The sequence below is a fragment of the Choloepus didactylus genome, chromosome 24 (genome assembly GCF_015220235.1).
Source record: "Choloepus didactylus isolate mChoDid1 chromosome 24, mChoDid1.pri, whole genome shotgun sequence".
NCBI classification, from domain to species: domain Eukaryota; kingdom Metazoa; phylum Chordata; class Mammalia; order Pilosa; family Megalonychidae; genus Choloepus; species Choloepus didactylus.
Genome location: NC_051330.1, coordinates 23,848,352 through 23,992,530, shown reverse-complemented (window position 1 = coordinate 23,992,530; position 144,179 = coordinate 23,848,352). Strand labels below are relative to the sequence as shown.

The window sequence follows — 144,179 nt, the reverse complement described above, 5'->3', positions numbered from 1 at the left end:
CAGTTCTTTCACTGTCTTCCCCTGATTCTACCAAGGTATGTGTACCTATACCTTTTTCTCAGAGTATAGCTTTCCCTCCAACATCTTTCTCTCTTGGCCTCACTTCCCTTCCCTGATAATGTATTTCTGCTCTCCCAATTTCCCTCCTCCCTTCCCCTTGCCCCTCACCCCCCATACCCAGGGTTTCAGATGAGCCCACGTTTAAGTCTTAGCTCTGCCTACTCTTGTACAGGGCTGAGCCCCAGAAGTCCTTTTCCCTTCTCTGGGTCTCAGTGTTCTAGGCTGTAAAAGGGAGATGCTCACCCCTCCCTCCCACAGCTCTGGTAGGATGAGATGATACCAACTCCAAGGTTGGCACTGCGCATAGGTCCATGGTATTAACACCCAATACATGGTGGTGATTCTGAGTATTCCTTACTACTCCTACCAATCCAAATTACAAACCACAGAAACCTTCCTGAACCACTGCCCTATTCCCTAAAAGGGCAATGAAAAGTTCCCAGGATCCCTTTCCCCAATGAAGTGCCTGCCAAGGAAGGACCTGGGTCCCACAACCAACCCCAGGCCTTACCCACGACCCCCACACGGATATGGCTGCACACTTCACTGAGGCGGCAACAGTTTCCCAGAACCCTCATGAGGTTTTCAGCTCCAAAACAGGCCTTGCTTTTCAGCAGTGACTCAGACGCCTGTTCCACTGGCAAACTGCAACAGTACTGGAAAATGAAAGACATTACAGAAGAGGTTATACAAGAGGTCTGAGCCCAGATTTCCAAGTTGTCCCATGTACTCAAGAACTTGCGGAGGCTTCCTGTGGTCACTGAGATCCTCAGCCAGAAATGGAGGGCTTCTCACACAAAGCCCTGAGTAGCCTGACATTTCCATGATCCCCTTGGATACTCGCAGGCCCCTTTTTTCTTTTGTCTTCAAGTCTCCAGCACTCTTTGTCTCCACCTCTGCCTTGACACATGTCTCCTGTCTCCCACAGCAGAATCAGTATGGTACCATCACATTTAGACAGGCCAGGTTTATGTTCCATCTCTGCCTCTCACAGGACTATGCCAGGCAAAGCCTGATTCCCTTTTCTGGGCCTCAGTGCCCTCATCTGTGCAAAGAGGATGCCCGCCCTCTCTGAATGTGAAGGGATGAGATGGTGCCTGGCCCTCATCCTACCTTCCCTTAATTCCTCAAACAAGACAAGGCTGTTCTAGCCTCAATCTCTGGGTCTATCTCCTCTGCCCAGAATGCCCTCATTCTTCTTTATCTTCCATTACTTACTAAACATAATACTGTTTCTAATATCACCTAAGTATGCATCAATAAAAAACAGGCAATACACACACACACCCACACACCCTTAAAACAGAATACAAATGGAACTGTAAAACAAGCACAGAATGGGGGACAACTTCTGGTCAACCAAGATGACAGTGTAAGACACTCCAGGGTGCAATCCAGGGTAAATCTGTGAACAACTAGCAAAAACTAGCAGAGCCATCTTCCTTAAAACTCTAGAAACAGTTACAAGTGTTGCAGTAATTGGGCGGGTACCAAATCAAGAATACACAGCTTTAAAAACAATGCGAGAAGCTCAAGTAGCCCTTGCTAACCATACCCCCACCCACTCCCCAGCACAGGGTGGGACAAGCCGGCACTCCCATTGTGGGTCCCTGGTCCTGTTTCAGAAGGGGTCAAGTAAATACTTTGCACATTCTGAGGTGCCTGTATATCAGGTGACAGCATGAAAGAATAAACCATGACACTCACCTTTGGCTTACCCTCCCAGACCTTGCCCTGCAAGCAGAAGCAACTTGCAGACTGCTAAAGCAGGGTAAGAAACAATTAAGTTAAAGCAGCTTGAGGCAAAGGATTACCAACTTTAATCCTTACAAAAGAGCACCTGGAGGGGAAAGAAAATGTATTTCATAGGGAGTAGGGGGAGCATTCAAATTCCTGTAATTGGGGGAATTCCTATAGAAGTCCAGGACAAGACAGAGGATCAGAAAAGACAGCGAGGAACTCTGTGCTTCACTTTCACCTCAGGCTACATTCTGGATAGAAGGGCTACATTCTGGGAGCACCAGTCAATGCACAACCAATTTGCAACGACAGAGAAAGGTGTTTTTTTGCATTGGTTTGTGTGTTTTTGTTAGCTCTTGGCACACAAGTAAATTGCTGTCATATCACTAGCTGGATATGAGCTTAAGGAACAAACAGCTCAGGGACTAAATCCAACAGTTAAAATTGTAAAATATTAAAATGTACACTGTGCAACAAACAATTACAGGACAGAGAAACAAGAAATGACGGCCCATCCAAAGAAAGAAGAAAACAATTCAGAAACCATCAGTGAAGAAGATCATACTTTGGACATACCAAAGACTTTTAAAAAACAAAAAAAGAACTTCACTACACTCAAGGAGTTTGGAAAACATGAACAAAGAACTAAAGGATATCAGGAAAGAGATGAATAAACAAAGTGAGAATCTCAATAAAGAGACAGAATTTTAAAAAGGAACGACAGAAACAATGGAATTGAAGACTATAATAGCTGAAATGAAAATTCTCTAAAGGGTTTCAACAACAGATTGAATAGGCAGAAGAGAAAATCACTGAACATGAAGACAAGAAAACTGAAATGGTTCAGGCTGAGAAGAAAGAACAAAGAATGACAAAAAGTGAACCGAGCTTAGAGACCTGTGGGACACCTGCAAGCATATCAATATATGCATTATGAGAATTTCAGAAGGAGAAGAAGAGAGAAGGGCAGAGAAATATTCAAAGAAATAATGGTAGAAAATTTCTGAAATTTAATGCGACAAGAATATACACATTCAAGAAGACCAACTAACTCCAAAGAGGATAAATTTGAAGAAACTAAGCCCAAACACATGGCAGTCAAACTGTCAAATGGCAAGTACAAAGAGAGAGTTCTCAAAGTTGCAAAGAAAAAAAAAACGTATTATGTAGCAAGGGGGCCCCAATAAGATCAAGTGCAGACTTCTCATCAGAAACCAAGGAGGAAGGCAGGCAGTGAGAAGAAACATTTAAATTGCTAAAGAAAACAACTTAAAACAAGAATTTAATATTTGGCAAGACTGTCTTCCAAAAATGAGGGAGAGATTAACAAGACATTCCCAGGTAAACAAAAGGTGAGGGAGTTCATCACTACTAGACCAGCCCTATAATAGGTGCTAAAGAGAGTTGTATATAGGTTGAAAGGAAAAGACACTAGGCAGTTTGAAGCAGCATAAAGAAGTAAAGATGTCTGGAAAGGTAATTATAAATGCCAGTATTATTGTACAGTATTTTTTGGTACGTAGCTCCATTTTTTACTTCTTAAAGGTTGTAAAATGCAAATGTATAAATAATAATGATAAATCTATGGTTTTAGACATACAATGTAAAAAGATGTAATTTATAATAAGTACAACAAAAGAGCATGGGGATGGAGGAGTATAGGAACAATGTGTTTGCTACTGAAGTTAACTTGGTATCAAATCAAACTTGACTCTTGCAGATTAGGATGTTAAATTAAAACCCCATGATAACCACAAAGAAAATATATTTAAAATATATACAGAAGGTATGGGGACCCAGGGCCCAGACCTCCTCCCCTCCACAGTGATTTCACCTAGTGGCTATTTGACTGGGACAAACCCTAAAAGTCCTCAGACCTCCCCAGGGGAGGAAAAAATGTACTGTGAGCAAAGCATTGAAAATCCCCTCCCTTGATTACTGTTGATAACAAATCTCCACACCCTTATGTCACAAGACCCTGCCTAAACTCTGTTCTCACACCCTCCTTGTCCTAACCCTATAAGCTACCCCTTCACACCCCCCTGCTTTTGTGGAGTGCTAACTTTCATCTTTCCCGGCAAGCCAACACCATCTCCTATAAGTAAGTCCTATTAAACTCACGTCTAACTCTGTGCCTGGCATGTTCTTGGGTCTTAGGGCTAAGCTGGGTTGGAAAAGAAGGAAATGAGAAGGGACTCAAAACAGGACACTACAAAAAAATCAAATAAATATGAAAGTATGCACTAATGGAAGAAACAAGGCTCAAAAAAGGTATACAGACCAAATAGCATAATGAAAATATTCTAAAATTGATTTTGGTGATTAATGCACAACTATATGATGATATTGTGAGCCACAGATTGTATACTTTGGATGAATTATATGATGTGGGAAAATATGTCAATAAAATTGCATTTAAAAAAAAAAAAGACCAAATAGGAAAATGGCATAAGAAAGTACTACATTATCAGTAGTAACTTTAAATGCAAATGGATTAAACTCTCCCTACAAAAGCCAGAGACTGGTAGAATGGGTAAAAAGCATGACCCAAAGCTATGCTGTTTACAGGAGACTCATTAAATTCAAAAGCACAAGTAGGTTTAAAGTGAAAGAATGGAAAAAAAAACTATGATGCAAATAGCAACTGAAAGAGAGCTGGGGGAGCTCTACTAGTATCAGATAAAATAGACTTTAAGTCAAAAACTGTTACAAGGGACAAAGAAGGTCAGTGTATAAAGGGGTCAATTCAACAAAAAAAAAATGACAATTAAAAATACATATTTACCTAACAGCAGAGACAAAAATATATGAAGCAAATATTTACAGATCTGAAGGGAGAAACAGACAGTTCTACATTAACAGTAGGGGATATCAATACACCACCTTTAATAATGGATAAAACACCTTGACAGAAGATCAATGATACTTTCAACCAAATAGACCTAAGACACACACAGAACACTTCACCCAACAGCAGTAGAATACACAGTCTTCTCTAGTACATATGGGTCATACTCCAGGACAGACCATTAAGTGTCTCAATAAATATAAAAATAATGAAATCGTGCAATATATCTTCTCTGTCCACAATGGAATGAAGCTAGAAATCAATGGAGAACTAGAAAATCACAACAATGTAGAAGTTAAGCAATACACTCAAACAATCAATGGGACAAAGAAATCACAAGGGAAATTAAGAAATACCTTTAGAGGAATGAAAATGAAAACGAAACACAGAAAAACTTATGGGATGCAGCAAAGACAGTGTCAACAGAGAAAATTATAGCTCTAAATGCTTACATTAACAAAGAAGAAAGAACTCAAAGATCTCACCTCAAACTGGAGTATCTAGAAAAAAGAGCAAACTAAACCCAAAGTGAGTAGAAAGAAGGAAATAACAAAGATTAGGGCAGAGATAAATGAAATAGAGAACAGAAAACAATAGAATCAATGAAACCAAAAGTTGGTTATCCAAAATGATCAATAAAATCAACAAACTTAACTACACTGATGGAAAAAAAAAAGAGAGAGGACACAGAAAGCTAAACTCAGAAATGAAAGAGGGGACATTATTATCAACCCCAGAGAAATTAAAAGAATTACAACTGTATGCTAAGAAATTAGAATACCTAGAGGAAACGGGGAAATTCCTAGAAACACATAAACTACCTACACTGACTCAAGAAGAAACAGAAGATCACAAGAGAAGAAGTAAAGAGATTAAATCAGTAATTGATGGTGGTTTGATGGGTTGAGCCCTCTACCATAGGTTTTACCCTTGGGAAGATGGTTGTGCAAAGGAGACACTAGGCCTTCCTATAATTGTGCCTAAGAGCCTCCTCCCGGATGCCTCTTTGTTGCTCAGATGTGGCCCTCTCTCTCTAGCTAAGCCAACTTGAAAGGTGAAATCACTGCCCTCCCCGCTACGTGGGATCAGACACCCAGGGGAGTGAATCTCCCCGGCAACGTGGAATATGACTCCTGGAGAGAAATGTAGACCTGGCATCGTGGAACGGAGAACATCTTCTTCACCAAAAGGGGGATGCGAAAGGAAATGAAATAAGCTTCAGTGGCAGAGAGATTCCAAAAGGAGCCAAGAGGTCACTCTGGTGGGCACTCTTACGCACACTTTAGACAACCCTTTTTAGGTTCTAAAGAATTGGGGTAGCTGGTGGTGGATACCTGAAACTATCAAACTACAACCCAGAACCCATGAATCTCGAAGACAATTGTATAAAAATGTAGCTTATGAGGGGTGACAATGGGATTGGGAAAGCCATAAGGACCACACTCCACTTTGTCTAGTTTATGGAAGGATGAGTAGAAAAATAGGGGAAGGAAACAAACAGACAAAGGCACCCAGTGTTCTTTTTTACTTCAATTGCTCTTTTTCACTTTAATTATTATTCTTGTTATTTTTGTGTGTGTGCTAATGAAGGTGTCAGCGATTGATTTAGGTGATGAATGTACAACTATGTAATGGTACTGTGAACAATTGAATGTACGATTTGTTTTGTATTACTGCATGGTATGTGAATATATCTCAATAAAATGAAGATTAAAAAAAAATCAGTAATTGAAAACCTCCCAGTAACTGAAAAGCCTGGGACCAGATAACGCCACAAGTGAATTTTACCAAACATTGCAAGAAAAAATAACACCAATCCTGTTCAAGCTCTTGCAAAAAACTGAGGAGAAGGGAACACTCCCTAATTCCTCCTATGAGGCCCAACATCACCGTCATACCAAAGCCAGATAAAGACACCACAAGGAAAGAAAATTACAGACCAACACCCCTTATGAACATTGGTGTAAAAATCAAAATTCCAATCAAAATTCCAACAGCCATCTATGCAGAAATGGAAAAGCCAATCACCAAATTAAATGGATGGGTAAGGGGCCCTTAATAGCCAAAACCACCTTGAAAAAGAATGAAGCTAGAAGATTCACTTCCTGATTTTAAAACTTATTACAAAGCTACAGTAATCAAAACAGTGTGGTACTGGCACAAGAACAGAGATCGAATCAAGAGTTCAGGAACAAATGTCTATGCCCCTGATTTTTACAAGGGTGCCAAGTTCACTTGATGGAAAAAAAATAATCTCTTCAAAAAATTGTACTGGAAAAACTAGAAATCCATATGTAAAAGAACAGAATCTAGTAGAACCCTACTTCATATCACCTGCAAAACGTAATTCAAATTGGATTACAGACCTAAATATGAGAAAAAAAAGAACTAAAAAATTCCTAGACAACATGTGGAGGCATCCTTAGGACCTTGTGTTAGCCAACGGTTTCTTAGATTTTACACCAAAAGCATGAGCAACAAAGGAAAACATAGATAATGAGACTTCATTAAAATTAAAAACATTTTTGCATCAACATCCTTTTTCATGAACATAAAAGACAACCTACTCAAAAGAGAGGAAGATGGCAGCATATAGAGGAGTGGAAGCTAGTTAGTCCCTCCGGAACAACTAACAAACAACCAGGAACAACTAGTAAATAATCTGGAATAACAACAGGGGGACAAACGTGACTGTTGACTCATCATACACCAACCTGGATTGGGAGGAATGCACAAGATCGCAGCATAAAATATGTAAGTAAAAACTGCAGACCTGAGCCATGAGCCCCCTTTCCCCACGGCCGGAACTGCAGAGCCTCACAGTGCTAGAGAGTAGCCCTCTCTGAGCAAGCGAATATAGCTCAGCTGAGTTCCAACTAGAATTTTAATTAATAAACGTGGACTGCTCAATACAAGCAATGAATCCCCAACAACCAGACAGAGGCTTTTGGTGACGACTGAACTTAGAGAGCCGGAGGATCTCTCTGGGAGGGAAGGGGAACCCAGAGGACTGGTTGCTATCTCTGGCCAACAGGTGAAACTAAGGGTTGCCACGAACTGGCTCTTAAGAAGGGATTTTCATCCCTTTTTCAGCTCAATGGAGAAAGCATCAGCCATTTTCAGTTCCCAATACTCTGACCCAGACAAGGGTGGAGCTAGCAAGGCAGCGACTATTCAAATGCTAATGACCTCTCCCTAGGGGGTATATCTTCCCTAAGAGAAAAGAAGTGGGGCCCAACTCTTACTACTCACATTCCATTCAGAACCTGACCCCAGAGCCTGGGGGAAATCAGCCATGGGCCACACCTCCTTACATCACTCTGGAGCTACAGGCTGACAGGCAGCACCTGCTGAGCAGAAAAGCACAGTGACTTGAGGCCTCACAGGGTGCATCAATCTTCTAAGACACACCCTCAGGGAAACCTGATACTACTGCCTCCTTCAGAGACCTGAGCCTGTTCTGGTCTAGGAAAACATGATTGGTGTAACCAAAGAAACCAGAGCCTAGACAACAGAAAACTACAACCTACACTAAGAAAAACCAAGTTATGGAATAGTCAAAGGAACAAACTTAAACTTAAACTGAGATACAGGAATTTAAACAACTAATTTGTAATCAATTCAAAAAGTTTAGGGAAAATATGGCAAAAGAGGTAAAGCATGTAACAAAAACACTGGGCGTAAATGAGGAAAAAATCGAAAGTTTGAAAAAACAACTGGCAGAATATATAGAAATAAAAGGCACAACACAAGAGATGAAAGACACAATGGAGATACAACAGCAGATCTCAAGAGGCAGAAGAAAACACTCAGGAAATGGAGAACAAGACACCACAAAGGCTACAAACAAAAGAACAGATAGAGAAAAGAATAGAAAAATATGAGCACCACCTCTGGGAACTGAAGGACAAAATGAAATACAAGAATGTACGTATCACTGGTGTCCCAGAAGGCGAAGAGAAGGGAAAAGGGGCCGAAGCAATAATAGAGGAAATAATCAAAGAAAATTTCCATCTCTTATAAAAGACATAAAATTACAGATCCAAGAAACACAGCGTACCCCAAACAGAATAGATCTGAATAGGCCTATGCCAAGACACTTAATAATCAGATTATTAAAACTCAAAGATAGAATCCTAAAAGCAGCAAGAGAAAAGTGATCCATCACATACAAAGGAAGCTTGAAAAGACTATGTGCAGACTTCTCAGTAGAAACCATGGAGGCCAGAAGGAATTGGTGTGATATATTTAAGATACTGAAAGAGAAAAACCACCAATCAAGAACGCTATATCCAGCAAAACCATCCTTCAAATATGAGGGAGAGCTCTAAGTATTCTCTGACAAAAAATGACCAAGTTTGTGATCAAGATACCTGCTCTACAAGAAACACTAAAGGGGGCACTACAGACAGAAAAGAAAAGACAGGAATGAGAGGCTTGGAGTACACTTTTGGGAGATAGCGGCACAGCGATGTAAGTACACTGAACAAAGATGACTGTGAGTATGGTTGAAAGAGGAAGGTTAGGAGCATGTGGGACACCAGAAGGAAAGAGGAAAGATAAAGACTGGGACTGTATAACTCAGTGAAACCTAGGGTGCTCAACAATTGTGATAAAAGATACAAATATGCTTTTACCTGAGGTAGAACAAATGAATGTCAACATTGCAAGGTATTAAAAATAGGGTGGGATTGAGGGGAAAATATGATCAATGCAAACTAGAGACTATAATTAAGAGAAACATTGTACTATGTTTCCTTTAATATAACAAAGGCAATATACCAAAGCTGCATGCGTACGGTGGGGGGGGGGGGGGGGGGGGGGGGTGACAGGGGAAGGGTATGGGACTCTTGGCATTGATGATGTTGTCTGACTTTTATTCTACTTTAGTTTAATCTATCTTTTCTTTTGTTGCTTCCTAGCTTTCATGTTTTTTTCTCTCTTTTTTCTTTTTCTTTTGTCTCTCCAACTTCTTTGAGTCTTCCTCCTTCTATGTAGAAGAAATGGAGATGTCCTTATACAGATAGTGGCAATGGTGGTGAATACATAAATACGTTACTATACAGGGAACCACTGATCGTTTACTTATGACAGAATGTATGGTGTGTGAACAAAACCATCTTTTAAGAAATGGGTTGATGAAGAAACCTTGAGGGCACTATATTGAGTGAAATAAGACAGACACATAAAGACAAATATTGCAAGGCCTCACTGATATGAACTAATTATAATATGTAAACTCATAGACATGAAATATAAGTTACCAGGATATAGAATGAGGCTAAAGAAGGGGGAGCGGTTGCTTATTATGAGCAGAATGTTCAACTAGGGTGAACTTAAACATTTGGAAATGGACCAAGGTGATGGTTGCATGTTATGAGAATGACTAGTAGTACTGAATGGTCTGTGAATGTGGTGGAAAGGGTGACCTCAGTGTCATGCATGTCACCAGAAGGAAAGTTGGAGGTTAAAAGATGGGAATGTATAAAACAGTGAATCCTGTGGTGGACAATGTCCATGATTATATTAGAAATCTCTCTTATGAACTAGAACAAATGTATGACACTATAACTAGAAGTTAACAATAGAGGGGCATAAAGGAAAAAAATATATACCTATTGCAAACTATATACTACAGGTAGTAGTATTTTAACAGTTAGTAGTATGTTTAATTCCAAATATACCAAAACTATGAATCAATAATGGAAGGGTTGGTTAGGAGTATGGGAGGGATTTGAGTTTCCTTTTTTTGTCTTTATTTGTTTTCCGGAGTAATGAAAATGTTCTAAAAATTCAAAAAAAAATTAATTCTAGTGATGGATGCACAGCTGTGTGATGGTACCATGGGCAATTGCTTGTACACTTTGGATCTTTGGATAATTGTATGGTATGTGAACAATCTCAATTAACAAAACATCAAAAAAAAAAAAAAAGACAACCTACTCAATGGGAGGAAATATTGGGAAAACACATATCCAATAAGGATTTACTATGCAGAATACATAAAGAATTCCCACAATTCAACAACAAAAAGACAAGCAAGCCAACTAAAACATGGGCAAAAGACTTGAATAGACATTTCTCCAAAGACGACACAAATGGCAAAAAAGCACATGAAAAGATGCTCAGCATCATGAAGTATTAGGGAAATGAAAGTCAAAACCACAATGAGATACCATTTGACACCCACTAGAATGACTACTATTAAAAAAAGTGGAAAATTACCAGAGTTGGAGAGGATATGAAATAATAGGAATATCTGTTTATTGCTGGTGGGAATGTAAAATGGTACAGCTGCTGTGAAAAAGTCTGGCAGTTCTTTAGAAAGTTAAGTATAAGAATTACTGTATATACTCACTTCTAACTATATATCCAAAATAATTCAAAGCAGGGACTAAAGCAAATATTTGCACATCAGTGTTCATAGTGGCATTATTCACAGTTGCGAAAAGATGGAAGCAACCCAAGTGTCCATCAACAGATGAGTGGATAAATAAAATGTGGTATATATGTGGAATGGAATATATTCAGCTGTAGAACTGAATGAAGTTCAGATACAAGAGACAACATGGATGAACCTGGAAGACATCATATTGAGTAAAGTAAGCCAGACACAAAAGGACAAATATTGTATGATCCCACTGATATGAAATCATTGGAATAAACAAACTCATAGAGTCAGAATCTGGAGTATAGGTTATCAGGGGCCAAGGTTGAGGAAGAGAATGGGGAGTTAATGCTTGAATTGTCCACTTTCTATTTGGGTTGATTATAAAGTTTCAGTATTGGATAGTGGTATCAGTAGCAAAACATAATTAACATCACTGAATTACATATTTGAATGAGGTTAAAAGGGGAAATTTTGGGGTGTATATCTGTAACTGGAATAAAAATTTAAAAAAAAACCACAGGACTATACAAAAACAGTGAACCCTAATGCAAACCACTGACTACAGTTAATAGTACAATCATAAAAATGTTCTTTCTGCAATTGTAACAAAGGCACCATACTAATGCAAGGTGTTAATAGGGTAGCATACGGAAACTCCATATTTTATGCATTATTTTTCTGTAAACTTACAATTTCTCTAAAAAAATTTTTAAAACATGAATTAAGGTGGGGCAAGATGGCTGAATAGAGAGGTGTGAAATTTAGTTAGTCCTCTAGAGCAACTAGTAAATATCCAGGAACAACTAGTAAATAGTCTGGAACAATTGTTGGGGGACATCCGTGACTGCTCACACGTCGTACACCAGTCAGGAATGGGTGGAACAGCTGAGATCACAGCATAAATTAAGTAAAACCTGCGGACCGGAGCCCCTCCCTGCAGCACGGAAACTTCAGCTGTGTGAGAAAGAAGCAATCCTTGTAGGAGCAGGGAGGGGCAGCTCAGCCAAGCTCCAATTGTGGTTTTAACTTAACAAATTTGGACCACTGAATACAACATATAAGCACAGATAGGCAAACAGGAGTATGTGGTTCCTCCCAGCAGAGAGGAGGCAATGCTGAAGAAAAAAATATATATGTGTGTGTATATATACACACAGACACACACAAACACAACTAAATAAAAACAGACTTTTGGAGACTGCTGAGCTCAGAGAGCTGTAGAACAGCTGTGTCCCCAAAAAATGAATACAGAGAACAGGGTACAAACTCCAGCAAAACTGAGGGGCTGGAGATAGGCTCTGAAAAGGGGCTTTTGTGCTTTTTACATTTTTTTTCTCTCATTCTGTACCAGCTCATTAGAGAAAGCCTCAGGCATTTTCAATTAGCAGCTGCTGACCCAGGCAAACGTGGCATTAAGAGAGTCAAAGAGACTAAAGGAGGAATTCAACTGTAGAAGATACACCTAGGGGGTGTATCTTCTCTAGGAAAAGAGGGGCAGGGCCCAGATCAAGTGAAGGCCCTCCCTCAGGGAACTGAGACCCCAGGCCTGGGGGAAAACAAACAAACAAGCCAAAAACAATTTAAGCTTGGCTTCTGACACCCTCTGCCCCTGGCCAGGACTGGTCCACTGTGAAGTAAAGGGACTGCACCTCTTTACTCTGGTTGGGAGCTACAGGCTGATGAGTGCCACCTGCTGGCCTGGATAGGGAAAGCACCAAGTCTAGAGGCCTCACAGGAAAGTCTGACAACCTGTGGCTCAGGAAAATGTAAAACTGATTATTACACCTTCCTCCTGACACCTGGGCCCATCTGGTCTGGGAAAATCTGATTGGGGTTATCAAGGAAACCAGATGCCTAAACAACAAAAGATTTCAAGTCACCTTAGCAAAAAGGAAGACATGGCCCAGTCAAATGAACAAACTTACACTTCAACTGAGATACAGGATTTGAAACAACTAATTACTAATCAAACAAATCTCCTAAATCAATCCACAAATCAAATCAGTGAGTTGAGGGAAGATATGGCAAAAGAGATGAAGGATATAAAGAAGACATTGGGTGAACATAAGGAAGAACTCAAAGGTGTGAGAAAACAATTGGCAGAACTTACGTTAATGAAAGGCACAATACAAGAGATAAAAAACACAATGGAGACATACAACAATGGCGACAGAAGAAAAGATTCATGAACTGGAGGCCAGGACATCTGAAATCCTAGACACAGAAGAGCAGACAGGGAAAAGAATTGGAAAATATGAGCAGCATTGTAGGAACTGAATGTCAACATGAAACACATGAATACTGGAGGATGGCCAATGGTGTCTGGAAAACCTCAGTTAACTGGGAAGGCACATGGCTGGCATCTGCTCCAAAGTTCTGGTTTCAAAATGGTTTTCTCCCAGGATGTTCCTCTCTGGGCTGCAGTTCCTCAAAAATGTCACTCTTAGTTGCACTTGGGATATTTGTCCTCTCTCAGCTTCTCTGGAACAACAGTCTGCTTTCAAGGGCCATTTTCAAACTGTCACTCATCTGCAGCTCCTGTGCTTTCTTCGAAGTGTCCCTCTTGGGTGTAGCAAGCTCGCTCCTTCTGTCTGATCTTATATAGTGCACCAGTAATTTAATTCAGACCCACCCAATGGGTGGGCCAACACCTCCATGGAAATTATCCAATCAGAGTCATCACCCACAGCTGGGTGGGGTGAATGTCCACAGAAACACTCAAAGAATTACAATCTAATCAACACTGATAATATCTGCCCACACAAGATTACATCAAAGATAATGGTGTTTGGGCGGACATAATACATTCAAACTGGCACAAGGTCTTTTACATCCTTGGTTACGTTTATTCCTAGGTATATTTTTTTATTTTTTTAGTTGCCATTGCAAATGGAATCTTTTCTTCAGTGTCTCTCCAGTTATGTGATTTCTGTGTATAGGAACGTTACTGACTTATGTGCATTAATCCTGTATCCCTCTACTTTGCAAAATTTATTAGCTCAAGTAGCTTTGTCATTGATTTCTCAGGGTTTTCCAAATATATGATCATGACATCTGTAAATAATGACAGTTTTCTTTCTTCCTCTCTGATTTGGATGCCTTTTATTTCTTTGTCTTGCTGGATTGCTCTGGCTAGCACTTCTAGCATAATGTTGAATAACAGTGGTAACAGCAGGCATCCTTGTCTTGTTACTCATCTTAGAGGGAAGGCTTTCAGTCTCTCACCATTGAGCATTATGCTGGCTGTGGGTTTTTCATATATACCCTTTATCATATTGAGGAAGTTTGTTTCTTACAATTCCTACCTTTTGAAGTGTTTTTATCTAAAAAGGATGCTGGATTTTGTCAAATGCTTTTTCAGCATCTATGGAGATGATCATTTGGTTTTTTTCTTTTGATTTGTTAGTGTGCTGTATTACACTGATTGATTTTATTATGTTGAACCACCCTTGCATGCCTGCAATGAACCCTACTTAGTCATGGTGTATGATTTTTTAAATCAGTGTTTGGATTCAATTTGCAAGTGTTTTGTTGAGAATTTTTGTGTCTATATTCATGAGGGAGATTGGCCTGTAGATTTCCTTTTTTGTATCATCTTTACCTGGTTTTGGTATTAGAGTGATGTTAGCTTAATAAAATGCATTAGGCAGTGTTCCACTTTCTTCAATTTTTGGAAAGAGTTTAAGTAAGACTGGTGTCAGTTGTTTTTGGAAAGTTTGGTAGAATTGCCTAGTGGGCCCAGGGCTTTTATTTGTAGGAAGCATTTTAATGACTGATTGGATCTCTTTGCTTGCAATTGGTTTGTTGAAGTCTTCTATTTCTTCTCTGGTCAATCTAGGTTGTTTATAGTTTTCCAGGAAACCGTGCATTTCCTCTACATTATCTAGTTTGTTGCTGTACAGTTGTTCATAGCATCCTCTTATGATTTTTTAAATTTCTTCAGGATCCACAGTAATGTCCCCTCTATCCTTTGTTATCTTGTTTATTTGGGTCTTCTCTTTTGATTTTGTCAGCTAGCTAAGGGTTTGTCAATCTTGTTGATCTTCTCAAAGAACCAACTTTTAGTTTTATTTATTCTCCCTATTGGTTTTTTTTTTCATTCTCTATATCATTTATTTCTGCTTTAATCCTTGGTATTTCTTTTCTTCTACTTGGTTTAGCATTAGATCGCTGTTCATTTTCTAGCTTCTTCAGTTGTTCCATTAGTTCTTTGATTTTAGCTCTTTCTTCCTTTTTAATGTATGCATTTAGAACTATAAATTTCCCCCTCAATACTGGATTCACTGCGCCCCATAAGTTTTGATATGTTGTCCTCTCATTTTCATTCATCTGTAGATATTTATCAATTTCTCTTTCTATTTCTTCTTTAACCCACTGATTGTTTAAGAGTGTGTAGTTTAATCTCCAGATATTTGTGAATGTTCTAGATCTTTGATGGTTATTGACTTCTGGTGGTATTCCATTGTGTTCAGAGAATGTGCTTTGAGTAATTTCAATCTTTTTAAATTTATTGAGGCTTGTGTTATGCCTAAGTATATTATCTATCCTGGATGAAGTTCCATGAGCACTAGAGAAGAATGTGTATCCTGGTGATTTGGGATATAATGCTCTATATATGTCTGTTAAGTCAAATTCATTTATCACATTGTTTAGTTTCAGTTTCCATCTTGGTCCTCTGTCTGGTTGTTCTATCTATAAGAGAGAGTGATGTATTGAAGTCTCCTGCAATTATTGTGGAAACATCTATTGTTTCCTTTAGTTTTGCCAATGTTTGTCTCATGTACTTTTGGGCACCTTGATTGGGTGCATTGACGTTTATGATTGTTATTTCTTCTTGTTGAATCATCCCTTTTATTAGTATATAGTATCCTTTGTCTCTTATGACTTCCTTGCATTTGAAGTCTATTTTATCTGAGTTTAATATTGCTACTCCTGCTTTCTTTTGGCATTAGCTTGCATGGAATATTTTTTTCATCATTTCACTTTCAATTTTTTTGTGTCTCTGGGTCTACGATGAGTCACTTGTAAGCAACATATTGATGGTTTACGGTTTTTAATCCATCATGCCAATCTGTATCTTTTAATTGGGGAGTTTAATTCATTCACAAGCAATGTTATTGCTGTGAAGGCAGTTCTTGAATCAGCCATCATATCTTTTGGTTTTTATTCACCAGAAGTATTTTTCCCCTCTCTCTCTTATTGTCCTTTAATGTACCCACACTGACTGTCTTTAGTACTGAACGCTTCTCCATATCTCTCTCTCCTTTCTTTGTTTCTCTGTCATTATGGCTCCCTTTAGTATTTCTTGTATGGTAGGTCTCTTGTTAGCAAGTTCTTTCAGCGTTTGTTTGTCTGTGAAGATTTTAAACTCTCCCTCACATTTGAAGGAGAGCTTTGCTGGACAAAGAATTCTGGCAATTTTTCTGTTTCAGAATTTTAAATACATCATGCCACTGCCTTCTCACCTCCATGTTGGCCGCTGAGCAGTCACTACTTAGTCTTATGTTGTTACCCTTGTATGTGGTGAATTGCATCTCTCTTGCTGCTTTCAGAACTTGCTCCTTCTCTTCATCATTTGACAATCTGATCCGAATATGTCTCAGAGTGGGTTTATTTGGATTTATTCTATTTGTAGTTTGTTGGGCATCTATGACTTGCTTATTTATGTCATTTAGAAGCATTGGGAATTTTTCCCCAACAATTTCTTTGAATGGTCTTCCTAGTCCTTTACCTTTCTCTTCCCCTTCTGGAATGCAAATAATTCTTATATTTGTGAACTTCATATTGTCCATTATTTTCCCAAGACCCATTTCAAATTTTTGAATTTTTTTCATGATTCTTTCTTTTGTGCTTTCACTTTCCAATGCACTGTCTTTGAGTTTGCTTATTCATTCCTCTACTTCTTCAAATCTGGTGTTTTGTGTTTTTTCAAGATTCCTTTTAATTTGATCAACATTTTCTTTTATTTTCATAAGATCCACTATTTTTAAAATTTACTCTTGCAAATTCTTCTTTATGTTCATCTAAGTTCTTCTTGATGTCCTTTATATCATGAACCAGGGTATTGATGTTTGTGATTCCCTCTTTCATTAATTTCTCCAAGTTCTCTGTCTCCTCTGGTTTTTTAATTTGGGCATTTGGGTTAGCCATGCCTTCTGATTTCTTCATATGCTTTATAATTTTCTGTTGTTTTTGGCCTCTTGGCATTTGCTTATCTTGATAGGGTTCTTTTAAGATATGCAGGCTTGTTTAAACAATTGTCCATAATGTGACAGAGGTACAGCTTGGTGTATTGTAGGTTCCTTGACCTACCAGCAGATGGCGCTCCTGAGCCACCACTTGCCCTCCAGCCAATTCTCTGCAACTTTTTCTATGCACTGAGTGGGGACCGCCAGCCTGTGGGAGGTTGGCATGCTGTTTGCAGATTGGCAGAGAGACTGCTCTGAAACCAGTACTCCCAGCTGTTCCTGGGGCTGTGCCTGGAATACCCTGTGGGTACAGCATGTGTCTAACCCTTCAGCTCAGATTCCCCACAGTCCCTCTCTGCCATAGGCCCACAAGTCCCCGGGATTGGTGTAGGGCTCCTGACACTTCCATGTGGCACCCCTGCCTCTAGGCCATGCACACCGTGGGCTTCTGCAGAGGAGGAGTGTGCACCATGACAAGCCAGCCGAATCATGAATTCTCTCAAAGAAGCTGTTGGTCGCCATGCTGCAAAGGTGTGTCTCCCAGTCAGCTGCAAAGATGTCTGCTCAGGGTGTGAAATCTACCCACTTCCGTGATCGTCCACTTACTGCAGTGGCCTGTTCCTGGCTCAGGGTTCTTAGCTGTAGGTGTGAGAAGGGTTATCACCCACAGCCAATAATGAGGCAGGTGCCCGGGGTAGTTAAGGTACTCCCACCATGTTGGACTGTGGCTCCAACTGCCGGTTCCCCAGCAGCTTTTCAGGTCTTCAACTAACCTGCCTCTGAACACAGTCTCTTGGTTTCTCCCCACCATGCTAGACTGTGACTCTGGTTGCCATTTCCCAAGCAGCTTTCTGGACCAAACAAACACTCACATGTCTCCAAACACAGTCTCTCGGTTTCTTCAGTTACATAGTCACTATGGGTGTAGAAGTCCCTGCCCAGCCAGTAGAACCCTGGAACTGCTATTCTGGGGCAATTTCTGTCTTTTATCTAGTGTTTCTCATGGAGGAGAATTTTGCTCTGTTTATCCTAATCTGTCATCTTGAATCCCAATTTGGTATTTTCCAATTTTTGGCCCAGTGTGAGGGGAGCTGGTGTAAATATTCCTGTACTGGATTTGTGTGTACATGGCTTTTCATTTCTCTAGAATAAATACCAAAGAGTGTGGTTGCTGGGTTGTATGGTAAGAGTATGTTAACTTTAAGAAAGTGACAAACCATTTTCCAGTGGGCTTGCACCATTCTGAATTCCCACCAGCTATGTATGAGTATTACATTTGGTGGCTTTCATTCTTTTTTTTTTTTTAAATTGCATTTAGTTTTCCAAATGATCCAACACCATTTGCTAACAAGACAATCCTTTCTCCACTGAATTGCCTTTGCACCTTTGTCACAAATGAATTGGTCAAATATGTGTGGGTCTATTTCTAGATTTTCTTCTATTCCAAATAAAACACTAACTTGATTTCTTTAGTTTTAGAATTAAATCATAAAAACAGGGATTACAATTTCTCCAACTTTATATTTCTTTTCCAAAATTGCCTTGGCTATTCTCAATCCTTTGCCTGTCCATATAAACTTAAAATCATGCAGTCAAGATCTACAATAAATTCTGCTGAGATTTGATTGCAATTGTACTAAACCTATAGATAATTTTGGGAAGATGGTTTACCCTGATACCAAAACCAGACAAAGACATCACAAGAAGAAAAGCTACAGACCAACATTTCTCATGAATATTGATGCAAAATTCTCCAACAAAATGCCAGTATATTCAGTCTAGCATGGATAAAAAGACTTATATACCATAACCAAGTAGGTTTCATCCCAGAGTTCAAGGTTTTTAACATGCAAAAAACAATTAATGTAATCATCTCAATAGATGCAGAAGAAAACACTACACAATTCAACCCCCCTTCATGATAAAAATACGAAGTCAAAGGGAACTATTTTTTCTTTGTTTGTTTTTGCTTTTGGTTTAGTAACTCTGTGCTGGCTCTGTTAGCAAAACAACCAAATGGCTTTCAGTAAGCCAACTCTTCTGGTCAAGGCCAGTAAATTGTTTTTCAAGAAATGTCAATGACAGGTAGATATTCATTAGAAAATGAAAAATGAATAAATATCATGTAGAAAACTGTTGCTATAATATAATTCAGTGCTAAGAAAACAAGGATTATATTTGTACATTTAAAAGACTGGAAAAGTAAATATTAATCTTCTTATTTCACCATATTTCTTGAGCACCCAGTAATGCTAAGCATACTTACAAATGGTAAGGATAAAAGAGTGAGGCAAACATACACCACAGATCCTGCCCTCATAAAGAGTGCACAGAGATGGTTCCCTGTGCATTAGCAGTGATTGTATTGCCACCTCAACTTTAACTGAAACATTCAAATATTTATAATACATTTACATTATTTTTAATGGAGTAAAAATATGAAAATGATACTTTAAAAATATTAAACTCAGTTTAAAAAATAGGAAATTGAAGTACTGATGAATATGACCCTCATTATGAATAATATTTTTATGAATGAAAAAGCTCCCAGGATTATTAATGCTCATTGCTGTGCAGTAGGAATACGGATCTCATTAAGTTTCTTTATAATACTTTATTGGTGTGTACCCCGCTGGATTCTGATGGCTTCTTCTACCTCCAACTCTACCTAAGAAATCCCAGCAGAGCTTGTGAGCATGTTTAGCTCAAGGCTACAGGATATCTGTAATGTCCCACCCAATCTGCAAATCCACAGGTGACTCCAACTGTGTGTTCCTTGTCTCATGGACCAGCAGTGCCATCCACCCAGCTCCTTAGACCAGAAACCTGGGAATGCTCCTAGGTTTGCTCTGTAGTTTTTCTTCATTACAGAAGTTGTGGGTTTACAGAACACTCATGCCTGAAATACAGGATTCCATTATACCCCGCTGTTATTAACACCTTGCATTGATGTGGAACTGAGGCCTGCTCTTGAGTTGTGCTGGAAGAGTCAAGTCATCATCTCCCAATTGACCTATATGTGCATAAAGTCTCCTGTGAGGGCTTCGCTCTTGGTAGAGGCACTCGGAACACAGTCTGAGCAGAAGCATATGCCCAGAGTAGGGTGGGGATCCCCTCAGGAGCTCTGAGGAGAAGAGCTAGGTCCTGTAATTTATCTGAGAGATTGAAATCCTCGTGTTCTATAATAAGAAGTCAACAGGTAATGTCTAAGTTTGATAAATCAGGATGTAGTAGTATAAGCCCATTCCTTAGGAATACAGAGATTAACCCCAGGGGACTAGCTAAAGGGGACAGTTCATGGAGGTGGGTTTTCATGGGTCTGCATGAAGCAAGGGATGGCTCAATTTCGTATTTCATCAAGAATTTTGTGGTACTATTTGATCTTTGATCTAGCACAAATATTAATTTGATGACTGTTACATTCCCAGCTGCTAAAACAAATACCATAGGTTTCAGAGCTAGGCTTGCTCCTCTCGAGGTTTCTACCCTTGGGGTTCCTTGGCTTTTCTGTCTCATGGCAGTGCACATGGCAGCATATTCTCCTTTCTCTTCTGGGTTCCACTGACTTCCAGCTTCTGGCTGCTCCCCTGGCTTCTCTCTGCCTGAATTTCATTCTGTTTTCAAGGACTCAGGTAATCCCCATTAGATCACAAGCCGTTTTCAGTCAGGACACACCTTAAGTGAAGTAACACCTTCAAAGTTTCTATTTACAAAATGGTTCACAGCCGCAGAACCAGGGGTTGGGACCTGAACATGCCTTTTATGGGGACATGATTCGGTCTCCAACAATAAGACATCATAACAGAAAATGCAACTCGACAAGTTTAATAAATAAGCCTAATGGCTACTTCATCTGCATCACTTGATACAAGTGTGAGCCATCTTTAGTTTTCAAACAGCCATCGAATTATGTCTTATGAATTATCTATACAGTGTTCAACACAGGCATAAGGGATCCTCACAAGAAAGAAAAAGTAACATGTCTCTTTTGCAGATGAGGAATTTCACCTTTAAAATCACTGATTTCAGACATATAGAGATCAGTAAGTACAGTGAAAGTTTAAAAACATACTTTTTTTTCTTTCCATGCCCTAGCAAATGTCTCTAGCACAACATTTAATGATTAAAACCTGGATTCCTTTCTTAAACAGGTGCCTCAAATTTCTGATTTTTGATTTACCTCTATAAGAAGGGTTCTGGTTCCACAGTTTTGATCTAGGCTTTCAAACCATGAATTTCAAAATAACTTTTATGGAGGGCCACATTCCAGACCAAATAAATTAGAATATCTGGAGTTCCCCCTGCCCTGGCATCTGCTCCCTTAAAAATGCCCCATGAGCTATTGTTTGGTCACTGAGAGTGGATTGCATGCTGTGCTCATAAAACTGTTTAAACAATAAAAAGAAAGGAGAGAAGATAATGGCAGCATAGAGAGGAGTGGAAGTTAGCCCCCCCACAGCAACTAATAAAAAATGAGAAACAACTTGTAAAACATCTGGAAAAACTGCTGGGAGATGACCGCTACTGTCTACACATTGTGCAACAATCTGGAATGGGAGAAATGCCTGAGATCGCAGCATAAAATCTGTAAGTAAAAACTGCAGACCTGAGTCAAAAGCCCCCTCCCTCACAGCAGCCTGAACTGCAAAGCCTCGTGGTGCTAGAGAGCAGCACTCTCTGAACAAGCAAATATACCTCAGCCCAGCTCCAACTGGCATTTTAATGTTAACCCCTCAATACAAACTACGAATCCCCAACAAGCAGACAGAGGCTTTTGGTGATGACTGACCTTGGAGAGTCAGGGGACGTATCTGTCTCAGGATGGGGAGCCCAAAGTATCGGGTGCTATCTCTGGCTGAGGGGTGAATCTGGGGGACATAGACTGACCCTGAAAGAGGGCTTTCTGTCCCTTTCTCTCTCTCTCAACCTGGGTGGCTCAGTGGAGAAAGCCTCAACCATTTTCAACTCGCAGTGCTCTGCAGTAGAGAAAGCCTCAGCCATTTTAAACTGACAACACTCTGACACAGACAAGGGTGGAGATAGCAGAGTCAGAGAAACAAAAAATCTATTTATATGCAAATTAACTCTCTCTAGGGGGCATATCTTCCCAAGAGGAAAGAGGTGGGGCCCAGCTCTACTACCCACCTTCCATTCAGAACCAGATCCCAGAGCCTGGGGGAAAACAGCCACTGGCCACACCTCCTTACACCAGTGTGGAGTTACAGGCTGACAGGCACCACCTGCTGGGCAGAAAAGCACTGGGTGTGTCAATCCCCTAAGACACACCATCAGGGAAACCAGATATTAAAAATTTCTTCCTTCTGGGACCTGAGCCTGTTCTCATCTGGGAAAAGTTGATTGGGGTGGCCGAGGAGGTCAGATGCCTAGACAACAGACAACTACAAGTTACACTAAGAAAAACAAAGTTATGGCCCCAGTCAAAGGAACAAACGTACACTTCAACTGAGATACAGGAATTGAAACAACTAATGCTAAATCAATTCAAAAAGTTTAGAGAAGATATGGGAAAAGAGATAAAGGCTATAAAGAAAACACTGGGCATACATAAGGTAGAAATTAAAAGTTCAAAAAAACAATGGGCAGAATCTATGGAAATGAAAGGCACAACACAAGAGATGAAAGACCCAATGGAAACATACAACAGCAGATCTCAAGAGACAGAAGAAATCACTCAGGAACTGGAGAACAAAACACCTGAAAGCCTACATGCAAAGGAGCAGACGGAGAAAAGAATGAAAAAATATGAGCAACGTCTTCGGGAACTTAAGGGCAAAATGAAACACAGGAATGTACATATCATTGGTGTCCCAGAAGGAGAAGAGAAGGGAAAAGGGGCAGAAGCAATAATAGAGGAAATAATGAAAACATCCCATTTCTTATTAAAGACATAAAATTACAGATCCAAGAAGCACAGCATACTCCAAACAGAATAGATCTGAATAGGCCTACACCAAGACACTTAATAATCAGATTATCAAACATCAAAGACAGAGAGAATCCTGAAAGCAGCAAGAGAAAAGCGATCCATCACATACAAAGGAAGCTTAGTAAGACTATGTGTGGATCTCTCAGCAGAAACCATGGAAGCAAGAAGGAAGTGGTGTGATATATTTAAGATACTGAAAGACAAAAACCACCAACCAAGAATCCTATATCCGACAAACCTGTCCTTCAAATATGAGGGAGATTTCCAAATATTCCCTGACAGACAATGAGAGAGTTTGTGAACAAGATACCTGCTCTACAGGAAATACTAAAGGAGCACTACAGACTGATAGGAAAAGAATGAGTGAGAGGTTTGGAACACAATTTTAGGTGATGGTAGCACAGCAATGTAAGTACACTGAACAAAGATAACTATGAATATTGTTGAAAGAGGAAGGTTAGAAGCATGTGGGACACCAGAAGAAAAGAGGAAAGATAAAGACTGGGACTGTATAACTCAGTGAAACTAGGGTGCTCAACAATTGTGATAAAGTGTACAAATATGTTTTTACAGGAGGGAGAACAAATGAATGTCAACATTGCAAGGTGTTAAAAATAGGGTGGGATTGGGGGGAAAATACAATCAATGCAAACTAGAGACTATAATTAACAGAAACGTACTATGTTTCCTTTAATATAACAAAGGCAATATACCAAAGCTACATGTGGGGGGGGGGGGTGACATAGGGGAAGGGTATGGGACTCTTGGCATTGGTAATGTTGTCTGACTCTTTATTCTAATTTAGTTTAATGCTATTTTTCCTTTTGTTGCTTCCCAGCTGTCATGCTTTTTTCCTCTTTCTTTTTTCTTTTTCTTTTGCCTCTCTACCTTCTTTGACTCTTCCTCCTGCTTTGTGGAAGAAATGTAGATGTCCTTATATAGATACTGGTGAGAGTTGTGAACACATAAATATGTGACTATACAGAGAACCATTGATTGTGTACTTAGGATGGAATGTATGGGGTGTGAACAAAACCATCTTAAAAAAATGGGATGATGATGAAAACTTGCGGGCAATATACTGAGTGAAATAAGCCAGATACATAAGAACAAATATTGCAGGGTCTCACTGATAGGAACGTATTATAATATGTCAACTCATAGACATGAAATATAAGGTACCACAATATAGAACGAGGCTAAAGAATGGGAAGTGATTGCTTAGTATGAGCAGAATGTAAAACTAGGTTGAACTTAAATGTTTGGAAAGGAACAGAGGTGATGGCAGCACATTGTGAGAATAACTAACAGTGCTGAATGGTATGTGAATGTGGTGAAAAGGGGAAGCCTGGAGTCATGTATGTCAACAGAAGGAAAGTTGGAGGTTAAAGATGGGAATATATAAAACAGTGAAACTTGTGGTGGGCAATGTCCATGATTAACTGTACAAATATTAGAAATCTATTCCATGAACCAGAACAAATGTATGACACTACAACTAGAAGTTAATAATAGAGGTGAATACAGGAAAAAATATATACCTATTGCAAAGTATATACTACAGTTAGTAGTAGTTCAACTTTCTTTCATGAACGGTAACAAGTGTACTATACCAATATTATGAGTCAACAATGGAGGGGGTGGTTAGGGATATGGGAGCATTTGAGTTTCCTTTTTTATTTTTGTCTTTATTTCTTTTCTGGAATAATGAATATATTCTAAAAATTGAAAAAAAATTGTGATGGATGCACAGCTGTATGATGGTACCAGGGGCAACTGATTGTACACTTTGGGTCTTTGGATAATTGTATGGTATGTGAACAATCACAATAAAAAAATAAGCAGAAATATACAAGTGCTGGAGAAGATGTGGAGAGAGAGATATACCTATTCACTGTTGGTAGGGAAGTAGAATGGTGCAGCCCCTCTGGAGGGTAGTGTGGTGGATCCACATGAGGCTAAGTATAGGGTTGCCATCCAACCCTGCAACCCCATTATTTGGTATATGTTTGGAAGAACTGAAAGCAGGGACACAAATAGACAATGGCGCACTGGTGCTTATGGTAGGAATATTCACGATTTGCAATGAATGCAGGTGGCCTAAGGATACATCACTGGTGACCAGAAGGGGGAACTCTAGTGTATACATAAAAGGGAATACTGAACCACTGCAAGAAGGAATGAAGTAGTGAGGCAGGCAACTATGTGAATGGACCATGAGGACATTATATTGAGTGAAAGAAGCCAGAAAGAAAAGGACAAATACAATTGTAAGGCCTCATTAATATAAAATTACTATAATGACCAAATGTTGAGAATTGAATTTGAAAGCATATGTACCAGCGGTTAGAATGTGGACAGAGATTGGCAATCAACAATGCAGTGTTCATTGAGGCTTCTTGTAAAGATTTGTAGATTATAAGGTCTTACAGCAGTCACATATACTCCTGAGTTCTGAGTGTTATTTAAGAGATGTTTACTTGGTACAAAATTTATATTCTCTGTAGCGCACTTTCTGATATAACCTGTACAGTCAATTTATTTCAACAACGTGCTTGCATGGAACCTAGAATGGGGAATGAGATCTTGTTATTCTCTAGAGGTTAATATGATACCCTGATGCACCCCAGAGTACTTTGGGCAGAAAATTAAAAAATGTTTCCAAAGTCCTCTTGAGGGACTGGGATAAATGCGGAAATATTAAACTTCCCCACCTGGGGAATTCCTGATATTCCACAAACATTAGGGAATTCCAATTTAATAAGTCAAGCCCTCAATATGGGGGCTTGCCTTTTTGAAACCTGTTCCTCCAAATGAGAAGCACAGCCTACTAATAATTATGCCTAAGAGTCACAGTCAGAGAACCTCTTTTGTTTTTCAGATATGGCCTCTTTCAGCCAACTCTGCAAATAAATTCACCAACCTCCCCCATATGTGGGACATGACTCCCAGGTGGGTAAATGTCGCTGGCAATGAAGGACAGGACTTCCTGGGATGAACCTGGCACTGGCATCATGGGATTCTGATTGCCATCTTGGCGGAAAGTGGGGAAAGAAATGAAACAAAGTAAAGTGTCACTGGCTGAGAGAGCTCAAATAGAGTTAAGAGGTCAATTTGGGGGTTATTTTTAGGCATTATTTAGATATTCCATTTTAGTTTCTAGTGTATTAAAACAGCTAAAAGGAAGTACCTGAATCTGTTGAATGGTAATCCAGTAGACTTGATTCTTGATGATAATTGTATAACTATATAGATTTTATCATATGACTCTGTGATAGCGAAAACCTGGTGATTGACACTCCCTTTAACCAGTATATGGGGAGATGAGTAATAAAATAATGACAAAAAGTGTATAAACAATATGGGGGATAAGGGATATGTGATGGTTCGGGCATTCTTTCTAACTTCTTTCTTTCTTTCCTTATACATTTATTATATATATGTATTTGTTTATTTTGCAGTAATGAAAGTGAAAATTGATTGTGGCAATGAATGCACAACTATTTGATGATAGTGTGAGCTACTGATTGCCTACTTTGGATTAATTATATGGTATGTGAATATAGCTCAATTAAATTGCATTTTTAAAAAAATGATGTTTTCAGGACATCTACTCAATGGGAGACAATATTTAGAAACCACAAATCAGATAACGGAGTAATTTACATAATACATAAAGAGGTAGGTCCTAGAACTCATCAACAAAAAGACAAGCAACCCAATATCAAAATGCACACAAGGCATGGATAGACACGTTTCCAAAGAGGAAACACAGATGGCTCAAAAGCATATGAGAAGATACTCAACTTCACTAGCTATTAGGGAAATACAAATCAAGACCACAGTAAGATATCATCTCACACCTACTAGAATGTCCATTATAAAAAAAAACAGAAACTACAAGTGTTGGAGAGGATGTGGAGAAATAGGTACACTTATTCACCGTTGGTGGGAATGTAGATTGGTTTAGCCACTCTGGAAGACAGTGCAGAGATTCCTCAGGAAGCTAAGTATAGATTTGCCATACGACCCAGCTTTTCCTTTGCTAGGTATATACTCAGAAGAACTGAAAGCAGTGGCACGAACAGACATTTGCACACCAATGTTTATAGCATCATTATTCATGATCGCCAATAGATGAAAACAGCCACATGTCCATCAACTGACGAGTGTATAAAAAAATTGTGGTATATACATACAATGGAATATTATGCAGCTGTAAGATAGAATGAAGTCATGATGCATGCAACAATGTGGGTTAATGTTGAGGACATTAATTGAGCAAAATATGTCAGAAACAAAAGGACAAATACTGTATGGTCTCACTAATATGAATTAACTATAATGAACAAACTCTGAGGATTAAATTAGAGAGCCCAGGTTATCACGAGATAGGAAAGGGGCAGAGATGGTACAATCAATGTTTGATGAGTACAGAATGTTCAATAAGGTTGATTCCAAAGGGACAGAAATGGTTAGCACAATACTGTGCGATGATAACACAATACTGTAAGTGTAATTAACAATGCTGAGTGTGAGCATGTTTGAAAACAATAATGCTAGAGTCATGTATGTCACCAGAAAGCACTCTAGAGGATAAAAATTGGGACTGTATAACTTAGTGAATCCTAGCATGAACAATGATGGTAGTTAATTGTACAAATATAAGAAAGTTTTTACATGAACAAGAATTACTTATGTCACTGTTACAAGGTGTTAAAAATGGCAGTGATTATGGAAAACTATAATTAATGCAAACTATGGTCTATAGTTAACAGTAACACTAATATTCCTTCATTAATTGTAACAAAGGCGATATAGCAAAGCTAAATATAAATAAGATAGGGATATAAGGGATGAGTATGAGATTTTTTCTTTCCCTTTTTTCTTCTTTCTTTCCAGAAGAAATGGGAATATTCTCATACAGATTTTGGTAGTGAATGCATGACTATGTGATTATACCAGTAGCCATTGATTGTATACTTAGGATGGTTTGTATGGTGTGTGAATAAAACTGTTTTAAAAGAAATAAACAGAAACATACAAGTTCTAGAAGAGATATAGAGAAAGAAGGTGTATTAGTTAGGGTTCTCTAGGGAAACAGAATCAATGAGAGATATCTATAAATATAAAATCTATAAAAGTGTCTCACACAACTGTGGGTATGCATGAGTCCAAATTCTGTAGGGCAGGCAGCAAACTGGCAACTCCAATGAAGATGTTCAATGAACTCAGGCAGTGAACTGGCAACTTCGATAAACAGGTTTGATTAACTCCTCAGGAAATGAACTGGCAACTTCGACGAACTCTTCAGGAAATGCTTCGCTGGTCAGCCAAAGAAGAAGTGAAGGTCCTCTATCTGTCTTGCTTAAAAGTCTTCAACTGATAGGATTAAATCCAGCTGACTGCATTCTCTCATTGTGGAAGAAACGCCCTTCATTGATGTCATCAGTCACAGCTGCAGCCAACCGACTGATTTAATAAACCTGCCTGTTTATTTATTAACCAGTCACAAACATCCTTGTAGCAATGGTTAGGCCAGTGCTCGCTTGACCAGACAGCTGGGTACCATCACCTGACACATGAACATAACCATCACAGAAGGATACCTATTCTCTATTGGGGAAATGGAATTGTGGAGCCCCTCTGGAGGGCAGTGTGTCAGTTCCTCAGGAAGCTGTGTGTGGAGTTGCCATATTATCTCTCAATCCCATTACTAGTATATGCCTGGAAGAATTGACAGCAGGGACACGAATAGACATTTGCACACTGATGTTTATGGTGGCATTATTTATGATTGCCAACGAATGGAGGTGGCCCAAGGGTACATCTCCTGATGAGCAGAAGGGCAAACTGTGACATGTACAAATGTGGAACATTGTGCTGCTGCAGAAAGGAATGAAGTCATGAGGTATGTAACGAGGTGAATGAAATTTGTGGGCCTCTCTCTGTAAGCCGAACTGCAAATATACTCCTACCCTCCCCCTCTACATGTCTTATGACTCCCAGGGTTGGAAGTCTCCCTGGCAACATGGGACATGACTCCCAGGGATGAGCCTGGCCATTGTGGGATAGACAATGCCTTCTTGACCAAAAGAAGGAAAGGAAATGAAACAAAATAAAGATTCAGTGACTGAGAGATTTCAAATAGAGTCCAGAGGTCATTCTGGAGGTTACTCTTTTGCAAGCTTAGGCCTCATATTGCAAATTACCACAGTATACCATGCCCAAAACAACAGTATTCCTGAAAACCCTAAAGAATACCCTGGACTCTAAGACTGTATAAATGTTTGACTTAGTAAGTTTATTATTTCAGAAACTTAAAGCCTTCAGATTGTTCCTATGCCAGACAAGCCCTGTAAACCAGAGGTACCAGTCTTGCCAAGAACATCAACCTGTTTCCTTCCTCTATCCCATGATGTTGACACTTCTTTTCAGCATGAAGACGTTAGAAGGGTCATTTCCCAGATATCCCTGAAGACTGAGAGAATGATCAAATGTGAGGAAGGAGTTGTAATGGAGAAGTTAGAATTTAACAACTGATTATGACAACTGACTCGTTATACAGAAATTTCTTTTTAATTTCTAGTGTATTCAAGTAGCCAGAAGGAAATAACTGAAAACATTGAACTGTAATCCAGTAGCTTTGATCTTTGATAATGATTGTATAACTATATAGCTTTTATCTTGTGACCTTGTGCTTGTGAAAACCTCGGGGCTGACACACCTTTTATCTAGTGAATGGGTAGAAAAATAATTACATAAAGTTATTCATGAAAAAAATAAATGATATGTTGTAAATATGGGGAAAAATACACCTATGTAAGCTATGGACAATAGTTAATAGCAGTACTTTAATAATCTTTCATCAATTGTAACAATTGTAACTGATTTTAAAAATAGTAGAACTACAAAAAAGTACTATCATCAACTGTAACAAATTTTCCACAAAATGGAAGTGTTGGTGGTGGGGTGGTGTATGGGAATCCTGCATTTTATGCATGATTGTTGTATAAATATACAACTTCTTTAATAAAAAAAATTTTTTAAAAGAAGCAAGCAAAATCCTACTGCATACCTTTTCCTTCATGGCTTACACTGACATTTGCATTACATTTTTACAAAGGCTTTCTTGAGGCATATTTTATATACCACAAAATTCATGCATTTAAAGTGCACAATGTGGTGACTCCGAAAATTTACACACTTGTGCAACATCACCAGAATCCATTTCTAGAACGTGTCCATCACACCTAAAAGATCCCTTGCACCCATTAGCAGTCAATCCCCATTACCAACCCCACTCTCTGCCAACCACTAAACCATTTTGTCTCTGCTGATGTGCTTTACTGGGCCTTTCACATCAATTGACTCATGCAATACATGGTCTTCTTCTGAATGGTTTCTTTCACTTAGCATAATGTTTCTAAGGTTTATCCATGTTGCAGTAGATATCAGTAGTTATTTCCTTTTTATTGCTCAATAGAATAAATATACCACATTCTGTCAATCCATTCATCATTTGACTGACATCTGGATAGCTTCCAATTTTTGGCTATTGTGAATTATACAGCTATGACGATCCCAGTACAAGTCTTTGTGTGGACTTAGTGTTTCCATTTCTCATTTCCCCATGTCTTCTTTTCCTTTTCTGGCTTCATTGCAGTGGCTAGAACCTCCAGTACAATGCTGTATGAAAGTGGTGATAGCAGACATCCTTGTCTTGTCTCTGATCTCAAGGGAAATGTGTTCAGTCTTTCACCACTATGTAGCAGGTGAGCTGTGGGGTTTTCATAGATGCTCCTTATCAGGTTGAGTTTGTTCCCCTCCATCCCTATTTGGTTGAGTGTTTATCCTAAATGTTTGTGGGACTTTGTCCAATGCTTTTTCCACATCCATGGAGCTGATTATGTGGGTTTTGTCCTTTGTTATATTACTATGGTGTATTGATATACTTGAGTTTTGAATGAATGTTTAACCAATCTTACATTCCAGGCATAAATTGCACTTGGTCATTGATGTAATCCATCTTACATATTCTTAGATTCAGTTTGCTAATGCTTTGTTGAGGATTTTTGCATCCATATTCAGGCGGATATTGGTCTGTAGTTTTCTTGTGATGTCTTTGTCTGGCTTAGGTATCAGGCTAACACTGTTCTCATAGAATGAGTTGGGCCATGTTCCCTCCTACTCTGTATTCCAGAAGAGGCTTTGAAGGATTGCTATCATTTCTTCCTTGAATGTTTGCTAGAATTCACCAATGAAGTCACAAAGCCACTTGGGTCCAGGCATTTCCGTGTGGGAAGAAGTTTAGTTTACTGATTCATTTATTTTCTTGCTAAAGGACTATTCAGGTTTTCTAATTCTGTCTCACATTTTTAACCTCAGATTTTTATTTCTCTCCTTTATTTCCTTTACAATGACTATTTCCTTATTTATTTATTTATTTTTAATGCAAATATATTGAGATATATTCACATACCATATAATCAACCAAAGTGTTCCATCATTTGTTCACAGTATCATTATATAGTTGTGCCTTCATCAGAATTGTTGAAAATTTTCATTACTACAAAAAATAAAACTAAGAATAAAAAAAAAATAAAATAAAAAAGAACACCCAAAACAGTCGAAACCTCACTTCTATCCCTATTATTCATTCACTCTTTTTTTGTCCTCATTTTTCTATTCATCTCTCCGTAACATTGGATAAAGGGAGTATGTTTGTCTCACTTTGTTATCCTCACCACTTGTAAATGTTCTTAGCATTTAGTGGGTGCTCAAGAAATATGCTGAAAGAGGAAGATTAATATTGACTTTTCTAGTCTTTTAAATTTACAAATATAATCCCTGTTTTCTCAGCACTGAATTATATTATAGCAAGTTTTCTACATGATATATATTCATTTTCCATTTTCTATTCAGTATTTGCCTGTCATTGACATTTCTTTAAAAACAATTTACTGGCCTCAGCCAGAAGAGTTGGCTTACCAAAAACCATTTGGTTATTTTGGTAACAGCATCAGCACAGAGTCACGAAACAAAAAACAAAAACAACCAAAGGAAAAAGAGTTTTGACTTCATAATTTTATCATGAAGGGGAGATGAAATGTGTAGTGTTTTCTCCTGCACCTATTGAGTAGTTTTACTTCCTTATTCTATCAATATGGTGATTACATTCATTGTGTTTTGCATGTTAAGACAACCCTGAACTCTGGGATGAAACCCACTTGGTCACGGTATCTCTTTTTATCCCTTCCTAGATTGATTATGCTGGTATTCTGTTGGAGAATTTTGTACCTATATTCGTGGGAGTTGTTGGTCTGTAGTTTCATGTTCTTGTGATGTCTTTGTTTGGTTTTGGTATCAGGGTAAAGCCTATTCCCAAAATTATCTATGGGTTTAATACAATTGCAATCAAACAAATCTCAGCAGGATTTACTGTAGATATTGACTACTTGGTTTTAAGTTTATATGGAAAGGCAAAGAATTGAGAACATCCAAGCCAATTTTGGAAAAGAAAAATAAAGTTGGAGAAATTAGAATCCCTGTTTTAAGATTGACTTATAAAACTAAAGAAATAAAGATAATGTTATATTTGCAACGGAAAAGAATCGAGAAATAGACCCACGCATATTTCACCAACTCATTTGTGACAAAGGTGCAAAGGCAATTCAATGGAAAAAGGATTGTCTTTTTGGAAAATGGTGCAAGATCATTTGGACAACTATATGCAATTAAAAAAAAAAAACAAGAATGAAAGAAAGCAACTGTAATTCTCATGCATACCTGGTGGGAATTCAGAATTGTACAGGCTCACTGGAAAATGATTTGTCAGTTTCCTACACTTAACATATACTTACTGTATAACCCAGCAACCACACTCCTGGGTAATTATCCCAGAGAAATGAAAAGTCATGTACACACAGAACAGTACAAGAATATTTGCAATAACTCCTCTCACACTGCGTCAAAAATTGGAAAATAACCAAATGGTCTTCCACACTGTCAAAGAAAAAGTTGCACCAGACAATGTCAACAGGTAAGGATGACTTTATTCATGGACTGCTGTACCAGGGAAGAGAAGCTAGAACCCAGACAAAGGACAGCAGGATTTTAAGGGCAGGGGTAGGCTAGTGGAAAAGCCCTTAGAGAATGTTAAGGGGGGTTGGTTGATCACCAGGAAGACTGGGTGATTTACTGATTGCAATTAGGGACATTTGGTTAGAAATTTCTTTCCTTTTGCTGTGATTATGCCACCTGTAAGAAGGGCCAAGAGAGAGGAAGAGGGAGATAAGGAACTACCTAGTTAGGTGCCTCTCAGGTGCCTGGCTAGCTTAAGGACCTGGTGAAGTGTCAGGTGTCAGGAGTCCCTGAGGAGCTTGCATGACTTTTAGAGTAGCTAAAGGGAAGTTACGACAGTCTTGTTCAACAGTATAATGGGTAAAGAAATATATAATGGTAGGTTATTCAGCAATAAGAGGAATGAAGTATTTACATCGCAACAAAATGGAAGAATGGCTTCATCACGACAATGTGCTAAATGCAAAAAAATGTTAAAGCCATGTAGGAAAATGATACAGTAGTACAAAAAGATAACATTATATTTACAAGGAAAGTCACTGGAAAGAAATCAGATACATGTTCATTTATTAAGCAAATACATAGTGAGCACAGGCTAAGTAGTAGGTGCTGTTCTGTTTACCCTCATACCAAAACCAGACAAAGAAATCACAAGAAAAGAAAACTACAGCCCAACATCTCCCATGAATATAGATGCAAAATTCTCCAACGCAACACCAGCATAACCAATCTAGGAAGGGATAAAAAGACTTACATACCATGATGAAGCGGGTTTCATCCCAGCGTGCAAGTTGTTTTACCATGCGAAAAACAATTAATGTAATCACCATATCAATAGAATGAAGAAGTAAAACTACACTGGGCAGCAAACAAAAGCACAAATCAAGCATAGCTCTTTTTCTTAAGAAGGTTATGCGTTGCTGTTTACCTTTCATATAGGAGTTGGGAGGGGTCATTTCTGCGTTCATCTCAGTTGCTAATGAGTTTTTTTAAATTTTTAAATTCAATTTTATTGACATATATTCACATACCATGCCGTCCTACAATGTGTACAATCAGTTGTTCACAGTACCATTATATACTTGTGTTCGTCACCAAAATTAATTTTTGAACATTTTCATTACCACACACACAAATATAATAAGAATAAAAATTAAAGTGAAAAAGAACAATTAAGTAAAAAAGAACACTGGGTGCCTTTTTTTGCCCCCATTTTTCTACTCCTCCATCCCTACACTGGACAAAGGGGAGTGTGGTCCATATGGCTTTCCCAATCACATTGTCACCCCTCATAGGCTACATTTTTATACAGTCATCTTCAAGATTCATGGGTTCTGGGTTGTAGTTTGATAGTTTCAGGTATTTACTGCTAGCGATTCCAATTCATTAGAACCTAAAAAGGGTTCTCTGTATTGTGCATAAGAGTGCCCCCGAGAGTGACCTCTCAACTCCTTTTGGAATCTCTCTGCCACTGAAGCTTATTTCATTTCCTTTCATATCCCCCTTTCGGTCAAGATGTTCTCCATTCCACGATGCCAGGTCTAGATTCCTCCTTGGGAGTCATATTCCACATTGCCAGGGAGATTCACTCCCCTTGGTGTCAGATCCCACATATGGGGGAGGGCAGTGATTTCACCTGCCAAGTTGGCTTAGCTATAGAGAGAGGGCCACATCTGAGCAACAAAGAGGCATTCGGGAGGAGGCTCTTAGGCACAATTATAGGGAGGCCTGGCCTCTCCTTTGCAGCAACAGTCTTTCCAAGGGCAAGTCCTGTGGTAGAGGGCTCAGCCCATCAAACCACCAGTCCCCTATGTCTGTGAGCACATCAGCAACCATCAAGGTGGGGAAGCCCAATACCGCTGCATTCTCCACCAGCTCCTCAAGGGGGCTCTACGTACTTTTTCCATTTTTTTTCCTCATTAACTTTTTTTTTCTTAAATTAACTATATCAAAAAAAGATTTAAAGAACATACAACAAAAAAACATTTCACACAAAGTAAAAAGAGAGTAAGAAAAAGACAACTAACCTATAATTGCTTTACTTCCAAAGAGTTCCTACGATATCTTGGGTTATCTTCTTAAACTAGGATCAAAAGTACTAAAACTTTTAACACTTGCAGACTATACGTCGTTTTATGAAAAAGTTAAGTTTTCCCAAACCGCTCTCCACTTCTCGATGTTGCGGAAGTGCCCTTACACTAACCGGGAATCAAAGAACTAAAATCATCATACAATGTGAACCTCCCCATACTTAAAACACATAACACAAAAAACCACTGCTAAACATCACATAGAAATAAATCCATACGGATAAAAACATCGCTGTTCTTTAGCATATCATACCCACTTTGCAAATCTTCTACCAATGACGTTGAAGGCGACAAACTAGTAGAGAATAGAATGACAAGTTTTCAAAATGACTATTACAGTCGCTATTCTCAAAATAATCTAAATTTCCGTGATTTTTGAAGTTCAAAAATGAAGGTCATACACCTGAAACTCAGAGCTAGAGCTCAGCAGATATGAATGTCAATATTAGCACGTACAGCAATTGTCAAAGAAACCTGAAAAAGAGCCCAGACTTCAATTAGTGATATGACTGAAGCAGATCTGGTTACAACTAGGGGAAACCAGGTCAAAGGGTAAAGGTTGAAACTGACTGTGTTTTTAAACTTCAACTTCCATGTGAAACCAAGGGAAGAGATGTCTATGTGGTGCAGGATCTATATTTTCTAAACAGTATAGCTCTACGGTCAGTTTGTTCAAACACCACAATTACACGGAACTTTGAATAAGTGAGATATGGTAGGTTTGCATAGGTTAGAGTGAAACAGTGACACATCCCAAAGTAATTTGGGCAGAGAATAAAAATGTATTTGCAGGGACCCCCTGAGGAACTGGGGGAAAATGCAGAAGAGTTGGACTTCCTCACCTGGACTGATGCTGATGTTGTCACAGACACTGAGGACTGGTGGTTTGATGTGCCGAGCCCTCTATCATGGGACTTGCCCTTATGAAGCTCATTGCTACAAGGGAGAGGCTAGACTTGCATATAATTTTGCCTAAGGGTCTCCCCCTGAATATCTCTTTGTTGCTCAGATGTGGCACCCCCCCTCAACTAAGCCACCTCAGCAGGTGAAGTCACTGCCCTCCCCCCTACATGGGACCTGACTCCCAGGGGTGTAAATATCCCTGGCAACACAGGATATAACTTCCAGGGATGAATCTGGACCCGGCATCGTGGGACTGAGAACCTCTTCTTGACAAAAAGGAGGATGCAAAATGAAATGAAATAAAGTTTCAGTGGCTGAGAGATTTCAAATGGAGTTGAGAGGTCACTCTGGTGGACATTCTTATGCACTGTATAGATAACACCTCTTAGGCTTTAATGTATTGGAATAGCTAGAAGTAAATACCTGAAACTACCAAACTCCAAACCAGTAGCCCGGTTTCTTGAAGATGATTGTATAACAGTGTAGCTTACAAGGGGTGACAGTGTGCTTGTGAAACTTTGTGGATCACACTCTCTATCTAGTGTATGGATGGATGAGTAGAAAAATGGGGACAAAATCTGAGTGAAAAATAGGGTGGGATGGGGGGGATGATTTGGGTGTTCTTTTTTACTTGTACTTTTTATACTTATTCTGATTCTTTGTGGTCTAAGGAAGATGTTCAAAAATAGATTGGGGTGATGAATGCATGACTATATGATGGTACTGTGAACAGTTGATTGTACACTATGGATGATTGTATGGTATGTGAATATATTTCAATAAAATGGAATTTAATTTAAAAAAACAAAAACAAAAAAAAAACGAAGGTCATAAATTGGTCATTTTCAAGTATATCAAAATGCCTGGGTGATATTATTAGCAGCCATAGCAGTTTGTTAAATTTAAGTCCGATATACATAGCTCTATCTTCTTGATACTATTTCAGAAGCTGACTAATTTACCATTATCAAAAGTAATTCCTTTATCTCCCAGACCTTCCAAACCCTATATTAATACTTCAGTGGGTTTTCTTATTGAACCAATGATTTAACCTTAGAAGTTTGGGTATAACTGTGCAGCTGTATAGTACTAAAAACATGTATAATACTAGGTCAATAGGTTATGAACAAGTTATGAAATGGTTATTTTCTTTTATTGTCTGATCCCTTAGTTCCTTCTTTCTCCCTCCTCTCAACCTTACTCAACACATAAGTAAGGGGTTAAAAAAAGTTGGGAATAATTTAAAAACACATTTTGCCCCCCAAACTGGACTTTTCTTCATACAATATTAGAAAGAATCACAGATACGGATCTGTGGGGATAATAATTGGTTGCAAATATAAATGAAGAGCCTGGGTTCTTATCCATGAATTAATTGTATATTGTATTGCATTTCATTTCTGGTAGTGCTGTACTTTAATTATTTGGTACACAAAGTGTTTTATCACTGAAAACTGAGCTTGTCTTTTGTTTAAAAAAAAAGAAAAAAACTGGCAACTATGCATTTGTAAGGAAAATTGCAGTACAGTTTCTTCAGAACATTTCTTAGCAAATCATGAAATCAGAGCACAAGCAAGTAATAGAATGGCAGTCACCAAGAGTGTTAAAACTACCAACTATCATGCAATAGAAAATATCATGTCTAAGGTGCAATTATATACTAAAAAATGTGTGCGCCAGGTTGAATGTATTATGTCCCCCCAAACGCCATTATCTTTGATGTAATTTTGTGTGGGCAGACCTATCAGTGTTAATTAGATTGTGATTCTTTGAATGTTTCCATGGAGATGTGCCCCACCCAACTGTGGGTGATGACTCTGATTGGATAATTTCCATGGAGGTGTTGGCCCACCCATTCAATGTGGGTCTGAATTAAATTACTGGAGAACTATATAAAATCAGACAGAAGGAGCAAGCTGCTACAACCAAGAGGGACACTCTGATGAACGCCCAGAAACTGAGAGAGGAACTGCGGTTTGAAGACAGCTGTTGAAAACAGACCCTTTCTCTGGAGAGGCTGAGAGAGGACAAATACCCCAAGTGCAACTAAGAGTGTCATTTTTGAGGAACTGAAGCCTAGAGAAGAATGTCCTGGGAGAAAGCCACTTTGAAACCAGAATTTTGGAGCAGACGCCAGCCATGTGCCTTCCCAGCTAACAGAGGTTTTCTGGACACCGTTGGCCATCCTCCAGTGAAGTTACCCAATTGCTCATGTGTTACCTTGGACACTTTATGGCTTTAAGACTGCAACTGTGTAACCAAATAAACCCTCTTTTATAAAAGCCAATCCATCTTCGGTGTTTTGCATTCTGGCAGCGTTAGCAATCTAGAACAATGTGCAAATGTCAAGAAGATTGGACTATTTTAAAAATCATGTTGCAATTCTCATAAGTTATGTTTAAAAACATCCATTTTCACATCTTCAATAAAAAGTTAAATTTATTGTTTTACACTAACACGATGTAAGTTAAATAAAGAGAACAATGAAATTGTCTCATGGTCTGGAAGCTGACTTATTAATTCCCTTTCATTTCCAAACCTCATCAAACAGTCATTACATTTATGAGGTAAGTAGGCTGAATGCTTAAATCTGGATGAATTTTAACATCTTCAATTTGTCCAACTGAGTATTCACAGTGTTGCCATAAATAAATCCCTTCAGATAAATGTGAATTTCAATGCTTGCAATATTCCAACATACTTGAAAAGCCTTCATAACAGACATTGGGAAAAAAATTATTATGTTCAATAGCAACACATCTATTAACATTTGCATGAAATCTACTCAAAAACCACATACTTGAAATACAAAGAAGTTTTCATATTTGTCAAAGACAATTTTGCTTAACAGGCTGTACTGTCCATGTTCTCCATTGTTACAGACATCGCTCAACTCTATTAATTTACATGTATGCTCATTCACAACATGGCTATGCCAGTGTTCTGGATCATTTGTTTTATGTTCACAGAACTGACACAAGTACTGCTCATCACAGGTGTGCTCCTGGAAATGTAAGTAGAGTTGTGCTTGCTAAGCTTCTCAAAATTACTGTTTTATAATCCCAGTATTTACAAATTCAGGGATCCTTCTCATGTAGTTTGGCATGTTCGTCAGAAGCATGTTGGTAGAGAAATTTTTCCTGCATACCTGGCACACATTTGAATCAGTATGCTTATGCTTCAGAATCATATGTTTCTTTAAATCAGAAAAATATATCCAATTGAACTCACAAAGTTCACATTTATAGAGGCCACCGTTATCAGCTCTCAGTAAAGGGGATTTCTACTGGGCAGTCACATTCAAAGCTTGACTCTCGTCAACAATTTTACAAAGCTTAGCTGGTGGCTTTCATCAGTTTGTTCTTGGAAACTACAAGAAGAATTATTTTCTGTCTCTATATCATAATCCTTGGAAACTGCATCTATTTCTGCAGCAATTGGAAAAACTTTGGGAGTGGGAACTTCTAGAAGACTCTCCTCTTGAGTTTATTGGTCGACTGATTCAGGTGAGTCACATTCTTCATCACAAATTTCGATATCCATATATTTTTTTCTGTAGAAAAGGCAGTGTGTTCCAGAATTCTAAGAACAGGAATGGGAACCAGGTAATTCTCATTTCTGTTTTTGGCTTTGAATCCATCTGGATATCTGGTTGTTCTGTGGGGAAAGCCATGTCCTGGAACAGTAAGTACTGGGAGAGAATTCATAAGCATCGCAGTTTTCAGAGCTCAGGTGAAATTCAACATTGTTGAGGTCCTAAAAATAAGCAAGGCCTCTTTCATGCCTGTCCAAGCAGGCAAGTGGATAGAGATTACCTTTTTGCAGAGGAAGTAACCACACCTGCACAGCACTTTAAGGATGTCAAAAGGTAAAATTTTCATGGTCCAAATGAAGGATGCAAAAATGAGTAATTACCCCCAGAATATGACAATCATAGCATTATGCACATAAGAAAACTGAGCCACAGCCTGATGAACCTGGCCCAAGTCACAGTGGAGTAAGTGGTGGATGCTTGATTTGAATCCAGGAAACTCTGGCTTCATCATTTTCCTGCTATGCAGTAAGGTTTTCAAGCTGACCTCTTGCCAACAGCACAGATGGTACTTTAGTCCCCGCAACATTCACCTCTCTCCTGGACAACCACCAACACTTCATAGCTAGTCATGCTGCCGCCAGACTTGATCCGTTCCCACCCATTCTCCATCCCACTGCCTGTGAGACCATTCTTAAATCCTCATCCAGTGGATCTTGTCACTCCTGCTCCAAACTCTGCAGAGCCTTCATTATCTTGCCTGGATTTGCCTAATTCACCTTAATAAATTGATCCTTTAAGGATATGCTCAACCTTTCCCTTTCCCATTCTTCCCCTTCCCTTTTATGTCTGATCAATCCAGTCCTGAAGCCATTAGGTGAGGCAGAGCCAGGCATGGAGGGGTGTCCAATTATGGGGCATCAGAGCCCAGGGATGGTGAAGAGGGCAGCCTCCATGCTGTTTTCATTTGATAAATTTCCTGAAATTCAATGTACAAGAAACGGGTTGACTTTCACATTGGCAATATATTAACTTACATGTTTTCAGTTCTGAGGCTGTGAAAATGTCCAAATCAAGGCATCAGTAATGAGGAAGCATGGAACAAACTGAAACTGAGGGGCGTTGTACAAAATAATTGGCCTATAATTTCTAACCAAGCCAAAGTCGTGTAAGTCAAGGAAAGGAAGGTGAGCTGTTGCAGACTGAATGACACCAAAGAGAAATGATAACTGAATGAAATGTGTGATTCTGAACTGAATCCCTATGTTATATATAAAGAGTATTATTGAGGAAACTGGAGAAATTTAATGAGTTTGAGGATCTGATTGCAGTAATGTTTCAGTGGTAGTTACTGGATTTTGGTGGTGGTATTTTGGATATGTAGGAGACTGCCCCCGATATCCATCAGGAGTCTACTATGTTTAGAGTAATACAAAATGTTCTTGTGGGCTTCAAATAACATTGTGATTCAACCTTTCTGCCATCCATTTCCTTGTTCCAAAAGGGTATCAAAATAAGAGGTGATAATATGACCCTCTATATCTTCTTAATATCAGTCTCTGAAGAATGGAAACTTATAATTCATTCATCGGAGATATAATTCCCAAATTCATTTATTTGTGTCCTATTGGAGCTATATGTATGCTCTTAGGAGCATACAGAAAGGAGACGTTGAAACTTTTTGCTTGCTTATGCAGTTGTGTGGTTTAAGCAGTAATGATAACTTCTGATTTCTTAATTGTTGTTAGTTTTGGATGGGATTTTATAGGGTGTTTGATATTCCATGGGAAACAGGAATTCTGGAAGCAGTGAGTGCTGAAGAGTGTCTGTATTTATGCTTTGTGATATTATCATATCGGCATTCACAATTATCTTACTTTCCTATGGCTGCCATAAGAAAGTACCATATACTGGATGGCTTAAAACAAAAATTTATTGTCTCACAGTTCTGTAGGCTGGAAGTCTGACATCTGTAGGGGAGAATCTTTCCTTGTCTCTTCCTAGCTCCTGGTGGTTTGCCAGCAATCCTTGGGCTTCAGTCTCTGCCTAGGTCATCGCCTGGCCTTCTCTCCTGTCTGTCTCTGTGTCCAGGACACCAGTCATATGGGATTAAGGACCCATCTACTCTTGTATGACCCCATTTGGCTTACCTAATTCTGTCTGTAGCGATCCTGTTTCCAAATAATGTCACATTCTGAGGTACTGAGGATTGGGACTTCAACATACATTTTTTGGGTTACACATTTCAACCCATAACAACTCTATATAATAATAAAATTTTCAGATTTTGCAAAAAGAATGTTTGGTAGGTGTTTTGTAAAAGGCACATGTATATCCCATAGGGACTGGGGGCTGGGGCTACGTGGCTCTGTGAATGACAGGGTGAGGCATAAGGTGATGAGTATAGGGTAAGGAAGGAGAGGTGACTAGAGTTATGAAATACGTACAAGATAGGTTTCTATGTATATTTGTTTGTTTAATTAGATGTGGAGTAGACTGGTTAGTGGAGTAGAGTGATTGGTGGAGGTCTGTTGTAAATGGGCTCCTTCATCTCCTTTACATAACATCAGTTTCCCTCCAGCAACCATCAGAGCTCTATTTTGACTTCAGCTTTGCTTCCTTTACATAACCATTTTGTTTCTGGTTATCCTCCTGCCATCTGCTTTGGCCCTGCTTCTACTTGTCACCCATACTGCAGTTGTTACTTAGGAAGATTTGATAAAATACTTTTCATTTCCCTTTCCCACAAAACAAATACTTCAGGAATATATCCTGATAAACAAGGAGTTTATTATTTGCCTGATGGAGTTACTATGAGGATTATTTAGTAGTTAATGTTAAATACTTTGAAACATAAAAGGCATACCTGGATTAAGGTAGTATTACCAAGAGTAAAAAGAAAATAGAAATTTTGGCCTAAATGCATTCAGAGATTCAGTTACATACCTGGTGACATTTTAAATACAGAAATTTGCCTATATAATCTGAGAAGTACCCTTTTTAATAGACTTAACTATAGCTATAGCCCTTTTACTATAGATAATTATTTTTAAAATATTTTATGGTGGTGGCTTAATGCTTATAAAAGTAAATCCATGCTTATTTTATAAAATTTGGGAAGTACGTATAGGATGCAGATAAAAATAAAAATCACCATTATCCTGCCACTCAGAGATAACCACTATAACATTTTAGTGTATTTCCATCCATTTGTTTTCCTGTACATATGTATTTCCCACACATACAAGTAAATATATAAATACTATATTGTGATGTCTTTCCCTCTTCTTTAAGTATTTTTCAGAAACAAGGTTTTACATTGCTGTAATAGTGTTCTACTATACACATGCATCATTATTTAGTTTATCTCTTATTGTTTTAAATAATACCATGATTAGTAATTTATTTATAAATCTTAGTCTTCATCTCTGATTATTTCTTCAGTATGAAATCATAAAAGTAAATTATTGTCATGCTTTTTAAATTCTAGAAAGCTTGTGCCAGTTTACTTTCCTGATAGCAGTGGTGGAATTCCCTTTGTGTCTTGACTAATGTGTATTAATACTATTACAACTGTATGGTCTTGGATAGTCCCTGTTGATTGGAGTTTTGAGGGTATTATGTCCTATAATGTTATTAAGGCTTAGAATATTATTAATGGAAGGAACCTTACATGTCATCTTATTTTAAACTCCTTTCCTTCTTTATAACATTTCCTACTCGACCCATATATTGCTGTTCTGCCCATCTTATTGTTGTGTTTTGTTCCTTGACTTCCACTTAATTTCATCAGATTAATCTTGGGTTTTTTTGTTTGTTTGTTTTCCATCACAGTTCTTTTTGTTGTTGTTGTTGTAATTATTGGAGTTTTATCACAGTGGAGACTACAAATCACAGTAGATAAACTATGCTAAATTATTTTGGAGGCAGCCATTCTCTCTGGTATATAGAAATATATTTGAATATTTTATTATATTTTTGGCAAAATATTGCCGGTTTTATTCAAATTTCTTACAATGTAAATTAGTAGAGAAATTTGTCTTAATCCATGGAATTTATTTTCTATAGAAATTTATTTTTAGGAGAATATAGTTTAGCATATCAGTGGTTGCCTATATGGTATTTTCTCTGTGTATTATTGCTGTAATATTAAATACTTCTTAATTTTCACTGTTTTGTTTTTACTCAGTTGAGACTATTAAAATATTTATAAAAAATAAACTGGCAAAGATGCTGGGAAATAATTTAGGTTTTTCAGAGGCAAGTTTCCATTTTTTTTTTTTTTTAGTTTATTTGAGTATTAAGTGTGTATGTGTCAAGTTCGACAAATGATTTGGTAAAGGTTTGTGAAGTAATAGAACTTGTGATCATTTCCTTATAGCTGGTAAGAGAATGTAAAGAGGTCCTCAAGGGTGGCCTTTTGATGAAGCAGTACTACCAGTTCATGCTGCATGAGGTTTTAGATGACTTGGAGAAGACTGACTGCAACATAGACGCCTTTGATGAGGATCTCCATAAAATGTTGATGGTAAGGAACAGTGGGGAGAAAGTTATTTTATGTGTCTGTGTGTGTGTGCACGCACACACATGCATGTATGTGGTGTGGATGGTGATCTTTTAACCTGATTCTTTTCATCTGGTATTAGGTTATTTGATTCTCCTAAATCTTCATTTTTAATACTCAGTTGCTTTCAAGTTAGAAATTTTGGCGAATTTTACTCCTACTTCATAGGGTTGGTTAGTGTATCTTATAGCAGAATGGCCCAGAATAAAATTGAAATCCCATGCCATTTTATCTCGTCTTCTGTCAACAGCAATTTTTTAAGTACCTGGGATGTGCTAGGCTCTGAGAATACAATTTGGGACAATAAGAAACTCATGGCCAGTGGGGACTGGGCAGAGTAGATAATTCAACCATAGTGCCTTGAGGTCTAGGGTAGAATTATGCCTGAGATGCCTAAAGGCAGTAGAGATGGGAGACCACATTAGTCTGGGGACGTCCAGGAAATGCTTGCCACGAGGAAGATGAATCTTAAAGAATGAGTTAAGAGTTTGCAGAGGAACCTGGCACAACTAGAAATTATAAATAGCTTGATTTGGTAGGAGCAGACTTATTTTTATTTCATCCTAAAAAGAGGCCCTCGGTCTTTGCACTTGCACTGTACTTACCCTATGTTGTCCAGTCTCTTTACCGTTGCTCAGGCTGTTCTTTCCTGCTAGGAACAGCCTTTGTCCTTCTTCTCTGCCCATTTAAGACTTACTTTTTTCAAGCTCTAGTTTTTCTCTAGGAAGCTTTATCTGATTTTTAAAACAATTTTAGCCTACATTTATTTATACCTTCTCTTAGAGCAGTTATAATTAGAGCTATCCTATGTAACACTTAATGATTTACCACCTCTTTGTTCTCAGTTTCCCTAATTAGATTAAAATAAGTCAGGGGTTATGTCTTAAAATTATTTTGTTTTTCATAATGACTGCTAGAGTGTTACTATATTGTAAATACATATTAATAGATTTCAAATGCAGAGTTGATTATATAAAGTGACAGGTTGTTGAAATGATATAGGAAACAATAACAACTGTAGGTATATTGCTTTAGAAATACTCTGATCCTTTTGGCTTTGCTACATAATCTTCCTTAGTGTAATCCCTATAATTTCATAGATGAAGAAACTAGAAATTATAAATGGTTTTAAAATTGTGTACCATAGTGCCCTGGAAGGATCGGGGCAAGGGCATGGCTTGTGGACTGAGGGAGCCCAAACAAAATCAGAGTTTTTCTTAAGAAGGAAGGGAAGAAGAGAATGGCTATTGGGTTGGCATCAAGTGATGTTTACCACCACACCCTTCTCTTGAAACCTACCAAAACTGGCAAAAAGAATGACAAGTAATGAAAAATTTCTGTTTGGTAAAGGAGAGAATTGCCACACTATCCATCCCTTACCTCCCAAATTCAAAACAAAGCAAAACAAAACTATTAATTATTTGCCTTGAAATTTAGATTAAAATGAATATGGGCACAAGGCTCTAAATATATCTTCCTTAGACATGGGGGGCCCATTCAGTGATTAATTAGAACTGTGATATCTAGGAGTATGAGAAGTTCATGAGAGAAGTAAGAGATGTCTCCATAGATGTCCTGTTATAGACTGCAGATCTGCAAGACAGAAGGAGCATATGTAGAGGCATTTTTATTGTCTGTGATGTAACCTGTTAGCCAGGAAGACTTTGAATGAATGCTAGGTTAAAAGAGGTAGGAGAATCAGTGACTACCATGTTACGATACAGAGAGTCTTGACTTAAGGGACTTTACTCTGTGTTTTATTGTCTTTCTGTTTGCAAAGAAAAAATGAGGTGCTTATGCATGTAGGGCAAAAGAAATTTAATAGACTTGGTGAGCCTTTGAGGCAAACACACTTAAATTGAGCTGTGAGCTATCACAGGTTGTTGCCCTTGATCCTAGCCTCAGAATAACCAAAAGAATGAACAGAATATATGATGTAGGAACTTGTGATAGACAGACTCAAGGAAATCACATAAAAAATTGAAAAAGAGTAAAAAGTGGAAATAATAAGATATGGTAGTTGTAGAAGACACACAGGGAAAGCAAGCATATGTGTAATTCATGTTCTTTTAGAATAATAAAAAAGGAGCAGTTAAAAAAATCAGTTTTTCATTTCACACACATCGGGTGTCTACTGTGTTGAGGCATCATGCTACGTACTGTGGATTCAATGAGTATAAACTCAGAATTTAAGAATAATGGGAAAGTGGTTATTAATTAAATAATCATACAGACATGCAATTGAAACTATGAAAAGTGCTATAAAGGAGAGGCACAAAGTCTTATAGATACTAATAGTCTTATAGAAGGGGCATGGGAATTTATCTGAAGATTGACATGCATATTATGATCCAATTTATGGAAATTTTAAAAACTTACACAAAACAATGCTGTATAGCATATATATAATAAAAAGCATATAAACTAAAAGGTAACATACTAAATTCATAATTGTTGCTTCTGGGGGGAAGGAAAGAAATAGGACAAAAGAGAGAAACAAAGGAGTAATTAACTTTATGATGTATTAGTTCTTATTGAAAAAATACCCAAAACAAATATGACAAAATATTGATGTGTTCATTATGGGTGATATTTGTTAGTATATTTTTCTTTCTGCTTCTCTGCTTTTTAAATTAAAAAATATATATAAAGAAGCAAACTTTCTGACAGAGATGGCACCATCTGCAAATTCCCTGTGGTGGGAGGGAGCATGGCAGGAACGAAGTTTCCAAAGAAAGCATTTTGAAGGGATCATTCTGGCTGCAATTTGAACAGATTGGAGGGGTCCAGAGTGGATACGAAAAGAACCATTAGAGGCTATTTCAGTAGTACATCTGATAGTCTTTGGATTTAGAGTGGTATGATATATATTTATAGAAAGAAGTATAAAGATTCAAAAGAAATTTAGGATTTGAAATTGGCAGGACTCAGTGGCTGGATATGGGGGAAGTCTTGAGAGTGGCTGCTGGATGTTCAGCTTGTGCATTTTAGGAGAGTGTTGAAGTTTATGGGTTCAGTGAGGGTTAAGTTGAAGAGACCTGAGACCATTTGGAAAGCTTTTGGAGATGATGTAATTAAAGGAAAAGAGATAAACATATTTGAGAGAAAAGGAAAAATAGAGAGTGAGTTTCCTCAGGCAGCCATGAGGACATGGGTTCCAAAACACAAGCGTTGGAATTAGGAGGCAGGTTAGCTTCTCTACTGTAAAAGGGAAGGACGGCAGAATGTGACAGAATTTAGGTTTGTATTTTTGGTACCGGGAAAATGAAAAATTTTATATCTTATGACTTCTTTGTTTTTTTTTTTTTTGGTAAAAGAGGTGAGATCGTCTGCTGAGAATGAGTGGTTTTAAGGAAAATGGAGAAGTTTTGAACTAGTGGTTGTAGAGAAAAGAAAAATGAGTTGAGTAGAGCTATAAATATTATTACAAGAAATGCTGTAGGCCATGTAGTTAGTGATTGTGATTGGGGAGAATAACCATTCTTCTCTGTCATGAGACTTTCTCCTGGATCTCAGCTTCATGAGTGTGGGCATGGAGACTGAGATATTTGGGCTTATCTAGTTTTGGGATTTTGACAGATGGATGAGGTGATAAGGCAGTGAGGAGTGGCACAGTAGGATGTGACAGGGGAATTTAGCATACTGACAGAGTGCTGTTAAAATGATAAACCCGTGGACTCTAAATTGAATAAGGAGGAAAGCGGGGGAGGGGGTGTGGGCAGGAGGTGGGATAGTAGATTGGAGAAAGAGAGGAATCAGTGGACTGGAGTTCAGATAAGGCTATGGGAATCGTGGTAACAGGAGTAGTGAACAAGTATGCTACAAGGAGAAAGGGGTTTTAGCACTAGGGTATTTGGTGATTTTGTGTGGATGGAGTAGTTATAATGATACAGCCCAAGATGAAATTTAGAAGTGGAGAAAAGTCGCTGGAAATAAAGATGATCAAGGGGCTGAACTGAAAGGGTGTTAGATGGGTCATCCACATGGCTATGAATTCACACACCATGTAGGCTGAGCCTGGGATGCAGAGAAGACTTAAGTCAGGTGTCAAAGTCTAACAAATGAGGTCTCAGCCTAATGCAGGTAACTGGGACTCAGTAGATGACAGTACAGAAGGGAAAGATGATGGTTCTTCTGATGACCTCAATCTTTTCTTTTTTTGTTAATTAAATTCAGTTTTATTGAGATATATTCACAGACCATACAGTCTTCCATGGTGTGCAGGCAGCCGTTCACAGCACCATCATACAGTTATGCATCCATCACCCCAATCTATTTTTGAACATTTTCCTTACACCAGAAAGAATCAGAGTAAGAATAAAAAATAAAAGTAAAAAAGAACACCCAAATCATCCCCCCCATCCCACCCTATGTTTCATTTAGTTTTTGTCCCCATTTTTCTACTCATCCATCTGAACACTGGGTGAAGGGAGTGCAATCCACAAGGTTTTCTCAATCACACTGTCACCCCTTGTAAGCTACATTGTTATACAGTCATCTTCAAGAGTCAAGGCTACTGGGTTGAGTTTGGTAGTTTCAGGTATTTACTTCTAGCTATTCCAGTACATTAAAACCTAGAAAGTGTTGTCTATATAGTGCATAAGAATGCCCACCAGAGTGACCTCTTGACTCCATTTGGAATCTCTCAGCCACTGAGGCTTTATTTCATTTCATTTCACATCCTCCTTTTGGTCAAGAAGATGTTCTCAATCCCTTGATGCTGGGTCCAGATTCGTCCCTGAGAGCCATATCCTGCATTGCCGGAGAGATTTACACCCCTGGTGAGATCACCTGCCAAGGTGGCTTAGTTAGAGAGAGAGGGACACATCTGAGCAACAAAGAGGTACTTGGGGAGGCTCTTAGGCACAATTATAAGCAGGTTTAGCCTCTCCTTTGCAATAACGAGCTTCATAAGGGCAAGCCCCAAGATAGAGGGCTCAGTATACCAAGCCGTCTGTCCTCTATGTTTGTGAGAACATCAGCAACAGTCCAGGTGAGGAAGTCCAGCACTTCTGATTTTCCCCCAGCTCTTCAGGGGGGTCCTGCATACGTATTTTTATTCTCTGTCCAAATTACTTTGGGATATGTCGCTATTTCACTCTAACCTATTCACACCTACCATACCTAACTTCCTAGTCAAAGTTCCATGTAATTGTGGTGTTTGAACAAACTGACTGTAGAAGTTATATTGTTAGGAAATACAGAGCCTGCACCAAATAAACATCTCTTCCCTTGGCTGATGACCTCAGTCTTAAAGGAGGAGAGTTAGGTGTTTTGTTTTGTTTTAAACTAAGAATGTGTGTGAGTAGTAGTTTGAAAGTAGCAGTGGGAAGCAAGAATATATTGAACATTTGCAGACCTTGAGGTTGTAATGAAACAGTTGTCCCTTGACAGGGCTTAAGGGGGAAGTGGTGTCTTCAGGAGAAATCCAGGTTTCAAGGCAGTCAAGGATATGGGGGAGCACTTGAAAAAGTAAGAGGAGGTTCTGTGCCTGATATTTAAGAGACTTGTTTCATATGGAGAAGAAGATGGCAGACTCGTAAATCATTGGGTCCACGTGCATGGCTATTTTCATAATGGAGGCAGGACTGCAGATTCATGCTGCACAGCCTGGGGATGATGGAGGACCCAAAAGCTTTCCAAGATATAACAGAAGAAAATGTTCTTGAAATAAACAAAAGATATGAAATTGCTTATTGAAAGTTATTACTGGATCTCAGAAAAAGTTTTTCCAAATAGTGAACACTTAAGACTGAACCTGGTGAAATAAGTGACATCCAAGAACAGAGAAAGAATCCTATGAATATCTAAGCAGAGAAAGCAGGTCACTTTCAAAGTGTGGGGGAGTGGTGGCAGCGGGAGATGAGGCTGGATACTCAGTAGTTAGAAGGTAGTAAATTCACATCTTAAAAGTTTGGAGGGAGAGAGCTTTTGACGCAAATATTTTATACCCAGTCAAGTTAGCCTTTAAGTAAAATGGTCACAGAAGGTAGTTTTTTTTTTTGTAGTATAGCAATTGTGAACCTGTCTTGAAAAAAAGTACTTGGGAGGCGGGGCAAGATGGCAGATTGGTGAGCTGTACGTTTTAGTTACTCCTCCAGGAAAGTAGGTAGAAAGCCAGGGACTGCGTGGACTGGACACCACAGAGCAATCTGACTTTGGGCATACTTCATACAACACTCATGAAAATGTGGAACTGCTGAGATCAGCGAAATCTGTAAGTTTTTGCGGCCAGGGGCCCGCGCCCCTCCCTGCCAGGCTCAGTTCCGTGGGAGGAGGGGCTGTCAGCTCCGGGAAGGAAAAGGGAGAACTGCAGTGGCAGCCCTTATCGGAAACTCATTTTACTGATCCAAACTCCAACCATAGATAGACTGAGACCAGACACCAGAGAATCTGAGAGCAGCCAGCCCAGCAGAGAGGAGACAGACATAGAAAAAAACAGCACGAAAAACTCCAAAATAAAAGTGGAGGATTTTTGGAGTTCTGGTAAACATAGAAAGGGGAAGGGCAGAGCTCAGGCCCTCAGGCTCATATGCAAATCCCGAAGAAAAGCTGATCTCTCTGCCCTGTGGACCTTTCCTTAATGGCCCTAATTGCTTTGTCTCTTAGCATTTCAATAACGCATTAGATCTGTGAGGAGGGCCCTTTTTTTTTTTTTTTTTTTTGTAATCCTTTTTTCTTTTTCTGAAACAATTACTCTAAGAAGCCCAATACAGAAAGCTTCAAAGACTTGCAATTTGGGCAGGTCAAGACAAGAGCAGAACTAGGAGAGCTCTGAGACAAAAGGCAATAATCCAGTGGCTGAGGAAATTCACTAAACACCACAACTTCCCAAGAAAAGGGGTGTGTCTGCTCAGAGCCATCATCCTGGTGGACAGGAAACACTCCTGCCTGTCGCCAGCCCCATAGACCAGAGCTGCCCCAGACAACCCAGTGTGACGGAAGTGCTTCAAATAACAGGCACACTCCACAAAACTGGGCATGGACATTAGCCTTCCCTGCAACCTCAGCTGATTGTCCCAGAGCTGGGAAGGTGGAGCAGTGTGAATTAACAAAGCCCCATTCAGCCATCATTTCAGCAGACTGGGAGCCTCCCTACACAGCCCAGCAGCCCATAACTGCCCTGGGGGGACAGCACTCACCTGTGACATAGCACAGTCATCCCTCAACAGAGGACCAGGGGGTGCACAGCCTGGAAGAGGGACCCACTTGCAAGTCTCAGGAGCCATACGCCAATACCAAGGACTTGTGGGTTAGTGGCAGAGACAAACTGTGGCAGGACTGAACTGAAGGATTAGACTATTGCAGCAGCTTTAAAACTCCAGGATCTCCAGGGAGATTTGATTGTTAGAGCCACCCCCCCTCCATGACTGCCCAGAAACACGCCCCATATACAGGGCGGGCAACACCAACTACACACGCAAGCTTGGTACACCAATTGGACCTCACAAGATTCACTCCCCCACTCACCACAAAGGCAAAGCAGGGGAGAACTGGCTTGTGGAGAACAGTGGCTCGTGGACGCCACCTGCTGGTTAGTTAGAGAAAGTGTACACCACGAAGCTGTAGCTCTGATAAATTAGAGATAAGGACTTCAATTGGTCTACACATCCTAAAAGAACCCTATCAAGTTCAGCAAATGCCACGAGGCCAAAAACAACAGAAAATTATAAAGCATGTGAAAAAACAAGACGATATGGATAACCCAAGCCCAAGCACCCAATTCAAAAGATCAGAAGAGACACAGCACCTAGAGCAGCTACTCAAAGAACTAAAGATGAACAATGAGACCATAGTACAGAATACAAAGGATATCAAGAAGACCCTAGAAGAGCATAAAGAAGACATTGCAAGACTAAATTAAAAAATAGACGATCTTATGGAAATTAAAGAAACTGTTGACCAAATTAAAAATATTCTGGACACTCATAGTACAAGACTGGAGTAAGTTGAACAACGAATCAGTGACCTGGAAGATGACAGAATGGAAAATGAAAGCATAAAAGAAAGAATGGGGAAAAAAATTGAAAAAATTGAAACGGACCTCAGGGATATGATAGATAATATAAAACGTCCTAATATAAGACTCATTGGTGTTCCAGAAGGGGAAGAAAAGGGTAAAGGTCTAGGAAGAGTATTCAAAGAAATTGTTGGGAAAAACTTCCCAAATCTTCTAAACAACATAAATACACAAATCATAAATGCTCAGCGAACTCCAAATAGAATAAATCCAAATAAACCCACTCCGAGACATATTCTGATCACACTGGCAAACACAGAAGAGAAGGAGCAAGTTCTGAAAGCAGCAAAAGAAATGCAATTCACCACATACAAAGGAAACAGTATAAGACTAAGTAGTGACTACTCAGCAGCCACCATGGAGGCGAGAAGGCAGTGGCATGATATATGTAAAATTCTGAGTGAGAAATATTTCCAACCAAGAATACTTTATCCAGCAAAGCTCTCCTTCAAATTTGAGGGAGAACTTAAATTTTTCACACACAAACAAATGCTGAGAGAATTTGCTAACAAGAGAGCTGCCCTACTGGAGATACTAAAGGGAGCCCTACAGACAGAGAAACAAAGAAACGACAGAGAGACTTGGAGAAAGGTTCAGTACTAAAGAGATTTGGTATGGGTACAATAAAGGATATTAATATAGAGAGTGGAAAAATATATATGACAAACATAAACCAAAGGATAAGATGGCTGATTCAAGAAATGCCTTCACGGTTATAATGTTGAATGTAAATGGATTAAACTCCCCAATTAAAAGATATAGATTCACAGAATGGATCAAAAAAAATGAACCATCAATATGTTGCATACAAGAGACTCATCTTAGACACAGGGACACAAAGAAATTGAAAGTGAAAGGATGGAAAAAAATATTTCATGCAAGCTACAGCCAAAAGAAAGCACGTGTAGCAATATTAATCTCAGATAAAATAGACTTCAAATGCAGGGATGTTTTGAGAGACAAAGAAGGCCACTACATACTAATAAAAGGGGCAATTCAGCAAGAAGAAATAACAATCGTGAATGTCTATGCACCCAGTCAAGGTGCCACAAAATACATGAGAGAAACACTGGCAATACTAAAGGAAGCAATTGATGTTTCCACAATAATTGTGGGAAACTTCAACACATCACTCTCTCCTATAGATAGATCAACCAGACAGAGGACCAATCAGGAAATTGAAAACATAAACAATCTGATAAATGAATTAGATTTAACAGACATATACAGAACATTACATCCCAAATCACCAGGATACACATACTTTTCTAGTGCTCACGGAACTTTCTCCAGAATAGATCATATGCTGGGACATAAAACAAGCTTCAATAAATTTAAAAAGATTGAAATTATTCAAAGCACATTCTCTGACCACAATGGAATACAATTAGAAGTCAATAACCATCAGAGACTTAGAAAATCCACAAATACCTGGAGGTTAAACAACACACTCCTAAACAATCAGTGGGTTAAAGAAGAAATAGCAAGAGAAATTGCTAAATATGTAGAGACAAATGAAAATGAGAACACAACATACCAAAACCTAAGGGATGCAGCAAAAGCAGTGCTGAGGGGGAAATTTATAGCACTAAACACATATATTAAAAAGGAAGAAATAGCCAAAATCAAAGAACTAATGGATCAACTGAAGAAGCTAGAAAGTGAACAGCAGACCAATCCTAAACCAAGTAGAAGAAAAGAAATAACAAGGATTAAAGCAGAAATAAATGACATAGAGAACAAAAAAACAATAGAGAGGATAAATATCACCAAAAGTTGGTTCTTTGAGAAGATCAACAAGATTGACAAGCCCCTAGCTAGACTGACAAAATCAAAAAGAGAGAAGACCCATATAAACAAAATAATGAATGAAAAGGTGACATAACTGCAGATCCTGAAGAAATTAAAAAAATTATAAGAGGATACTATGAACAACTGTATGGCAACAAACTGGATAATGTAGAGGAAATGGACAATTTCCTGGAAACATATGAACAACCTAGACTGAGCAGAGAAGAAATAGAAGACCTCAATCAACCCATCACAAGCAAAGAGATCCAATCAGTCATCAAAAATCTTCCCACAAATAAATGCCCAGGGCCAGATGGCTTCACAAGGGAATTCTACCAAACTTTCCAGAAAGAACTGACACCAATCTTACTCAAACTCTTTCAAAACATTGAAGAAAATGGAACACTACCTAACTCATTTTATGAAGCTAACATCAATCTAATACTAAAACCAGGCAAAGATGCTACAAAAAAGGAAAACTACCGGCCAATCTCCCTAATGAATATAGATGCAGAAATCCTCAACAAAATACTTGCAAATCGAATCCAAAGACACATTAAAAAAATCATACACCATGACCAAGTGGGGTTCATTCCAGGCATGCAAGGATGGTTCAACATAAGAAAATCAATCAATGTATTACAACACATTAACAAGTCAAAAGGGAAAAATCAATTGATCATCTCAATAGATGCTGAAAAAGCATTTGACAAAACCCAACAGCCCTTTTTGATAAAAACACTTCAAAAGGTAGGAATGGAAGGAAACTTCCTCAACATGATAAAGAGCATATATGAAAAACCCACAGCCAGCATAGTACTCAATGGTGAGAGACTGAAAGCCTTCCCTCTAAGATCAGGAACAAGACAAGGATGCCCGCTGTCACCACTGTTATTCAACATTGTGCTGGAAGGGCTAGCCAGGGCAATCTGGCAAGACAAAGAAATAACAGGCATCCAAATTGGAAAAGAAGAAGTAAAACTGTCATTGTTTGCAGATGATATGATCTTATATCTGGAAAACCCTGAGAAATTGACGACACAGCTACTAGAGCTAATAAACAAATTTAGCAAAGTAGCGGGATACAAGATTAATGCACATAAGTCAGTAATGTTTCTTTATGCTAGAAATGAACAAACTGAAGAGACACTCAAGAAAAAGATACCGTTTTCAATAGCAACTAAAAAAATCAAGTACCTAGGAACAAACTTAACCAAAGATGTAAAAGATCTATACAAAGAAAACTACATAACTCTACTAAAAGAAATAGAAGGGGACCTTAAAAGATGGAAAAATATTCCATGTTCATGGATAGGAAGGCTAAATGTCATTAAGATGTCAATTCTACCCAAACTCATCTACAGATTCAATGCAATCCCAATCAAAATTCCAACAACCTACTTTGCAGACTTGGAAAAGCTAGTTATCAAATTTATTTGGAAAGGGAAGATGCCTCGAATTGCTAAAGACACTCTAAAAAAGAAAAACGAAGTGGGAGGACTTACACTCCCTGACTTTGAAGCTTATTATAAAGCCACAGTTGCCAAAACAGCATGGTACTGGCACAAAGATAGACATATAGATCAATGGAATCGAATTGAGAATTCAGAGATAGACCCTCAGATCTATGGCCGACTGATCTTTGATAAGGCCCCCAAAGTCACTGAACTGGGTCATAATGGTGTATTCAACAAATGGGGCTGGGAGAGTTGGATATCCATATCCAAAAGAATGAAAGAGGACCCCTACCTTACACCCTACACAAAAATTAACTCAAAATGGACCAAAGATCTCAATATAAAAGAAAGTACCATAAAACTCCTAGAAGATAATGTAGGAAAACATCTTCAAGACCTTGTATTAGGTGGCCACTTCCTAGACTTTACACCCAAAGCACAAGCAACAAAAGAGAAAATAGATAAATGGGAACTCCTCAAGCTTAGAAGTTTCTGCACCTCAAAGGAATTTCTCAAAAAGGTAAAGAGGCAGCCAACTCAATGGGAAAAAATTTTTGGAAACCATGTATCTGACAAAACACTGATATCTTGCATATATAAAGAAATCCTGCAACTCAATGACAATAGTACAGACAGCCCAATTATAAAATGGGCAAAGGATATGAAAAGACAGTTCTCTGAAGAGGAAATACAAATGGCCAAGAAACACATGAAAAAATGTTCAGCTTCACTAGCTATTAGAGAGATGCAAATTAAGACCACAATGAGATACCGTCTAACACCTATTAGAGTGTCTGCCATTAAACAAACAGGAAAATACAAATGCTGGAGGGGATGTGGAGAAATTGGAACTCTTATTCAATGTTGGTGGGACTGTATAATGGTTCAGCCACTCTGGAAGTCAGTCTGGCAGTTCCTTAGAAAACTAGAAATAGAGTTACCATTCGATCCAGCGATTGCACTTCTCGGTATATACCCGGAAGATCGGAAAGCAGTGACACGAACAGATATCTGCACGCCAATGTTCATAGCAGCATTATTCACAATTGCCAAGAGATGGAAACAACACAAATGTCCTTCAACAGATGAGTGGATAAATAAAATGTGGTATATACACACGATAGAATACTACGCGGCAGTAAGAAGGAACGATCTCGTGAAACATATGACAACATGGATGAACCTTGAAGACATAATGCTGAGTGAAATAAGCCAGGCACAGAAAGAAAAATAGTATATGCTACCACTAATGTGAACTTTGAAAAATGTAAAACAAATGGTTTATAATGTAGAATGTAGGGGAACTAGCAATAGAGAGCAATTAAGGAAGTGGGAACAGTAATCCAAGAAGAACAGATATGCTATTTAACGTTCTGGGGATGCCCAGGAATGACTATGGTCTGTTAATTTCTGATGGATATAGTAGGAGCAAGTTCACAGAAATGTTGCTATATTATGTAACTTTCTTGGGGTAAAGTAGGAACAGGTTGGAAGTAAAGCACTTATCTTAGGTTAGTTGTCTTTTTCTTACACCCTTGTTACGGTCTCTTTGAAATGTTCTTTTATTGTATGTTTTTCTTTCTTTCTTTTTTTTTTTTTTAAATTTTTTTTCCATGCAGTTGATTTAAAAAGGAGAAAAAGGTTAAAAAAAACAAAAACAAAAAAAAAACAAGGAAAAAAATATGTAGTGCCCCCTTAAGGAGCCTGTGGAGAATGCAGGGGTATTGGCCTACCCCACCTCAATGGTTGCTAACATGACCACAGACATAGGGAACTGGTGGTTTGATGGGTTGAGCCCTCTACCACAGGTTTTACCCTTGGGAAGACGGTTGCTGCAAAGGAGAGACTAGGCCTCCCTATAATTGTGCCTAAGAGCCTCCTCCCGAATGCCTCTTCGTTGCTCAGATGTGGCCCCCTCTCTCTAGCTAAGCCAACTTGAAAGGTGAAATCACTGCCCTCCCCCCTACGTGGGATCAGACACCCAGGGGAGTGAATCTCCCTGGCAACGTGGAATATGACTCCCAGGGAGGAATGTAGAGCTGGCATCGTGGGACGGAGAACATCTTCTTGACCAAAAGAGGGATGTGAAAGGAAATGAAATACGCTTCAGTAGCAGAGAGATTCCAAAAGGAGCCGAGAGGTCACTCTGGTGGGCACTCTTACGCACAATTTAGACAACCCTTTTTAGGTTCTAAAGAATTGGGGTAGCTGGTGGATACCTGAAACTATCAAACTACAACCCAGAACCCATGAATCTCGAAGACAATTGTATAACAATGTGGTTTATGAGGGGTGACAATGGGATTGGGAAAACCATAAGGACCACACTCCACTTTGTCTAGTTTATGGATGGATGAGTAGAAAAATAGGGGAAGGAAACAAACAAACAAAGATACAAAGTTACCCAGTGTTCTTTTTTACTTCAATTGCTCTTTTTCACTTTAATTATTATTCTTATTATTTTTGTGTGTGTGGTAATGAAGATGTCAGGGATTGATTTAGGTGATGAATGTACAACTATGTAATGGTACTGTGAACAATCAAATGTATGATTTGTTTTGTATGACTGCATGGTATGTGAATATATCTCAATAAAATGAAGATTTTAAAAAAAAAAAAAAAAAAGAACATGCCCTTTTCTGGGGTAACAACAGCATGTCAAACCACCACATAGGTATATACTCAGAAGAACTGAAAGCAGTTCATGGCAGCATTATTCACAATTGCCAAAAGATGGAAATAACCTAAGTGTCCATCAACTGATGAATGGATATACAAAATGTGGTATATACATACAATGGAATATTATTCAAGTGTAAGAAGAAATGATGTCCAGAAGCATGCAACAACATGGATGAACCCTGAGGACATTATGTTGAGTAAAATAAGCCAGACACAAAAGGACAAATATTGTATGATCTCACTAATATAAACTAATTATAATGAGCAAACTCATGGAGTTAAATCTAGACTATAGGTTACCAGGAAACAGAATGAGGGTAGAGAATGGGGAGCTGATGCTTAAATTGAACAGAATTTTTAATAAGGTTGATTGTAAATGTTTGGAAATGGCTAGAGGTGATGGTAGCAAATTATCTTGAATGCAATTAACAGTGCTGCATTATGGGTGTGTTTATGGTTGACAGGGGAAGTTTAGGGTCATGTATGTCAGTAGAAAGAAAGCTAGAGGATAAAACATAGGACTGTATAACACAGTGAACCCTGTTGTGGACAATGAAGGTGGTTAATAGTACAAATATAAGAATGTTCTTCCATGAACTAGAACAAATACATGTCACTATTACAAGGCATTAATAACAGGGTGGTGGTATGGAAAAAAATACAACTAATGCAAAGTATGGACTATAGTTAACAGTAATATTGTCATATTCTTTCATCAACTGTAACAAAGGTACTGTACAAATGCTAAATGTCAATAATGCAATAATGGGGAGTATAAGGGGCATGGGGCTTTTTTTTTTTTTTTTGGAGGAATAAACAGTCAAATTTTAAATTGAAAAAAAAAATACTCGACAGTAACCTTACTAACCAACAGAGAATAAGAATTTGGGAATAAGGAAGCTGTTGTAATAGGACTTGTGGGCATGAACCCCACTTCAGAACAATTGGATAATTTGGTTATAAATCGTAATGTGTATATCTGAAACCTTGAAAATGTAAAAATTTTATCATAAAAATTGGGATATGGGGTTGGGATGGTGGGAAGAAATGTGCTCATTTCCTCATCTCTCTCTGTACATGAAATACTCTCTAAAGTTACAGTATGTATAATTCTAACAAATAAATATCCCAGCCTCTTAAAGGAATGAGTTGTAATATATTAATAATGAAAATTTCTGGAAGCCTTTATTTTGAATTTTTTAAAACTTTCTTTATTGTGCTTTTCTGTTCATCATGATCATTTTAGTTTTCTTAAAATTTGGAGGGGTTATGAATAATGTATTAAGTTGCCGAAGAGCTGAATTGTGTACTTTAAAAATATCTTCATTTAGATGTTCAGCTAACCAATAGTGAACAGCCTTGTTTCTCAGCATTGCACGTTTTAACAGTCTCTCTTTCGCCTTACCCTTTGGTTCATAGCTGTCATGACAATATAGGTGAGAGTTGTGAGTTGCTGAATTCTGCTCTGAAATGTCTACATTTTTTTTATTTTAAGGTATATTTTGATTACATGAGAAGCTGGATCCAAATGCTACAGCAGTTACCTCAGGCATCCCATAGTTTAAAAAATCTGTTGGAAGAAGAATGGAGTTTCACCAAAGAAATAACTCATTACATACGGGGAGGAGAAGCACAGGCTGGAAAACTCTTCTGGTAGGACATGACTTCCTCACTCTCAGCCTCACTCCCAATTTGCTCATATTTCTCCTACACATTTAAATGTTTATTTTAAAATTACAATCGGTCATATTTATTAGGCGCTCTCTCCCAAAGGCTGGTTACTCTTAGAGCAGGGGTTCTCCTAGGGGACATTTGACATTGTCTGGAAACATAGTTGATTGTCATGGTTGGGAGGGGAGAGGCCAGGGATGCTTGTATAGATTCTACAATGCACAGGACAGCCTCCCACAAAAAATTACCCACCCAAAATGTCGGTAGTACTGAGGTTTGAGAAACCAAGCCTTAGAGTAAACCCCCTTGGTTATATTTAACAAGAAGCAGAATCTAAGTCCTCTTAAGAGTAGAACAGACTTGAATTTATCAGTCTTGGTGGGGACCTGCAGGGTCTTAAGAGGCATATATTTTCACAGATACTGTTTTGGGACTGTAATACTAATCACACAATCCCTTTGGAAGCGGGTTTATATGTGGTGAAAGAATGGAAATGTAAACCAAAGATAGTCACAAGGAGGGAAGTGTGGTCACTGATGTGTTTGTTCTAGGAAATCAATGTGATTTCTTGAGTACAGGTCCACATAGGTTGAATTGAGGGTGCATTTGAGCAGTCTCCTGGTGACCATTACATCTTTGACTGACTGGCTCAGTGAGGATCAGTATTCATTTCTGCTTTAGATTCTGCTGTTCTGTTTGTGCTGCCTTTTCTTACTTGCCTCATGAGTCATTTTATTTCTTCTGCCTTCTTTGTGTAAAGTTTTTTGTACCAGGTTCATATTTTCTTCCCCACACTCTGACACTCTGCATGCATTCTTTAGAGCTTTATCTTTCATGTTGAGTACTCTCCTAACTAGAGCCTCATTGTTCTCAACTCCAGCAAACTCTGTACCATACTCAGTATCTGAAAATTTTGTGTTACCTTTTGGATCCTAACCTCCAGTTCTTTTTCATGTCTTCTCTATCCTTACTTTGAGTGAGCAGTAAACTTGCTCTTGTCTTATAATGCTCAGTCCTTCAGGCTGTGATCCCCAATCTGACTTCCCTTGCTTTCCTGTTCAGCCTGGTGCCATAGTCAGCCTTTTAAAAAAAATGCATTCACTATTATTTTCAGAATTTCTCCCCATCTTAATCTTTCTTGGTTCTCCTTTGCCTGTAGTACCTTCTGTTTGCATTTTGTGTCTAGGCTGTCTAACTTTGTTAAAGAAAGTAAATTTTTTAAAAAATCCAGTTACTGTTTAGTTTCAGCACAAATTCATGTTAAGTAATTTCATTGTACCTTCATTTCCTCCTGTCAGTCTTTTTTGTTTTTATTTTTTCCTTGTTCTTTACATTCCCTATAGTGCAGACTCTTAACATTCTGCAGTTTGCTTAAGTCTCTGACCTTCGCCTTCATGTTCCTTGTTTTGAGAAGTTCACAGGGCTTTCTCACTGCCCCTTTCTATGGGTCTTACTGACTTCTCCTCTTCTAGTTCAGGACTCCGTTGCTTCTCGTCTGGTGTATTATAGCAGCAAGTTTCTGCTTCACATGCTGTTTCTTCCAGGTTCACTCAAACTTGGAATGGACCCCTGACTTCCTTTCTCTGCTTTGTTAGGTGCCCCTTCAGGGTATAGTGAAGCCGAGTGACCTCTGCTCACCACCCCATATTACCCCTTTGACCAAGTTGTCATTTCTCTCCTATTATATTGCAGAATATATTATATTCTCTCCTATTATATTGCAGTAGCTAAGTGATCTTCCTGCTTCTGCCTTTATCCCCTTATAGTTTATTCTCAACACGACAGCCAGTGTGATCTTGTCAAAGCGTACATCAGACCACATTTCTCTCCTGTCAAAACACTCCAGTGGCCTCCTTTCTTATCCAGGAAAAGTGAGAGTGCCTAAAAATGGCCCACAAGGCCTGACTGTCTCACTTGTCATATCTTTGTTCTCATTTCCTACTCCTGCCTCCTGTGTTTACTCCACTCCAGTCACAGTGGCTTCCTTATTTTTTCTCGAAGGCCAGCACGTTCTGGCCTCAGGCCCTTTGTCCTTGCTGCGCCCTCTGCTTGGACTGCTCTTCCCCCACTTATTTTTGTGACTCATTTCCCAACTGCTTTCAGGTTTGTTTCCACATATACCTAATATACTTCTCAGAATACGTAAATTGAAATCCCTACCCTTGAGCTTGCCTTAGCTTTCTTCCTTCTTTGTTTTCTCAGTAGCACTTACCAATATCTGAAATACTGTACATTTTACGTTTCCCTTGTTCATTTTGTTTATTGGTTTTCTATGTTCACTGGGGGGGATTTTGTCTGTTTTGTTCACTGTTGCCTAGTACATAATAGGCACTCAATAAATATTTGTTGATTAAATCTATCTTGTTTATCCTTGTACTACACTACCCTTGCTAAAAGGATATTTGTAATCAGGTCACTTTCCCACTCATAAATGTTCATCGCCCACCCTTTTTGCCTACAGATCAAACCAAATTTGCCTGCCAAATTAAGCAAGACATTCAAAGCCCTCTGCAAAATGGCCCCAATTTGCTTTCCTAATCTTCCACCACCCTTTGTAGCATAAATATCCTCTAAATCCTTCCAGATTAGATTATTTCTTTTTTCAGATATGCCTCTTATTTAACAAATCTTCATGCCTTTTGATAGTGTTTATTGTTTGTCTTGGACTTTCCTTCTCCCTTTTCCCTTCTCCATTCTCTTCCTGACCCGATTCCCTATTCCCATTATTATTTTACCTATTAAAGCCCTGCTTTTCATACAAGGCTATGCTTCCTGTCCCCGAAACCACGCGTGGCCCTTCAACTGAGTGCAATCTTTCTCCTCTGACAACCCCCCTAGGACTGACTTCCCTTCACAGCTGCTATTGGATGAATACTTAATCTGCTGTCCTCAGCTCAGTCGATCATAAGCTCCTTGCCTTGAACATCATGGAGCTGTATAAACTGTTGTTGAGTTTTTAGTGCACTCATTTAGATTGATTTTTTTACATTTGGGTACATTTTAAAACTGGTATTTAGATTGTATATGCAGCAAGATGCGTCAGTTATGTAGTCTATTTCATGCTTACTGACAATAATTAAAGCTGATTGTGAGGGAAATGTTTAAAAACAGTTGCATGTGAGGAATTCACTTCTCTTTTCTATGTTACAATTTGGTTTATTAGGCTTTAAAAAAATCTTTCCTACGTATGTATTTAAGGCCATTTTATACCATTTTGAACATTTGTTTAAGGTGTTTAAGATGGAAATGACATTTGTGTAATAATCACATAACTACTCAAATTTAATTTAAGGATTTTACAATGTATAATGAAAAACTGTGGAAATAGAACAAAGGTCAATTCATAATTGAGACTTCTACTTTTATACATTGATCATCATTTTATACTAAAAAAATTCTTGATTTTTAAATTATTGAATCATTAGCTCAACCTTTCAGTTAGTTTTTCATTCAAAAATTAGAATATGAGTGAAGGAATCTTTTCTTCTTTGTTTTATTTTTGTTATTTTTTGTTCCCTTAGTGACATTGCAGGAATGTTGCTGAAATCTACAGGAAGTTTTTTAGAATTTGGCTTACAGGAGAGCTGTGCTGAATTTTGGACCAGTGTTGATGACAGTAGTGCTTCAGATGAAATAAGGTTGAAGTTACACTTTCTTTTCTCTCCTATTTCTTATTTCTTGTAGTTTACTCTTAGTGATAAGCTTAGAATGAGAGTTGTTTAAACCACATTGTGTTGAACCTTAAAAATTTGGGTAGTAGATTTAAAGGAATTTAGTTATTGTTGCCTGGGCTTTTCATATGATGTCTTGGTTATGGTTTTATGTGAAATTTTCTTTGAGGCTAACTCTGAATTTTTTGAGCCTAATAAAATAGTGCTTTAGAGAAAGGAATAGAAAGTTTAAGTTGAGTAAAAGTGAGTAGAACTACCTCCACCCACATGTTCTAGAATGTCTTTAATTAAACACTATTTTTCTGCCCTTTAAAAACCCCATAGTTGTCCATTAATATGTTTTAATGACATTTGGTACATTTTAGTTATTTTTATGCTTAACTTATCCCCTCTATTGAACATTAAACCATGAAACCATGGCTTATTTATCTGTTGCATTTTCTGCAATTCATGCAGGTAGTATTTATATTGAATCATGTGAAATTGTTTTTGTGGCATGTGTATCAGGCATATAGCCATTTCGTGGCCATGTATCAGCCATTTCATGTGATGCAGTCTTACCAAATGCTCAAGTGGAATTGAATTCTCTAGAACTGAAATGTTTTCTCTCACCATCCACAGTTTGATGGAAAACACATTTTGGCTTTCAGAACATCTGACATGTCTTTATGCCAGGGTTAAGGAAAGAAGTTCCTATAGATTCTCATCTGGGAGAATATTGAATAACTGAGAAAAAGAATGGGTCAATTTGCAGAAGGTCTTGCAGTTTTGACAGTTATTATGTTGAATTCATTATTGACATGGAAATTCAGGAACTAAGATAATGACCCAGAGAATGTCTCTCATGATGCTCCAGTTGACTGTTTTTACCAGAATTGGATAGAAAAAGTGGGTTTACATACAGTGGTGTGCTAAAGTTGGCTTGTATTGGCTTGAGAGAGCTAATTGTGCATGTCTTCCCAGCTCTTTGTTCAGTGACATCATACTGGTTAGCTTGAAATCAGCTATGATGGGAGCATTTACCCCATGGAAATCAAATCACCAAATACCACAATAGGCAATAATTTTTGAATAACTGAATGTTAAAATGTCAGCATACCACTGTATATATTCCTTTTTTAATTAGATTATGAGCTGGAAATCAAGAGCTTAACTCAAATTCTAAGAAATTAGCAGAATAAAATCTTTGGACTATTGCACTTACTGCTACTTGAAGGTTATTTAATGTGCCCTACTTATATTTAAAGAACACAAGTGTTTTCTAGAAAACAGCAAGAAGCAAAATGCTGAGTGTTTCAGAATATAGTCACAATAATTACTCTCATTAAAAAAAAATCTGCATTCTTTTCATTTATTAATGTGATTTGGAATGTGCTTCATCTTTATTGTTATATATATCTCGCAGCTCTGGACTGTGCCTTAATGTATTCTAACTGGATTTCAATCACCTTCCCAGGAGATCTGTTATAGAGATAAGTCGAGCCCTGAAGGAGCTCTTTCATGAAGCTAGAGAAAGGGCCTCCAAAGCACTTGGATTTGCTAAAATGTTAAGGAAGGTGAGTTAATAGTCCTGATTATTTTTTTTTCTTGTTTATCTTTTATCTTACTTTCTAAAAAGCTAAAGAAATTTCTTTATATATTTGATCCTAGGACCTGGAAATAGCAGCAGAATTCATACTTTCAGCCCCAGTTAGAGACCTTCTGGATGTTCTGAAATCAAAACAGTATGTCAAGGTAAATATTTAAGATGGTGTAATGGAAATATTTGGCCTTTCCTACCTTACTCTAAAACAGGCAAACTTTTACTTAAAGGTCCAGATAGTAAATATTTCAGGCTTTGCAGACTGTACATTGATCCTAATTATTATAAGACTGTCCCATAATTTCCCGATAAAATAATTGGAAAAAACTTGATTGTATTAACTTGCTCTAAGAATGCAGATAAAATAATCAAATGGTTACTTAAGCTATTTAATGTATTAACTTAGCTGCACACACATATTTAAAATAATATATATAAAGTAATATTAATTTTGAATAATTGTTTTCATTCTCCCATTTCCTAAGCAGTTCAGACTTTTTACATGAATCTTTGACATCAGTGACCTGTTCATCATCAGATCCACTTTTTGAGGCATCATCTTTACTCCAGTTTAAGTTGGTTGAGATTTAGCACTTTTACAATCTGTGTATGATATTGTCATTGGAAATTTTATTCCAAACCCACAATTTTATCCCACCCACATACCTAATGTGGGTATGTGTGACACACACAACATAATCACATACATATTCCTTGTTAAAATTATCTTTAAAATACCCCTCGGGAAAAAATATATACCGATTGCAAACTATATACTACAATTAGTTGTATTTCAACGTTCATTCATAAACAGTAACAAATGTACTATACCAATACTATGAGTCAACAATGGAGGGGGGTTGGTTAGGGATATGGGAGGATTCGAGTTTCTTTTTCTTTTTTTTTTCTTCTTTTGCCCTATTTCTTGTCTGGAGTAATGAAAAGTTTCTAAAAATTGAACAAAAATTAAGTGTGGTGATGGATGCACAGCTGTATGAGGATACCAGGGGCAATTGACTGTCCACTTTGGATCTTTGGATAATTGTATGGTATGTGAACAATCTCAATAAAAATTAAAAACCAAAAAAAAAAAAAATACCCCCCAGAATAACTAGTGAGTCTATATTAACATTTTTTTTTTGCCTTTTGGCTGAGGTGACTTGCTGTGAACATCCCAAAGTAGCATTGACTGAGACTGCTTTCAAGCTGACTTCCTCCCCTTAGAGTATTTTCTTTGTTTAAAGTAAAACAATTAAGAGAGTGCCCTATAATTGGAAAAACTTTACAAGGACCCTTCACCAAAATACATTTCCAAACTCTCTCTCCTCTCCTCCATCCTTCATACTACTGGCAGTTTTCTGCACTGTTCTGATTAATGCCTTTCCCCACACCTACTTGTCTTTTCTATAAAGGCCCAGACAATAAATAGTTTAGGCTTGTGGATCACGTATTCTATGCTATAACTACTCGACTTGACAATATACAGACATACTTCAGAAATACTGCGGGTTCGGTTCCAGACTACCGCAATAAAGTGAATATAGCAAATGAGTCACAAATTCTTGGTTTCCCAGTGCATATAAAAGTTATGTTTACACTATACTGTAGTCTGTTAAGTTAAGTATGCAGTAGCATTATGTCTGAAAAAAAAAAAAACCAATGTACATACCTTAATTAAAATGTGACAGAGACACAAAGTGTGCAGGTGCTGTTGGAAAAATGGCGCCGATATATTTGCCCAACGCAGGGTTGCCACAAACCTTCAATTTTTAAAAAAACACAGTATCTGCAAAGTGTCATAATGCAAAGCACAGTAAAACGAGGTATGCCTGTGTAAACGAATGGGTGTGGCTGTGTTCCATTAAAACTTTGTTTGCAAAAACAGGTAGAAAACCAGGCCCTTCTGTAAAATAGTGATTTTCCCCTCTTCAAACCTCTATAATTCCCACTTTTAGATTTAGCCTCCTGAACAAGAAAAAGATTAAGCAGATAAAAACATTCTTCAATCTCAAACTTAAAATAGAAAATAAAAGCAAGAAGTAAGTGCATGATTAGAAATCTGAGCTCAGATGGTTTGTAAAAATGTAAGGAAAAAACCATGAGTGAAGGTTTATAAGAGATGGGAGTAATTGAAGAAGATTAAAAAAGTACTGCTCAAAAACTTTTCCCAATTGGATAGCTGTCTTGTAGGGTCAGAATGGTACAGTGAAAAGAGCTTGGGCTTTGAAGTCATTCAGAGCTGGATTCCTGTTTTAGTTTCTGATATTTGTTTACTTTATCATCTTGGACAAATTCTAAGCTGAGTTTTTGTATCTGAAGAACTTACCTCATAGAGTTGTTGTGAAGGTTAAATGTGATAATTTATGTTGTACCAATAAACAGTTGGCCTCTTCCTCTTTTACTTTATATATATATATATATATATATATATATATATATATATAATATGTCCTTATCTCAAATTGATTCAATTCATGCTATTGACACTTTGCTCTGCCTCAGGCATTGGACTTCCCACTCCCCACCCAAACACACGGACACATTCTGAATAGCCTGAGATTGCTGCACTTCCACTGACTATATGCTGACCTGCTATGTATGTATTTTTCTTTTAGTTGAGAGTGAGTTAACAGAAAATGGTGTCACAAATTTTGTGTTTTTTCTTTTCTTAGGTAAAATTCCTATACAATGAGATGCACTGGTCTTAAGTGTAAAACTGATGAGGTTGACAATTGTTTGTGCCCAATTATTTGCACCCCTACCAAGATATGGGACATATTCATCGGCCCAGTTTCCTTTGTGCTCCCTTCCAATCCAACCCATCTCCAAAAGCAACCACTGTCTCTGATTTTAATCATCACAGATGATTTTGTCTGCTTTTGAATTTTATATAAGTGGAATATTTTGTGTCTGCCTTCTTTTGCTCAAAATAATGTTTTTGAGATTCATCTATGTTGTATTTATCAGTAGATCATTTTCCCTCTACTTCTTATTTTAATTGATCTTTTTTTTTTTTTGTCTTTTATTTCTAGTGCTTCCTCTCTGAGAAATCTGTTTATTCCAAAATTGTGGAAACAGTCTTCTGTGTTTCCTCCAGAAGCCATATAGTTTAGTTTTCATGTTAGGTCTGTGATCAGTCTTGACTTAATTTTGTATAGGGTGTGAAGGAGGGATTGACGTTTTCTGTTTTCCATGTGTTTAATCAGGTGTTTCCATGGGTTTATTCAGATGTTGCCTTAGTACCTTTGTTACAAATCGACTGTACGTATGTGGGTTTATTTCTGGATGTTTTGTTTCTTAATCTAGTGCCCTTCCTTAGTAATTGCTTTTCCAAGTAAGGCTTGGAATCAGATGGTGTCAGTCCCCAATTTGATCTTAATTTTCAAAGTTCTTTTAAGTATTCTAAGACCTTTGTATTTCTGTGTAAATATTAACGTCAGTTTTTCAGTTTCTTCAAAGTCTGCTGAGATTTGATTATGATTGTGTTATATATTCAAATGAGTTTGGATACGACAGACAGTCTTAACCATGTTAAGTCTCTTGATCTATGAACATTGTTATATTTTGGCTTTACACACTCAATTATTTTTGAAGAGCTTTAAAAACGAGAAAACATTGTATGATTTTGGACACTTTTCATTCTTTTTTGTAAATCCAAAGTTCCCTGTTCCCTTTTTCTTTCTGCCTGAAGAATTTCCTTTAAAATTTTTGCAGTACTGTTCTTCAGGCAATGAATTGTCTTAGTTTTTTGTCTGAAAAAGTCTTTATTTCATTTTTATATTTGAAGCATATTTTCACTGGGTATAGAATTTTAGGTTGGCAGGTTTTGTTTTGTTTTGTTTTTTCTTTCAGTGCTTTAAAGATTCTTTCCTTATCTTCTGGCTTACATAATTTCTGAAGAGAAGTTTGCTGATGTTCTTAATGTGTCTTTTGTCCCTGGCTGCTTTTAAGATTTTATCACTGGTTTTTAACAATCTGGTTATACATGCTTAGGCGTGGTTTACTTTATGTTTTATATGCTTTGAGTTTTGTTGACGCCCTAGAGCTGTAGTTTTATCAAATTTAATACTTTTTCAGCCATTATTTAAAAAATTTTTTTTTCTGTTCTCTTGTCTCCTTTCCTTCTGAGACTTTAATTACACATATGCTAGATTACTTGTTATTCCACAGGTTATTGATGCTCTCTTTATATTTTCACTAGTCATTTTTCAAATTCTCATTCACTGATCTTTCCTTCTTCAGTATCTAAATTTGTTTTTGATATCATCCAGTCTGTGTTTTTCATATCTAGAAATTCCAGTTTCCTGTTTCTCTCATCATCATTTAAAATAGGAAATACTTATTTATAATAGTATTTCCTGTTTCTCTCATCATTTTTTTTCCTGTTTCTCTCATCATCATTTAAAATAGGAAATACTTATTTATAATAGTTATTTTAACATCCTTGTCTGCTAATTCCATTATCTCTGTCATTTCTGGGTTTGCTTCTCTTGATTTATTTTTCTTTGGGTTATTGGTCCTATTTACTTGCTTGGTTATTTTTTATTTTTTATTTTTTTGCCATAAAATATTTTAAGTTATTGATATAGGTACTCATCCATTAAGTAGATGGAACATAACTCCCCATTCCTTAAGGATGGACTCTATATAGTGACTTCCTTCCAAAAAACAGTTTGGTCAGGGGAAAAAGAGTAATTTTACATTGGAGAAACCTGGCAAATAAAACCTCAGCCAGGTGATGAAGGTAAATATCAACAGTGATAAGTCATTTTGAGAGTATGGACCCTTGATATGGAGTGATGGAAAAGGCACTGTTGTCACTGTGGTCTTTTGACCCAAAAACATCACAGCATAATCATAGGTAAAACTTGCTTTGGTTATTTTTTTATTGAATGATGGACATTTTGAATTTTACTTTGTAGAGTGCATCTTCATTCCTTTATGTAAGTCCACATTTCTTTCCAGAGTCATTTTCCTTCAATCTGAAGAGGTTAGTTTAAGATTTCATGTAGAAACAGAGTATTATCAGAGATAAAGAGGAATATTTTGTACTGGCAAATGAGTCAACTCAGGCATAATCATTAATGTGCTTATACTTAATCATAGAACTTCAGAATGCATGAAACAAAATCTTATAGGACTAAATGGAGTGAGAGACAAATTCACAATTATAGTAAGATATTTGGACACCCATCTTTCAATACTTAATAGAAAAGATGGCAGAAAATCAGTTGAAATCAATGGTCAGAGAATCTTTACTGAATATAAAAACATTAAAAGATAATAGATAAAAACTGTATAATATGTAGAGTTAGATGCTCCAAATATTTTTTTTGAGTAACATGACATTAGCCATATCCAAATTAAAAAAAAAAATTAAATCAGAAAATAGTCATAAGAAATGGAATACAATTAGCTGAAAAAAAGCGCAAATTCCTGTAATGGAAGAAACAAAATCAGTGTTTCAAAGGATTGAGACACAGTATACTTTAGAAAAAACAAAAAAATACTTAGCAATTTTAAATTGACCAACCCCTAATTGTATCTAACTTAATTGGTACTTACTTTTTGTTTTAAATAACTTTAGCCAAAAGGTTTTGTAGACTTTGTTTGAGATCATGAAGTAACATTGGCATCATACATTACACTCAGTAGTAGATTCATTATGTACTTTCCTTTGTGAGTGGTATTTCATGAAGTAATCTTGATGCTAAAAAAAAAAAAAGCTTTGTCATTATATAATAGAGTGAACCTTGGAGCTATAACACACCATTTTGAAAAAATGTTTTCCTTACAGTGTTTTAAATTTGGGGTTTGTAAATGTTTATTTAATTTAAACTAATTGCCATCTTGTTTTCTTTTTATAAACATGCCAATTGCTTCAGTAATTCAGATTATTGGTAATTAATAAAAGCTTTTCAGAATTGATGCATCATTTTTAATTAGTTGTCAGCAACAGTTGCATGTAAATTAAACATATGAAATCACGTTGCTCTCCAACAAAAGTTGCAAACAAGAATATTCTACATCATTGTTCCTGAGTAAACCAGAATCCTAGTTCGAACGATTTTTTGAAATCTGAAACTCTTAAACAGCTTGTTTGCTTTTTTAAAAGAACCTATTTCTGTAATGAATGGTGTTCCTAATATAAGATTTTTGGTTTATTTTCTTTTCCAGATACAAATTCCTGGGTTAGAAAACTTGCAAGTATTTGTTCCAAACACTCTCGCTGAGGAGAAGAGTATTATACTGCAGTTACTCAATGCAGCCGCAGGAAAGGACTGTTCTAAAGATTCAGATGAAGTACTAATTGATGCCTTTCTGCTGTTGACCAAAAATCATGATTCAGATGATGTCTGGGGCACGTGGGAAGAGCAGCCTGTCAAAGTTGTGCCTCAGGTGGAGACGGTTGATACCCTGAGAAGCATGCAGGTGTGTCTTCCTCCCAATTTCCATGCCCACTGCTCTGACCCCGCACCTTTAGCATTATTTTAAGTCATACTTTTTAGAAAAAATGAATTATTAGCAGCTTGTGAATGATTAGTTTAACTACCATAGTAGTCTCAAGTATACAGTTCCCCAAATTATGCCTTGATTTTTTAAATAGATAATTTTGCAGCATAACTTGTACTAAAAGATGCCATGAAGTTCTATAAGTACATTAAATTGTACTGAATATTTGAAGTAAACCATATATTCTATTTACACCTTTTCTTAGTTCAGTCATGTAGTTAGATATATGCCCATGAGCTAAAAGAAGTTATCTTATTTAATTAATAGCTCCAGAAATCCCACTTCTCCAAGTACTCTGATTTACTGGTTATTCAGTTTTCATTGTTTCAGTAAAGACTATCACCTGCCTACCTAACAAGAATCAATGAAAATTTATATAACACATTAATTAAAACTCTAAGAAACCTAGTGTTACCTGCATTTCACTCATGGCCAGTGATAATGGGAGTTTCATTATCACACACCTCAAAACCACTCTGACCAGAAAGGAAATGACTGTCTCCCTTGACTCCTACAAATCTGCTGTCTTATATTCCCTGTCTTAGTGAATAGCATGCCATCCACTCAATTCTTCGAACCAGAAATGTGACAGTTAAAATAAGTTCAGTCCTTCCCCTCTTCCAACTAATCACTAACCCTGTCAAGTCTTGAGTATTTTGGGTAAATGACCCTTTTTCTGCGTTTTCCATCCTCACATGCTGCCCCAGTACACACACACACTTTGCTCCTGGAGTGTTGAACTCCTTAGAGTTCTGAGATACGTCAAAGATGTCATGCCTGCAAAATCCTGTGGCCTTGGTCCACACTCTTCCACCATATCTGGACTCTTCTGCCCTCTTTCCCATCCATTCCAACCTAGTAGTTCTTATCCTAGAAGCATAATGTGCTTCTGCTTCCATCTAGGGGTTGCTGGTCTCCGTTTGTCTTTTTCCCTCACTCTTCCATGCACAAAGCAAATTCTGATGTCTGTACTTTCAGAAGGTATTCTGTAATAGTTACTTCCCTCATCTTCACTGTTGTCCTAATTTATACCACTGAGTATCTCCACCCTAGATGACTGTGTTGGTCTGTGAACTGCTCCTTGTTTTCACTCTTAAATGCATATAGAAGTAAGAGAGATTTTTTTTTAAAAACTTAGATCCACTGTTCCTTTGCTTAAAATGCTCCATCTTCCTGTTTATGTAGAGGTCCTGGCCTCTCTCTCTCCACCTCTGCTCCTCCCACTCTTGCCCTTGCTCACCACTAGCCTTATTGGCCTTATCTCAGGTCCTCAATTTACCACATTAATTACTGCCTTCGAATCTTCCCTCTGCCCCAGAAACTTTGCCTGCTGGTCTTAACATCTGTAGGCATTTATGAAAGTGTGAAATAAAACTTTAAAAAGAGGAAATGTATGCATACTTAAAGTATTTAGCTTTTTATAATACGAGTTATTTATAAAACTGTACTAACTGTTGCCAGAGTGTGTTTTGGTAGACTAGGCAGTCAGGAAAATCCGTTTTTATTTACTCCAAGTGCAATCTGTTTTTGGTTATGGTAGTTTTAAAAATATATAAATATTTATTCCCTTTGCTTAAACAGTACATGCCATGCCCATCATGGAAAATTTGGAAAATACAAGAAGGAATAAGTGTTATCCATAATCCTGCCACTCACAAATAACCATTCTCATATATGTCCTTAAAGTCTTTGTCTTGTGCATAAAAAAATGCATGCACATACACAAAAGATAGGTATGCACTTTTTAATATGGTTCATTTATGTATGCATGCAACTTTAAATTCAGCTTTTAAAAAATCACAATATATCATTGCGGTCGGGGTTACTGCTTCTAGGGGGAGTGGCGGCCGGTAGCCGAGCCCTCAGCTCTCGGGGCTGCTTAAAGGGTACCGGCGGCGGGGGCTCTTTCCCAGAGGCGAGGGCGAGGCGGAGGACGTGGCCGGGTCCTCGGCGAGAGGCGTGCAAGGTATGGAGGGCGGCGATAAGGACAAAAACACTCTTCATCCAGTAGGAGTATGCGCCAAAGAGATTTATTCAGGGGTGATTACAGGTTATATAGGCTGGTAAGAGGGGCAGGGCTGGAAAGGAGGTGAAGTAGCCTAAAATGGCAATACTGAAGGAAGAGGGGCTAGGATTGGTTCTGAGAGGACGCAGGAGCCATTGCAGCGGGCGGGGGTTGTTTTTGCCACGGTGCATGCGCACTGGCGGTGGCAGGAGTGGCCTTGGCACAAGGGAGTATGTGGGTAAGATAAGGAAGTGGGGAAAGGGCAGTTGGGAGAAAGGCGGTTTCCTCCGGCAAGCCTCCCCTGCCAGTGGCATTTTGGGTGAGGAAAAGGGAGCTGCCTTGACCTCGCTCCCCAGGCTCGGGGGGGCTGCAGAGGGCACTCACGCCCGTACCTACTACCCTCCCCAGGGGGTGATATCAGGTCCCCTGGCCCAGGCCTGGTAAGTCGAGGCACAAGCTCAGCTACCCGCATATCATAATAAACATATTCCCACACATCATTAAAACATTTCTAAAAACACTGTATTGAGTAGTTGGATAATATTCCATCAGTATAGATGCCATAATTTGTTTTATCACCCTTCTATTGTTGGAAAAATAACTAGTTACCAGTAATTACTACTTTTCTTTATAGACCTCTGATGAACATCTTCATATGTAAATATTTGTTTGTATCCTTGGGCTAGCTGTTAAATCTATTATCTTAGATTTTTTTTTTCTTTATCAAATTGAGCCTTTATTTTCATTAGGGTGTCAGTCTATGAAATTGAAATACATGATCCACAGTAGCATTCTCTGCCTTACACCTTATAGTTTTGAGATGTTTCTCATCTAAATGTGCTATGTCATTTTTTTTTTTTTGATGAATATTTATTGTGTGCTTTTTTGGTGGTGTTACAGTGAAGATAGGTAACCAAGGAAACAAACACCATGCACTTATTTTTTGATTTGCGATCTCTAATACTTAACTGTGAGTTCAAGATTTATAAGTAGTAGCCTGAGTTAAACATTTAAAAAATCTTAAATTTAAACAGTTTAAGAAGGCACTCTAACTTATTCTTTACTATCTCTACTAATGGAGGAAAGCAGTAATAGGTATAATCAAAAAATAATTTGACTTTTGGCTTTAATGGATAATATGTAAAAATATCAATTATATTTAAATATTAGCATCTATATTCTGGGAATGTGGACAGAAATCTCTAGAATTGAATATCATGGGGTGAGTAAGTAGTAAATTTGTGAAAAGTATAATTTGTAGAGTTCTTTGAAATAAATATATCTTTATATCCTTATAGAATTGACAAGAACTAGACTTTTACATAGTGTTATATGCTAGTACTTAAAAGATATTTTTGGCTTTCACAAGCAAGTTTTGTAGTGTCATCCTGATAATGTGACTAACTCAAGACTGTAAATACATTCATATAGTAAAAAATCACAAATTATTACTAGTCAGGGGGATGCAGTTTGGTTTAGAGAAGAATCTGAATAACAGGATGGATTACTATGTAGACTATTCAGTGACTATAACCTGCATAGCATCAAGAGTATATATTCTTTGGAAACTTATAGGTATTACTGAATATAAATTAACTATTTCTACTAAGATTGCAGTTACATTTGAATGGCTACTTGTAAATAGCTTGGATTCCTAAGTAATTTAAGCCAGCTTTTCTTTTCTGTGTTATTTCCAACAGTTATGTGGATTGATTCTGCAAAGGCAAACTTTAGTATAATTCCATGTGAATTATTGGAGACCTTGGATACATGGAATTTTATTTCTATATAAAAACATTCTGTAACAGTTTTCTGTGTTCTCAATAGAATTTAAGTGCAATGACAAAGTGTGATAAACACTATTATGAATAGACAGATTGGTAGAATATCAGAGTTGAAAGGAACTTTAGAAATTTAGACCAAATTCTTTGGAAGTCAAGCAAAGTGATTCCATAGTGTAGTGACAAGAGTGAGGTAAGAGTGGGATAAAATTCAGATGTCCAAAGTCTGTGCTGTCTCCCCTACACTGAGCTGTTTGTAGTATGCATCTAATAACTTGATGGTATTGGGTTACAAAGGGCTTGAAGTGCGGGTGCCAGTGAGTATTTAAGCTGACTCTGTGGTTATGCTGTGAATACTTTACAGCAAGAATCTTGGGATTCGGGCTGTGCTAGTGAAATATCTACAAGAGCATTCTGTTGAGTGCTCTGGTCCTGTCCTTTCGGTGGCACCTGGTAGTCTATCTCTTCCTCTCTAGTTAGCCACTGGGATCCGTGCCTTGGGGCCCTTCTCCATCATGCAGAAGACCTCACTGACATCATACAGAAGACCTCACTGGACAGCAGTGCTTACTGCAGGGAGCTGCTCCGTGGGAGCAGCCTCACTTCAACACTGCTTGCTGGCTTGAGAATTTGTTTTATTTCCTTTTGTTTCATTTTTGTTGTTGTTGTTGCTGTGTTATTTTCATTTTTTATTGTAGTAACATATATACAGCACAGAGTTTCCCATTTTAACCACTTTCATTGTACAATTCAGTGATATTAATTACATTTACCTGTAACCATGCTACCATCCCCAACATTCATTACCAGAACTTTTTCATCACCCCAAACTTGATCCATTCCATACCAATTAGGCAATAACTCCCTGTCTTAGTTTTCTAGGGCTTCTGTAACAAATACCAGAGACTACTGGGCTTAACAACAGGAATTTACTGTCATATAGTTTTGGATGCTGGAAGTCCAAAATCAAGGTTATCAGCAGAATCCCACTTTCTCTGAAGTCTGTAGTGTTATTATTGGCTTGCTGACAATCCATAACTCAATCTCTACCTCTGTCACATGGCCATCTGTCTTGTTTTTCTCTCCTACTCCCTCCTACTACTGTGTTTAAATTTCTTCTGCTTATAAGGCTCCCAGTTATATTGTATTCAATTTGACTTCACCTTAATTAATAGGGTCTTTGAAGATCTTATTTACAATTAAGTTCACATGCAGAGGACCAGGGGATAGGACTTGAATATATCTTTGTGGGGGGCATGATTCAATCCATTACATTCCCCATCACTCCTCCCACCCCTGGTAACCCATAATCTACTTTCTGCATCTGCGAATTTGCTTCTTCTAAGTATGTCATGTAAGTGAGAATCATACAATATTTGTCCTTTTGTGTCTGGCTCTTTTCACTCAACATGATGTCTTCAGGGTTCATCCATGTTGTGCTGTGTATCAGAACTTCTTTCCTTTTCATGGCTGAATAATCTTCCATTGTGTGTATATGCCACATTTTGTTTATCCATGCATCTGTGAATGGACAGTTGAATTGCTTCTACTTTTGACTATAGTGAATAATGCTGCTATGAACATTGCCATACAACTAATCTGTTAAGAGTTCCTGTTTTCAGTTCTTTGGGGTGTGTACGTAGAAGTGGAATTACTGGGTCACTATGTTTAACTTTCTGAGGAACCGCCAAACTGTTTTCCACTGTGGCTGCACAATCTTAAATTCCCACTAACAATGCACAGGGTTTCCTATTTCTCCACATCCTCACCAATACTTAATTTCCCTTTCTTTCCTTTCCCTTTTAAAAAAAAATCCATCCTAGTGGGGGATGGTATTGTTTTTGGCCTGGGGGTTGAACTAGAATGGGAAAACGTAAAGGGGTCTGTTTTTAATGCCCTATGTTTGCTTTTCCTCCAGGGAATAATCTTTTACTAGTTGTCATGCAGTCTGCCCATCTCACAATTCAGAGCAAAGCTTTCCAGCAGTCCATTGAAGGACTCATGACTTTACGCCAGGAGCAGACATCCAGTCAGCCAGTCATTGCCAAAGCTTTGCAACAGCTAAAGGTATTTCACCATCAATTCTATCTTAGCTAATTTATTTCCTTTTGGATGAAATGTTAGGAAAGGATCGGTATGTTATAATGTAAAATCATTCAAGGAATTTGAGCTCTTAAATTTTCCTTCCCACTTTCTACCCCCCCCCCCCCACACACACACATAGTTTCCTAAACTGAACTAAAATATATGTTGAAACTAAAAATACATTCCTGGACTATAGTATGTTAGAATTGGGAGAAATAGAAAATTGAGCAGTTAACTTCGTAATGGTGTCATAGCTGGTTAGTAGCAAAGTTGAGGTGGAATTTAGATTTCTTCATTGCTAGTCTCTTTCTCCTTTTGCAACTACCAAAGTTTAGAAGAGGCACTCCATATCAAACTAATTTAAAAGAAGGTTTATGTATTTCTTCATTCAACAAATAGTTCAGCCAAATTGACCACAATGTAAAAAGCAAATTGTAGATAACACAGATGCTTTCAGAGTTTGCTATAAACCCAAGCCTAGCTTCTCCCATTATCTCTTATTTTCAACATTTTCTATTTTGTACCTCATTACATCTTAATCTCATTCCTTAGTTTCCACAGGCCATGCATTTAGTTAAAACTTGAATCCTTGAAGAAGCTCGCCCTGAAATTACAAGTACTTTGATAAACATTTGTTTTTCTTCTGTCAATTTTATTTGTCTCATTTATCTGTATACATTTACTAACTAAATATTTAACTTCTCTCTCTTATAGACTTAACCCCACCCTAATAACAGGCCAGGGGACTTTTGTCTTTTCTTTTAGTTTTTTGTTAATGGACTCTGTGGAGAATACAACATTATATAAAATATTGACTCTTCTGGCACTTAAGGTATTTATAGCCTTAAGGACCAGAACTCTACATGAAAGTACAGGAGAAGGAGAGATTAGATCCCACTGAGAGCATCCAGTGGCATTTCAGCACCAGAGAATTCCAGAAGTTGCACATTGGGAGTGCACAGACAAAGGAGCATTTGAGTTTTGGTTCAAGGTTAAGGGCATGTGCACTGAATATCACAGTCTGAAATGTCCAGATCTTGGTGTCCTCACTGGAACATAGTAGGAGATAAGGTTGGTAAAATAATATGATAAAAAATCAGATTGTTTATAGAGACTTTGGGCTTTATTTTCTAAGCATTGGGGAGTTGCTGAAGATTTTAAGAGTAGGTATAGGAAACTTGGTGTTCCAGTTTGCTAATGCTGCCATTTTGCAGAACATCAGAAATGGATTGGTTCTTATAAAGGGGGTTTATTTGGTTACAAAATTATAGTCTAAGGCCATAAAGTGTCCAAGGTAAGGCATCAACAATAGAGTATCTTCACTGGAGAAAGGCCATTGGCATCCAAAAACCTCTGTTAGCTGGGAAGGCATGTCTCTGGTGTCTGCTTGCTCCCAGGTTGCGTTTCAAAATGGTGTTCTCCAAAATGTCAGTGTCAGCTTTCAACAGCTGTCTTCAAAACGTGTCTCTCAGCTGCAGCTCTAAGTTCCTTCTGTTTGTCAGCTCTTTTATCTGGCCCCAGTGATTTAATTAAGACCCACCCTGAATGGGTGGGGTAACACCTCCATGGAAATATTCCAAAGGTCTTGCCCATAGTTGACTGAGTCACATCTCCATGGAAACACTCAATGGATTCCAACCTAATCAACACTTAATATGTCTGCCTCCACAAGATTTCATTAAAGAACATGGTGTTTTGGGGGGATCCAAACTGGCACACTTGGCTTTGGGGAGAATATTTTGGTGGCACCGTGTAGGGGAGATTACATGATGGAGACCATGTGTACATATAGGTGTGTGTCTAAGGGGCAAGGTGTAGAGGTAGACCGGTTGCATTATTTCTTTGAAAGGCAATGAAAGCTAGAACTAGGTTCAGACTCAGTACTATGGATATTTGGGACCGTACAATTCTTTGTTGTGGAGGGCTGTCCTGTGCATTGTAGGATTTTTAGTCACATCTCTGGCCTCTGCCCACTTGATGCCGGTAGTACTGCCTCTGTCATAACAATCAGAATGCTTCCTGACATTGTCCCTGGTCGAGAACCTCTGAACTGTGTGCTGCCAGGGGAATAAGGACAGTCCTGATTGTTAACATCGTGGAGGACATTAAGAAATTTATTGTGTTTTCACTCTGTGGAATTGAAACCAGCTTAAGCAACAGCCCAGGGGGGATAAAAACACAGCTTGTGGTTCATAGGTGAAAATATTGAAGTCACAAGTATCTATTCAAAGACAAGATTAGAATTAGGCATTATCATTTTAAATTGATTTTTTTTCCTTTTGTATTTCATAAGGACCCATTTCTTGATGTTAAAGGATGCCTAATACAAATAAAAATGAAAATAATATAACCTCCTCTATATTTGCTCTTTCCTTTTGAAGAACCAAAATAATATGGCTGAGATTTTTTTTTTAATTCAGTTTTATTGAAATATATTCACATACCATACAATCAACCATGGTATACAATCAGCTGTTCGCAGTAAGATCATATAGTTATGTGTTCATCACCACAATCTATTTCTGAACATTTTCCTTACATCAGAAAGAATCAGAATAAGAATAAAAAGTAAAAGTGAAAAAAGAACACCCAAACCGTCTCCCCCATCCCACCCTATTTGTCATTTAGTTTTTATCCCCATTTTTCTACTCATCCATCCATACACTAGATAAAGGGAGTGTGATCCACAAGGTTTTCAAAATCACACTGTCACCTCTTGTAATCTACATTATTATTTAATCGTCTTCAGTAGTCCAGACTACTGGGTTGGAGTTTGGTAGTTTCAGGTATTTACTTCTAGCTATTCCAATACATTGAAACCTAAGAGGTGCTCTCTATATAGTGCATAAGAACGTCCACCAGAGTGACCTCTCGACTCCATTTGAAATCTCTCAGCCATTGAAACTATTTCATCTTATTTTACATCCCCCTTTTGGTCAAGAAGATATTGTCAATCCCATGATGCCGGGTCCAGATTCATCCCTGGGAGTCATATCCTGGGTTGCCGGGGAGATGTACACCCCTGGGAGTCGGGTCCCACGTAGCGGGGAGGGCAGTGAGTTCACCTGCCAAGGTGGCTTAGTTAGAGACAGAGGGCCACATCTGAGCAACAAAGAGGTACTCAGTGGGAGACTCTTAGGCACAATTATATGCAAGTTTATATGGCTGAGATATTTTGCAGTGGTTAATGTCGATGTGATGATGAAGAAATCGTCCTTTAGAATACAATGTGTTATGTGGTTTGCTTCATTGTGGAATAATCATGGTTTGCGACTCTTTAGAATGATGCGTTAGAGCTGTGTAACAGGATAAGTGATGCTATTGACCGAGTGGACCACATGTTCACATCAGAATTTGATGCTGAAGTCGATGAATCGGAATCTGTCACGCTGCAGCAGTACTACCGAGAAGCAATGATTCAGGGATATAATTTTGGGTTTGAGGTAAGTACAGTATAGGAGGGAAACAATACGATTTAGCAGTTGCTTTGTAACTTGCTTACACAAAGTGTTATAACTCTTGTACAGCAAATTTGATAAATAATTGTAATCACATCTTAGTAAAGCATGGCGTCTTGTATCCTCTGCTGAATCTTGGAAATGTTAGTTTAAACTGTCAGATAGTCGCCCAATTTTTATCTTGTGCTAACTGAACCTACTTACATTTTAAAACCTTTTTTAGGAGATGTATAATATCATAAAAGCACTTCTTGATTTAGTGGTTTTTTTAATTTAATAAAGCAATTATGAAACTGCATTTTGAGATGCTCTGCTCTGTAACTCATCTGTACTTTTTTTTTTCCAGAATACGTACATTTTAATTGGATTTGCTTTTCGTTTTAGAAAATGACATTTGAAATAGACATGACATTATAGTGTTTGGGTATTTCTATAAATCTTAATTTTGATATACATAAAATCTTCTTACAGTATCATAAAGAAGTTGTTTGTTTGATGTCTGGGGAGTTTAAACAGAAGATAGGAGACAAATATATAAGCTTTGCCCGGAAATGGATGAATTACGTCCTAACTAAATGTGAGAGTGGTAGAGGTACAAGACCCAGGTAATGACCAAGTAGGCGTGTTTCATTCGTGAGTCATGTGGGATTGGTATTTCGTGCTCATATAGTACATGGAATTTTTCAGCAAATGGCACAAAGACTAGCATTCTGAATTCTTTGATCAGTTTTTTTCTTTTCTTTCTTTCTTTTTTTTTTTTTTAAACAAAAATATTTACAAAGAAAGCCCCATAACTCTTGGAAAACTTTTGTTTTTTAAAAGTTTGTTCCAAACTCAGTTATTTTTGAGGGAGTTCAGTTCTTCCTGGACCAGGTCTTCCTGATTGCTCATCTTTTTTTCCTCCCTAATGAAATTTAAGCCTGTTATTCAGTATAAATGGTGAACAAATTGGTAGCCAATTCTTTTATTAGAGGTCATGTTGTCCTTTTCTCCCAAAGGACCACACTATAAATTTATTCAACCCCAGATATTTATATAGAGACAAAAATATGTTTTGTGTTAGATAGTAATTTTCCAATTGGATTACTTTTTAGTGCTATATAATCTAAAACTGCTAAAGTCTTTTCTTGATTGTTCTGTGATTATTGAACTTTTTCATATACTAGGTGGGCAACTCAAGGATTTGATTTTCTACAGGCCATTGAACCTGCCTTTATTTCAGCTTTACCAGAAGATGACTTCTTGGTATGGAATCTTCTAAAAGTTTTTTCATTTCAAAAGGAGTAATTTGATCAGTGTCTATTCCTTGATTGTGCATTTAAAAAAATATTTAATAGTGGTTCTTAAATCTTTTCTACATAATTGTAATGATAATGCTGAGAAGTTAAAACACTGTAACATAGAAAGATACTCATTGCTCTTTTCTTTCTGTAACAGTATTCAGCTAAGTCACCGTATCGTTATAAACACTAGCACTTGTAAAATATCTGTTAGTTTTGTGTTTTGAAAAATGCTGACTTAGTTGCTGCTTTTTGGCAGTTTAATAAAGAATAGAGATTAGCTAATTCATTTCAGCATGAGTCATTTGAGAGCATAATGCCAAAAATTGAATATTACCATCGTTATTCTCATAAATTCCATCTGATCAAAAGATGTTCAAAATGTGAATTTTATCCTCCAAACACTATACATAAAAAGTCCCTTGCTTGTGCACAGTCATTGCATTATGGGAAGTCGAAAGCTAATTTGCTTTTATTGATAAAAACGGAATTGTATGCTATATTATTTTAAATTATGTAGAATTTATGTTTATTTTATGATTATCTTTAGTTTCTTTTAAACTAACTGAAAATATTTACTAAGGATAGTATGTTTCTTTTAAATGCATGGAAAGCTTCATTTGGGCTACTTATGTAATTAAAAGAATACACATTCTTTGTCTTCCCCTCTCCCATTTTCCGTTGGTTCCTAGAGCTTACAGGCCTTGATGAATGAATGCATTGGCCATGTCATAGGAAAGCCACACAGCCCTGTCACAGGTTTGTACCCTGGTAAGACCGCAGTTACTAGCTCTTCTTCCGGAACCTTCTGATTTGGGTGAGCAAATTATCTGTGATTGTAGCCAGATGGTTTAAGAGGTGCTTTAAGAATATGCAGGCACATGGCAATGAAAGTTACAGAAATGAGGTATGTATATAGAGAATTCCACAGTAATCTTTCTAAATCCAGTAGGAAGATTAAAATGCCAGCACAAAGTACTTCATGTTAGCTAGCAGTGTCAAATTTCAAGTTTGGTTTCTTTTTTGCACACCAGCACTGCCATTCTGTTCTCTCCATTGAAATCTTTTTTTTATGGGGAGGAAAGACTTGAAGAGGTAGTAGTCCATCAAGGAGCAAGAGCCTCTCCTGCTGCCACTGGAGGAATCTAATTGTTCTGCCCCTCCTTCCTTGTCTTTTAAAGGGAGAGATGCTTTGGTTTTTCTCCTCAGCCTTCCTCAGTACCCATTTCTCCATTGCCATTTGATTTTACTTTTAAAAAATCAAATTAAGTCCTTCTACAATACGTATCACTAATTATAGCTTTCAATATGTATCTCAAAGCTTTAAAAACAAAATGAGTATCAGGAAAAGTTTCTAAACCCAGGTAAGTATTTTTCCCATTGGTGTGAGACAGTCTGTAGATAAAACAAAGCTATATTTTTATATAATAAAACACCAAAAATGAAAAATTAGAAATGTTACATGCAATTTAAATTATACAAAATAGAATAATTCATAAATTATTATATGAAACAAAATATAAAATAAAATGGAGTTTATTGAGAGCCAACTATATTTCTTAAAGTGTGTTCACTAGCTGCAGAAAACTTAGTGGGCCAGGTTTTAATCATTGGTGTATTTTTAAAATTCCCTCAGTTTATACCTGTTTTTTTGGCTCATGGCTCTTATAAAAATGAAACTTATTTGCAGAATTATTTCAACATTTTATATAAAACATACCATATTCTTATCAATTTTTTCTTAATCATATTATATGATTTTCTGGTCTCCTAAAATATTTCTTTAAGAATATTTAATCAATAATTCAGTAAAAATCACTTCCTTAAAATGTTTTATTACGTAAGTAATCGTTTTCATTGTAGAAAAATGTAGAAAATGTACATATAGCAAAATTGTCAGTGCAGAAAAAAATACTCTTACTCAGCTGATGTTTCAATATGCCTGTTTCTCCATACTACTGTTTAATTAATAGCGCTGTCATCTTTGGCTGCCGTTTATCCTCTCAGCCGCTATGGGATGTGGAAATGGCACTGAACTCAAAGGCAGATTGCTTGATGCTTGAGTGACCTAGAGGTGGTCATTGAATGTCTTTGATCTTGAACCTCCTTTTCTAATTGGATGCTAATGAGGATTATATGAGGCAATAACGTTTGTAAACTGTAGTGTTCTACAAATGGCAGGTGTCATTTGCTTTGGGAGTCTTTTCTTAGAAGAAAAGCAAGAGCACATCACTTGTTGGTTTTCTGCCCCCGTTCCACTCTGCCCACTTTAATAATGAACACAGCCTAGTCAGTAAGTGTCTACCCTTTCTGTGTGCTCATAGAATCACACAAGAGCATTCATCTCTGTCTTTTTCTGTGCTCACAAGCATTTTCAGGGCTGTTTGTTCTCCTGCCATTGTTTGCTGTATAAAAAATTGTATCATAATGGATATAATTCTCTTGCTTTTCTCATATGGCGATTATGGAAATTCCTCCATGCCATTAGGTATAGATCTAAATTTTTCTTTTTTGTGACTACATTGTGTCAATTATGGGCATAATTCTTTCTACCGTTTCCTGAAGAACATTTGTTTTGTTTGTTTTTGCCATGAAAAACATCTCTGTAATAAATGTTCACTGCTAGCAGTTTGTGTTTTTGGCCATCTGATTTTCTTTCCAGTGAAGTACCACAGTTCTGCAACATTAACTACTCATTAAAAAAATGTTTTATTTCACTGTTTCATGCATGAAACAATATTCAACTTGTATATTTTGTGCTTTTTCTTTAAAATGGAATGTCTATTTTGTTTCTTCATGGGAAGATTGTTTAGTAATTTTTCACTCAGTAGTTCCTGGTATCTTTGTTGAATTAAAGACATTATCATTTTCACCATATCATTTTTGTTCTTCCTTTCTTCCTATCTTTGTTAGTATTGGATTTTTTCCACTTAACATCGTAATGGTTGCAATAACGAACAAGGGATAAAAATTGCCTGAAGTTTTTGTTAATAATTGCTCGATAGATGTCTTCTGAGTTTGTTTTGAAAGGTCTTCCTTGCCCTCTCTCAATTTTTGGTTATTTCTGTCTCCTGTGAGATGTTATTAAAGGCAAGCAAACAAACAAAAAAAAAGTATTTCTATTTAAGATAAAATATATGTCGACTAAAAGAGTATTATAGGAGAGAAGAGAAAATATGACTTTAAAAAGAAGAAACTAAGGGTAAACTGAAAGTTAAAAGTACCAGTAAGAAAAACATGTTAGGGAGAAACAGACAAACTATAATGCATGTTCATTACTATTTACACTTAGTTATTGGGAAAGTGAAATTGTGAAGAGTTTTGTAACGAGTAAGATCTCTTAGAATTTTTTAACTTCCATTTAAAATTTTGTCTAGTACCATATTTACTTTCTACCACAATATTTAAAAGAAAGAGAGAGAAAACATGCTCTGAAAAAGGAGTAACTAAGTTAAAACTATGCTCCATCCACCTAATTTGACTTAAAAGAATTAAGTGAAACTCAATGTTCTCAGAAAAGTGATAGTAACTCTCCTCTCACCTCAGTACCTGTTGAAGTGTCACCACTGAAATTTTTTAAAGTGAGAGCTCTTTTTTATGATGCCAGATAAGTCACATTTTAATTTATGGCTAAAATGGTTTTAATCATTTGTTTAGCATTCATTATGCATGCTTTAATCCAGGAATTTAAAAGGTTATTTTTGATGGAGAAATGTTTGAATGCTTAATTTAACTTTATTAACTTGTAAAAACTGATCTGTTTTTCATAATATTTGTATATGTAATATGCATTTTTACTTATATAAATGGATTTATTTTGGTCACTGGCAAAATTAAGTAGCATTTCATTTACATTTAATTGTCTGGCTTGACAGTTTTCTGTTGATCACTCTAACAAGTTTGCATTTGTTGCCATTTCCACTGGTAGCTATTCATCGGAACAGCCCCCGTCCTGTGAAGGTGCCTCGATGCCATAGTGACCCTCCTAACCCGCATCTAATTATCCCAACTCCAGAGGGATTCAGGTATTTGGTGCTTACCTAAGTGATTTGCTTTATGGATTCTTCTCCATTGTGCATGCTGATACTCTAAAAGCTACTGGGCACTTGCTTCTGCTAACTAAGTATTTTTTTCTGTGTTCTTATTCACACACTTGTTAAGCTCTGACTCGTGTTATCTTGAAGACATGCTGTAGAACCTCAGTTGCAAGAGGAAAGGGTGTGCAAATTTAAAACAGACATGCACCTTCCAGGATAACTTCATTTTGCAGCTTATTATATCCTCAAGCTACTAAATGCTTTCCAGCTTTGTGGTGATTCTTTCTTTTTCTTTCTATGAAAAATTACCTTAGGAAAACAAATTTGAGTCTGCATAACATAGTAAACATTTGAAAAGCAGTAATGAATATCAGTTTAAAAGGGGAGAAAAACTGGAATGCTCTTCCCAGCCTTGAGTTTCATGTGTGTATGTAATTAAGAAGCAATTTGAATACCAAAGTGAGTTTAGAAACTAGAATTTTCAAAATAATTATGTTGAATGTGGTGGCATTTCTGCATCTTGAGGTAGTGAGCATCTTCTCTCCCCCTATTTTAAAAGTTATTTTTATTTGAGAGTATTTTCTAGGAAAGGACCACAATTATTTTTTCAAAGCTTTGAAGTTATTTTTTTTTCTTTTTCAAACCTACACCTGAACTTCAATCAAAGAAGAGTTGTACATTTTATATTTAATTTTTTTCCACTTCATTGCCCTCTTCTATTTTTCATCAAAAGCGATTTGATTCTCCATCCCCATTTCTCACCTGTGTTCCTGAAGCTTTTCTTCTCGTCTTAGCACTCGGAGTGTGCCTTCGGATGCACGGAGCCACGGCAGCCCCGCTGCTGCTGCCGCTGCCACTGCTGCCGGCCGCCCCGGCCCCTCTGGCAGCGACTCGGCACCACCCAAGCCCACCAGCAGTGCCCACGATGCCAGGTAGTTTCACCCCAGTGTCACGTCTACTCGCCCTCCCGCATGCACACTTGCAGTGAACCGAGCCTTAGGACGTGTCACTGAATATGACTTGGCTTCTTTTCCACGGCATGTGAGTGATGCTTAGGGGCCTTCCATGGGCTGCTACAGTCATGTGGCTCTAGCACCTACCAGCACGAGTAGATCATGTGCCTGATTTTAGTATTTCCTCGGAGCTAACGTTAACCAAAAATGACCCGAACTTCTGCCAATAATAACTTTTTGGAGAGAAAATCAGAGGGAAGAGCCTGTTCCACAGTAGAAAAGGGCACCTGATGATTTTGGCCAGCGATGCCTTTCCTGTTGAGGCACAAGGTAGTTCAAGATGGCTTTTAGTTAATAATTTAGGTGATGATTTTTTTTTTTTTAAAGGGGGATCAGTTTTCTAACCAAATTTCCTAATTTTAAATAATGGTTGAATAGAAGTAGTTTACAAAATTGGAAGGATGAGTTTGTGGATTTTATCTCACGGGGAGGATAGGTCCTTACCAGGAGAGATTTCAGACATTTGAAAAAATTCAGCAAATTTTCATTCTTCTGGGTAGATAGCAAGGAGGGTCTTGCAATTTTTCCCATGGTAGCTATTTTTTTGTCAGAGGATTTCATCATATTCTCATATACTCAGTGGAGAAAGGACTATTGGTTGCTCTTCAGTACTATCCTGGTATCTTAATAGAAGAGACACTGTCAGTATTCTCTGTATCCTGCCAGTAAGGCAGGTGATAGAGTCAAGCTATTTGGGTGGGGGTGACCTGATCAAAAAAGATGTGATTATGAAGAAACACAGTACTCTGTATTCACCTCTTTGTAAACTTCATAATAGTACAATGATGGCAGAAAGATAGCATATGGCTTTAGAATTTAAAATAGACTAAAATGTTTGCACACTTGCTTTGTAACAGTCCAAAATTTCTAGAAACATTTCCAGTCTTTTGATTCATTAAAATTATGATAAATGCCTACAACCTAAAAACACGTCAGTGTATTTTACAGCCAAGGCAGTTAACTAAAAAATTAGATGTTAACTTTGAACAAGTTCCCATTTACTCCTCTTTTATATTTAGATCATTCCGCGGCACATATTTCCAATATGCTTTTCTAATAAACAGCAGTACAGAGTCAAGGGAAGTGATGTGCCCGAAAATGCAGTCGTTGTTGAGAAGAACACTTAGCTAGATCTGTCGTACCTGGTTCCCACATCTGCACCTTCTAAGTTTGCACAAGATTGCTCCAGAACTAGAAAATGGACAGTAATGTCACAGTTGTTAAAGGCCCATGAAGAGTGGCTTAAGGCATTCTAAGTTGGCAGTGTGCTAAATATCTGTTAGCGTAAGTTAAATGCCTGAAGTTGGCTTTTTTGTGCATTTCGTTTTATGAATTGCATAGCAGTTTTTCTGGATGAATGGCATTTTATAAATATTTTTGCCTAAAGTTTTTGTATACTCTAGAAAGATCCTTGATATTTAGAAATTTTAATACTGGCATAGAATGCTCTCTTGAAGGCCTTTTTTATTTTTTTTTTACAAAGGAATAAAGTTTTCTTTACTTTATGACAGTGGGTATGCAGTGGCAGTTAGAGAACAGCAAAGCCACAATAAGATGTAAATGGTGGGTGGTTGTTAGACTTACTCTGACTCTCTAGCCTTGCACGACTGATTTAACTTCATGCCTCGGCAAATGTATAGGGAATATGTGTAATGGGCCTTGTGAGTCCTTTGTGAATATGCACGCCTTGCATTTAGGTTCTCTAGTCTTGAAGTGTACTATCCATACCCACAAACCTGAGTCTCATGTACAGTCCTGGGTTTGTAAATGTGCTATGAGGAAACACATAGAATAAAGCCTTCAAATGTGAACATGCATGCTCCACCAATACTGTGTGAAACCCTTTCCTGTCTTAAAGTACATTAACCAAAACTAGATTTTATTCTGCCCCCAAATATTTGAGAAATATATTTCTTTGACTTGATTTGACTTAATAATTATTTATTCTGGGCTTAAATTATCTTACCATTGGTTTTAAAACACTTTTGCCATGGTGTGCTGGCTGGATCTGGCTTTTACTGGCTTGCAAGAGCTGATTGTTAATTTTTCAGGAATTTTGCAAGCCAGTTGTTACACCATAGAAACTGGCAAACTCTCCAAACCTCCTCCCCTTTCTCATTGTTGAGCATTACCAACATACCACTTCACTTAAGTATTTTCTAAAACATTTGAGTATATTTTCTTGCTTTTACCTTTGCAAAAATTTCTGAAGGAGGTGGAATTGACTAATACTGCCTGTGGGAAATCAGGAAAATAGAGGGGTAAGGGACTTTCCCACAGTCCCACAGTCTTTGGCCCTGCTTAATGATGGAATGTATTTCTTCACTTTGACATCTGTGATTTTTCCATGAAATAGTCCAAGGTGTTTTGATGAACTATTCAGCGGTAGAAGAATTCTCCTGTCTTAAGACCTAACAAGTATTATGCTAGATATGAGGGTTTAGGAAATTAAAAAAAAAAAAAAAAAATCATTGCATACTTGATACTTTGTGAACTTTGTTAAGGCAACTTTTTATTGCCTTAAACCTATTCAGTATACAGTAAATAAGAGCATAAATGCTACCATACTTCATTTTATCATTCATTTTTAAAGTACACACTAAATAACTTAAAGTAATTTCATACTTCTTTTGGTTTCTTTGATTATTTTAATTAAAACATTAATACTTCCCTTATTTATTACTGGGTTTTTCTCTTTACTGGTTCATTCTGGGATGCTGAACATTTAACTTTATTCTGGAAAGCAGCTAATTAACATTGTTCTATAATATATTAAGCTTCCTGCTCTTTTGCACTTTTGCTTGGCTGCTGTTTGAGAAGTTTTTAGGTATGTACTTCCGTTTTCTTATTGAGAGATGTGAAATCTTCTGAATCATATAATGATTTTAGTACTTTAAGTAGAATTAAGTACACAAGCATAATTTGATGGTAATTTTAAGCATTAGTCAGATTTGGCTAATTAATTTTTATCTGTCATGGGAAAATTATGGAGATTTCTACTCCTGTCAGTATCATTTATGTAAATATGATTTTGTTTTTATTGTTCTTAATATAAAGCAATGCATTATGCAGTCAGATGTTCTGGTTCTCATGTGTCAGCTGTGGAGGGATAAAAATTTAACTGTCCTTCAGCCTCTAGAGGAGGGTTTCTCAGTAGCAGCACCATTCATTTTGGTCAAATAATTCTTGTTGTGGGGACTGTCCTGTGCATTGTAGGATCTTTACCAATATCCCTGGCCTCTACCCACTAGATGCCAGTAGCATGCTCCTCTTCCAATCATGACATTAGAAATGTTTCCAGGCATTGTCAAATATTGTCTGGCAGCAAAATCTCACACACACCCCCAACCCCATCATTGAGAATGACCATTCTTGAGGAATCTCGTAGGAAAATAAGATTGAAATATGAAATCTCTTTCATTTTCAGTTCCATTGAATTGATAGCTCAATTTTTAAAAATACAAAACAGGGGTTCCAGCGTCCCTGAAAATGATCGATTGGCTTCCATAGCTACCGAATTGCAGTTTAGGTCCCTGAGTCGTCACTCAAGTCCTACGGAAGAGCGAGACGGTGAGTGTCTAAAGTGTCAACTGCATTCTTGTCCAGCCTGATCATTTGTCTCAGCCCATCAGTTTTTATTGTTAGTGTCTCTTACAAGGAGTAACAGTAAGAAAGTGATAGAAGCCTTATGAGCAGATTTATTGCTGAACACATTGGTTTCTATATATATAGATGCCTTTTTAACTGTGTGTGTATTTTCTGGGTCTACTTTTGTTGCTTGAAAAAAAATTACTCCTGATATTTTGATTACTGAATACTCGTACTCACTATAAAAATACAATAGTGACACCATTTGTTTATGATATGCTGAAGTTTTATCATGATGCAGACCTAGGGCGTCTTGGCTTAGGACCCATGTAGTCACTCATGTTACAACAGTGCTGGGACTTGAATGGGGTCCCTAAGGAGTCCATGTCACTCAGTGTTCTCTTGTATGTTACTTGTGGAAAATTTAATGTCATTAAAATCCTTTAGCACAATTGAGAAGTTCTTAGTTTGGTGCAGTTTTCTAGAATTGATTTTTGAGACGAGTTCTCATACCCACACCAGACTCTTCAGACATTAATCACCAGAAAAGACAAGTAAATGGTAACCAACCATTGCCATCCACCATTTTGATGTTTCTCTCAATAAAGTAATTTGTTACATAAGGCTTAATTTGTGTGAAAAAATACTTCCTGCAGAACCAGCATATCCAAAAGGTGATTCAAGTGGATCAACACGAAGAAGTTGGGAGCTTCGGACGCTTATCAGCCAGACTAAGGGTAAGAGAAGGAATGTGGAACTTAAAAATATTTATGCACAAGGAGGACGAGTTTCAGCTGAAATATGCTTTGGCTTCTGAACTTATTAGACCTTCTACATTAATATTCAGTGATCTCTTTTATACCTCTGACACAATTCATCATGTAATGTGTCTGTCTGTCTGTCTATCTATCTATCTATCTATAAATCTCTCTATATATGAAGCATCACTGTCATTTTTTTTCCACATGTGAAATGCCAGACCTTGAAAAGCACTAGAGATATGAGAAATGGCTCCTGCCATATAGTTTGTGTTTAGGAAGAAAATACTTTGTCACATAAAACACTAATTATTACAAATGACAGCATATGACCTTATGCTTACATTTGTTTAATGCAGTGGCTTTTAAACTTTTATTTTTAAATAGAGGAACTCTGTTTCTTTTTTTCCATATCAAAATATTTGAAGGCATTCATAAGTGCCATTATTTACTTGCAGGGTAATTTAGTCCAAAGTGACAACATATAAACAACGGCTGCCATGACTGGTGTAATTAATAACACTTTTCTCTGGCATGGAGCTGGGCTCAGAGGTATGAAAATCTATAGCTGGCAAGTTTATAACCTAAGGAGCATCTAGATATAAAACTGATAGAAGCAGAGCTCCTCTGCTGAAAGCAGGAGTTAAGGAACCTGCAGCGCAACCATCCAGTTTCTCCTGCCTCCCGAGGGAGCCCCTTTTGGCATCATGATAGAACTATATATATGACTCCATAAAATATAGCAACTTGCATAGCGCCTGGCACAAAGTAGATATAAAATTACACATATAATAAATCAGACTTTTATTAGCTGTGATCTTATGTAAGTTACCTAACATCTCTGAGCCTCAGTTTCTTCTTCTGTAAAGTGAGGGTAAGATAGTAGCTATATTTTTCAAACAGTAGGAAAGTAGGTGATCAATAAATTCATCAAAAGAATAGCAGAAAAATCACTAATCTAGCACTTACGATCTGCAGAATGCTTTCACATTTTCTTTGTTACAACAGTATTGTGCAGTAGGCAGAATGGATCTTGTTCTCTGTTAATAACTGATAAAACAGTTTCAGAGAGGTTAAGTAGTTTGGCCAAGATAGTAAATGATACAGCTGGGACTAGAATGCACTTCTGTCCAAGGCCAGTCCTGTTCCCACGACAACACCCCTCTGAAATCTGTGCAGCTGATCAGAGGACTGTGTATTCACTCAGGCCTTAGAGCAGGGAGGAATGATTTCGTGGGGGATGGGGCTTGAGGGGGCCTTTGCCGGAAGGACGCGTCTGCATCAAGCCAAGAGGAGAAAGTATAGCATTAGAAAAACCTCTGGAGTGGCTAAGAAATAGATCAGCTTGACTGGTCTGGATGGTATAGAGGTAGATTGACATAAAATCTTGGGGTAAAGTGAGATCAGATTGTGGATAATCTTCACTGATAGGCTAGTTGATCAGGCTTTACCTTCAGGCAGTTCTCAAGGCTTTTGAACATCTGGTGTGCGTGGGAAGTGGACTGGTGAGGAAAAGTAGGGCATTGAGAAGTAGGTTAACCTGGTGCCCTGAACTGGGGAGGAAGTGACTGGAAATAGAGAGATCAGTTAGATTAACATTGCAGTGATGCAGTGTAAAATGAGAATGGAGACAATAAGCAGTTTTTGACATAACAATTATCAGGACTGGTTTGGCATGAAGATTTCCTAGATTGAGCCTGGGTAACAGGGAAAATGATCTCTTCAGTGGCTCACATGTAACAAGTAGTTTCCAGGGATACTAGGTCTTTATGATGCTTTTCAAAGCAAACACTTTGTGGTCAGGAAAATTTGGGAACCACTTGGAACTACATTTTTCTTGGGAGAGTTACAATTCACATGGACATGTTGAAGACTGAGAAATCTTGAGAAATTCTTACTGTAAAAAACAATAAAACCCAAACTAAGCCTTTCCCAGAAATAGTGGACAGTAGAGTTCTTGGCCACACAGCTGTTAAATCTTGTCCAACGTTAGGTGGACTTGCTGTATATTACAGTAAAGGAAATGAACAAATCTTAGTGTTTTTAAGAAATGATTGTATTAAGAAACTGTTATTAGAACATTAGAAATCTTTGGGTATTTCTCATCTTAAATCTTTCCAGTCCTCAAGCATCTCTGCCAGAAAATTCAGGCTCTTAGCTAACTAGTGAGGATAATAGTATGTTAAGTGCTGTAATAGAGAGGTGTATAAAGCAGTATTTTGAAGTTTATGGATTGTGACTTATAGTGGGTTTTAAAATTGTTTTACTGTGATCAGCATTAAAAGAAGAATAGAATGGAATCAGAATTCCATGTAGTAATGGTAAATCTTGTTTCATGAAAGTTTTTTTTTAGATATCTATGTGTGTAAAAGGTGTTTCTTACTGTAGATCACGATAAAAAAAAAAGTTGGAGAAATAAGGGTATAAAGGCTGATGGGAAAATTAATAATAATAATAATAATAGCTAAAATTTATTGAGCATTCTTGTGTGCCAGGCATTGGGCTAAATGCTTTTGACATACATTACTCCATTAAATCTACCAATAGCTCTATGAATCAGGTATAATTCCCTTGATTTCACAGATTAAGAATTTGATGTGAGAAAAGTTATCTTGCCCATTGTAAAACACCTGGAAAATGGTGAAGCCAGAAGGTTATCCCAGACACTCTAGTTCTCGAGCCCTTTCTCTCCTCTTCCCAGGGAAGAAAAAAGTTTATTCCTTTCCCATCAGAGACAGCTTCCAAGAAGAGAGGTGGCTTTCAGCTGAGCCGTGATAAGTAAGATTCACTCACCAGGTATTGTAGTGAGAAAGACATTTTAGCCGACAGACAAATGTGAACAGAGGCACAGAAGTGAGAAGAGGTTTGGCATACTCCATAAGAGTCTTTTCAGTTTAGCTAGTATATGGCCTGTGGTAGGAGCAAAGAAGGGAATGGTTTTGTTTTTGTTTTGTTTTTAAAGTAAACTAGAACAGATAAACCAAATCAAGGTCCAAATCATGAAGGCCTTGAATCCCACATGAAAGGGTTTGGATTTTTAGTTAATAGGATGGATAACCATGGAACAAATATATGTAGGAAAGGGACATAATCAGGTTTTGCTTTAGTAAGATAATTCTGGCAGAAAAGAGAATGGGTTGGAGTTGGGAGAAACTAGAGGCAGGCAGGTAGGAAGTTCTGCAGTAATCTCACCAACAACCTTGGGAGAGGAAACCATTTTTTGCATGGTCAGTTGATAGTTTTATGTATGTATTCTGTAGTAGATGGACTACTCGGCGGTTACTAGATTTTGATGGACTTTCATTCACCTGCTGTGTATCTGAAAAGGTAATGATAAGCCTTGCTGTGGTGGATTGCTAGTGTATATTGCTCTGCTTGCACTGTTATTTACTGGAAATTGACTTGATAGTGGTGGGCTGGGACTAATGATTGTGTGGTTCTTTCTGCAGACACGGCATGCAAACAAGGACCCATAGAAGCTGTTCAGAAGTCAGTTCGATTGTTTGAAGAAAAGAGATATCGAGAAATGAGGAGAAAGAATATCATAGGTCAAGTTTGTGACACCCCTAAATCCTATGATAACGTTATGCATGTTGGCTTGAGGAAGGTGACCTTCAAATGGCAGCGAGGAAACAAAATTGTTGAGGAATTAGGAAACTTGAAGGAAAGATTTTCTCTGTTAGAAATAGTAATACATTACTATACTTCTTGAGGCTGAATCTTATATATTTGGTTTTTTTTCTTAAAGGCAAATGTACATTAAATCATTTGCAGAGGACTTTGGGTTTTTTATTTAATTTGTAAAATGTCTTAAGAGCATTAAAAAATGAGATTTTAGAAAGATTTTTCAGTAGTTCATCAAGTCGAATAATTTTGATACTCCAAAATGTACCAGTGCAGAACCTCAGAAATTTTACCTGTTCGTTCTAGTCTGTTCTTTTTATCCTGTTTCCACAAGAACGTTATTTAAAGAGAGACTGATACAAAAGGGACAACAAAACCTTATTTTCTAAAACAGTATGTAATTAATTAATTTCCAGGTGAGATTGCTTCTTGTAAAATAACTAGTTATAGATTGTGTAAGGGAAGAGGCCTGATCCTTCAGATCCTTTCCCTGTATAAATGCACTTGTTTGTCAAGCATATAGTCTGAATAGGCAAACAGGGCTATAATTTGGACCCTGTGAACTTCAGGAAACTTTAAGGTTAGCTGCATCAGTAAGGGCAGAAAAACACTGAACTCAATCATTTACTCTATAAATTGCTTTAATTATTAACATTGATCTCGTTTACCCATATATCCCCTTACTTTAATGTACCAAAAGGTGTGTAAGTGAAATAACCATTCCCACGCACTCCAGACAAGCAGCAGTGAGGTATATGCAGTGAAACAGTTGCCAGGCTTACCTTTGGACACTCCCTGTTCCACCCCTGCCCCACTAATCCCCACCTTCCCTAGCCCACACCTCCTTGAGGATCATAAGGACTCGGAAGTGTCCACCGCAGCTGCTTACTGCTCATATTCATGCCTTTTCTATTTAAAGATATTTACAGATAAGATACGAAGGGCTTGCCTAAGACTTCAGTTGTTAGGTAACATTCAGAAATATTTTGGGTCTTGCAATAGCAGACTATAGTAAGCATAATTATAGATAAATATACATTCAGAATTATGATAATATTATTATAGGTTCAAATTAAAAAAAAATAATCCACCTTAGGTGAATATAAGAGCTGCATGTTCTGTTATTGTTCACAGGGGAAGGGCAGTATGGGAAGGTCTATACTTGTATCAGTGTCGACACTGGTGAATTAATGGCTATGAAGGAGGTAAGTAATCGGGCTCTCCCATTGAGTTTATATGTTAAGGTGGGCCTTTTTGTTTTAAACTTTTGTGCGATAGAAATTTGGTAAAGGTAGTGCCTTGAGCTTGCTTAAGTTCTATCCATAGTGAGTTGTCTAGGCATAAAGTCCTGCTTTTTGGCATGGAGACAGAGAGGGCCACTGAGATGGCGTTTAAAACAGATATGCCATGGAAAGTAAAGGAGTTTGCTATTCAAATGAGGGTGATAAGACCAGGAACACAAATATTTCTAGCACAGTACAGGTGTGAAATCTGCCATACAGAGGGAGACAAATAAAATTCGATGAAGGCTCAGAAGAGGGTGCTAACAGTGGCATCTCAGAGGGAAGTTTTGGAGGAGAAGTTAACATTTGGGTTAAGCTTCAGAAAATGAGTGACTGGAGGTAGGAATGAGGAAGAATGGGGGAAATCTGAAAGGCCCACAGTCAAGAAACAGCAACTGCCCATGCTGTCTAAGGAAGCACCCAGGATGGCTGTGGAGGGTGGGGCACGTGTTAAGCATTAGCAGGATGGGAGGCTTTGTGAAGGACACGTTCACACAGTGTCCACACCCTCACTGTCAGGGCTGCTCCCTTGACCATCCCGTGACGGCCACTCCCTTTCCAGCACTGCGGTATTTATTTGTCTTGCCCACCTGGCACTTACATCCACTTCTTTTGTAGCTTCTCCAGCTTGATATTGTAAACTCCTTAAGGGCAGAACCTGATCTTCTCTTTGCAGAACCTAAACATCGGTGGTTGCATACTGAATGGTTAATGTTTTTGATGATTCAGTTTTGCAGTTTTGAGAATAATTCCATTGGTGATTATCTCACCAGATACTCAAAAGCAGGCATGTATAATTCACTTGGAACAACAGAAGAAAGACATTCTGGAAGCCAAGTCACAGAAGCAATGACCACAGTCCCCTGACTCTGAAAGATGAAGCTATTGGGAGACAGCTTTACAACCCTTGCTATTAAAGCTTTGGTGTTTCTAATGTGTGTCAGTACCACCAATAATCGACAGATTTCCTTTTACAGATTCGATTTCAGCCTAATGACCATAAAACCATCAAGGAAACTGCAGACGAATTGAAAATATTTGAAGGCATCAGACACCCCAATCTGGTTCGGTATTTTGGTGTGGAGCTTCATAGAGTAAGCCGACTTTAATCACACTGCTTTGTGTGAGGAATCAGTAAGGGTACAAAATGGAGTCCTGTTCTACATCACAGGTCTTCTCATTTCAGAGCACAGTAACTTTGCCTAATTATCAGGAAATCTCCATGAGTTACATCATTTCTGCCTTCTCTCTGAAACTAGAGGAGTTCTTCCTAAAATGTAAGTTGTAGACCGTAGTCATTAACCCAACATTATAAAGCACTGAAACCTATCCTGCCATCAAGATTCTTCTAAAATGCCCCTCACACAACTTCTTGCCTACCGGGTTTTCTTTGTGTTTTTTTCCCCCTTTTTTGCTGAACCACTGTTAAGTGCACTGTTAAATAATATCAGTTTTTCTTTTACATGTATTTAAGGAACCAGTGTGAAACGAGAGAAAATTAAAACCTCAAATTCATATTCCCCCTTGTGTTTAGAAATAAACAGTTTGAGGGAAAGACTGTAACTTAGATATCTTGGTAGACATGAGCTTCCAGGGGAAGTTGGATATTAATATTTTAATGTCCTAACAAATAAATTCATATTTGAAAAGGATGTGTTTCAGTACTTAATAATATGTCCATAGGGACATCCCTGTTGGTCCCTGTCTGAGATTATACAGCCACACTTAATTACACGAATTTATCACCTTTGAGTTGGAGGAGATGCTGTTTTCCCAGCTAGCTGTATAATTCCAGACAGAGAAGGCAGGCAGAAGCAGAAGAGTTAGAAACCATTGTTGTAAGAAAAATTCAGTATTCAGGTTGACAAGTAGAGTAGACCATTAGAAAGAAGATTCCTTTGGGGCGTGGTCTCTGAGGTTTTCCAGATTTTTCACTTAATGTACATGTAAGGAAAACAGTGAACACAGGGTTGCATTTTATTCCTTCCACAGGAAGAAATGTATATCTTCATGGAGTACTGTGATGAGGGCACGCTGGAAGAGGTGTCGAGGCTGGGACTTCAGGAGCATGTTATTAGGCTGTATTCCAAGCAGATCGCCATCGCCATCAATGTTCTGCACGAGCATGGCATAGTGCATCGGGACATTAAAGGTAATCTCACCCGCACTGAGCCGCCGTGGGCCAGAGAGAGGCTGCTAGCTGGCGTCCAGCGCATCACAGGCACCTCCTTGCACATTGTAGCTGTAGAACCTAAGAACATCTTTACGTTAAATAGTCTGTAAAGAGTCCAGTGATAAGAAGCAATGTAGAACCCATGCTTTCAAGCATGAGTAGGCAAGTCTGCCATGCCTGTTTAGCACTACTTTTTTTAAATTCAATTTTATTGAGATATATTCACATACGCCATACAGTCATCCAAAGTGTACAATCAGTTGTTCATAGTACCATCATATAGTTGTGCATTCATCACCCCAATCTATTTTTTGAGCATTTTCCTTACACCAGAAAGAATCAGAATAAGAATAAAAAATAAAACTAAAAAAGAACACCCAAATCATCCTCCCCATCCCACCCTGTTTTTCATTTAGTTTTTGTCCCCATTTTTCTACTCATTTATCCATACGCTGGATAAAGGGAGTACAATCCACAAGGTTTTTGCAATCACACTGTCACCCCTTATAATCTACATTATTATATAATCGTCTTCAAGAGTCAAGGCTGCTGGGTTGGAATTTGATAGTTTCAGGTATTTCCTTCTAGCTATTCCAATACATTAAAACCTAAAAAGTGTTACCTGTATAGTGTGTCAGAATGTCCACTAGAGTGACCTCTCAACTCCATTTGAAATCTCTCAGCCACTGAAGCTTTATTTCATTTCATTTTGCATCTCTCTTTTGGTCAAGAAGATGTTCTCAATCCCATGATTTTGGGTCCAGATTCCTCCCTGGGAGACATGTCCTGCATTGCCAGGGAGATTTATACCCTTGGGTGTCAGATCCCTCATAGAGGGGAGGTTAGTGGGATCACCTGCCACGTTGGCTTAGCTAGAGAGAGAGAGCCACATCTGAGCAACAAAGAGGCACTCGGGGAGACTCTTGGGCACAATTATAAGAAGGTTTAGCCTCTCCTTTGCAGTAACGAGCTTCATAAGGGCAAGTCCATGATAGAGGGCTCGGCATACCAAACCGTCAGTCCTCAGTGTTTGTGGGAACATCAGCAACAATCCAGGTGAGGAAGCCCAGCACCTCTGCATTTTCCCCCAGCTCCTCAGAGGCCCCTGCACATATATTTTTATTCTCTGTTGAAATTAGTTTGGGATGTGTCTCTGTTTCATACTAACCTATGCAAACCTACCAGGTCTCACTTCTATTAAAAGTTTATTATGGTATTTGAACAAACTGTATGAATTAAATTGTTTAGGAAATATAGATCTCTTGTACCAACTAAACATCTCTTTCCTTGGTCTCACTTGGAATTTGAAGTTTTAAAATGCAGTCAGTATTGTCTTTTACCTTTTGGCCTGATTTGCCTCAGTCTTAACCAGATCTGCTTCATTCATGTCTCTAGTTGAAGTCTGGACTCTTTTTCAGCTCTTTTTAACAGTTGCTATATGTGCTAATACTGACATTCATTATCTGCTGAGTTCTAGCTCTGAGTTTCAGGTCTCACACAGACACCCAGAGTTCCAGAGATCGATCCAGGTTATACACAAAGGGATCAGTATCTCAGAACTGGAGATAGCCATTACCATTTAGGAATAGATGTGACTGCTGTAAGAGCTTACAGTCTAGGGACTGTTAAAATAAGTGTTCCATTGATAAGCTGTGCTCTAAGGTTCAGTTCTTAGTTTACACATTGTAGTTGCTCCATATTGGTGAGAAATAATAGTGTTTGCCTTTGTTTCTCAGGTAGTTCACTCAACTACAGCTTCCATTCACCTCGTTGCTTTCTCACAGCTTCACTCCTTGCAGTTGCTTAGTATTCCATTGTATGCACACACAAGAGTTCACCATTCTGTTCTTTGGTTGATGTACCCTTAGGCCACCTCCACCCATTGCAAGTCATGTATACTCTCTCCATAAACACCAGTGTGCAAATGTCCATTCATGTCCCTGTTCTCAGATCCTCCAAGTAAATGCCCCCTAATGAGGTTGCAGGACCTTAAGGCACCCACATACTTAGCTTTGTCAGCACTGCTTTTAAAGAAGTCTCTTTTCTAAAAACAAAGTTGTCTATTTTTACAGACTGATTTGTCATACCCTGTGTACTTATTATACATTCTTGTTTTTTAAATTTTTTAGTAATATACAACCTAAAACTCCCCCCCTTACTTACTACACATTCTTGACCAAAGCAACATTTCCTTGTGTATGTATTCTGAACTCGGTATATATGTAAAATGACAGTAAATCAGAAATGCCAGTGTAAGTCATAATGTGCAGCTCATGTTTTTGAAGTCAAGGATGGGGTCTGTTTACACCAACCTCCTCCAAATTAGAGTTCTGCTAAAACTCAGTTTGGTCATGCCAGTTGATTACAAGTGCATTTCCCTTCTGGCACAAGAATAGCCATGCGTCTGCCACATTGCTGTAACTGTGCCATTTGCCTTAGCCGCTCCACTCCATGCCCCTGAACCTTGTGTCGGGGAGTCTTGGAGATCACTGAAGCGGGAAGGCATCTTTGTCTCATTAGCTGTGTACCAAAGAGTTCCGTTCTGTCACAGGTCTGAGGCCAGCCTAAACACATTTACTCTAGAATTAGCCTAACTTCTTTAGGGTCCTTTGATCAGGGAATAGACTCATTCTGGGGGTTGTTCTGGGTTTCCTCAGAATCTTCTCTGCCTGTTTCCAGCCATTTTGCCACAAACACCATATTCAGGCTCTGTATCAGTGTCACAAAATGGTACCTTCATATCATATCACCTGGCCATGAAGAGAATTCCTCAGAGCCCAGAATCAAGTCAGTTTTCTGGTGTCCTTATTACAGTCTTTGTAATTCCGCATGTGCAAGAATGTGCAGCTAAATAATACTTCCAGAGTAATGACATTGCCACTATGTAGTCTGCTGCAGGGACACTATATCAGCTCATCTGATGACTGTGTGTCCAACTTGAGTGGGTCCGTATTGCTTTTTGAAGGAGGTACCAGAGGGCACATCATTGCCAGAGGTGTGTGGGCCAGTTGCAGTGATAACATCTTGTAGCCTATGTTAAAAGGCATAGCTTCCCTGAGATGATTTGTAACCCTAATTGTCTCCTAGAGTACAAGTTAGGCAAGTGTATTGCTTATAGCAATATCACAAAATTGCAGAACATTCTTTACAGTCACAGTCTAGGTAAATCCAGTGATAGCCTCAAATACAATCTGAAGAGCAGCCACATGCGACACTTCTTGTCTACATGTTGCTTCCTGTTATACAAGCTGCTAACTGTATATTCTAATTTTCAGGAATGCCACCATAAGCATTCATCTTTTGTTTGTAATTTTCTTTTAAGTCTCTCTGAAGGTTTTTAACGTAAGAATTTATACATATATTTCAGTTCAGAATTTGGTGGTTAAAGCTATCTGCACTGATGCTAAAATTCTTTGCTTTGTATTCTTAAAGAGCACATCTTAATGCTCACAAATCTTTATATTATTACATTTTGTACATAAAGTTTCATAAACCTTTGTATTAGTAAAGTGATGATTAAAGTTCCTAATGGTTCAACTTACCATGTACCCAAGAAAATGCCCGCCTTATGTTTCAGAGTCTGTTTAACAACTGTCTGTTTCTTGTTAGGTGCCAATATCTTCCTTACCTCATCTGGACTGATCAAACTGGGAGATTTTGGATGCTCAGTAAAACTTAAGAACAATGCACAAAGGCGGGGCAAGATGGCAGACTGGTGAGCTGTACGTTTTAGTTACTCCTCCAGGAAAGTAGGTAGAAAGCCAGGAACTGCATGGACTGGACACCACAGAGCAATCTGACTTTGGGCATACTTCATACAATACTCATGAAAACGTGGAACTGCTGAGATCAGCGAAATCTGTAAGTTTTTGCGGCCAGGGGACCCGCGCCCCTCCCTGCCAGGCTCAGTCCCGTGGGAGGAGGGGCTGTCAGCTCCGGGAAGGAGAAGGGAGAACTGCAGTGGCAGCCCTTATCGGAAACTCATTTTACTGATCCAAACTCCAACCATAGATAGACTGAGACCAGACACCAGAGAATCTGAGAGCAGCCAGCCCAGAAGAGAGGAGACAGACATAGAAAAAAACAGCACGAAAAACTCCAAAATAAAAGTGGAGGATTTTTGGAGTTCTGGTAAACATAGAAAGGGGAAGGGCAGAGCTCAGGCCCTCAGGCTCATAGGCAAATCCCGAAGAAAAACTGATCTCTCTGCCCTGTGGACCTTTCCTTAATGGCCCTGGTTGCTTTGTCTCTTAGCATTTCAATAACCCATTAGATCTCTGAGGAGGGCCCTTTTTTTTTTTTTTTTTTTTTTTTAAATCCTTTTTTCTTTTTCTAAAACAATTCCTCTAAGAAGCCCAATACAGAAAGCTTCAAAGACTTACTATTTGGGCAGGTCAAGTCAAGAGCAGAACTAGGAGAGCTCTGAGACAAAAGGCAATAATCCAGTGGCTGAGAAAATTCACTAAACACCACAACTTCCCAAGAAAAGGAGGGTGTCTGCTCAGAGCCATCATCCTGGTGGACAGGAAACACTCCTGCCCATCGCCAGTTCCATAGCCCAGAACTGCCCCAGACAACCCAGTGTGACGGAAGTGCTTCAAATAACAGGCACACACCACAAAACTGGGCATGGACGTTAGCCTTCCCTGCAACCTCAGCTGATTGTCCCAGAGTTGGGAAGGTAGAGCAGTGTGAATTAACAAAGCCCCATTCAGCCATCATTTCAGCAGACTGGGAGCCTCCCTACACAGCCCAGCAGCCCAGAACTGCCCTGGGGTGACGGCACTCACCTGTGACATAGCACAGTCATCCCTCAACAGAGGACCCGGGGTGCACAGCCTGGAAGAGGGGCCCACTTGCAAGTCTCAGGAGCCATACGCCAATACCAAGGACTTGTGGGTCAGTGGCAGAGACAAACTGTGGCAGGACTGAACTGAAGGATTAGACTATTGCAGCAGCTTTAAAACTCTAGGATCACCAGGGAGATTTGATTGTTAGAGCCACCCCCCCCCCTCCCTGACTGCCCAGAAACACGCCCCATATACAGGGTGGGCAACACCAACAACACACGCAAGCTTGGTACACCAATTGGACCCCACAAGAGTCACTCCCCCACTCACCACAAAGGCTAAGCAGGGGAGAACTGGCTTGTGTAGAACAGGTGGCTCGTGGACGCCACCTGCTGGTTAGTTAGAGAAAGTGTACTCCACGAAGCTGTAGATCTGATAAATTAGAGATAAGGACTTCAATTGGTCTACAAATCCGAAAAGAACCCTATCAAGTTCAGCAAATGCCACAAGGCCAAAAACAACAGAAAATTATAAAGCATATGAAAAAACCAGACGATATCGATAACCCAAGACCAAGCACCCAAATCAAAAGATCAAAAGAGACACAGAACCTAGAGCAGCTACTCAAAGAACTAAAGATGAACAATGAGACCATAGTACGGGATACAAAGGAAATCAAGAAGACCCTAGAAGAGCATAAAGAAGACATTGCAAGACTAAATAAAAAAATGGATGATCTTATGGAAATTAAAGAAACTGTTGACCAAATTAAAAAGATTCTGGACACTCATAGTACAAGACTAGAGGAAGTTGAACAACGAATCAGTGACCTGGAAGATGACAGAATGGAAAATGAAAGCATGAAAGAAAGAATGGGGAAAAAAATTGAAAAAATCGAAATGGACCTCAGGGATATGATAGATAATATGAAATGTCCAAATATAAGACTCATTGGTGTCCCAGAAGGGGAAGAAAAGGGTAAAGGTCTAGGAAGAGTATTCAAAGAAATTGTTGGGGAAAACTTCCCAAATATTCTAAACAGCATAAATACACAAATCATAAATGTTCAGTGAACCCCAAATAGAATAAATCCAAATAAACCCACTCCAAGACATATACTGATCACACTGTCAAACACAGAAGAGAAGGAGCAAGTTCTGAAAGCAGCAAAAGAAAAGCAATTCACCACATACAAAGGAAACAGCATAAGACTAAGTAGTGACTACTCGGCAGCCACCATGGAGGCGAGAAGGCAGTGGCACGATATATTTAAAATTCTGAGTGAGAAAAAATTCCAGCCAAGAATACTTTATCCAACAAAGCTCTCCTTCAAATTTGAGGGAGAGCTTAAATTTTTCACAGACAAACAAATGCTGAGAGAATTTGCTAACAAGAGACCTGCCCTTCTGGAGATACTAAAGGGAGCCCTACAGACAGAGAAACAAAGAAAGGACAGAGAGACCTGGAGAAAGGTTCAGTACTAAAGAGATTCGGTATGGGTACAATAAAGGATATTAATAGACAGAGGGGAAAAATATGACAAACATAAACCAAAGGATAAGATGGCTGATTCAAGAAATGCCTTCACAGTTATAATGTTGAATGTAAATGGATTAAACTCCCCAATTAAAAGATATAGATTCGCAGAATGGATCAAAAAAAATGAACCATCAATATGTTGCATACAAGAGACTCATCTTAGACACAGGGACACAAAGAAACTGAAAGTGAAAGGATGGAAAGAAATATTTCATGCAAGCCACAGCCAAAAGAAAGCAGGTGTAGCAATATTAATCTCAGATAAAATAGACTTCAAATGCAGGGATGTTTTGAGAGACAAAGAAGGCCACTACATACTAATAAAAGGGGCAATTCAGCAAAAAGAAATAACAATCGCAAATGTCTATGCACCCAATCAAGGTGCCACAAAATACATGAGAGAAACACTAGCAAAACTTAAGGAAGCAATTGATGTTTCCACAATAATTGTGGGAGACTTCAAGACATCACTCTCTCCTATAGATAGATCAATCAGACACAAGACTAATAAGGAAATTGAAAACCTAAACAATCTGATAAATGAATTAGATTTAACAGACATATACAGGACATTACATCCCAAATCACCAGGATACACATACTTTTCTAGTGCTCATGGAACTTTCTCCAGAATAGATCATATGCTGGGACATAAAACAAGCCTCAATAAATTTAAAAAGATTGAAATTATTCAAAGCACATTCTCTGACCACAATGGAATACAATTAGAAGTCAATAACCATCAGAGACTTAGAAAATTCACAAATACCTGGAGGTTAAACAACACACTCCTAAACAATCAGTGGGTTAAAGAAGAAATAGCAAGAGAAATTGCTAAATATATAGAGACGAATGAAAATGAGAACACAACATACCAAAACCTATGGGATGCAGCAAAAGCAGTGCTAAGGGGGAAATTTATAGCACTAAACGCATATATTAAAAAGGAAGAAAGAGCCAAAATCAAAGAACTAATGGATCAACTGAAGAAGCTAGAAAATGAACAGCAAACCAATCCTAAACCAAGCAGAAGAAAAGAAATAACAAGGATTAAAGCAGAAATAAATGACATAGAGAACAAAAAAACAATAGAGAGGATAAATATCACCAAAAGTTGGTTCTTTGAGAAGATCAACAAGATTGACAAGCCCCTAGCTAGACTGACAAAATCAAAAAGAGAGAAGACCCATATAAACAAAATAATGAATGAAAAAGGTGACATAACTGCAGATCCTGAAGAAATTAAAAAAATTATAAGAGGATACTATGAACAACTGTATGGCAACAAACTGGATAATGTAGAGGAAATGGACAATTTCCTGGAAACATATGAACAACCTAGACTGACCAGAGAAGAAATAGAAGACCTCAACCAACCCATCACAAGCAAAGAGATCCAATCAGTCATCAAAAATCTTCCCACAGATAAATGCCCAGGGCCAGATGGCTTCACAGGGGAATTCTACAAAACTTTCCAGAAAGAACTGACACCAATCTTACTCAAACTCTTTCAAAACATTGAAGAAAATGGAACACTACCTAACTCATTTTATGAAGCTAACATCAATCTAATACCAAAGCCAGGCAAAGATGCTACAAAAAAGGAAAACTACCGGCCAATCTCCCTAATGAATACAGATGCAAAAATCCTCAACAAAATACTTGCAAATCGAATCCAAAGACTCATTAAAAAAATCATACACCATGACCAAATGGGGTTCATTCCAGGCATGCAAGGATGGTTCAACATAAGAAAATCAATCAATGTATTACAACACATTAACAAGTCAAAAGGGAAAAATCAATTGATCATCTCAATAGATGCTGAAAAAGCATTTGACAAAACCCAACAGCCCTTTTTGATAAAAACACTTCAAAAGGTAGGAATGGAAGGAAACTTCCTCAACATGATAAAGAGCATATATGAAAAACCCACAGCCAGCATAGTACTCAATGGTGAGAGACTGAAAGCCTTCCCTCTAAGATCAGGAACAAGACAAGGATGCCCGCTGTCACCACTGTTATTCAACATTGTGCTGGAAGTGCTAGCCAGGGCAATCTGGCAAGACAAAGAAATAAAAGGCATCCAAATTGGAAAAGAAGAAGTAAAACTGTCATTGTTTGCAGATGATATGATCTTATATCTAGAAAACCCTGAGAAATCGACGATACAGCTACTAGAGCTAATAAAGAAATTTAGCAAAGTAGTGGGATACAAGGTTAATGAACATAAGTCAGTAATATTTCTATATGCTAGAAATGAACAAACTGAAGAGACACTCAAGAAAAAGATACCATTTTCAATAGCAACTAAAAAAATCAAGTACCTAGGAAATAAACTTAACCAAAGATGTAAAAGACCTATACAAAGAAAACTACGTAACTCTACTAAAAGAAATAGAAGGGGACCTTAAAAGATGGAAAAATATTCCATGTTCATGGATAGGAAGACTAAATGTCATTAAGATGTCAATTCTACCCAAACTCATCTACAGATTCAATGCAATCCCAATCAAAATTCCAACAACCTACTTTGCAGACTTGGAAAAGCTAGTTATCAAATTTATTTGGAAAGGGAAGATGCCTCGAATTGCTAAAGACACTCTAAAAAAGAAAAACGAAGTGGGAGGACTTACACTCCCTGACTTTGAAGCTTATTATAAAGCCACAGTTGCCGGGCAGCATGGTACTGGCACAAAGATAGACATATAGATCAATGGAATCGAATTGAGAATTCGGAGATAGACTCTCAGATCTATGGCCGACTGATCTTTGATAAGGCCCCCAAAGTCACTGAACTGAGTCATAATGGTCTTTTCAACAAATGGGGCTGGGAGAGTTGTGTATCCATATCCAAAAGAATGAAAGAAGACCCCTACCTCACCCCCTACACAGAAATTAACTCAAAATGGACCAAAGATCTCAATATAAAAGAAAGTACCATAAAACTCCTAGAAGATAATGTAGGAAAACATCTTCAAGACCTTGTATTAGGTGGCCACTTCCTAGACTTTACACCCAAAGCACAAGCAACAAAAGAGAAAATAGATAAATGGGAACTCCTCAAGCTTAGAAGTTTCTGCACCTCAAAGGAATTTCTCAAAAAGGTAAAGAGGCAGCCAACTCAATGGGAAAAAATTTTTGGAAACCATGTATCTGACAAAAGACTGATATCTTGCATATATAAAGAAATCCTGCAACTCAATGACAATAGTACAGTCGGCCCAATTATAAAATGGGCAAAAGATATGAAAAGACAGTTCTCTGAAGAGGAAATACAAATGGCCAAGAAACACATGAAAAAATGTTCAGCTTCACTAGCTATTAGAGAGATGCAAATTAAGACCACAATGAGATACCATCTAACACCGGTTAGAATGGCTGCCATTAAACAAACAGGAAACTACAAATGCTGGAGGGGATGTGGAGAAATTGGAACTCTTATTCATTGTTGGTGGGACTGTATAATGGTTCAGCCACTCTGGAAGTCAGTCTGGCAGTTCCTTAGAAAACTAGAAATAGAGTTACCATTCGATCCAGCGATTGCACTTCTCGGTATATACCCTGAAGATCGGAAAGCAGTGACACGAACAGATATCTGCACGCCAATGTTCATAGCAGCATTATTCACAATTGCCAAGAGATGGAAACAACCCAAATGTCCTTCAACAGATGAGTGGATAAATAAAATGTGGTATATACACACGATAGAATACTACGCGGCAGTAAGAAGGAACGATCTCGTGAAACATATGACAACATGGATGAACCTTGAAGACATAATGCTGAGCGAAATAAGCCAGGCACAAAAAGAGAAATATTATATGCTACCACTAATGTGAACTTTGAAAAATGTAAAACAAATGGTTTATAATGTAGAATGTAGGGGAACTAGCAGTAGAGAGCAATTAAGGAAGGGGGAACAATAATCCAAGAAGAGCAGATGGGCTGTTTGGCGTTCTCGGGATGCCCAGGAATGACTATGGTCTGTTGATTTCTGATGGATATAGTAGGAGCAAGTTCACAGAAATGTTGCTATATTAGGTAACTTTCTTGGGGTAAAGTAGGAACATGTTGGAAGTTAAGCAGTTATCTTAGGTTAGTTGTCTTTTTCTTACTCCCTTGTTATGGTCTCTTTGAAATGTTCTTTTATTGTATGTTTGTTTTCTTTTTAACTTTTTTTTTCATACAGTTGATTTAAAAAAGAAGGGAAAGTTAAAAAAAAAAAAAAAAAGAAAAGAAAAACAAGGGAAAAAAAAAAGACGTATTGCCTCCTTGAGGAGCCTGTGGAGAATGCAGGGGTATTGGCCTACCCCACCTCCATGGTTGCTAACATGACCACAGACATAGGGGACTGGTGGTTTAATGGGTTGAGCCCTCTACCACAGGTTTTACCCTTGGGAAGATGGTTGCTGCAAAGGAGAGGCTAGGCCTCCCTGTGGTTGTGCCTAAGAGCCTCCTCCCGAATGCCTCTTTGTTGCTCAGATGTGGCCCTCTCTCTCTGGCTAAGCCAACTTGAAAGGTGAAATCACTGCTCTCCCCCCTACGTGGGATCAGACACCCAGGAGAGTGAATCTCCCTGGCAACGTGGAATATGACTCCCGGGGATATGTAGACCCGGCATCGTGGGACGGAGAACATCTTCTTGACCAAAAGGGGGTTGTGAAAGGAAATGAAATAAGCTTCAGTGGCAGAGAGATTCCAAAAGGAGCCGAGAGGTCACTCTGGTGGGCACTCTTACGCACACTTTAGACAACCCTTTTTAGGTTCCAAAGAATTGGGGTAGCTGGTGGTGGATACCTGAAACTATCAAACTACAACCCAGAACCCATGAATCTCGAAGACAGTTGTATAAAAATGTAGCTTATGAGGGGTGACAAGGGGATTGGGAAAGCCATAAGGACCATACTCCACTTTGTCTAGTTTATGGATGGATGAGTAGAAAAATAGAGGAATGAAACAAACAGACAAAGGTACCCAGTGTTCTTTTTTACTTCAATTGCTCTTTTTCACTCTAAATATTATTCTTGTTATTTTTGTGTGTGTGCTAAAGAAGGTGTCAGGGATTGATTTGGGTGATGAATGTACCACTATGTAATGGTACTGTAAACAATCGAAAGTACGATTTGTTTTGTATTACTGCGTGGTATGTGAATATATCTCAATAAAATGAAAATTAAAAAAAATAATAAAAATAAAGTGATTTGATAATGGAAAAAAAAAAAAAATGAAAAGAGGACTTTGGGTCCCTGAACTTTTACAGGCAGGAAGCAGGTTCTTCAAACTACTCAAATTTAAACATGGCCATATTTTATGGAATAGGAATGGTAATTCAGAGGGTAAACTAATTGCCCAGAGGCCAGAGCCAAGAGCTGAAAATGATTCAGTAGGACTGAACACAAATCAAGGAATTGGCAACATGTGCCCAGCTAAATTTCAGAATTCCTCTGGACAAGTGACAGTTGTGTGCCTCTAGTTTTCCACCTTTTTGAATGGGACTGTCTACAGTGGTTATCCTGTGACCACCCCACCATGTAGGGTGGGGGTAGGGGAGACAGATAATTTGTCTCTTTAGACTTTCAGACCTAGAGGAATGGTCTTGAGGAGCTGTGCTTACAGGACCACACCCATAAGGATCTTTAAACACATCTGGACCTGATTTAGTTGATGAAATCCTGGACCTCAAGCCTGGGCCTGCTGTCTTAATGGGTGATAAATTTGGAAGGTATTTGGAAGGAGTGGATATATTTTGGATGTGGGCAGAATGTCAATACTTTATGACCTGAGGGAAGACCGTGGTAGTTTAAAAATGTGTTCACTAATTCTTTGACACTCCTCCCAAGAAGAAGTATAGTCTATCCCCTTGAACCAAGGTGGATCTTTGTGATTGAATATGGCAGAAGTGACATTATGACCCTGAAGCTGGAAAATAAAAGGTGGTACAGCTTCCATCTGGTTAATTCTCAGGACATGTGCCTTGAGTCCTGAGCTGCCATGTAAGGAGACCACTTACCCTGAAGCCACCATGCTAGAGAGACCACATGGAGAGACCACAAGGAGATAGAAGAGGCCCAGATGATTGAGTCTTCCCAGCCCAGGCACCAGACATGTGAGTAAGGCAGCCTTCAAATGATTCCAGCACCAGCCACCAGGGGAATGACCCCAAATGGGAACCACCTGGCTGAGACCAGTCAACCCTCAGCCTCATGAGAGGAAATAATGAAATGGTTGTTTTGCACCACTGGTTTTGGGATGACTTATTATACAGTAATAGAAAACTGGAACCACCAGCAAAACTCTGAATATATTTGTTTCGCCTTCTGCCACATTGCATAATTGACTCTGGTTAATGAACCTGTTGGCAAGTACCCTGTCTCCTGTTCTAGATTATTCTGTAAGGAGGACTATTGCTTCTTGTTCTTTATTTCTTTTTATAACTCTTATATCATATAATAAAATAATGCAAAAGTAAAAAAAAAAAAAAAAAAAAAAAAAAGAACAATGCACAGACCATGCCCAGTGAGGTGGATAGCACACTGGGGACAGCAGGTAGGCACTGTACCCTATTGCAGCTGCTAGCGAACCGAGACTTCCCTTCCACTCTGCCTGTAGAGACTTGGGAAGCAGGTGTGATTTTGTAATCATGAGAACAACTACTCCCTCTCCACGTAGGCTCACACCCAAAACCTGCTGTTCAGATTGGTAAAGTAAATTATTCCTGTAAAGGGAAGGAAAAGGCTCTTTTTCCCCTTGAAAAACTATTTTTGTTGTTTGCATTGCGTTTATTAAAATTATTCTATTCAGAACAAAATTATGGTTAATTGATGAGTGTTTGTCTTGATCATTTAGTGTCATAATTTTACATCCTCCTTTGCAGGATTTCGTATTTCATTGTTAATGCAATTTATCTGAAAATTTGCCCCTAAATAATCCATTTAGCAAATTGATCTGAATTATCTATTTCCAGCTTTTTGATATTCCTAACTTAGTGAAAGCTAAGTAAATAAATTTTCTTCTTTGTAGAATATTATGAAATATTAATTTATTAATTGACTCTATTAATACATGATGCTATATTCATGACCTTAATTTTACCACCTCTATGAATTTTAAAGCATACATGGCTCCTGAAGTTATTACCCGTGCTAAAGGAGAAGGCCATGGACGTGCTGTAGATATCTGGAGTCTGGGCTTTGTGGTAATAGAAATGGTAACTGGGAAGGTAAGCAGAATGAGAAACTTAATAAGGGTAATTTACATTAAACAGAACAGTTGTCGTGGTATTTATTATTCATTAAATACTCTGGACACATTTTCTGCTAAATAGAGAACATGACTACAGATAAAAAATGTGACCTGTCAAAAAAGATACAATCAAGTTAAGACAAATGACAAACTTGGAGACAAATATTTTTAAGATATATCATGTAGAGAACTCTTATGAGTGAATTTTTAAAAGCATAAAGCTCAAATTAAGACTCAGAGAAGCAGACAATTACAAAAAGAAACATGAAAAGATGGTCAACCTTACTTATAATCAAAATTGTACACTTAAAAATGATGTTTCATTTTTTAGCTTAGCATATGGTTGACATTTTTAAAGATTGATGCCACCAATCTTTAGATGTTAGAGCAGATATGGGGGAACAGACATATATTGTGGGCAGATTCTCAATATGGTAGAACTGCTCTGGAGAAAAATTTCCAGTCTCTCAAAATTTTATATGTGTATAGCCCCTAAACTAAGAAATTTTGACTTCTGAAAATTTACCTTCTGAGGAAGATACTATTGAACATTTGTACAAATCTGTAAAGATATGCATGTACATTGTGTGTGTGTTATTTATAAAGCAAAACGTTAGCAACATCCCAAGTGTTCATTAATAGGCAATTAGTTTAATTAAGTATTTATGTGACTATACCACGCAACTGCTGAAAAAGATTGCACATAAGGGCTCAATAAGTGTTAGCTAATGTTATTCCTATTAATATTAAAATAGAAAGATGATCATGATACCGGTATTATTTCAGTCAAGCCATACATCAGAGAGAGAACAAGGTCTCACATTGAAGAATACATATTGCAATGACTAAATAATGATACATACATTAGACAGCTATACAAATTTAGCTCTTTCTCTAATGAATCTCATTTTTTCTGTGACCATAATAAAAGATGCTGAGCTTTCCATTAATAGAATTTGCTCATTTTTCAATAAGAATGGTAGCATATTAAACATCTCCATGAGGCAATAGTTGACTTTTATATGTTTTATTAACACATTTATAGCATGTTATATTTTCCATTTTTTATTTACATGATGATGGCTTCTAGATGATGCTGGACTCATAGAATGTCCCAGATGGGTTAGACAAACCATGCCAGCCACCTGTTTCTGTAAATAAAGTTTTATTGGAAAATAGCCATGCTTATTCAGTTATTGATTGTGTATAGCTGCTTTCATGCTATAGTGGGAGAATTGAATATTTATAACAGGGACCATATGCATATAGTTCGCAAGCCTAAAATATTTACTTTCTGGCCCTTTAAGAAAAAGTTTGCTGACCCCTATTATATATTAATATTGAGATACCTAAAAAGAGATTGGGTATTTGCAATTTTTTATGGTCATGTCCTATTAAAACGTGATTTTTATCTGTCTTTTTAGAGGCCTTGGCATGAATACGAACACAACTTTCAAATTATGTATAAAGTGGGAATGGGACATAAGCCGCCAATCCCTGAAAGATTAAGTCCTGAAGGAAAGGACTTCCTTTCTCACTGCCTTGAAAGTGATCCAAAGATGAGATGGACAGCCAGCCAGCTCCTCGACCATTCATTTGTCAAGGTTTGGCCAATTGCTGTCTAGCCTTTTCATGCTTAACTATTTGAGTTCTTTTTTGCACCTTGCGCTTAAGGGAGTTTGGAAACTTAAATATAAGTAAAAATATATATGTTATGTGTGTGTGTATACATTACTATTGTACACACACACACAAATACATTTTTATATGTATGAAATGGAAAGGAACTAAATGTATTCTGCCAGGGGTTTTTGTATGTATATTTTCACTCAGAAAATGCTTATTGAAGTTCTCCTACTGGTTCCGTTTTGGATAAGTTAATTTTGAGGAGCCTTTGGGACAGTTAAATGGCATTTAAATGGGACCTGATAAAAGGCATAGTTTCCACTCTTGAGGGTGTAGAGTCTGTTTGGAAGGAAGATTGGGAGGGTTTAGCCAGGTCCGGAATGGGCATAAAGGTATGCCAGACAAGAAGAAAGAGACGTGGACAGGCCCACTCATGAGAGAACAGAACACTCAAGGAAATATAGATAGGCAGATAACTGATGGAACACAACACAAAATACGAGAAATGGCAAAAGATAGGGCTGGAAGAGTAAGCTGGAGCCACATGGAGGAATTTCAATTTTATTGTGATGGTAATGGCATGATTTAATTAGTGTTTTAGAAGGTTTGCACTGGAAGTGAGAGGCAAGTTATTGGGAAGGGAAAGTGAGGGGTGAGTTTTACACAATATTTAGGAGTTAGAATAACTAGACTGAATCACTGGATCTGAAAGGCGAGTGAGGGAGAGTCCAGGATGGCTCCCAGGTTCCTGGCTTGAGTCACTGGGTTATAGAGATTCCGTTCACCAAAATAGGTGAGTAAAGAAGACAGCTGGTTGAGCTATGGAATCTGAGATACGTTTGGAACATCTGCTGTGGGCTTTTAGGTGGGAATTTAGATATTTTGGGCTGGTATTCAAGAGAGAGAATTGAGCTAGGGATATAGATTAGGACACAGAAATGTTGCTGAAAGAGTACATCGAGGAGAAATGGAGGGAGAATGGAACCCTGGAGAAAATAACAGAGCAGCTCCTGATAAAGGGAGGTGCAAGAGCGTGGGGAGGACCATTATTCCTGGGTGAGGGAAATTAAGGAACAAACCACTGGATTTCCTATGTAGATATTGGGGATGTGTAATTGAATAAAAATTTATTTCTTAGTTATAAAGGGTCTAAACAATTTATAATGGCTTGAGACTGTACAGATACATTTTGAAAAATATTCTCAGCGGTTAATTCATAGGCCAAACTTTAGAGCAGTGACTGGGCACTGGCATTGCTCCTTGCATTTAAGCTGTGTCAGTCCCAGTGCTTAAACCTCAAGCTTAGAGTGTGACTTAGCTGCAAGCAAGGCTTAGACACGGTGTGAGGAGGCTTCATCTGTCTTTTTTCTTCCTCCCAGGTTTGCACAGATGAAGAATGAAGCTGATCAGATGTGGCCTAGTCGCGTTATGTTCTCAGAAAATTCTCTTAATCACTACTGTATGTAATATTTACATAAAGACTGTGCTGAGAAGCAGTATAAGCCTTTTTAACCTTCGAAGACTGAAGACTGCACAGGTGACAAGCGTCACTTCTCCTGCTGCTTCTGTTTATTTTACTTGGCACAGGACCCTCCTGTGTGACAGCGTCCACGAGGCTGAAGAAGCTGCATGTTAAGTGCCATTACTACTGTACACGGACCATCGCCTTTGTCTTCTGTTTCTCGTGTGACTGAGAACCATAGTATCGATGTAGTGTTTTTGACCTTCCTAGGTTCAAAAGAAGCTGTAGTGTTATCAGGCGTTCTGGACCTTGTTTTTTAATCTCATGTTTGTAGAGTGCACTGACTGTGAAACCTCACCTTTTGTTGTTGTTGGCAAGCTTCAGATTTGTTATGCAAAAGACTGATTGATGAAATTTAAGAAAAGGTTCTTTTATCAATAAATGGTTTATTTTAGGAAAACTCAGTTATATTGTCTTTTAATGGTTATCAGCTTAAGAGCTAACACAGGTTAATAGAGAGGTCTGTCATTTTCACTCAAGTTCCTCAACAGGGGGAGCACAGTCAGTGTGCTAAAGACAGTGCTGGGTCAGGTGTCCCTCCAGGAGCTAGGATCTCCTCTCTGAGAAGTGAAAGGAATAAATAAAACAACACTAATGATGTCAGCTATCCCTTTTTAATTCTTTTATATTAACCAGAAAATTTACAAACAAAAAATTTTAAGCCTTGTTATCACATATTGGGGTTCAATTTATTTAATTATTTATTTATTTACTTTTTGAGCTTGAAATTGTTTATTATGCAGTCCTGAAAAAAAGTAAACCCTTGTCTTTGGCACAGTAGTTTTGCCTTTTTGATTGCAATAAAACATAATTTGTTGTACACCATAGTAAACTGAGCTTCATAAGAACAATCATTTGATTTTTTTTTCAATTTTTTTTTCCATTTTTATTGAGATTGTTCAGATACCATACAATTATCCAAAGATACAAAGTGTACAATCACTTGCCCCTGGGTACCCTCATACAGCTGTGCATCCATCACACTTAATTTTTGTTCAATTTTTAGAAACTTTTCATTACTCCAGACAAGAAATAAAGTGAAAGATGAAAAAAGAAAAAAAGAAAAGGAAACTCTAATCCTCCCCTATCCCTAACCAACACCCCTCATTTGTGGACTCGTAGTATTGATATAGTACATTTGTTGCTGTTTATGAAAAAATGTTGAAATACTACTAACTGTAGTATATAGTTTGTAATAAGTATATAGTTCTTCCCTATGTGCCCCTCTATTATTAACTTCTAATTGTATTGTCATACATTTGTTCTGGTTCATGGGAGCAATTTCTAGTATTTGTACAGTTGATCATGGACATTGCCCACCATTGGATTTAGTTTTATACATTCCCATCTTTTGACCTCCAACTTTCCTTCTGGTGACATATATGACTCTGAGCTTCCCCTTTCCACCTCATTCACACACCACTTGGTGCTGTTAGTTGTTCTCACATCTTGCTACCAACACCCCTGTTCATTTCCAAACATTTAAGTTCATCCTAATTGAACATTCTGCTCATACTAAGCAACCACTCCCCATTCTTAAGCCTCCATCACACTTAATTTCTGTCTATGAGTTTACATATTATAATTAATTCCTATCAGTGAAACCCTGCAATAATTGTCCTTATGTGTCTGGCTTATTTCACTCAGTATATTGCCCTCGAGGTTTTGTCATCAACCCATTTTTTTTTTAATATGGTTTTGTTCACTCACCATACATTCCATCCCAAGTAAATAATCGATGGTTCTCTGCATGGTCATACATTTATGTGTTTACTACCTTCACCACTATCTATATGAGGGCATCTACATTTCTTCCACAAGGCAGGAGGGAGAGTCAAAGAAGGTAGAGAGGCAAAAGAAAGAGGAAAAAAAAAATGACAGCTAGGAAGCAGCGAAAGGAAAAATAACCTTAAATCAAAGTAGAATAAAGAATCAGACAATACCACCAATGTCAAGTGTCTAACATGCCTCCCATATCCCCCCTCTTATCTGCATTCACCTTGGTATATCACCTTTGTTACATTAAAGGAAGCATAATACAATGATTCTATTAGTTACAGTCTCTAGTTTATGCTGATTGCATCCCTCCCCCAATGCCTCCCCATTTTTAACACCTTGTAAGGTTGACATTTGCTTGTTCTCCCTCGTAAAAGAACATATTTGTACATTTTATCACAATTGTTGAATACTCTAGATTTCACCAAGTTACACAGTCCCAGTCGTTATCTTTCCTCCTTTCTTGTGGTGTCTCACATGCTCCCCACCTTCCTCTCTCAACCGTATTCATAGTTATCTTTGTTCAGTGTACTTACATTGTTGTGCTACCATCTCTCAAAATTGTGTTCCAAACCACACACTCCTGTCTTCTATCACTCTGTAGTGCTCCCTTTAGTATTTCCTGTAGGGCGGGTGTCTTGTTCACAAAGTCTCTCATTGTCTGTCTGTCAGAAAATATTTTGAGCTCTCCCTCATATTTGAAGGACAGCTTTGCTGGATATAGGATTCTTGGTTGGTGGTTTTTCTCTTTCAGTATCTTAAATATATCACACCACTTCCTTCTTGCCTCCATGGTTTCTGCTGAGAGATCCGCACATAGTCTTATTAAGCTTCCTTTGTATGTAATGGATTGCTTTTCTCTGGCTGCTTTCAGGATTCTATCTGTCTTTGACATTTGATAATCTGATTATTAAGTGTCTTGGCATAAGGCCTATTCATAAGTCTTCCGTTTGGAGTACGCTGCACTTCTTAGATCTGTAATTTTATGTCTTTCATAAGAGACGAGGAATTTTCATTAATTATTTCCTCTATTATTGCTTCTGCCCCCTTTCCCTTCTCTTCTCCTTCTGGGACACCAATGATACATACATTATGGTACTTTGTTTCATCTTTGAGTTCCCGGAGACGTTGCTCATATTTTTTCATTCTTTTCTCCATCTGCTCCTTTGCATGTGGGCTTTTAGGTGTTTTGTTCTCCAGTTCCTGAGTGTTTTCTTCTGCCTCTTGAGATCTGCTGTTGTATGTTTCCATTATGTCTTTCATCTCTTGTGTTGTGCCTTTCATTTCCATAGATTCTACTAGTTGTTTTTTTGAACTTTTGATTTCTGCCGTATACATGTCCAGTGCTTCCTTTACAGCCTCTATCTCTTTTGCAATATCTTCTCTAAACTTTTTGAATTGGTTTAGCATTAGTTGTTTAAATTCCTATATCTCAGTTGAAGTGTACGTTTGTTCCTTTGACTGGGCCATAACTTTGTTTTTCTTAGTGTAGGTTGTAATTTTCTGTTGTCTAGGCATGGTTTCCTTGGTTATCCAAATCAGGTTTTCCCAGACCAGAACAGGCTCAGGTCCCAGAGGGAAGAAATATTCAGTATCTGGTTTTCCTGTGGGTGTGTCTTAGAAAATTACTCCATCCTTTGATGCCTCCGGTCACTGTGCTTTTCTGCCCAGCAGGTGATGCCTTTTAGCCTGTAATTCTTGACTGGTGTGAGGAGGTATGGCTGTGTTCCCCCAGGCTCTGGGGTCTGGTTCTGAATGGAAAGGGCCCCACCCCTTTCCTCCTAGAGAAGACAGACCCCTCAGGTGGAGGTCATTAGCATTTCAATGGTCTCTCTCTCTGCTTGTGCTGTCTCCACCCTTCCCAGAGTCATAGCCCTGGAAACTGAAAATGATGGGCTTTCTCCACTGAGCTGTAAAAGAAACAGATAGTCCCCTTCAGACCCAGTCCAAGGTGACCCTCCAGCTCTCCCAGGTCAGTCATCACCAAAAGCCTCTGTCTGTTTTTTGGGGATGCGTACCTGTAGTGAGCAGTTCACACTCGCTACTTAAAACCCCAGTTGGAGCTCAGCTGAGCTATATTCGCTTGCTGGGAGAAAGCTTCTCTCTGGAACCATGAGGCTTTGCAGCTCGGGCTATGGGGGAGGGGGTCTCACGACTTGGTTCCTCAAGTTTTACTTACAGATTTTATGCTGTGTTTTCAGGCATTCCTCCCAATTCAGGTTGGTGTATGATGAGTGGATGGTCTCGTTTGTCCCCCTGCAGTTATTCTGGATTATTTACTAGTTGTTTCTGGTTTTTTGTAGTTGTTCCAGGGGGACTACTTAGCTTCCACTCCTCTCTATGCCGCCATCTTAGTCACTTCCCTCAATTTATTTTTAAACCAAAATGTATAGATGCTAGGAAATATAAATACTCCTGATAGCTTCTCAGCATTTTGGCTAAGAACAAGAATAAATAGAAATACTGCTAAATAATCTCTTGATAGGAAAGCATCTTTTTCAGAAGGTAAACATTTCATCATTTAGCTCTCTCAAATAGTCCAGATGATTTTGTCATTGATGGTGTTTTTTTTTTTAATGCAGTTTTACTGAGATATATTCACATACCATACAAACCATCCGAAGTATAAAATCGACTGGTTCACGGTACCATCACATAGTTGTGCATACATCTCCATGATCAATTTTAGAACATTTTCATTACTCCAGAAAAGAAATGAAAATAAAAAAGGAAACTCAAATCCTTCCATACCCATTATCTCCCCCTGTTATTGACCCATAGTTTTGGTGTAGTACATTTGTTACTGTTGATGAAAGAGTATTAAAATATTACCGTTAACTATAGTCCATAGTTTGCAATAGGTACATGTATTAGTTAGGTTTCTCCTTGGAAACAGAATCAATGAGAGATGTCTCTTATTATCAAATTGTAAAAGTGACTCACGCAACTGCGGGAGCGCACGAGTCCAAATTCTGCAGAGCTGTCAACAAGCTGTCAACTCCAAGGAAGACATCCAACGAACTCCTCAGGAAACGAACCGGCAACTTTGATGAACTCCTCAGGAAACCAACCAACAACTTTGACGAACTCCTCAGGAAACGAACTGGCAACTTCGACGAGCTCCCCAGGAAAAGCTTCACTGAGCAGCTGAAGAAGAAGTGAAGGTTCTCTAACCGTCCGGCTTATAAGCCTCCAACTGATCACCGGGACCAAATCCAGCCAATTGCATTCTCTCACTGTGGAAGCACGCCCCTTGATGAGTCATCAGTCAGCTGCAGTCAATTGACTGATGATCCGACAAACCAACCAGCCTCAAATAGCCTCACAGGAATCGTCAGGCCAGTGCCCGCTTGACCAGACAGCTAGGCCACCTAGCCAAGTTGACACATGAACCCAACCATCACAGTACATTTTTTCCCATATACCCCTCTGTTGTTAACTCCTTGTAATAGTGTCATACATTTGTTCTAGTTCATGAAAGAACTTTTTAATATTTGTATAGTTAGTCACAGGCATTGTCCACCACAAGATTCACTGTGTTTTACATTCCCATGTTTTAACCTCCAACTTTCCTTCTGGTGACATAACATGACTCTCAGCTTCCTCTCTCCACCACATTCACACACCACTCAGCACTGGTAATTATTATAATAATGTGCTACCCTCACCTCTGTCCATTTCCAAATGTTTGAGTTCAACCTAGTTAAACATTCTGCACATATTAAGCAACCGTTCCCCATTCTTTAGCCTCATTCTATATCCTGGTAACCTATATTCTATAATTATATCTACAAGTTTGCATATTATAATTACTTCATATCAGTGAGATGATAAAATATTTGTCCTTTTGTGTCTGACTTATTTAATTAACATAATGTCCTCAAGGTTCATCCATGTTGTGTGCTTCAGGACTTCATTCCTTCTTACCACTGAATAATTTCCATTGTATGTATGTACCACATTTTGTTTCTCCTTGCATTGGTTGATGAACACTTGGGTTGTTTCCAACTTTTGGCAATTATGAATAATGCCTCTATGAACATCCACGTGCAGATGTCTGTTCGCGTCCTTGCTTTTAGATCTGGGTATAACCCGAGTAGCGGGACTGCCACGTCGTAAGGCAGCTCTATACTTAGCTTCCTGAGGAAGGTGGTCTTCTTTCTATTATTAAATTTCTTTAAAGATTGACTTGGAAACTTCTTGAATTCCTTGTAGTGAATGACTGACTCACACTTTACACATACAAGCTGTATGTGTATAAATAGCCCAAATGACTACGGGCAAGTCATTTCTCAGCCAAGAAATTAATGTCCAGAGAATGTTGACATCTCAGAAGGATTTACATGAACACTTAGATTCGTTTTTAATTTAAAACTTTTTAACAGCTTTTTGAGATATTATTGATATAATCTTTTGATTGTACAATTCAGTGACTTTTGGTATATTTATAGAATTGTGCAACCATCACCACAATGCAATTTTAGAACATTTCCATTGTCCCCTCCCCCATTCCTTCCCCCAGCCTTAGGTAACCACTGAACTACTTCCTGCCTCTACACATCACCTCTTCTGGACCTTACATATAGACATAATCCTTCAATATGTGGTCTTTTGTGTCTGATTTCTTTTGTTAAGCATAGTATTTATGAGTTTTATCCATGTTGTGGCATGCATGTTTCAGTACTTCATTCCTTTTTAGTGCTGAATAGTGTTCCATTGTATGGATAGGTCACTATTTTATTTATTGATTCACTAGTTGATGGACGTTTGTAGTGTTTCCACTTTTTGGTTATTATGAATAATGCTGCCATGAACATTCACATCCAAATCTTTGTTGTGGGCATACGTGTCTTTATTTCTCTTGAAGTGGAACTGCTGGGTCATATGGTAAATCCATGTTTTCTTCAAATGTCAAGGGGGTTGCACCATCTTACATCCCCATCAACAGTGTATCAGGGTTCCAGCTTTTCCAAATCCCCGCCAATGCTTGTTACTGTCTTTCTATGTGATGATGGCCATTCTGGTAGATGGGAAGTTGGTATCTTGGGTTTTGACTTGCATTTCCCTAATGATGGGTCAGCATTTTTTCATGTGCTTGTTGGCCTTGCATATATCTTCTTTGATGAAGTGACTCTTTACATCTTTTGCCCATTTTATTTTATTTATTTATTTATCTTCATTTTATTGAGATATATTCACATACCACGCAATCATACAAAACAAATTGTACATTCGATTGTTCACAGTACCATTACATAGTTGTACATTCATCACCTAAATCAATCCCTGACAACTTCATTAGTACACACACAAAAATAACAAGAATAATAAAGTGAAAAAGATCTTTTGCCCATTTTAAAATGTGTTATTTGTCTTCTTATTGAGGTGTAAGTGTTCTTTATATATTCTGGATACAAGTCTTTTACTGGATATATGATTTGTAAATATTTTCTCCCAGTCTTGGCTCATCCTTTCACTTCCTTGATGGTATCTTCTGAAGTGCAAGTTTTTAATTTTGACAGAGCCTAGTTTATCAATTTGTTCTTTTATTGCTTGTGCTTTTGATATCATACCTAAGAAATAACCACCTAACCTGTCATGAAGATTTCACCTCTGCTTTCTTCTAAGGGTTTTATAGTGTTGGCTCTGACATTTAGGTACATGATCTAAATTAGGTAATTTTTGTGTATGGTATGAAATGAGGGTTCAAATTCATCCTTTTGCATATGGGTATTCATTTGACCCAGTACCGTTTGTTGAAAAGACTATTCTTTCTCCATTGAATTGTCTTGGTACCCTTGGTGAAAACTAGTTGACCATAAATGTAAGGTTTATCACTGGACTCACAATTCTATTCCATTCATATATATATATATATATATATATATATATCTTTATGCAATATCACTGTCTTAATTTCTGTAGCTCTGTAGTAAGTTTTAAAATTGAAAGTGTGGATCCTCCAAATTTCTTTTACAAGGTTTTTTTTTTTTTTTTTTGGCTATTCTTGGTCATTTGCATTTCCATATGAATTTTAGGATCAGCTTGTCGATTTTGGCAAAAAAAAAAAAAAAGAAAAAAGAAAAAAACAGCTGGAATTTTCATAGGGACTGCCTTGAGTGTATAGAATAATTTGTGGAGTATTGCCATTTTAACAATATTAAGTCTCCCAGTCCATGAACACTTGATACCTTTCCATTTATTAGAGTTTTAATTTCTCACAGCAGTTTTATATAGTTTCCAGTGTACAAGTCTTGAACTTGTTGTATTATGTTTATTCCTAGGTATTTTATTTTTCAGTCTGTTGCGAATGAAATTTGTTAGAATAGAGTTGATCATAGTATTTCTTTATATTCCTTTTAATTTCTGTAAGGTTGTTAATGATAGTTCTGTTTTTTTATTCTGCTTTTGGTAATTTTTCTTTTCTCTCTTTCTTGAGTAGAGGTCTTGGGTAGAGATTTGGTTGATCTTTTTAAAGAATCGACTTCTGGTTTCATTAATTTTCTCAATTTTTCTGTTTTTTATTTTATTTCCATACTAATCAATATGTGTTATTTCCTTTCTTTGGCATGCTTTGGGTTTAATTGCTTATCTCCTTTTTAGTTTTCTAAGGGTAGAAAGTTACATTATTAATTTGAGATCTTTCTTCTTTTCTAATATAGGTGTTTTAACACGAGTGCTTTTCACTGCTAGTGGCCTATGGCTCATAACCTAGTATACATAAGAAGTAGGAGAGCAACATTTACAGTGACTGGAAAGACCTTTGTTTCTACTGATTGTAACTGAAAGGTTGAAAGAATGTTGAAAAGACAGTGGAAGATGGTGAAGATGAAAAATGATAGTAAAAACAATCTCCTATACTATGATATAGCTTACAAATAGAGCCTATATCTTGAACCCATTCTATAGATTTTTTTTAAATAAACAGAGAAATATGTAACACTGTAAAAGTAAGAGGTAGATTTATTTTTTCCTTCTGAAATAGCAGCCTCAAGCAGCTGACATTATATTTTGTAGAGCAGGATGTTCTGGTTTGCTAGAGCTGCCATTATGCAAAATACCAGAAATGGATTGGCTTCTATAAAGGGGATTTATGAGGTTATAAATTTACAGTCCTAAGGCCATAAAAGTGTCCAAACTAAGGTATCAACAAGAGGATACCTTCACTGAAGAATGGCCAGTGGCATCTGAAACACCTCTGTCAACTGGGAAGGCACAAAACTGGCATCTGTGTTCCTTTGCTCCCGGGTTGTGTTTAAAAATGGCTGTCTCCAGAAGTCTCTCCTAGCTGCTCTGGGGTGTTTTGCCCTCTCTCAGCCTCTCTGGAGCAAACTCTGGGCTGTCATTGCAAAGCGTCAGTGAGCATCTCTCCAAAAGTCTCTTTCTTATAGGACTCCAGTGATTTAATTAAGACCCACCCTGAATGGGCGGCATCCATATCTCCATGGAAACATTCAATCAAGAGGTCACACCCTAATCAAAAAGATTCATCAATCTGCCCCCACAAGATTGCATTAAAGAATATGGCTTTTTCTATAAGTACAAGATCTTATCAAAATCAGTTACAGGCATGGTCTGTCATAAGGCAAAATTCCCATCTAGCTGTGGACATGTGAAACTTAGAACAAGTTATCTGCTGCCAATATACAAAGGAGGGACATTCATAGGATAAATGTTCCCATTATCATAGGAAGAATTTGGAAGGAATACAGGGGTCAAAGTTCCAAAACAGTTCCGAAAACCCACAGATTCATTAGATTTCGAAGTCTGAGAGTCATTTATCTAATGACATTTTATCTTGGGCTTGAGAGAGCAGGAGTCCAACCCTTTCCAATGGCCTTTACAGCAGCCCTTTTCTCTCCAAATGCTGGGGTGAGTGCTCCAACACATCCACACAATGGGGAGACCACCTTCTTGACCCCACCCTCCTAAAGCTTCATGGTGCCACCCGGACTCTGCCTCTCCGGGGCGAAGGCTTTTCCCCTCTCTGAACTGTGGGGTGGTGGCCAGGCTTTCCCCAATCCTGGGGAATGTGCTCCACCCTCTCTGAGGCCTGGGGTGGCAACACTCTTCCTGAGCATCTAGACGGAAGGCCCGGCCTCTGCCTCTAGGGCAAACTCACCCTTTCCACGTGCATGGGTTGCTCAGCTCTCCAACTTCCATGGTTCTGCCTTTCAAGAAATTTTTCCTTCAATTTGTTCTTTCTTTGTCCCCTCCAGCCCAGACTGGCAGTGCTTCCATTTATATAGATCTCTCAAAAAAATTGTTGGCTTGACATGAAGCATACTGGGGGTCAGAACTGTCAGACAACAGGACTTTCCCCAAATCCTTTCTGGATAACTCCTTTTTCCAATTCTGACTTGTGCTGAAGTGGACATTGGGTTCCATGTTTGGTTAAATCCTCATGTGGGACACCATCCTTTGAGTTCTCACTTTCTAGAAGCCCAGAGTTTTCCAAACCATCAATTTCTGGTTTCTTTGTACCCACGAGTTCAGTTCTTAGCTTACATCTTTCCTCTTGCAGCCAGGCTTAATTTTCAACTTTTAGCTTGGACATCTCTTCAGCTGAGTATCACAGCTTGTTGCTTTCAAATTCTGCCTTCCATCCAACACCAGGACTCAATTTTGCCAAATTCTCTGCCACTTTAAAACAAGGATCGCCTTTCTTCCAGTTGGCAATGACACATTCAACATTTCTGTCTAAGGCCTTGTCAGAAATCTTTAGAATCCATATTTTTACCAACAGTCTCTTCAAAGCAATCTAGGCCTTTTCTGCCAAACTCTTCACAATTCTTCCAAAATCTTCCCCTTATCCATTTAAAAAGCCATTCCAACATGTTTGGTATTTACAAACTCAGCAGCATCCCACTTCTCTGGTACCAAAATCTGTTCCGGTTTGCTAGAGCTGCCATTATTCAAAATATCAGAAATGGATTGGATTTTATAAAGGGGATTTATTTGGTTAAAAATTTACTGTCCTAAGGCCATAAGTGTCCAAACTAAAGCATCAACAAGACGATACCTTCACTGAAGAAAGGCCGATGACATCTGGAACACCTGTCAGCTGGGACGGCAAGTGACTGGCATCTGTGTTTCTTTGCTCCCAGGTTGCGTTTCAAAATGGCTTTCTCCAAGATGTTTCTGGGCTTGTCTCTCTTAGCTTCTCTGGAGCAAACTCTGGGCTAGCATCTCCACACGTCTCCAACAATCTCTCCAAAACTCTCTTTCTTTTAGGACTCTGATTTAATTAAGACCCACCCTGAATGGGTGGACTCCATATCTCCATGGAAACAGTCAATCAAGAGGTCACACCCTACTCAAAAAGATTAATCAATCTGCCCCCACAAGATTGCATTAAAGAATATGGCTTTTGCTGGGAGACATAATATATCCAAACTGGCACACAGGAGGTGGCAAACCTTTTCTATAAAAGGGGAGATAAGAAAATATTTTTGGCTATACGGTCTGTATGGTCTCTTGTTGCAACTATTCAACTCTGCTGCTGTAGCATGAAAGCAGCCATGGACAATACATAAATAAAGGATAGGGCTGTCTTCCAACAAAACAGTTACCAGGCCAGATTGGGCCCACAGGCCATAGTTTGGCACCCTCTGCTCTAGAGCATTCAACAGAATTAAAGAAACAGTATTTTCTTCTTATCCTTGTAGACTGTATAAAGAACAGTATTAAATTTCAAAAGCAATCCTCTCTGGAAGCTGGTTACATATTCTAAGACTTCTGCCTTATTCATATGTTTTATATAATAGTAAAAAGATGAGTTATTCTCTCTCAGGTCAAAACTGAGATGTGTTGGCTATTAGGTAAGAAGACTTTTTAAAAATTTTTATTTTTTGGTAGGCTTATAAAAGGATGCTGATGGCATCTCAAAAGCAGGAATTTCAGACATGTCGTGTAGTGACACCTTGTTGGAATGAGGTTTAGCCTCCCAGAGCCACGATGGCCATTACAGAAATTCCTTTGTATTTACACACTGTACTCAGGTCTTAAAAGCCTTTGTTAAGTCCAGAATGACCAAGAGCAGTTTGGGCTTGCTGCTCAAGAATGCATTTCTACTCACAGAAGTGTGAGTCTGATCTTTGAAACCTTTTCTTTTCTCCCTATTAAGAGGACCAACATGTTTTCCAAAATCAACTAGTTTGTTTCTGAAAATCTATGAAGCAGGAAACTCCTTGCTTTAAATTGTGCATCTGAAGTTACTGCCTTGCAAATCACTCATTTAATTTAGTAATGGAAACTTCCATGACTTGTGCTGCTTGAAACTTGTATCACTAGGAATTGTAGCCTAATAACCTCTCAAATTCCCAACCTCCTCCTGAATTAGCATCTGAAAGGTGATGCTGAATTAGCATCAGAAAGCCTTCCATTCTGGGCAGGTCCTGTAGTCATATGCTTGAAAAGTTTGCCACTTTTGTCAAGTCACTTTTTCTCCTCTCAGTCAGCTATTGTCTGTTGTGTAAGTACAGTTCTTTTCATGTATGGTTAGGTGACTTCTTGTTCCGTTAGAATCATTCCTGTTTCAAAGTGATTTATTCCAAACACGTGTGCAACTTTAATGATTTTTAATAACCACCTTCCATCTTATCTCCCCTCCTTGAATTGACTGGGTGACTGTATTTCACAACTCCAGGAAGCACAGTTTGCATTGTATTTTATTTATTCTTTGGACATCATCTTTCCACACAGCCCCTTTCCATTTTAGAATAAATTACAATTGCTAAAAAATATTTCTTAATTTTGAGAAGTCAACCTCGATCATATTACTAACTCATTCTCTATGTACATGACTGTTCCTACACATTTGAATATAGTTACGTCTCCTTTCTCTCTACTCCCAGTCCTTTATCTCTAGGCTAAGCCTCCCCAAGTTCCATCTTGGCCTTTCCAGTCCCCGCTTCAGTTATCAGTAACCTGTTTCAGAAGTGTGTCAGGACTGATTGTCATTGTAGATGTGTCCTGACAGTAACAACGATACTGCATTCCTTTGGTAGCTCTCTAATATTAATGCAACAGAACAGACATGGCCTCTGGCTTCGTGGTGCATATAGTTTAATCAGGGAGACAGACTGAACAAGTAGTTAAATGTGAAAATTTTCCCTCTTTCAAACCCTCTGTCTTAATCTTTCTCTCATTCTGTGGGTTTGTTTGGGGACATTAACCTAGTTAGGGAGATTAAGGGAGAGCCTCCCTGTGGAAGTGATAATTAACCTGGGAATAGAGTAATCAGCTAGGAGAGAGGGAGCGAATGAATGAAGACACCCATGTGTGGGGGACAGACAGAGGGTTCCAGGCTGAGACAGGAGATAGCGTGGAATCATGGTGGAACTGGGCGAGGTGTAGCGCTGTCATCCGTGGGGCAGAGTGGTCCACCGTGCGTCAAAGGAGGGTGGCAGGGGTAGACTGCCTTTCACGTCCCCAGAAGGCAGTGGGACAGTCTTTGGAGAGATCTGCATTTTCTCAAATTCAAGTTTCATGTAATTTTAATCTGGTTTTATCCAGTCAGTTAAGCTGGGCCTTCTTATGGTTTGAACCACATACTTCATCAATTTTATGGCTGTTCAAGTCATCAGTAAAATTTTTGAAATGACTGCTGTACAACATGAGAGACATACCCCCACACTGACATTGCAATCAATTTATCAGCTCTCTCTTCCACTACGTTAAGAAGCTACCATTCAAAAAATAGGGTGGGATGGGGGTGATGGAATATTTTGGGTGTTCTTTTCTACTTTTTATTTTTATTTTATTTTATTTTATTTATTTTATTTTTATTTTTATTTTTTTGAGTAAGGAAAATGTTCAAAAGTTGATTTGGGTGATGAATGCACAACTATATGATGGTACTGTGAATAGTTGATTGTACACTGTGGATGATTGGAGGGTATGTGAATATATCTCAATAAAACTGTATTTAAAAAAAAAAAAAGCTACCTTTCATCCAATCCATACATACTGGTCTTCTTTATAAGACTAGCATGGGGTCTGTTAAATAATAACCTTGTGGAAATTCAAATTCCTAGCTTTGGCAAATCACTTGAAAAGGCAAATGTGGTCAGTGTAACATCATCTTTAGGGCATCTTTGCTGTCTCCTTGCCATGACTGCTTCTTTCTTTTATGTACTAAAAAAAAAAAAAAAAAAAAAAAAAAACATTTAATAATTTGTTTCAGAATGTTGCTGCAAAACAGTCTATCAAATGTGCTCATCTGCCCTTTTTAAACAGCTTCCCTCCCATCTGCTTCCTCAAAGATCATCTCCTTAGAGGTTCGCAATAATCTCACAAGCTCTGAGCAACAGTTGATTCAGGATGAGAGAAAAAAAGTCACTTTGAGCAACTCACTTCCTAATTTAACTGGGTTTGTTCTACCCTTTCCCATTGTTAGATCTCTTTGCTTGATAGAGAAAAGCAAAAGAGAAGGTGCTGCATCTACTGTTAACACCCTGTCGTTGGCCTGAAACCTGTGCCAGCCTTGTTCTTTTTCCCACAGAGTGCTAGTCATTTGAGCACTTAGCTCATTCTAGGCACTAATGTCAATGTCTCCACCATTCTTACAAGGAAGAGGCTTCTGCAGTTTTGTATGCCACCCTGTACCAGCTCGTCAACTTTGTTAATGTTCTCCATCTGTTTTCTTCCTCATCATTTGCAAAGCTATAGCCAGCATGGCATTTCTGAGATTCCGTTGATGACCTTTCTGAATTTCTGAGGATATTTTATAAACATCAGGCTAAAACTAGCACGATGGAATATAAGAGAAAGTGCCATTTATATAATTTAGTTCATTTTAGAAATCCAAAAGAATGATTAAACACTGTTCATATTATCCACCACCTCCTTAAAATTCCACAGAACATAAGTGCCAGAAATTAAAAAAAAAAAATCTAGTCACTCCAACATGTAAAGCAAGGCTGTGCCTTTGCATAAAAAAACTAAATAAGGTTAAAATTATATGAGCCTTATTCAGTGAAAAACAGTACTAAAACAGCTCTAGGAGATATTTTCTAGATAGCCACATAAGTGCTTAATAAATACATTTTTAATCAATTCACATCCTTAATATTATAACAAGGCCACAGGGCTAAGGAATGTCTAGTTTGGAATTTGTGGTGGTTGGAGCTATATACCATGGAAAAACAGATTCTTACTCTTATCCATTCCTGTGGGTTTGAAGCCATTGTAAGTAGAAGCTTTTGATGAGGTTACTTCAGTTTAGGTGTGGCCTACCTCAGTCAGGATGGGTTTTATCCTAAGACTGGAGTCCCTTATAAGCAGAATTAAATTCAGACAGATTGAGAGAACGCTGGAGGAAGCAGGAGCTGGAAGAGAAGGGAGAGGGCAGGAGAGGCTGCCATGTGCATTGCATGTGACAGAGGAGCCAAGGGCCAAGGATCACCAGCAGCCAGCCCCAGAACTCCAGTCTTCAGGAAGAAAGTGCCACCTCGATGAAGCCTTGATTTGAACTTTGTCCTAGTGTCAAAATGTGAGCTAATAAATTACCATTGTTTCAGCCAACCCATTGCATGGTATTTCCTTGAGCAGCCAAGGAAACAAAAACAGAATAGTTTATCCTCTATTGGAGGAAAGTTTTGATTAATTTTTTTCCTGATAATTCTAAAACTTCAAAGTATTGACAGTTCAAGAAGAATTCCATTTTATTTTGTCCTAATTGTACTTAAGAAAAGGTTCTCATTTTTACTTCAGGGAAGGGAATCAAAAGACAGTTGAAATTCACTTATTAAGGCATCTAAATAAGCATTCTCCTTCATTTAGTCAATATTTATTGGGTGCACACGAGTACTAGGCACTGTAGTGACCAGCAGGACATAGCAATGAGCCATTATCATGGTGAGACCCAGTTAACTAGGTTAGATTGATGGTATTCTGCTTTTGACCAAAATAATGGTAATTTCAAATGGTTGAATGTAAAAGCAGATACCATGCCAGCTGCTGACCAGTGCTGTGCACGGCATCAGTGTGTCACAGGCTCAGGGGACAGGGGCATTTCCTCAGTTCTCCTCTGCCCCCTCTCGCAAATCATACACCCGGTGATTTGAATGAGCCATTCAGTTATATGATACATGTAACACCCACTGTAGGGGGGCATTAAACATCAAAAATGCTTGTTTTCATTTAAATTTGCTTGAAACTCTGGAAAAGCTCCAAACCCAGGCCAGGGATGCAGGAGTGTGAGATGCTGATGTGTATCAGAAAAGTTGGGAATATCCATTCATCCAGTAGATCGGTGGTACTAGGCCCTCGGCTGGCCGGGACACTCTGCCAACATCGACAGCCCTCCAGTTTTGGAGGGAAGAGGGCCTAGCACTTGGGAAGATTGCTGGTCTTACCCTTACAACCAGCTTTACACCAAGGATGTGATTTGAGTCTCGTTCATCTTGGCAAAAAATTAAAAAAAAAATTTTTTTCCCAATAACTAAAGATCTTTTCAGGAAATCATCCTACTAAAATGCAACTGATTTTTTTATTCATCCACAAAGTCATCCTCTCTCTGTGTAGATGGAAAAAAATCTAGAGAAGAGGGAGTTTAAGCAGCTGACCAAAGTCCCTAAATGACTGCTTGGCAGAGGCAAACCATCCTGTAATCTTGACTCTTGGGAAGGGTTGGGGTGGGGTGGATTACGTCAGTGTGTCCAATCCCAAATCAGTTGTTTTAAGAGCCACTGACATTTCTTCCCATTTCACAACATAAGCCATAAAAACCTATCTAATAGGAAGCAAAAAAAATGTGGAGTATAACTAGTCAGAGATTTAAGATGCCATCTCTTCACACTAACCTTGTATGCTATTTATAATGAAGTTTGGTACCTGAAGATGCCTAGTTCTCATTGGGGGTGGGAAAGCCATCTCAAGCTCTCCAAACCTATCAACATTTTTTTTCAGTTGACTCAGGCCCTACTTCTCACTTAACCATGGACTTGAGAACCTTGTTTGGAGTACGAGCATTTTCATGAACCCAAGCCAGGGGTCACAACAGGATCGGCTGAACCTGGTGTTAGCACTTGTCTGCACAGCTCTGTGTTTCCTCTACCCGTTGAGCTGCACCATGACTGAGACTGGACATGGTGGAAAGCAAGACTTGCCTACATTAATAAGCATGTTGCATTGCAGTTGTCTTTAATTTGTTCTCCGTGAACAAAACTCAAGATCTATTTTAGTTAAGGCATTGTAAAACACGGCTGCTGATGGAGGGTATACACTGACACCAAACAGGGCAACATGAGTGACACACTACACAGGAAATTGGAGATTTGCATTTTGGCAAGAGCCTTTCCTCAAAGCTCTGGGGGAAGGATGCGGGGAAATACGTCAGCTAGAGACACAAGCGGGCTTGTGGCAGATCGTGCTTTCATATTCAGAGAAACACAAATAGCAGGTCTCATCATGGCACTTTATTTTCCTCCATACAGTCTATCCTCCCACCCCACCCCCACATAAACTTCTAAACCCAGAGAGTATTTTTTTTTTCCTCACTTATCTTTAACCTAGCAAATACATGGAAAGTCTGGACCAATGCTTTAGAGAAGGCTGGATTCGATCTCTTGTTTTGACACCCTGGAGAGATTTCAGATTACTCTTCTTCACTATTTTATCTATCTTTATGGATAAAATCCTAAACCTAGCACATTTGGCTTGGGGACTAACCAGACCCCTGTCCCATTCCGCTGGCAGAAGTAAACAGGAGTCTCCTGGGCTCCTTTTTATGTCTGCCACACTAGCTATTCCTAAATTTTGGCTACATAGCTGTTGGATTTTATATTTAAATCATTATCTTTCAGATCCGTTTATAGACATATGAGAAAAACACTAATATTTTAAAAAGTTTTAAATATCAGCTACTTTTACAAGGTTGTACATGCATTTGCATAAGACAGCATCCAAGGGATATTCCAGTGTTACTATGCGATCGATCATATGAAAAACCTGGAAGTCTCTCTAGAAAAGTAAATAAGGTGACAGACTAAATCACAAAGCACATTAGTTCTTCCATCGCTAATCATTTTAAGAATACTTAGCCATCATGGGATCAATCTTCAAATGGTTGGTGTCTTCTAATCGGGTCTCTTTGTGGTCTTGGCTTCCTAAGAAATAGAGAATTAAATTCCCTGCCTTAAAGCTGCAGTAGTCGAGGATATGGCCCTTACTATCCAGATGACCCTGTGTTACTATCCAATTTCAGTACAAAGTTCCCTTTTTCTCAGCCACGTTGGATTTTAGAGCAGGTTCTCAGCAGAGTTGACCTAATACATGATGAGATGGGAATGTTAGAAAGACAGACAGGAAGTGAAGCTCCTAGTCCACGATGCGCAGGGGTAAAAAACCAACCAAGCAACAGCAACAAAAATGGTGGCTTAAGCCCCAGTGGGTTTTTAATTCTCAGAAAAATAAATATCCTGAGAACCAAAAGATTTCTTTGCTGAAGAGACGCGGCGTGGTGTTGTGGCCTTTGTGAGACCCGGACAAAGGTTAGGGGACTACAAGGGGGATAATTAGATTCTTTTCAGGAGTCCCCAATGCTTGGTTCTCTACAGTCAAGTATTAATATAAGAGGAAAACCAGGTCCCTGCACTGCATAATTTTTCTTCATGGAAGGGCCAAACAACCAATGATAAACATGCCAGGGTCTTTGCCTTGCACACCACATTTTTTTTATTTCCTAAGGCAATTTCAAAAAATAGCGCCCAGCTGGTTATTGCAGAATCATTTTGCCCATCCTCCTTCCACTTGGTTCTCCAGGCACTTGTTAGATTTTGGTTTTGGTACCACAGCCAACGCAGGGAGGGCAAAAAAATGTTTTCGGGCCACTTTTAAGTCCCAGGTAGAAGGCATGTATATTTTTAGAATTTAATGACCACTATATTGAATGGAAGAATGAATAACAATGAGAAATATTTAGCAGATGCATTTTTAGACGCCAAAATTATTTTCCAAGCATTTTTGAGGAGTAATAACGTGGCGGCGGCTTTCTAATCTCTCATTTTTTGTTCGGTGCTTTAGGATTATTAAAGTGTGTTGACACCTGGTGTCTCATTTGCCAAAACAACCTCAGAGGTAGGTGTTATCATCCCTGTTTGACAGACAGGGAAGCTGCGACTCAGAGAGGTAAACATTTGCCCAACGTCTGACAGTGAATTCGCCGCAGCGTGGACTGTGCCACTCAGAACAACACTGGCACTTGGGAAGCTCCCGGCTGGGCCTTGCCACAGGGGCCTCTGACTGCCTTGCTCAGTTGGTGCTCCGAGCTCCCCAGCTAGCATTACACAACAGCCAGGTGCCAGGGACACACACCTGTGCTTCGAAAAGGGTCCCCTCTAAGACCTAAGGGGTTTGTCCCAGGCTTTCGCCCACTGATTCCTGTGTTTCGTGCAAGTTGAAAGGCTCCCTTTGAGATCGGAACACTGACCTTACGCGGGGTAGACCAGTGCCCTGGGTTGACCAGCCTGCCTTGATGGGGTGCTGAGAATGTCAACTTGGGCCCAAGGGGAAATCCTGGGCTCAGTGATATGTCCTTGCACGTAACCCAGAATCTATCTCTTTTAGCTTAGGTAGATTCAACTTGATTTGTATCCACTAGACATTATCGTCCCTTAAGCAGAGTTCCTTGGCTTAACTAGTTCGTTTGTGCTTGGCAAACATTTATTGACTAAATGAGCAAACATGTAAAAGCATGACTCTGAATAGAATACGCCTTTAAATGATGTTTGGCCAAATTTTGTATGAACCAGTTCATCCCTTTTTATATAATAGCCACAGTGAAATAGTAGGTTTGTATTATACAGAGTGTAACTGAACATGAAGAGAAGATATATACTTAATACTCAGGCTGATAAATACTAAGATGACACCGTATCCAGTATTTAATTGTTCTCCTTTAAAAATATTAAATATTACTGCTGTTTTTGGGGGGGCCTCTTTTGACTAACAAAGGTCTGCAAAGTCCTCCACTTTGGATATTACTCCCAAGGCCACTCTGGATTCTAAAGAGCAGAAAACTCTTTAGTGGTTTAAAATGGGAGCCAGACAGAAACCCAAAGGAAAACAGAAGCCCAGGGGGTTCTCATACAATGGATGTTCCAGTTTGATCCTGATCAAAGGGGGGCCCTGGCATCTCGGTGGGCTGCAAATGAGGGGGGTCATTTTGATGAGGTGAATCTGCATCTGTGTTGGGGGAATAGTAGATGTAAATTATCTCTCAAATCATTACAGAATGCCCAGGCTTTATTTTTACACACCTTATGTTCAACTTCAGCATAAAAAATGTCAAGGGAGTTGGGCACATCTTTAAGACATATGCCATGGAGACCTTCATTACAGTAACCTTGGGAAAACCAAAGGCCCAGGCAGTTTGGGCTGCCAAGCCGAGGACCATTTTTCCCGTGCCACACAAAAGCTCTCAACTCAGCTCCAAAGCCTGCCATCTTTCCCTTAAGCAAACGCTGACAGGCTCCTTCATCTTGGTGGATTGCCAGGGATCAGTCTGATTGTTGGAATACCCACTGCCAACCGGAAACGTCACCCGCCCAACCAGCCTTGTGAGAACACCAAGACACATGGTGCAAGGACAAAATGGGAGGATGGAAGAGGTCTGGGCAAACACACACCACAGATGAGCCAGACAAACACTTTAATTTTTTTTTTTTTAGGCATAATTTAGTCTTTACCTAAAGCACTTTTCATTCTGTCTCTGGCAATCAAGGATTACAGAAAACTCAGCACCAAAGGATGAAAGGGAACCTTTTCCTTGTTCATTCCCCATCCCATCCCTCCTGCTGCAGCCTGAAGACCTTTGGATTTTCAAAAAACAAGGCTCACACTCAAGTGCACATCCATTCTTGCTCACCTATTCTCTCTCTCTTACACATACGCACACATCACACCCACACGTAAAGAAAGAAAACCCAAACCCACCAAGGCGGCTGGGGAAAAAGGATTTGAGAACATCTCCCTTCCCATCTGGCTTTGAGACCACTCTCCCTGCTTCAAGAGATCATGACTTGCTTTCTTCCCAGCAGAGGCTCACACAGCCCATGTCACTGTCCTACTAAGCAGAATGATATGCAGAGTCAACCAATATCCCAAGGCTTCCTTTGGAAGGTAAGATGTCCCTGAATCAGTCACTCTGTTTGTGCTTGCTATCGATGTTGCCGTAGGCAGAGCCCTTGTAGATTTCCGTCACACCAATCATCCATCGAACTCCCATGGAAGCTACAGAAACGAGAAGAACAGAGAGTTAGGAGGAAGCCATATGAGCTCCAGGCTGATTTGCCCAAAGAGAACCAGGAGAAGGCAGCTATGTGCCAATTTCAAATATCAACTGAAAGCTGGCAAATTTTGGGCACCATTTTGTAATCCCAGCTTTATGGTCATCCACAACCATGGACATCAGGGGTCTGATTAGGTTAAACAACATTAAAATGAACAGAGCAAGGCAGTTCTGCTGGGAGCTTTTAATCCTTTGACACTTGGCGGTGTTCAGGGGCTTAAAAAATTCCTCCAAGGATTCGTAAGTGCAGGGAAAGAATTTACAGGGCACCTTTCAGTGTAGCCAACTAAAGAACATACCAGGAGCTTGGAACAGCGAGAGCTCAAATGCGTATTTGGTGCCTGTGTGTTCCAACATGGCTTGTGGTACAAGAGTTAGAGCAGTGAACAAAGACTCTGACTCACTAAAAATCTTTTTGCCAGCAGTAGGATTTGGCCCATGACAGAGCAAGTTTTGGACAGTCATGAAAACCCGATTTTACTGCTGGGAAGCTCAGAAACAGAGCGTAAAGTCCAGGGTTTGCAGTCTGAGCTCCTCCCGCTGGGAGGGTAGACTCGGGGAGCTCCTTGGGTGCAGGGACCATGCCTTAACTGTCTTGCTGTCCCCAGCACCGAACACGAAGCCCGGCAAATAGTCAGATGATACTAAATGTTCAAGAATGGAGAGATGGATAAATGAATGACATGTCCCAAATCACAATGCATGTGTTTACAGAACATTAGCATTGGAATCTATAAACCTTTCCTTAGACATAAGATGGAGCAGACTGGGATGGGGAGCCCAGCCCAGCCAGTACAAGGCACATGTCTTAGGTCTTTTAAAAATGGGCAGATTGCTGCTTGGGACCAATTGTAAGGAGGCTTAGAAATGTCCCGACATTGGCACTTCCCTGGAGTCTATCATTAGCAGTGGAGATGATGACATTTTGATGACACGGACTCCACTCCTCAAAGTCCCTCTGGGAAGAGTAAGGCACATACCCAAAGTCAATAATTCAGGGCAAAATGTAGTAAGCCCTGGGCTTAAGGTCACTGAGACATTGGTATCTGGGGCAGGGGAAACACAGAGCAGTCAGTTCCTCAAAAGCTTCTGGAGATTCCGTCTGTATGTCCCATGTAGAGTGTCCAGACTCTTTTTTGTGGGACCTCCTTACACTCTTGGGGCAGGCCCTATGCCCTACCTTCTCCATCTGGAAGGAGCTGCGGTTTTCTCTAAAGAGCCCTGGTCTCCATGTTTGCCTTCTGGCCGAGGGTCACCAGGGCAGGGCTCCCCATGGGGTGGCAGGCTATTTAAAGCAGAAGGGCTGAGGCTCCCCATGCCCCAGGGTCCCTGGCCACCCTGTGTCATCAGCACAGGACCCGTCTTTGGGGAGCAAAATGATTGGATGGGAGTGTTTTCTTCTCTTTCCTATTCTTTCTGTACTTTTTTTTCCTTCTATAAAAAGTAGGTGTTGTTTCAAAATTTTAATTTTTAACATTAAAATCTGTTTCTAAATGTATTTTAAACTGTAGGGTCTATTTTCGGAACAAGGGCCAGTTTGCCAATTGCAACCATATAATCTAGAATTGGTTGGCTTGAGCCAAAAGAACGGGATAGGTTTATGGGTTGAGAGGTATTCAGGTGGTCACAATTGATTAGCTGAAGAAAGTAAGTTAGGGAGACTCTAATTACGTGAATTTAGATTCACGTAATTAGATGTTTGAGACTGAAGGAGTGTGCCTGAGCTGAAAATGACAGTTATCTCCAGGGAACAGGCCCAAAAGGGGAATTTTGTCCTGAGATACTTTCAATTTTTTTCACTTTTATATTGTGCAAGTCTTCTACAAAGAGCTTATATCATTTTTATGTTTTGCAAAAACAATAAAGATATGTCCATTTAAAAATAAACACACAGTTAACTGCATGACTTGGACTTTCCACTCAGTCCTGGAACAAGAAGTATAGGTCCAGCCCACACTTTTCCAAAGTCTTAGGAAAAGATGCCTTCATCTTCCCGTAATCAGGGAGATGATCCTTTCGGAGGGGCTGCTATGGGGCTGCCCCTCCCAGGGAACCCCCATGGACATCCTGCCAGCTCCAGAAAGCACAGGGCTCCCCCCTTTGTAGGGCAAGAAGCAGGTGCAATGACACCTAGCACCCCACTTCAGAAAAAGGAGGGGGGTGAGTGTGTGCAGGGCAGCTTGTGTGCCATAAGAAACAGCAGTAATCTGAAATTACTAGCCAAATAAAGCCAGTGTGAATTAATGAAAAAATGAATTTACTGAGCATCTCCATTCAGTTTCAGTCCGTATGGCAACAAATGGGAAGCGTGCAAAACTTTTCATAGGGCCCTGCACCTGCTTTGATGCAGAAGAGTCATTTGTTAGTTCCTGTCTGGACTTCATGAGATGGATTGTTTGCCTAGCAAAGGGCAGAGCTTGCCTCATGATAAGGAGGCAATGATTTGAATGAGCAGGGCTGCCCGTAGAGGTCAGGGAAATAGGAGACCGCCATTATGGATGATTTGTATGACCCCATGGCAAGGAGTGGGAGGAAACTGGAGCTCTGGGTGAGAGGATAAACAGGGTGGACCACAAAATCCTTGCAGCCCTGCGATTCTCTGTACATTTGCAGACTCAAAGTCGTTCTCTGCCCATGTCAAATGTTCCCCACCACCACCTGGGCTGGGCGTTGCTGTCTCCACTTGCCAGCCTCCTGCTTGCCACTTACCCACAAAGAAGACGAGGATAAAGTCGGCCAGGGTCAGAGAAGATCCACTGCTGATCATGTTGACGAGGAACTGGAAGAAGGGGTAGAGCAGCAACGAGGCCCAAAACAGCCAGTTGACTAGTGTCCAGGGCCTCCTGGAGGGCACCATGGGTGTGTCTGGGAAGATGCCCGACCTGTGGTACTCTTCCTGGAAGGCATCCTGCAGGGACAGGGCAGGGACCTGAAGCTCTCTCCCCAGACCCCACACTGCATCCCCTCCCAGGGCTCCCCCACTTTTTTTTTTTTTTATTTAATTAAATTCAGTTTTATTGAAATACATTCACACACCATACAATCATCCATGGTATACAACCCACTGTCCACAGTATGATAACATAGTTATGCGTTCATCACCACAATCTATCTCTGCACACTGCATCCCCTCCCAGGGCTCCCCCACTTTTGAGCAGAGGTCAGTGGCAGATGGGTGCTACTCTTTGAACCCAGCAGAATTGAGGGTCTGCAGCACTGTATGGAAAGTGTTTTGCAGGTATCTGCTGTGTCTTTGCAACACTGCGTTTGGGCGTCCCCTTCTGTGGTAGGTTGACTTTTTGTACCCAACGTAGACATGTTCTTTATCTTGATCTATTCCTTTGGGTGTAAACCCATTGTAAATGGGATTTCTTGAAGACATTACTTTTGGTTAAGGTGTGGCCCAACTGCAGCAGGGGGGTTCTTAATCCTATTCCTGAAGCCCTTACAGGTAGAGGAGGTCACATGGAGGAGCTGGAAGCTAGTTGCAAGTCACTGGAACCCAGAAGAGAAAGGAGAGGCCATCGTCATGGGATGGGAAAGCCAAGAACCCAAGTGTTGGCGGCCAGCCAGAATGACCCTTGGAGGAAGCAAGCCTTCTAGCCTCTGAAACTGTAAGCCAACAATACATTCCTGTTGTTAAGCCCACCTATTATGTGCTATTTGTCTTAGCAGCCTGGCAAACTGAGGCATCTTCCCAAAATGACATGTGGAGAAGGCAGGAAAATTGAGTCCTGTGACTGAGTACGGGGGTTACAAGCTGGAGTGTTGAAGTCAGGGCAGCTTGTATTCTATCCCAGGACTTTAATACTTATCTGTCTTGAGGCTCAGGTTCCAGATCTGTAAAACAGGGGAGCAACACCTTCCCCAAAAGGCTGGTTGGAGAATGAAATAAAATATATACAAATACAGAGCCTTTGGCACTGCTCCTAGCCCTTGGTGGAGACCCAGTAGAATGGTGAGGAGAAACCTGGTCTTTGGTCAGGAACAGAGCTGGGACAGCAGGCGAGCTCTCCCAGCCGAACCCCAGAACAAAGGGAGGTTAACACTGGTTCCCAGCAGGCATCTTGGGGCCCTGTGCTGGGAGGGCTGCCTGGATAGAAAGGACCGCCGGGGAGCTATAGGGTCTACCTCGGAGGAGAGGATGGTCAAAGAGGAGGTGGAGCAGATGCAGGGCTACATTCCCAGATGCTTGGGAGACAGCCAAAAGGTAAACTAGTCCACGACCTGAATTTTTGGATCAGATTCTCAGTACGGTCTGACTTCCCATTTGAAACTAAATACCAGAAATTCTACTCCCTCTGGTTGAAACCTCCCAATGTGTGCATGTTGCTGAGTAGCTTGCAGAAAAGTCACCCCTCAGCCCCAACATCAACTTGGTGTACATACAGTCCATAGAGAAGAACAAGGGAGCCCCTCCAGGCTCAGCTCAACTTAAATCCATGGCAAAATACTTTAGCGTCTCTTCAATAGACTTTTTGTGCAACAGAGACCTTACTAAGCTTGGAGCTGGGCAGTTCACACAGAGGATGGCACCAGTGGACCCAGGAAAAGCCATCGCTGAAGAGTGGTCAGTGACAACTGGCAGCCGGGCTGTGTCAGGGGGAGAGTGGAGAATAAAGAACTGTGTCTGTGGCGTCAGGAAGACGGCAGCCCTGTCTAACAGTGGGTCCAGCCATGAGAAAACGGGTGGGCAGGGCACCTATCCTCCCTGAGGTGGAGACCAAAAAAAGATGATCGTGTGACATTTCCCACGTTTTTAATATTGGCAACTAAGTCAAATATCTCAAAACTGCGATGTTGACGGATGATACCCAGGCTGAACAATACACACCTAAGGGCCCTGATGAATCACAAGGCCCCCAGTCTGCGATCCCTGTCTTAGCCTGGTAGCATCTCAGTTTTCTAAGGCATTGCACTTTCTGTAAAATGAGCAAGCATATAACTCAAACGTGTACCTGAGGGGCTGAAATTTTTCTTTTAATAACTTCAGATAGAAATGTCTAAAAGCATATCCATCATACTTTTTTCTTCTTTCCCAGTCAGGATGAAATGACTAATACTTTTTTTGACCATTCAGGGTCATTATTACAATTAGTTGACAAAAGGGGCCATTTGGGAAGGAAAACCTTCTTAACCCCTTCACTGGGGATTTCCAAGTGCCTCTGCTCACCAGCACCCTCCACATATCCCTCACCCTCACAGATACCCCCACTCTCAGCCCCACCCCACTCCCAGACACCCCACAACCCTCACACACACCCCCACCCCTCACACACTCTCCCATCCTCACAAACAAACCCACCCCACCTGGCTCTGCATTGCAGCCTCCCTCCTAGGCCCTGTAACAAGCCCCTTTCCAAACTTGCACTCATTCTGTGTGTCTTTCCTTTCAGATAATGGCCAGGAGAAGCTGTGGAGCTTCTCAGGGTAAAAGAAATAATCAAGCAATTAGAGAACAATCTATTCATGTACAAGTGCTCCCACCCCAAGAAGCAAGGGAGTCAAAGAGACAGACAGACAAGCTTAGATACAAGGCAGTGCGAGCAGTAAGAGGTTAACAATGGGATATGGGGTGCCAAGAAGAAAAGAGATGGCCTCCAGCTCTGCCCAGGGAAGGAAGTTCCATTTTGTTTCTGTGCCAGAAGCTACACAATTTTTCTCCATCCCAGGTTGGAGTGCCAGGATCCGAAAACTAGGTAAGTGGGGTGATACTCTAATGCCTTTTTAAAAAAACACATTATTGAGGTGTCATTTACATATCATAAACTTCTCCCACTAAAAAACGGGCACATTGTTTCTTTTTTTCTCAATAGTCTTGATAGTATTTCTCTATTGTAATAGTACACAGGGCAACCAATGATGCCTTTTCTGTCTCACCTCCAGAAAGACATTGCTAGCCAAGATTTTTTATGTGTCTCTCTACCAAGAAGAAAAAGCATTCCTTTTCCTTGGAGTCAGGAGCATTCACAAGTTCTGGTTCACTCCAAGTTTTCTTTTTCTCTAGTTCACTTAAGAACTAAATCTCACCCCCAGGGACTCTTGCCGACCAACCATTCAGGATTTGTACCTGTGCTTCCACAGGATGGAAAAATGGAGCAACTGGCTTGAGGACTTCACCTCCATCGGCAGAGCCTTTGCTGATTTTGTAATTAAGGCCACCCAGTAGGGAGAGGTCCGTTTTGTTCATGACGCTTGCCACATTTTTTGTTTTCGTATTGCATATTCTAAGTTGAGTTGGGTAATGTATTAGTTGAAAGGAGGAACCTTACTTTGTACCCACAAAGAAATCATAAACCAAAAACAAAAGGCCAATGGAGGATAGAATCCCACTGACAAATGGCACTTTTCCTGAATGCCCAATATTTGCAGCCTATCAAACGAAAGGAACACGATGGTTGCACACGACTAGACTGACTTTGCTTCCCAACCACTCTCCCAGGAATCCATCTCTCTGCACACCCAGAACCAGGCACCTGTCAGGGTCTGGTTTGGAAAAATGTCTTGGAAGCCAAGTGCCACAGTGTCCCACCTTCCCCCACGCCCCACCTTCCCCCCAGCTTGCCTCCGTGGACAGTACACGTGGGCACTGAATGGCATTTTCTTTCACACATTTTTTCATTTGCACAAGTAATAGCTCATGGCTAATCCCTTCAGCAAACTTAAATGCTAGCTACAACCCAGGGAAGTGCTTTAAGTTAGAAAATGAAAAGCTTAGAATTTGTTCAAACCACACAATTGAGAGTATCTTTTCCATGGGGAAAAGTGGTTCTGGGATGAGAGATTCAGTCTGAGATTGATTCATTTGTTTCCATCAAAGCACACCCCTTACAACCAGCAAGGGGGCCCCAAAAGCTGATATGTAACAAATACTGAACATGCTTCATGAGCTAAATTTGTTCAATTTAAATGACAGTCCTTATTTTTTTCAGAGAGATTACTCACTTCCGATCTCAGAGGGTGTTGTTAAAATGGTTAGTGGTAGAGGGTGGTTTTCTTTTTATTTATGCCCTGTCTAGGACAGAATAAATGTTGGCAAACCTCTGTGGGATGCCCACCACCACTCCCACATTTCCCAGGAACCTTACTTGTCCATGAAATTGAAAAGTCTGAGAATTGCTGGCCTGAAATCCCAAAGCTCAGAGTCATCAGAATTGTCTTCAGTATATTCCGTAAAATCTGAAAAAGTGATGGTTAAAACACAGTCCTATTTGAACAAGCTTTATTTACTAGGCATGTAAAGCCCCAGATGCAGTTAAAAAAATACCAGGCGGACAAAGAAATGCTAATGATGCAAGTTGTCCCTTTACATCTCTTTATCTTTACTCTTTTGAGATGCTGTTTCTTACTTCCACTTACTGCCCAATAATTTTTCGTAAAGGGGAGAAAAGGTCAGCCTAGCAAGTCTGCTCACAGACACACAGACAACTGCACTGTCATTCCAGCCCTGCCACGGAGGAGAGAAGGGCCTTGGCTTCTAACACCTGGCTCAGTTAATGAGCCTGAAGACTTGGGAAAATTACATAAATTACATCATCTTTGGACCTTAATTCCTCATCAGTAGCATAA

At 38.7% G+C, this 144,179-nt stretch overlaps 3 protein-coding genes and 1 pseudogene across 3 annotated transcripts in view; 1 reads left to right on the top strand and 3 right to left on the bottom strand.

Annotated features, from left to right (window-relative positions):
- The window catches only part of LOC119519962 (guanine nucleotide-binding protein-like 3-like protein), a 14,085-nt gene extending 6,167 nt beyond the window's left edge, over positions 1-7,918 (bottom strand). Inside the window, exons 1-2 of the mRNA XM_037817680.1 lie at positions 7,901-7,918; positions 572-716 (exon numbers count right to left, since the gene is read on the bottom strand). Coding sequence (XP_037673608.1) covers positions 572-638 — 67 coding nt within the window. The 5' untranslated portion in view covers positions 639-716; positions 7,901-7,918. The remainder of the gene's footprint in view (positions 1-571; positions 717-7,900) is intronic.
- A 30,771-nt stretch (positions 7,919-38,689) lies between these two features.
- On the bottom strand, positions 38,690-40,110 carry LOC119519961 (annotated as a pseudogene).
- A 303-nt stretch (positions 40,111-40,413) lies between these two features.
- Positions 40,414-113,830, top strand: LOC119519960 (mitogen-activated protein kinase kinase kinase 4-like). The gene is made up of 22 exons (XM_037817678.1): positions 40,414-40,464; positions 44,164-44,310; positions 59,792-59,949; positions 63,489-63,605; positions 65,095-65,194; positions 65,289-65,372; positions 71,398-71,656; positions 77,438-77,586; positions 80,886-81,047; positions 81,534-81,667; positions 82,229-82,307; positions 83,035-83,101; positions 86,271-86,367; positions 87,174-87,311; positions 90,862-90,962; positions 91,637-91,717; positions 95,188-95,379; positions 96,497-96,567; positions 97,623-97,739; positions 98,638-98,797; positions 102,428-102,517; positions 113,817-113,830. The coding sequence occupies exons 1-22, from the start codon at positions 40,414-40,416 to the stop codon at positions 113,828-113,830; spliced, it is 2,568 nt and encodes an 855-aa protein (XP_037673606.1).
- Positions 113,831-135,798: 21,968 nt separating this feature from the next.
- Positions 135,799-139,533, bottom strand: LOC119520134 (1-acyl-sn-glycerol-3-phosphate acyltransferase delta-like). Its single transcript, XM_037817887.1, has 2 exons — positions 139,320-139,533; positions 135,799-136,552 (listed from the first exon to the last, which is right to left on the bottom strand). The coding sequence occupies exons 1-2, from the start codon at positions 139,465-139,467 to the stop codon at positions 136,458-136,460; spliced, it is 243 nt and encodes an 80-aa protein (XP_037673815.1). The 5' UTR covers positions 139,468-139,533; the 3' UTR covers positions 135,799-136,457.
- Positions 139,534-144,179: the final 4,646 nt, after the last annotated feature.

Bases quoted from the DNA above. Each gene is read 5' to 3' on its own strand.
- LOC119519960 (XM_037817678.1), top strand. From the start codon at position 40,414: ATGCTGCCGCCAGACTTGATCCGTTCCCACCCATTCTCCATCCCACTG. The intron at 71,657-77,437 runs GTCTTCCTCCCA...CTTTTCCTCCAG, and splicing joins CCTGAGAAGCATGCAGGTGT to GGAATAATCTTTTACTAGTT. The intron at 82,308-83,034 runs GTATGGAATCTT...GTTGGTTCCTAG, and splicing joins TACCAGAAGATGACTTCTTG to AGCTTACAGGCCTTGATGAA.
- LOC119520134 (XM_037817887.1), bottom strand. From the start codon at position 139,467: ATGGTGCCCTCCAGGAGGCCCTGGACACTAGTCAACTGGCTGTTTTGG. The intron at 136,553-139,319 runs GTAAGTGGCAAG...TCGTTTCTGTAG, and splicing joins TATCCTCGTCTTCTTTGTGG to CTTCCATGGGAGTTCGATGG.